The sequence below is a fragment of the Protopterus annectens genome, chromosome 1.part1, assembly GCF_019279795.1.
Source record: "Protopterus annectens isolate FY-2018-M chromosome 1.part1, PAN1.0, whole genome shotgun sequence".
Lineage (NCBI taxonomy): Eukaryota > Metazoa > Chordata > Ceratodontiformes > Protopteridae > Protopterus > Protopterus annectens.
The window spans coordinates 1,212,748,285-1,212,892,463 of NC_056726.1; positions in this window are offsets into that span (position 1 = coordinate 1,212,748,285).

Below are 144,179 nucleotides of genomic sequence, written 5' to 3' on the forward strand. Positions count from 1 at the left end.
TCAGGAAATCCTTCTATGTGGCAAACCTCATCACGAAGGGCTTTTCATCCAGAAAAGGAGGTCATTGTCCCACTGTACTCATCCCTCATTAGACCCATTATAGAATACAATGCCCCATTTGGTATGTACCTCTCAAGACATCTGCAACAACTGGAAAGGCCTCAGAAATACCTCACTAAAAGAATCACAGGCCTAAAGCAGATGCCCTATAAAAACTCCAGCTATGCTCTGTCTGATAATATACGTCAGAGGCGATCTCTGCTTAACATACAAGGCCATGTCAAACCCAGAGCTGTTGGACATGCTACACTTAAAGAGATCCCAATCCCTCAGAGCTACACGCTCCAGGGATCTAAACCTTGTCATCACAATAAACAAAACATGCTGGAGGGATAGGTTTCTGACCCAGATACTCCCCAGACTCTGGAATAGATTGCCCATACATGTCAAGCAGAGTGCCTCTTTGGACCTCTTCAAGAGGAACCTTGACGATTGGATGGGAGAAAGGAAATTCACCCCAGGGATCCCTGCTAGACAGGGGTCCAGGAAAGTAAATAATGTGGGAAGAAATAGCCAGGGAATTGTTATGGCTAGGCTTGTATAGGCCCTAGGGCTGATAGCCTAGTACCAACCTATGAACCTATGAACCATTGAAGGGCTCCAGTATCTAGACAGAATGTTTGCAGGGTGTGGATTAAAAGTTGGTGATCAACCATATCAAATGCCTTGGAAAGATCCAAGAAGAGGGCTGAGGATATATAATTATTGTTGTGATTATGGTTTATGGTGTTGGTAAAGGCTAGGAGGGCTGAAGTAGTGCTGTGATGAGGACGGAAGCCATGCTGAGTGTCTGCAATAAGGTGATTCTGGATTAGGTGGTGCATGAGTTGTCTATGAATACATTTTTCCATAATCTTTGCAAGTGGAGAGAGTATAGCTATTGGCCTATAATTGGAGAATTCAGTAGAGCTGCCTCCTTTGTGAAGTGGGATTACATAGGATATTTTCCGGATTGTGGGACTTTTAGCTTCTACTATGGTTCGATTGATTAATATTGAGACCGGGTAGGCACTAGCATCAGCTGATTTTTGTAGGTACTCGGCAGGGAGTTGATCAGCAGAAAGTGTAGTGGGTTTTAATTTTTTGATCAAGGTACGGATAAGTGAAGTGGCGACTGGTTGGAAGCTGAATGCGAGTAGGTTTCTAGGGGTGCTACGTTCAGGACCAGGGGAGCTAGGAGGTAGTTGGCTAGCTAGGGCTTGAATTGTCTCAGTAAAGAATTGGTTAAAACTATCAGAAACATATTCAGGGGTTTTATCAATAGTAGCAGCAGGGATTGGGGTTGAAGTTTGTCCAGGATATAGTAGATTATTTAAACCTACCCAAAACTGCTGAGGGTTATTTTGATTTACTGTCTGTAAATTACAGTAGTATTGTTTTTTGTCTTGTAAAATTGATTTTTTGGTTTCGTTCCTGGATTGCCTGTATTTAATGTGATCTTGAGGGTCTTTAGAAAAATGCCATAAAGCCCATGCTTTGTTTCTAAGGGTAATTTTGAGTTTAAACTCTTTAGAAAGCCATGGCACAGTTTTTGCCTTGGTTCTCTTTGAACGAACAGGTGCATGCAAATCAAGGATCTCAAGGAATTTGTTGTTAAAGTATGCTACTGCTTCCTCTAAGGGGAGGTGTTTTAGAATAGACCAATTACATGAGTTTAATTCTTGTTGGAATTTGGCAGGGTCAAAGTTTTTATTGTTTCTAACCTTTCTGAGTAAGGGTTGATGGGAATTAATGATTTTGTGCTTAATTACATATGTGAGAAGGTGATCACTTAGGCCATCAAGGAGGGTACCAGAGGTGTACAGTTGGGGGTGACTATTTATGAGTACCCAGTCAAGTATACTTTCTTTTTGGTTGGGTTTACCTATCCTGGTAGGGGTGGATATAATTTGTGTAAATGCATGCAGGTTAATATGGGTGGTTGGGGATTCTGAGGAACAGGTGCCCCAGTCTATGTTAAAGTCTCCAAGTAGTAGGGTTTCTTGGGGGTAGTGACATGATAGCCAGTGCAAAATATCTTCAAATGTAGATATATTGTTACCTGGGGGAATGTACATACAGATATTAATGCATTTATTTTTATTAAGTTGCAATTTGGTGGCAAGAATCTGAGTTATTAATCTGAGGTGGTTGTAGTACATCTATGGTGCCATTCAACTCAGATTTATAGAGTACAGCTACCCCACCCCCCTTCCTCGAAGCATGATCCAGCCTGTGTATGTTGTACCCAGGTGGCAACACTTCATTGTCTTTAGTGTTAGGTTTTAACCAGGTTTCAGATAAACAGAGAATCTCAGGGGAGTGGACATCCAGAAGTGCATGCAATTCATGTACCTTGTTATTAATGCTTCTAATATTGAGATGACAGACTAGGAGAGAGTTAGTTGGCCTATTAATTGTAGGTTTGTAACTTAGATTGCAAGTAGAGGGGGTATGTGTATCTGAAGTGATTGGGCCAGGGTTGGGATGACTATCACCACCAAGTATTAGGTTGAGTCTATACTTGGTGATGAACTTCAGGAATTTGTTTATTAGTTTGTGGTAGTGTTTGGATCTAGAGCTAATGTGCCTGGGGTTGAGATGTTGATAGACTGAACAAGATGTTGGATAGGATCTGGTACTGTAAGCATGGTTGAAGGTGGAAGGATTTACAGCTGGGGTGATAGTATGGCCTTTTGGGACCTGAAATCCTGTGAGAAACTGGTTTTCATACAAGGTAAGGAGGTATGGTGCGAACAAGAGGGGTGGTAAAGAGGATTATATCATTATCTGTGATTCAGCTAGTGAGTTAAGGAACTGTTTTACCTGGTGATGCAACACCAGAAGATAGAGTGGTGAGGTAAAGGTACTGGAAGGGGGATGGGAGAATGCCAGATGAAAGCTAATAGGTGCTATTAAAATGTAGGTAGAAGAATGGGGGCGGGTGGAATTATTCCAGATGAAAGCAGATAGGATCTAGAAAGTGGGGGAGTGGCTATAGTACTATAAATTTAGAGGTACTGGGGGCAGGAGGAAATTGGGCGCAGGGAGGGAAGCGAAGAGAGCCTGAGCGTATTTAGGGCTTAACGCTATGGGCTATTGCAGTTTATAAGGTTTCCTAAGGTGTCCTAAATCTATAAGGTAAGTATTATAGCTCTTAATGTAAGAGTCAATTTATTTAAGTTACAGGGGAAGGAGGCAACCACTGAAGTAGAAAAAAAGAGCCCTATGGCTGACCAATATGGTGACCTGCTTAATTATACAGCACTGTAAGTGAAAGCTTAGCAAATGTTTTTTGTGTGTGCAACCTACTCTGTTTAAATGCTGAAAGAAACTGATTGCAGTCCTGTAGACACCATTTTGTAGGGAAATGTAGAGTTCAATCTGTTTAAATGCTGAGAGAAACTGATTGCAGTCCTGTAGACACCGTTTTGTAGGAAACTGTAGAGTTCAATCTGTTTAAATGCTGAGAGAAACTGATTGCAGTCCTGTAGACACCGTTTTGTAGGGAACTATATGGTTCAATCTGTTTAAATGCTGAGAGAAACTGATTGCATTCCTGTAGACACCGATTTGTAGGGAACTGTAGAGTTCAATCTGTTTAAATGCTGAGAGAAACTGATTGCAGTCCTGTAGACACCGTTTTGTAGGGACTTGTAGAGTTCAATCTGAGTCACACCTGGTCAGCCAAGGGGGGAAGAGAGAGGGAAATCCTAAGCACCTAGATTTGAAAACATAAATAGAACATTATTCGAAGCCTCTGTCCCATCAATTTGGAAAGTTTCTCTTGTTATACCATTACATAAAGGTGGAAGCTCTACAGAACTATCTAATTACAGACCCATCACTATTCTATCTCCACTAGCTAAAATAATGGAAAAATGTATCCAGAAACAACTTATGAACCGCCTTGTAGAACAATCTAAATATCCTAGGGTGGCTTGAACTTCCTTCTCTTCTTCAATTTACTCAGCTCACATTAGCCCATAAAGCCCTACACCACCCAGATAATAATCCATCTCTCAGAAACCTTGTCACCCCATATAGTAATCACAGCAAACTCCTCTCATCCAATAGACTACTTATCCAAACAATCAAATCCAATAACTCAGCTGGTGAAGCCTTATTCGCCAACTCGACTGGCAAAATCTGGAATCAACTACCACCCGACCTCACTCTTAATTATTCACTAATGCTATTCAAAGAAAATCTCAGAAAATATTTTAAATCACACTGGTTCTTTCCTTGCACTAAACCTGACTAGCATCTTCTCACTGTCCCTAAGACTTCAACTCAACCGTGTCCCAAAGACTCTAACTCAATTGGATAGTGTAGGCTAAATGACTTAAAGAAGGAATGTATTATTCTTATGACCTACCATGTATAGTGTAAATATGTAAAACTACAGTTACTTATTCGCATGTCTTATGTCTTATGTACTCCTTTCACTGTTTGCCACAATGTACTGTATATTTCAAAATTTGTGTGTGGAGCTTTTCTCCCCGGGCATCCGCTGAAAATGGACATGTATCCAGTCGGACTATCCCGGTCACCAAATGTAAAATAAATAATAAATAAATAAAACCTCGTCCATCTAGCCCAGTGTCCACTAGTTATTATAGTACATACCTGCCATAATGGATGGACAGTTTCCCACCATTTCTCCAGCCAGCTTGATTGACATGGGAATCCTGAGGCAATCTAGCAATTGCCTCATGCATACTGACAACTAGTTACTCCTAAAACAAACAAATATGACATGTGAGACACGTATCTATACTATGAATTTGGAATCACATAACAACAAACCAGATATCAAGCAGATTGTCAGCACAAACCCTTCACCTCTTGCACATAACAAGCTCACACATAAACCCACATACGTGGAGGTACTCGCTAGAAGCCTACTTAAAGATCAGAGACCTCCCAAGTGCAACCCTACTGCACACACTGCAGACCCAACAGAACCCACTACACATACTAATACACATAACAGTGTCTTAGCCAATAAACCCCTAAGGCAAAATACGTCAAAACCAGGCTGGACAATGAGAAGGTCACGATCAGCTGACTGTCAGGTGCCAGGATCCATCAGATTATGCACACACTCATGTCTTTCAACAACAAGTACCATTGTGACTATATCATAATCCATGTTGGAATGAATGACTTGAGACATACGTCACTGGACTATATGAAAAGAGACATGACTCTCAGATTATGGGTACCAGGAAGGTATGTCCCTGGCCCTACGCTGCATTCTACCTTCACCCAGGAAGATGTTTCAATATAAACAAAAATTATTGACTTTAACAGTTGGCTTAGCTTCTGGTGTCAATCTAGGGTATCCAGTATCTATCAGCCTGGGAAGATATAGTCAACATACCATGGTGTTTTACCAGAAAAGGTCTTCACCTGTCACCTCTTGGCTTTTGGCTACTGGCAAAGGTACTTCCCTATCTAATAGTGCCTTTTTTAGGCAATGTCAAAACAACAAAATTCCCGACGTAAAAGATCTACTAGAGACAAACTCAGGGTTATGCTGCTTAATGCTAGGAGTCTAAATCAGAAACTGCACTCACTGGAAGCACTCCTTTACTTGCAAGATGCCAGTGTCTGTGCAGTCACAAAGATGTGGTTAAAGGCTGCAGAGAGCACCCAGCAATGCAAGGCTACAATGCCTTGGATACATTCAAAAATCTTTATTAAAGACAAATACACCTCAAGACTGGTCAAACAGTACAACTCCCTAGAGTTACTCCATGTGCAACTAACTGCAGGTAAAATTACCTTCCATATCATTGTTAGCTGTCAGGTCCTCCACCATAAATCATGAGAACCACTCTGCCTACCTGTCCCTAATTGAGTCAGTCACTATGCAGCCAAACACCTTGATTATGGGTGATTTCAACTATCCTTCCATCAATTGGGATTCATATATAAGAACAAACACATTCACCCTAAGGTTCCTGGACTTTGTTAATACAAATACTCTGGAACAGATAGTCTGCACTCCCACAAAGGGCTCAAATGTCCTATACTTAGTACTCACCAGCATATGGGGGCTTTGCACTACCCCCTGTGTGTTACCCTCCTTGGTAAGGTCTGATCATGAATCAGTCTCTTTCGAAGTAACAATCATACCTGCCCCCCAGAGCAAAAATTATGAAAAATGTCTCCTAAGCAAACTATACCTCCTAAGTGATGGCATAAATAGTTTCAGACCCCCTGCTACCACTGTCAGGAATGACCCTTATACAGAGGTGTATACAAATGCCTTGTATAAACACCTATACAAATGTATAGACTCGGCTGTACCTGAATGGATCAAAATAAGGTCCTCACTAAAAAACAAGTCACCCTGGTGGACATCAACCATAAATATATTATACAACAAGGGGAAGAAACTAATATCTCAGAACAAGATGAAATTGACTCTGCAGAGGAAGGACACCCTCCACAGCTTCAACAAGCAAATTAGATGTCTTGCAAAGTCCTCTAAAGCCAATTATGAAGCTAAACTAGCATCCCTAGCTAATGATAATCACAAGACATTCTTTAGCTACATCAGAAATCTAAAAGCGAAGGCTCAGCTTTGTGCTGAACTAGTAGTGGATGGTACCACTCATACTGACACTGAGGACAACATCAACTTGCTAGCAGACAAATTTGGCACAAACTTCAGCCCCCTGACCCCACCAAAGCATACCTGTCACCAAGTCCTCTACCTAGAATCTACTAAGAGCAAGTAATAACCGCACACTTCATGGAAAAACACAGCCTCTATGGGAACGGATAACATCCCAGGCTGCCTACTAAATGGTCTAAAACAGGACCTAGTGGAACCACTTTGCACTCTCTGCAACTATAGTCTAATTACTGGCTTTGTCCCAGCAGAGTGGAAAACAGCAACAGTAATTCCCTCACACAAAGGAGGTCCATCAACCAAGCCTGGGAACTATAGACACATAAGCCTAACCAGTCTTATCTGCAAGGCCATGTAGTGAAATATCATGGACCTTATCAACAAAGTTATAGGTAACCTTCAAATTCTTGACCTGACCCAATTTGGCTTTGTTAAGGGTTGATAATGCCTACTAAACCTGGTGGACTTCTTCAAGAATGTCACCAAAGCCCTGGACTTAGTCAAGGCTTTTGACACAATCCTCCACTCATTGAGAAACTCACCTAGCTGGTAATTAACTTGTATGTCACTAGATGAGTAGTCAAATGGCTCACTGACAGAACCTATGCAATCAAAGTTGAGGGTTCCACCTCTATTAGTATACCAGTTGCCAGTGGTATACCACAAGGATCTGTGCTGGGCCCCATACTGACTGTAATCTATTTCTCAGAAGGCCAGGCAAAAATATACGGCCTGTGGCTTAGCAAGTTCACCAAAGACTGCAAATTGGGTGCAATCATTGAGTCTGCCAACAATGTTGACATACTACAAAAAAGACTTATGCAGACAAACGACTGGTGCCAAAGCCTTAAACTAAAAGCAAAAAAAATGTGTTATCATCCCTTTCATCCAAGGGGAAGCCCCTGCAAATTACAATATTAACAGTACCCCCCTCTCCTTAGCTCAAACCCTGTGGTGAGAGATTTGGGAGCACAGGTTGATAGCAACCTTAACTTCAATCACCATGTGTCCACAGTGGTAAGGAAGGCCTTCTATGTTGCACATCTCATAAGTAATGGCATCACATCTGGAGCTAAGGATGTTATAGCTCCCCTGTACTCATTCCTCATCAGACCACTAATAGAGTATAACTTTCCCTTTTGTATGTACCTCACCAGACCTCAGAGGTTTCTCACCAATAAAATTCAGAGTCTTCAACACATGACCTACATGGACAGACTGAAATCCCTGTCACTATACTCAGTATCTTATATGCTGCTGAGAGACGACTTGTGCCTGGCCTACAGAGCAGTCTCAGACCCTACCCTAATGGCAATGCTGTGCATCCACAAGTCAAATGGGACAAGATTCACTCACTCTAGGGATCTTAACCTAGCCTGCAACATTAACAGGACATGCTGGAGAGACAAGTATGTCTCCCAAAGATTGTCACTCCTCTGGAACAAACTCCCAATTCATGTAAATAGAGCTTCTCAATGACCCTTTTTAAGCACAACTTAGACAACTAAATGGGTGACTGTAAATTTACCCTAGGGGTGTCACCTATCTCCCTCTTAGATATGGGCAGTCAGTGCTGATCATAGACTCATGCTGCAAATATAGAACAAACAACTTGGTCAATAAGGGAACAAGGGTATAACATGGCTAGGCTTATAAAGGCCCTAGGGCAAATAGCCTAGTAACCTCCTATGAACATATGAGGTCATGAGGTTATGGGACTGGGTTATGCTGACTCATCATTTTTTGATTGTACTATACTTTCCTGGTCAAGCCAGCTATCTAGTGGATAAGCTCAGCTAATGTCTACTGATGCCTCATTAGTCAATGGTGGATACCATCTTTCACTGTTGAAAAAAACCTTGCTATGATCTCTTTGCATGCCCAGTCAATGCCAAATGCAGCTTCTGCTGCTTCTTCATTGCACCAGAATGGCAGAATTCCCTGGACTCTCTGGTTCAACAATGGCCTATGGGTCTTAAATACACATTTTCCTTGCTTCCTTTTATGATGAAGTTTCTATGGAAAGCCAAAGAATGCAAGGTCAGTGTCATTCTTACAACCACATAATGGCCCAGACAAATATTGTTCTGCCTGCTTGTGGCCTCACCTTTGAGAGAAACCTCTTCTAGTCAGAGCTCAGAAATGTCTCCTGTCCCAGCCTTCTGTAGTCTCAGTTGGACTTTTATTGTCAGATTAACTGCATGATTTTTCCAATTTCATTAATACCTTTAGACACTGTTTATTCACCTAGGCTGTTTGAGGTCCTCACAACCACTCAGAAGTATCCGACCAGAAATGTTTATACAAGTGAATGGACACCTTTTTCTTTACTGGCCACCAGCAAGTAACTGCATTCCTTTCCTCACCTTGATTCTATCGGTTCAGAATTGGTGGCCCACATGTTTAATCAAAGTTCATTTTATTCTACAATCGAGGTATACTTAGAGGCTATTTCAGATTTTCTCCAAGGTCTTCATTCTTCTACCCTAGCACCCTCAAAAAGTCTGCTAGGGTTTCCTAAAAGGTGCCTTCCTGTTGAAAACACTTCTTATTAAATCTCTACCTCCTTGAGACCTACTTTTCATACTAGAGAAACTAACATTGCCCCCCTTTGAACCATCGGTCTCAAATTATCTTGAATGCTTGTTTTGGAAAATGCCTCTTCTAGTAGCAGTTAAATCAACTAGAAATGTTTTGAAACTTCAAAATATTACCTCCTAATCCTCATATAACATTTTTCATAAAGATCAGATATACTTTCATGCTAATCCTACCTTTATGCCAAAGGGTGCAACAGAAAGCTAAACCAGTCAATTAACCTTTCCAATGTTTCCCTCAGTTCTCCAACACAGAAGAATATTTGCTACACTGCCTTGATGTATACCATCAACTAAGGTTTTATTTCAACAAAGCTAAAGATGTGAGAAATGATGATCATCCCTTTGTCTCCTTTACAACAGGTAGAAAAGGTCCAAAGTATCCAAGTTTTCCTTGTCCAGGTTGGTTTCAGACTATATTATATTTTGTTACAAGAAATGCAAAAATACTCTATCAAATACTGCAAAGGCTCATTCTGCAAGGGCTATAGATACATCCTCAGTCTTGTTTTTAGAAAATCTTCTGCTGATGACATCTTTGCAGTTGTGATATGGACATTTCTGCACAATTTTCTGCACACTTTCATAACACACTATAAGGTGGATGTGATCGCCAATTCCAGGTGAAACTTTGGCACTAGTGTACTTCATGGTATTCTATCATGATGCCAAACAAGAGGAGAAGCTGGTAACTCTGTTCTACTGTTGAACTGAGTGGACATGTAGTTGCTGTAAGGTTAGAGGATCATGATCCACGTTCATTCACTTCAACATACCCTCCCACCATCCCCCATCCTAGCAACATTTAGTTTGCAAAAGAATGTGGAAGAAAAAGCTTGAGGTCTGCAGGACTGTATATGTTGTTAGTTATTCCTTCAAAAGGACAAACTCAACTGAGAGCTAAGGGAGCAGTTCTGAGCTTAGGATAGTCTTAAAGACTGTGAGTGATTGCTATCCTATTACTGAAGTGAATGGATGTGGATAAGGAAGATCTACCATTTTGTTACATACATACATTCATTTAGCAAGATCCTCTCTATCTGTATTTACATGTAAGGCCACTACATGATACCATAAGCTCTGTATTTACTCTTGCTCATGCCCAAATACGGACAGAGGTAGCTTATCAATGTCCTATTTGGGTACAGGACATCATTATTCTTTCTAAAAAGCTTGGCTAGGTCTAGAAAGCCCCCCTCCGGGTCATTAGCCTAGAAACAATCTATGAATCTGTGAATCTAAATGTGAATACATGTACTTTAGATATCAAATTCTGACATAGGTGAGTAGAGATAATGACTCTGCCACACCTAATCAATAATCATTGAATATACAGCCCCTCATATCACTAAAGAAAGCTAGGTCCAGTGAAAGGATGTAGTGACTTCTCATTATCTGGCCATCTTGTCATAACAACATTATGCAGTAACTGCAGTTCAGAATTGAAGCTGACATTTGAATATCAATACATAAAACATCTATGGCTTTCTAAAGCAAGTTCTCCTTACACTCATACTGATAGTCCTTGTTTAAGGGTATTAGTGATGTCCATTAGCCTACGAGTTTTTTAAATGAACTTGCAAATCGTACTTCTCCATAGTAGTGACATTATTAGCAATGTCCAGATGCTTTATGTAATTATCCTATTAAAGATGCCTTAGAAATGTTTGTTGTCAACTATAATTCTCTCAACATAGATATAGTCCTGGAACGTTTGTCAACCAAACACTATGGCATTCATCTCTTTTGGCGTAATGCACATTCTGCACTATCTGACTTGTTTCAGAACTTAGAATGAGGCATTGATCATTGCATCTGATTGACTCTTTTTTGTCATTAAACTGTACCTATGTGCAAACTGATTCAAATAGCTGCATTGAAGTCAACAGTCAACTATTTCTGTCCTACACTGTCCCATACACTGCCAAAGCTCTTATGCTGAAAACCATTATGACTATTCTCTGTGAATTTTAAAATTTTCTCATTCTGTTTCTCTTAATCCTGTATCAACTAATAATATATTTTTATCTAGATGACATGAATTATTACCCCATGCAAGTATTTCACAAGAATTTCTGCCTTGTTATTTTGTTTCTTCATTTCAGTGTAGAAGACCATGTTCTGAAATAGCAATCTAAGCTTTTATAATGGTATTCACAGTCTAGCACGACTAACCCAATGGCTTTAGTCTACAACCCGAGTACAATTGAGTTATGTATGCTGAATAGTACACTTTGCTACTCAAATTCAGTGTCTTAAAAGTGTAAAAATATGCTGTAATCTGCTTCAGTATCTAGTGTAATTATAACTGACATTTCTTTAGTCTTCAACTTTTTGGCCAAATATTGTCATTGCAATCTGTATCTACAATGGTTGCAGTGGTTTTGATGTCTACTTGCTTGTTTGTTACCAAGCAGTATCTTACCTGCCATACAGTCACCAGTATTTTTGTTTAGAAGTCTAACATTTTAATAGTTTTAACCTACTTTTTGATTTCTCTCCCCACACCCTTGTTTTGCACCATTCACTTCAGTCATGCTTTTAAGTTAAATATTAGTTTTTCTCACTGCACATATATTACAGTGTTATGTCTCCTTACCTTATTAATCTGCTTCTTAACTGATGATTTCTGATTTCACACACAGTTCAATTTTGAATCAGTAAATTAACCAAATTATCAAACTCACAAGCTAACATGCAGTGTCTACGATCTGTCACATAAGCATCTCCTGATTCATGAATACTTTTATTTCTACTGAAAATTAAATGCCTTATATACAGTGCATTCTTCTTTGACTCACAGAATGCTTGAAATCTGTTCTCTTTAAAACCAATAATTTTAAATGTATTAATGTGTTACTTTCCTGCTATGTACAGGAACATAACACTGTATTTTTCAGATTTTTACACAAGTCTGCTGGCAGTGAGATACAGCTCAAAATGCTAAATCCTTAGCTTCTGATTTCAGAAAGGTTTCTCTGTAACTTCAGAAATGTTGATAGTTATAATATAGTTATCTCAAACCAACAATGAAGAAATGTAGTTGACATACATAGTTGGAGCACAAAAATGAATTATTATTTGCAAGAATTAGATTGAAGACTACAATTTATAAGAAATATTTGGTTTAATCCAAGAAATGTGTGAAAATGGCCTGGCCCTATGGTATAGCGGGATGATACCCTGACTAGTCTCCAGCTGATTTGTACTCGGTTAGAGGATGATTTTCATGAGCTGCCAACTTTAGCTCAATCATCCTAGCAGGAAGAAGGTTGATAGGCCTGCAGCACTGACAACACCTAACAGTGTTTATCACCCACCTGAAGAGGCTTTGCTGTCTTACACTGTAGCAGGCAGTCACCTGCTTGCTTGTTAGAGACTTAGGCTGTATGTGTGGGAGTTTACACACCTCTGGTCCACAACCAGAGAGCTATAAGGTGTCTTCAGGCAGCATAGGAGAGGAAAGGATAGGCTGCTGCTAAGGACTGGTAGTTGTCCTGCTCCCTACCACCCAGGTTTTGATTATAGGGAATGAATAAGCTGGTATTGTTAACCAGACAGGAATAAATACACTGTAGGTCTTTCACCCAATCTACAGATGCCCAGCTCCTACCCCCATAGAACAAATGATTTGACTGAATGCAAATCATGGAAACACCAGGGAGGGTCCCAAAGAGGTGCAAAGAGGGAAGAAAAAGGGAAAAAAATGAAAAATTATAGAAAAAGAGAATTTTGACAGACTTTCCATTGAAATATTTGAGCTTCAGACTTTAGACCTGGCTTTCTATTGGCCATGAATGTGACATACTGGAAGTCTTAGTAAAAAGCACACAGTGATATAGAAGCATCATAAAGTCACAAAAATGGAAAGCAGGCCTAAAACGAAGTATGTGGAATGAAAACAAGATTAATTTTGACACAATGTCCTGTATGTTTCCTGTATCTGTATTGGTTATGAACATGCCTTGTCAAAATGAATGAATAACAAGTGTTACACATGAGTTGGTATATATGTGGTTTTTACAATACGTGGTACTTGACACACAGCTTTAATGCACTAAGCCCCTGGATTCTACAGTTGCTAATAGTAGTTTCATGTTTTTCAATTTTAAATATGGGTGCATCATATCATTTTATTTAAGTTTTTATGTAATACGTTCTTGAATGCAATGCTTTGTTTTGTTTTAATGCTTTGTTTTACTTTAATTCATTAGATTGATTGATCATCCAATTTTGTATTTAACTACTTAATGAATTAATTATTTGATTGCTTGATTAAAGGATGGTTTTTAGTATATATATACGCATGCACAGTTTGTAGAATGTATTGTTCATGGATCAGAAGAAGCGTATTTGATATACGCGAAAGCGCTTGTCCATCAATAAAGAACTATTCCATTTACTGTGGTGGTCAGACTCCAGTGTTTCTACTTTGCTTTCTATTCTCATACTTTTGGAGCAGACCTTCAGGAAACAGCGACTTCGTGTTCTTTTGGATTGTGTTTTGAAAAATTTTTGTCGCTGCTTCCACACGATGGATAACACTACAGTCGAGTTGGATTACGTACCAGAAAGACCAGACCTGAAGAGGCGATGGGATACACTTATGGAGAAGAGGGATAATCCCCTTTTTATCTATGGAACTGTCTTTGTCAGGTATTTCTACTACTAATACTAACAATGACAATCTACATGATTTTAATGTGATGTTGAAAGACCTTGAGAACACTCTTTATAAACTACAAAGACTTATCTGGCAAAGAAGGCACCTAGAGGCATGCTTGCACTTCAAAGTTGTGCCGAGAGGTATGAGGGTCCTATGTATGCCAACCTATGGAAACAGCCACCCTGATTTACTAAAGAGGTGGCAACAGATGAATTTAGACCTAAGTTATAATTATATGAGGCTAATAATTGACTACTTTACCCCAATGGAGAATGAACTTACTAGCAAGGTTGAAACCTTGCATAATGACATTGTTACAAAATTTAAAGGGGCTATGTTTGAACAACGGCTTGACAATATACTTAATCAAACCGCTTCCTATGGTGAGAGATTGCAACAGACTAAGTTGCTTAAGTTACAAAGAGACTACTATGATTTCACTAATAGTCAAGTATTTGTCTGGCCAAGGAATAGAGACAACAGCAACAATAACTCAGTGCCTCTTATGACTAATACTCGCACAAATATTATTACAACAGATGCACAAGAGATTTCCCCTTTAAATTCAGCAGCTTCGGTACACAGTACATTTACGTCATCCACAGGAACTACTATTTCCTCTACTCAGGAAGCAGACAATACACCACCACCTAACCAGTTGGCTTTGCAACGATCCACCATGCAGAACTTAGGAGCTAAACCGAAGATAGCCCAAAGCAATATAGAGCGTTTTTTACCGCTTCCAGTATACAATCAAAATGCACTGAGAGGCAGGTCCAACAGCAGAGGGAGGTCGAAAAGGAAATATTCGGGAGAACAACAGGACCGCAGAGGATGGATGAGGGACGGAACAACTTAGTAGTTAATCTCTCTAAACATAAGTTGCCACATTTAGAGAACGAACTGTTGAATCGTGGACTTAATTATATTCCTGCTCAGGTCAGTAATATATCTGAAGTCCTTATAGACCTGAGACTTTTTATACGCAATATTTCTTTGAAATTATTTTTTACTAAAAATACTAAAATGGACAATGCCATTAACAATGTCACAAATACTAGTTTCAAAAGAAAGAGTGCCTTCACGCCAGCACCACCTCTAGTGGCAGAATGTTTTCTGAAAATTTGTGAAGGCAAATTATATAAATATTATTATGATCACAAACATACTGCGATGTTTTTTAACATGTACACTAAAGAATGGGACAGTATTTATTCTTTAAAACAAGCTAGCAATTTAACTGTGAAATCTGCTGATAAAGGAGGGGCTATAGTGTTACTTGACACTGACATATATATTAACAGTATGCTGGAGTTATTGAATGAAACTGCGACTTACAAGTTAATTAGTTACATTGAATTTGAGAGGATTATTTATACAGTACACCAAGAGTTGTATGATTTTGTTATGTGTAGACAGATAGATTATGACCTATATCAGTATTTTTTCATAGAAAAGCCTAAAATACCTTATATTAAAGGTTTACCAAAAATACACAAGGGCCTTTACCCACCTCCTATGCGACCCATCGTGGTTGGTAATGGCTGGGTCACTGAAACACTATCAGTCTACTTGGAAAAGAAACTAAGACCTTTGGTGTCAGATACTACCTCTATATTAAAAGATACATATGAGCTTTTAGAGTACTTGGATAACTTCACTTATGATGCAACGGAAGATTACATCTTTGTTACTTTAGATGTGAAGAATTTATTCACCTCTATACCAAATACCTACGGTTTAGAGGCTTTGAGGTTCATCATCAACAGCAGTCACAATTTTAATACAGGTGAAGAAACATTACTATGTGCTATGATGGAATTAGTATTAACAAATAATGTTTTTATGTTCAGAGACATGTTATACTTACAGCAGTGGGGGGTAGCTATGGGCACCCCCTGCGCAAACACCTATACTAATTTAGTGATGTTATATTGGGAGAAAACACACCTTTTTAGTCACGACTGCTTCAAGAAAATTAGCCTTTATAAAAGGTTTGTTGATGATGTACTTTTGTTTTGGCATGGCACTATTGATGACCTCCTCTGTTTTATTCAACATTTAGAATCTACCACTGATTTTCTCAAATTTACAGTTAATCATTCATCTCACAGCATAGACTTCTTAGACATTACCATTTCTAAGGGTTCACGAAACAGTATTGACACGACTATCTTCAGGAAAGAGTGCTGGAGGAACACGTTACTCCAGTATAATAGCATGCACCCCAGGTTTATTTTTGATAGTATAGTCAAGAGTCAGTTTATCAGAATAAAGAGGTTATGCAAAAATGAGAATGAACTACAAAAGCAGAGTGATTTTCTAGAAGATTGCTTCATCAACAGGGGATATAACCCAGAAAAGATACATGACATCAAGGAGCATTCCATTCATGGGACAGCTGTGAAGAACACAAATGTTAACATAAGAAAACACTACAGATACACTAAGAGGACTTTTGATAGCTCTACTGTGAGAATCAATTTGAGATACACCAGTGACATTAGACACATCAGAAACATCTTAACCAAGAACTGGCATATTTTACTTACAGATATACGGATAGCAGAACTAGTAGGACCCACACCATCATTTGTCTACCGTAACAGCAAAAATTTAAGTAGATTATTGTGCATTGAACAGCCTAGCTCAAGCAGGAAAGTAAGATCTCACAAAGAAAATGGACTAGGCACGTTTCCCTGCACAAAATGTAATATATGCAACATGATTACCAATGATCAAGTATTCAAACATCCTACTTTAACTCTCAAGTTTGAACCACATTTTTCTGCCACTTGTGAGGACAAGAATCTGGTATATTTGGCTGATTGCCAAATTTGTAGAGCTTTCTATATAGGAATGACCACTCGAACATTGAAAGAAAGGATACAGGAACATGTACAAGATATAAAGAAATGCGACATAAAAAATGCTCTAGCTAAACATATTATAAATAATGCAGGGCATTCCTTTCTTTTCAGAGTGTTGCAGATTGTTACACCTTGTGCTAGGGAAGGGGACATTTTTAATGATTTAGAGAATATAGAGCTCTCCTGGATTCTCAAGTTTAAGGCCCAATATAATCCTGGTTTAAATCAATATGTGAGTGTAAGAGCCCCATTGAAAGCACGTAGCATTAAGTAAAGATGCACCATATAGAAGTTTGATTACGACACATGTTCTTTTGTCAACCTTAGTAGTTATTATATGACTTTATTTATACATGTTACAGCTATTCAAGCATCTTGGCAGGTTATTTAACAAGTTGATAATTTTTTAGATATTTTACACACTAAAAATTCTTATATATTTTATCATTTTCTATATATATATATATACATATATTGATAGTGTTTTAAATATAATATAGTGCTTTTTTATTTTGAATATGCTTTAGTGGGAGCTGCATATATATATTTTTCTTCTCACATATATACATATTTATATTCATATTTATACTCTCATATATATTTATATTCATGTTTATATTTATATTCCATACATCATGTTTGTAACACAGTCAGTTTATTGATTATTATTTTTCTACTTCATCTATTTATTTAATTTATTCATTGACCACATAGTCATATATTTATATATATCATGTGTTCATCACTTATCTTATCAATTCTTTGATATTTATTCATTTATTCATTTAATTAGTAAATTAATTCATAATTTAGAATTTTATATATACGCACTGCTACAGAACATATTTTATATACATATACATTCTGAACATTTCTTACATTTTTAATTCTTTAATGCTTTATATAACACATGTATCTTTTAATGGACATTTCAAACTTTTATAGTTATATTTAGTCATTTTTGCAATAATGAGTTCTTTGGTGTTCTAACTTATATTTACGTTTACAGTTAGATATTTACTTCATTTTATTTACGCATTTCACAGCATTTTGGATACATCTTTCACATTGCATATCTGACTCTCGTGAGATTTCAGACGCACTAGCAAATCCCCTTATAAGTAAAGAAACTGGTTCTATTACAAGGAGCTTATGCTATATATTGTTTCTCCTATTCCATCGCATTTACATATGCTTTGCTTCAGTTGTGGTTTTTACATATATATATATTTTTTAGACTATAGCCTTCGTAGATTTTTTGATTTTTTGATTTTTTGAATGCGTCTTGACATAGAATAGATTAATTGGTCGAATGCAGCTTGAACATTAGACACCATACATTCTGCATTTAGAGATATAACCATTAGAAGAAGTGTTTGAGATTTTCTGCATACGCTTTAGCAGTTTTGTATATATATATATATGTGGTTTTTACAATACGTGGTACTTGACACACAGCTTTAATGCACTAAGCCCCTGGATTCTACAGTTGCTAATAGTAGTTTCATGTTTTTCAATTTTAAATATGGGTGCATTATATTATTTTATTCAAGTTTTTATGTAATACGCTCTTGAATGCAATGTTTTGTTTTGTTTTAATGCTTTGTTTTACTTTAATTCATTGGATTGATTGATCATCCAATTTTGTATTTAACTCCTTAATGAATTAATTATTTGATTGCTTGATTAAAGGATGGTTTTTAGTATATATATATATATATATATATATATATATATATATATACGCACGCACAGTTTGTAGAATGTATTGTTCATGGATCAGAAGAAGCGTATTTGATATACGCGAAAGCGCTTGTCCGTCAATAAAGAACTATTCCATTTATTGTGGTGGTCAGACTCCAGTGCTTCTACTTTGGTTATGAACATGCCTTGTCAAAATGAATGAATAACAAGTGTTACACATGAGTTGGTTTCCCAAAAAGTAGCTTTCCTGAAGACTGATTCTGAGCACAGAATTGCACAAGTTAATAAACTCATTAAGCAGAATTTCCCTGAAAAGAAACATGAACAGCTCTGATGGATCTGTTGTACATCCACAAAATAAATAGCATCAAGATTACCAGATCTAGAGACCTAAACCTCACCTTCAATATAAATAGGACACACTGGAGAGACAGATATGTGTCTCAGAGACTATCCCTTCTCTGGAACAGGCTTCCCAATCATGCAAGCAGAGCTCCTCCTTAACCCAATTTGCTACACATGTAACAACAGAGGTGCATTTTTATCTTTCCATGTGGTAACTGATAGATCAATGAAGTAGGAAGCTTCCAGTAGGGTATTCTTTAATGATAGGCAGATGAGTAGTACCACTGTATGTAATATAGAAGGGGTGTTTAGGGATCTCCAGGAAGCCTAAGAGGCTCTAATAAATCTAGGAATCTAGGTCTGAGGATAACATTAATGCTTTGCAACTGGTGACTCCTGTTAGTAATCAGAGTCCCACTTCAAGTAACCTCTCTTTTCCATAACTATGAAATCCACCAAATCACGTTAATACTTATTTCGAGTCACTATATCAGTGTTTGGCATGGAGAAGGCTGATGATTTGCCACTTAGTATGCCTTAGCTTGAAATTATGCCTCTAGCTGCCAATTTTAAACAGTCTGTTTGGCAGACCATTATGGGGCCTTAATGTATCACACTACTGATAGTCCACTCATCATACCATTCAGAGACAATGAGCTCCTAGATGAAGCAAGGAAAGCACTGGAAATGTGTCAAAACTTGCATTAGGTACTAAGAGCCTGAAACAATCAGTAAATTTAGTGATGAATCTGCTAAAAATAGATATTGGTGATACATCAATTAATTGAGCTGGTAATTGTCCTGGAGTCAGCCAAATCAACAAACATCACACACTATCTTACAGGGATGTTTTAGAATTACCACCTCATTGGACTGCAGCCTGAATGTGATACCATTCTGTCATACCACTAAGGAAAGGGGGAAAAAACATTTCAGCCTTACATCACTTGCAGTGTGAATTGCCTCAGAAGGGGCCAGTAAAAGAGTCAAAAGCATTTATTATTGTATGAAAACCTGTGTGACATGGATGAGTTCATAACAAGAAAAAGATTTTCAAAAGATCTCATATTTACAAATCAGATTTAAAGCATGACTGTGTGGACTCTAACAGCAGTGAGCAAATAAAACCCAAATGGTCTACATGTAAACATTCTTGTATTCTAAAGTGGTACCTTACATTATTAAAACTACAGAGAAATATCATATTGAATTCTGCCTAATGCATTTGTAGACTATGTAGGATGTCAATAGCCATAACATCTGAAATTGAAAGAAATGTGCGTTTGAACTGCTAATAATGATAACCCTGAGATCAAGGTCAATGTTAAAAGCCTATGGCTGACCAAGTTTGCAGATGACATTTTACAGTTTTTTCATTACATTCAGACTGTATCCGAATAGCTCCTGTTAGCATTTGATTCATAATATGTGCATACACACATATAGAAACATAAACTTGACTATGATAGAGCAGAAGTACTGTTTGGTCCATTTAGTTTTCCTACCTACCTTATTTGACTGCATACCACACTTAACCAATGGCTTATGTTTTTCTAACAGCCTTATCAGAATTACCTTATGTCTGTCCCACACTTCTTATATTCCATCACTGCTTTTTTCATCCTACTGCTTTTTCAAAAACACTACTCCAGTCATGCGTCACCAAACCTATCTAAGCATACTTCTGCTTTGGCTCTCCTAAACCATCTGCTTTGTGTCTGCAAATAGTTTCTCCTTGGTCTTCTACCTCTTCATATGTAGTCTTTCTCCAAAACATGGTATATTTTTGGACTTAAATTATTTCAGCTCATAATTTAAAATTCATATACTAGTTTCAGAGATCACTGAGCAGTTAATATATAAATGAGTGATGTGGGTTATCCCACCGCTGTATAGTCTGCATAGGATCCAGTCTGGGTTCTACTACATGTGCTCAAGTACCAGGGACTCCAAGATAACTGTCTCAAAGCCAGGACTTGAGTGTCTTAATGCGCATACAAGCTGCTGCTCAAGTCTTGAACTTGAATATGAGTTTGTGCAAGCCGTGAGGATGGCATGGAAGTGGTGGGAATGTGGACTAAAGCAACAATCAGGAAAGGGTTTAGGTTTAAGGAGCAGAAGGGGAGTTTTAGCATTTGGGAACAGAAGATGAGTTTTAGAGTTAAAGAGCAGGAATAGAGTTTTAAGGTTAGAGAATGTGAGAGGCATTTAGGATTAGAGAGTGAGAGGGGTCTTTAGGATGCAGAGGAGGGGAGTTTTAAGGCTAGGGAGCAAGATTTTGAGTTAGGAACTGGGTGGGATATTTAGGTTTAGAGCTGAGGTAGAAGTATATCTAAATTACCTTCTGAAGTAAAAAGCCAATACCAGAGGACTCTGGCTGACTAAGTTTGCAGATGACTGCATGCTAGGAGCAATCACTGAATCCCTAAATGACTTAGAAATCCTGCTACAAGCTATGTCTTAAATAAATAACTTGTTCCATAATCACGGACTGAAACTAAACACCAAAAAATATATTACTGTATCCTCTGGGAAGTCATCTTTGATCAGTATCAGTAAGAAACTAAGGTCCCTCATAAAATCATCCAAGGCTAACTTCGAAAGAAAAATAGCCAAGGATTCGAAAGATAACCACAAAGCCTTCTTTAGCTATGTCAAGAATCTAAGTGGCAACACGCAGATATGCTCTGAGATAGTGCAAAATAGCACAAAATATACTGAACCTACTGATATTGCCAACATACTGGCAGATAGATTCAGCGCAAACTTCACCTCCCTCTTACCTTTAAAAGGGCCCACAGCAATACCGGAAAAGTGTACTGTCCCGGAAATCACAGAAGCACAGGTGAAAACAGCCCTTTCAAAAGCCAAAAACACAGCATCAATGGAGCCAGATGGTGTCCCAGGCTGTGTCTTGCATGAACTACAGAACAAACTAACCCCCCACCTAAACACACTGTTCAACCTTAGCCTCTCCACAGGCTACGTGCCCATAGAATGGCACACAGCAATGGTTATTCCGCTCCACAAAAGAGAGGCCACAACTGACCCTGGTAACTATCGCCCCATAAGCCTGACTAGTCTGGTCTGCAAGGCTATGGAGTGCATCATCATGGAACTCATTAACAAAGACATTGGGAACCTCCAAACACTTGACCCGACCCAGTTCGGCTTTGTTAAGGGTAGATCATGCCTACTAAAACTGGTTGACTTCTTCGAGACAGTTACCAAGGCCATAGACGAGGGAAAGGTGGTTCACACAGCCTACCTTAATCTTGCCAAGGCGTTCAACACCATTCCTCACTTGGGTATTATAGAAAAACTCACCAGCCTGAACATAAACCCCTACGTCACAAGATGGGTTGCCAACTGGCTTACAGACAGAACTCACATGGTAAGAATAGCGGGCTCCAGGTCTGACTCTAAATCAGTCACAAGTGGTGTCCCACAAGGCTCAGTTCTGGGACCCCTACTGTTCGGCATATATTTCTCAGAAGTACAGGCAAACACAGGAGGACTATGGCTAACCAAGTTCGCCGATGACTGCAAACTGGGAGCCATAATTGACTCTCCGGCTGATATGGACATCCTCCAAAAAGGTCTTACTGAGACAGACAACTGGTGTGTCAAAGACATGGCCTCAAGCTAAATGCCAAAAAATGCATAGTCATCCAATGTGGGAAAAACAAAACACCCACGAATTACCACATAGGCAGCAGCCCCATTAATACAGAAGAGGTAATAAGAGATCTGGGGACCCAGGTAGATGGTAATCTCTCCTTTGACAATCATATTGCCAAAGTAGTTAGGAAATCCTTCTATGTGGCCCATCTAATTACTAAGGGGTTCACATCTAGAAATAAAGAGGTTATAGTACCCCTCTACTCATCACTCATCACACCCATCATAGAGTACAATGCCCCATTTGGGATGTACCTCACAAGACACTTCCAACAGCTTGAAAGACCACAAAAGCACCTCACCAAGAGGATTACTTTTCTCAAACATATGTTCTATGCAGCCCGACTGAAAAACTCCGGCTGTACTCAGTAGCATATCGCTTACTCAGAGGTGGTCTCTGCCTGACTTACAAAGCCATGTCCAACTCAGAATTGATGGACATGCTCCACCTAAAGAAATCCAAGTCACTGTGAGCCACGTGCTCTAGTGAGCTAAACCTCACCACAGCAATAAATAGAACATGCTGGAAGGACAGATTTCTGTCACAGAGAGTCCCCATGCTTTGGAACAAAATTCCTAACTACATTAGGCAGAGCCCCTCACTAACACTCTTCAAGAGAAGCCTTGACGAGTGGATGGGTAACAGAAAGTACACCCCTGGGATCACTTCATTGGCTCTGCTTGACAGAGGCTCAGTTAATTAATCAATGGGGCGGCAAAAGCCGACACACTCTGGCTAGGCTTACAAATGCCCTCGGGCAGATAGCCTAGTACCTACCTATGAACCTATCTAACCCAGAAAACTACTCCATTCACACTTGACAATACACCCCTAAGAGTTGATTCACTTATTCAGGATTTGAGAACTTATCTTTAACCAACATGTGTCTATTTATGTAATAAAGTCCTTCTGTATTGCACAGCTTGTAAAATAAAGGGATTGTGTCTAGATCTACCGATGCTATTGTCCCCCTTTACTAGGCCTCATTAGGGCAGTCAGTGAATATAAGGCTCCCTTTGGCATGTATCTGTCCAGACGCATCCAACAACTGGAATGCCTACAGAGGTACCTTACTAAAAGGACACAAAGCCTAAACAGCATGTCCTACATGGACTGACTCAAAGCCCTGTCAATATACTCTGTCTTGTACAGACTGCTAAGGGGTGATCTGTGTCTGGCAAACAAGACATCCTCCAACCTATTACTGACAGATTTAATAAACATCGGCAAGTCAGATGTCATCAGTAATACTCAGACTAGAGATCTAAACCTCTTCTGCGACATCAGCAGAATGGTTTGAATGGACAAGTACATCTCACAGAGCATACCACTGCTCTGGAACAGACTCCACAGCCACATAAAACAAAGTTCATCCCTGTCCATTTTCAAGTGCAATTAGATCCATGGATGGGAAACAGAATATTTACCCCCAGGACTGCCCCCTGTACTACTAATGGACAGAGGCAGCTGCTAAATGCTTTAGCCCATGTGCGGGTCTCCTCAAATTATCAATAGTATGATCCCAGTTATTATCATTAGGGGTAATCTATAATTATCGACCATGGGATAGGTAAGGCCAGTCTATAACCAAATGGGATAGGTTATTTTGAATACAAAATGGGAAACTGGCTAGGCTTAAAATAGTCCTCAAAGGCAGTTAGGGTAGTATTTACCTATTAACCTATAGAGTTTCTTATGGGTGGGTATTGTGAGGACTAAGAAATAAGACTGGGCTAGTTGGAGTTAGAGTACTTGCCTTTTTAATAAGGAGGAAAGAGAAAGCGTGTCATGAGATACTAGCAGATAGTAGAACCACCAATATAGGATCATAGGAGATTACTAGGATATCAACCCGGAGATCATTTTAAGTCTAGCTGTTTCAATCCAATGTAATACCATAGAGATATTAGTCAATACCCAAGACTGCATTCAGTGATGACTGCCCATGTCCAGGAGGGTTGTGGGCACTATCCCTATTAAGAATTTATGGTGTCCCCTCCACTCATCCAGGTTCCTCTTGAACAGTGTCATAGAGGTGCTCTGTTTCACATGAATTGGTTGCCTGTTCCAAAGATGTGGCTGTTGCTGGAAGATAAATATGTCCCTCCAGCTTGTCCTATGTAAGTCGCAGGCTATCTTTAAGTCCATGGAATGGGTAGCCCTAGACCTATTTGATTTATAGATATGCAGTAAGTTCATTAGGTTTGGGCCTTGGGTTGTTCTGTAGGCCAGGCATAAGTCTCCCCTAAGAAGTCTATATGGTACAGGTATAGTGACAGGGAATTTAGTTAGTCTGTGTAAGACACATGCTGGAGGCCCTTGATTTCTTTGTTAGAAACCTTTGAGGTTTCTCTAATTGTTGTAGGTGCTTAGCATGGTACACACAGAATGGGGTGTTATACTCAATTATGGAGCAGATAAGTGCCAAGCACAGGGGGCTATAACTTCTTTTGCTCTCAAGGCAATGGCTTTACTAATCAAGTGAGCTATGTGGAAAGTTTTCATTATAATCATAGACACGTGGTGGTCAAAATTAAGGTTGCGGTCAACCTGTGATCCCAGGTCCCTCACCACTTCATGGGTACTTAGGGTATTGTTATTGATTTGACAGTGTTCCAAAGGGAATGATGATGCATTTCTTTGCATTCAGTTTGAGATCATGATTAATACACCAGTGGTTGGTCTGTGTAAGACCATCCTGGAGTATACTGACATCACTGCGTCCAGCACTGACCCCTGTGGCACCCGACTGGGAAACAGTTCTGGTTCTGTGTTTGCAACTCATTGATGTCTAGCTAGGCTGTTGTGATCTGAAGGTATACCTCACAGGAAATACATATGGACAGTGCAAGCTGGAACACTCCGGCCATCAGTCAGTGCCAGTGACACAAAAACTTCACCTACTTTGAAGAGATGTGCCCTGCTTCTGAAACTGTAAAACAATGGCACAGTAATAATAGAAAGCATCTGCAGTTTTGTGCGGGGGGATCTACTGGCACTAGATGTATTACTGAGTCATTTCAGGAAGCATCGGTCAAGTCTGGTAGAGAGCATCCTCAAACTGAAGGGCAGCCATCAATAATAATATTCTGTAATGCTTTCATTATTATGTATGCCTATTACAGGGCAATAATCCTACTTGCTACTTGCTAGTCAGTAGTAAATGTAGGACTCCATGCTGTTTATTGCCATGATCTTCCCTCCAGTTAACAATACAGAAACCCTGCAGTCTATTCCTGCTGCTCAAACACAGTGCAACCCCTCCAATTCTGACTTATTTAAAGACTCCTGCATCTCATAACAGTGTATTTATTCCTGGCATATACTGGCTTTCTTTTCCCTGAAATGAGTGTACTTAATGTTTTATCATCTTAAGGTTTTCAGTGGAATACCTTTACCTCTTAGGCTACTTAAGATTTCATTCCATGTCATGACTATGTGAAATGTCGTAGCTTTATTCTCATATAAATTAATTTTTTTGGTCCCCTCAGACCTCATTCTAAAGGCTCTGTTCCCAATGCCAAATGTCCATGCGAGGTGAACCAGCCATCTTCCTATCTCTTGTCTTAGTCTGGTATTGTTGTGGCTAGTTGTGGATTCTAAGGTTATACTTGAGGCTCAACCATCTGTACTTCGGTCCAGGTTTTTTTTTATTTATATACCCTACTAACTCCTTTTCCCCACCCCCACACTCATTAACTCTGTCTGAGGGCAACTCCCCTCTTTGGACCATAACTTCCCTTGGAGAGCATCATTGTGGAGTGTCCTCCCGCTCAGGCCAGGCAAGTCCATCCCTCCTTGCCATTCCATTATTTATTTATTTATTTATTTATTTATTGACATTTGATTACCAGGAAAGTCCAACTGGGTAAAACCCCATTTTCAGTGGAGGATCAGGGAGAAAAGCTCCAAATTATTGCAAAATATTTTAAGAACAATTTTACAATCTTCAAAAATAAAACAAAAACATCTGCAGTTTAAATAATTGAAATAATTATTACAAATTATTCATAATATAAAAAACATTGGTTAAAAATCAGTACAAGGTATATGACAATTATTTAGAAAAATTTTAGACAGTTTGTAGAGAAATTAAAGGTAAGTTAGTCTAATCATCTTCTTCTTTCGGCTGCTCCCGTCAGGGGTCGCCACAGCAGATCAATTGTTTCCATTTCTTCCTGTCCTCTGCATCTTGCTCTGTCACACCAGCTGCCTGCATGTCCTCTCTCACCACATCCATAAACCTTATCTTAGGCCTTCCTCTTTTCGTGTTACCTGGCAGCTTCATCCTTAGCATCTTTTTCCCAATATACTCTGCATCCCTCCTCAGCACATGTCCAAACCAACGTAATCTTGCCTCTCTGGCTTTGTCTCCAAACCTTCCAACCTGGGCTGACCCTCTAATATACTTATTCCTAATCCTGTCCATCCTCGTCACACCCAGTGCAAATCTTAACATCTTCAACTCTGCCACATCAAGCTCTGACTCCTGCCTTTTTGTCAATGCCACTGTCTCCAACCTGTATAACATAGCTGGTCTCACTATCCTCTTGTAGGCTTTCCCTTTCACTCTTACTGGTACTCGTCTGTCACAAATCACTCCTGACACTCTTCTCCACCCACTTCATCCTGCCTGTACTCTCTTCTTCACCTCTCTTCCACACTCACCATTACTCTGAACTGTTGATCACAAGTACTTAAACTCATTCACCTTCGTCACCTCTACTCCATGCATCCTTACCATTCCTCTGTCCTCCCTCTCATTCACACACATATATTCTGTCTTAGTCCTGCTGAACTTCATTTCTCTTCTCTCTAGAGCATATCTCCACATCTCCAGGGTCTCCTCCACCTGTTCCCTACTCTCACTACAGATCACAATGTCATCTGCAAACATCATAGTCCACGGGGACTCCTGTCTGATCTCGTCTGTCAACCTGTCCATCACCATTGCAAATAAATGGCTCAGAGCTGATCCTTGATGTAATCCCACCTCCACCTTAAACGCATCTGTCACTCCCACCGCAGACCTCACCGCTGTCACATTACCCTCGTACATATCCTGTACCACTCTTACATACTTTTCTGACACTTCCGACTTCCTCATATAATACCGCAACTCCTCTCTAGGCACCCTGTCATATGCTTTCTCTAAATCCACAAAGACACAATGCAACTCCTTCTGACCTTCTCTGTACTTCTCCATCAACACTCTCAGAGCAAATATCGCATCTGTAGTGCTCTTTCCTACCATGAAACCATACTGCTGATCATTAATCATCACCTCCCTTCTTAACCTAGCTTCCACTACTCTTTCCCATAACTTCATGCTGTGACTGATCAGTTTAATCCCTCTGTAGTTACTACAGCTCTGCACATCACCCTTATTCTTAAAAAATCAGTACCAAAACACTTTTTCTCCCTCAGGCATCCTCTCACTTTCCAAGATTTCATTAAACAATTTAGTTAAAAACTCCACTGCCATTTCACCTAAACACCTCCATGATTCCACAGGTATGTCATCTGGACCAACAGCCTTTCCGTTCTTCATCCTCTTCATAGCTATCCTTACTTCCTCCTTGCTAATCCACTGCACTTTATGATTCACTATCCGCACATCATCCAACCTTCTCTCCCTCTCATTCACTTCATTCATCAACCCCCAAAATACTCTTTCCATCTGCTCAACACACTCTCCTCACTTGTGAGTATGTTTCCCTCATTATCCTTTATCACCCTTACCTGCTGTTAGTCTAATACAAATAGGAATTGCAATATGAAGTGAGGGAAAAACAGGCTTATGGTATATTTAGAGAGTAAGTCAGGGAAGAGAATTAGATAGCAGTAAGGAAGTAAGTAAAGAAGGGATAGCAAGTAACAATACTAAATACAAAGCTAAAACATTTTGGACAGCCATTAAAGAAATCTTACATCCCGACTGAAAATTCAACCCACACCCCTGCCCCAATATCTCACCACTTGAAACTGCAATACAGTTTGTCTCTAATTTTATAGATAGTATAGCGCCTCTAACTAAAGATTCCTTAACATTTAATCCTAACCCTGCCCAACAGCCACATATCACCTCATCCACATTCACCTTCAAACCCATGCCCACATCCTGTATAAAACAACTCAAACAAATTTAAATGGTGATCTAGCATTCCCTGCCCTGTCTCAATCCTTATAAATAGGTCAGTTCAGGAATCCCACATTACCTCTCTCTGGAAAAAGTCATACATTATCCTACTGCACAAAGAAGGAAATTCAACAGACAATAATTTTAGACCCATAGCAATCTTATCTCCCCTCACCAAAATACTTGAAAATGTATTCAGAAATAATTGCTAGACTATCTCTTGCAGGAAGAACTCATCCCTACACAACATGGCATCTATCCTTCCCATAGTAACAGACGGCCTTCTAACTTATAGAGATACTGCCAATAAAGCTAGAGATAATGGCAAACTAGTCTCTTCCTTATTTTAAACTTGTCTAAAGCCTTTGACACAGTTTGTCGCAACCAACTTCTACTTCAAATGTCCTCACTAGGTCTCTCTCAGCCCACCCTTCTGTGGTTCAAAAGCTACCTGTCGAGTAGGTATCATTCAGTAAAATGGTATTCCATGCTCTCTCCTTACCTCCCATTCACCACAGTTGTACCACAAGACAATATCCTTGGTCCCTTCCTCTTTAACATTTTCACCAACTCCCTCTATACTTCCACACAACAGGCCACGCTGATACAATACTCAGATGATTCCACTCTCATTTTCACATCTGACAGCATGTTACACCTCCAAAATATTATTCAGGAAACTTTAACAGCCACTGAAACATGGCTTTCTAACTCACAACTCATGCTCAACCCAGAAAAGATCAAACTATCACTTTTCCCCCCAGATCCCTCTCTCATGAAAAAACAAAATTTAAAGTCCTCTCTTGATAATACAACCACTGAAGTCACTTCTCATAGAAAACTATTAGGGGTGATAGTGGATAATAATCTTATATTCGACCTGCATATACAAAATTGCATTAGAAAAACTCATCAAAAACTAGGAATGCTTTACAGAGCCAAAAACTTTCTCACCAACACATCTAAAACTACACTTGCTGCTACTTCTCTCCTCCCCGCCCTTCTTTATGGTGCTCCCATCCTTATTACCCTCCAAGTTTCACAAAAATTAAAACTTGAACAATGCTATAACTAAGTTGCTAAATTTGTAGCACATACCTCTTTCAGAACCCACCACTGTATAGCACTGAAAAGCCTACCTTGGTTAGAACTGCCTCATCAACTAACATATTCACAATTTCTTACCACTTATACAATTATCCAGCTTCCATCTAGCTGTCCAGCACTAAAAACATTCTACACAACTATGTTCCCAGTCAGTCACTGTGATCCAGAGACCAAAAACTCCCATCTGTCTACAAGCCTAGAAAATCTGCTGGGCATTGTCTGTACTTGTATGTGCTTGCTAAGGCCTGGAACTCCTTACCTGTATCCATCAGGTCTATGCCCACCCTCCCATATTTCAAAACCACTCTGAAAGACTTAAAGCTAAAATCTGGCTCTGCTCTTACTCAAATCCAGGATAAAGTATATCCTTAAATGTGAATGGGTATATTTCCATTCCTTAAGCTGTTAAACCTAGGTCATTTGGGCAATAGTCATGGCTTTATCCCTCTGCGCCACCAGGGAAGTCATATAAATTCTTAATCTTTACTGTACAGAGTAATTATTGGTCAAAGGAAACAAAGACAGACAAATAGACAGACAGAGATGGGATGTTTACTCAAGGCACCTAACTAATTATTTACATTTTCGCCACTCTTTTGTTTTTTATGTTTATCATCTGAGTCACTCTTATTTGTCGAGACTCATTTGCATTTCCTTTTTTATGTATATTTTGAACTCATTTTAAAAATATTGGTAGATAATGACTGGAAACATATTTCTCTTAGTCCGCTAATAATTTTTTTTATTTGTACTCTGCTGACAACCACATGTGCCAATGATGGTTTGCCCAGAGTTCAGATTCCAATAACAGCTTAGCTTTCTTTCTTTGCACTTTTTCCTCAGTCTATGCTGACCATCAGCCCTCCTGTTATTCTTGAGCTGATTCATTCTTCTTTGGCTGGGGGGTGAGAGCTAGAAGGAGTTGGCCTTCATCCAAGCAGCCATTTTTATATGTGGAAAGCACCTCTATTTTTAATTTCAATATTTAATTAAATGTGGAAAATGCATAAATATAGTTGCTAGTACATAAAACTGCTGGAACAACCTCATGTCAGTCAGGATCTAACATAGAAATGGTTAAACAGAGGTGAATTTAAACCAAAAGATGAAAGGTTAATATTGGCAGCCCAAGAGACTGGACTACATACACAATTTACAAAGTCCATTGAACATGTCAGTCAAACAGACAAATACAGGTTTTGTAAAACAGAATTGGAAAGGGTCGCACATCTTGTTGCTGGGTGTGATACACTAATGGCATAGGGCCTGTATATGGAAAGGTATAATAATGTGGCAAGACTGTTACATTGGGGATTGTGCAAACATTATAATATTGAGGTAACTGAGAAGCACTGGAAATATGAGCCACAAAGCATTATAGAAATTGTGATATAGGGAAATATTGCCAGTCCAGCTATCTGGAATTTTGCAAATAATTCTATGTCATTTATGAATATTGATATGACCTATACAGAACTGTATGTCATGTACTGAGCTAAAACGTAACCACAGAATATTATAAACTATATACCTGTGCAAATGTATGTTTTAACAGTAGAAATTAGAACATAAAAGGGTTAGCTTGCAAAACTTCAAGAAAATAAGTTGAAATTAAATTGCTTTACGATTGTGTTATAAAAGTTCTCTCTCAATTTCAGTGTAACAGACACAATGTCTAAAGCTAGAAGTTTTTGTACTGTCTTGAAAGAGAAATAATTAGTAGGTTTAAGATGCAGAAGTGTTTTATTGCTTTATGACTTCCTAGCAGCTCCAAAGATCTGAGAGATATGGATTTTTCATGCAGAGATATTAAATGTTGCAAACAAAGCAACTAAGGAAACTTACAGGTTAAACTTTGAATAACACTTAAAAAACACCACAACAAATCAGGTTTCGGAACAAAGGATAGTAAGTAAATCACAGAATCAGTTCAAAAAACATAAATAAAAAAATCAAACATTAAAAAACAGTAAAATCAATTAAAAAAAATTTTAAAGGGACCAGGTCATTTAATAAAAACATACTATGGTAGAATCCAGGTTTAAATCACCACCCAGGCTTATGGGATACAATTCCCTACTATTATATCATTTGCAAATTCAGTGTCACCGTATTAGCTCATAGTTTCTATATTTTATATGTGAATGCTATGAAAATTAATAGCTATGATATCAAACTGTATGGACACATCAAACATTGCCTCAGCGCTATATATAGACATCCTAATCATATGTTGAGATGTTGCAATGTATATTTTTTATCTACATCCTAACTTTAAACATTTATATTGTCGTAAACTCAAATAAAACCATATACATGCTATATATTATCTATTAGGTGTTGTAAAATGGGATGTATCAAAACGCTGTATAAAATACCGATGTATGTAACAATGAATGTATAAATGTTGTTGTTTTTCAACTTGACAGCTACAGCAAACTTTGTTACACCCAGGTTTGATCAACTTCTTATTATTCCGATCAATTCTTTTCACCACACCACAGCAAGTCCTTAGGTTCTAATCCACTCTTAAAGGCAATATTAGGGGCAGTCTAGTGTACCTCTTGCCTCCTGTCTTTCCCTTACTTCACTACCACTGGCCAGTCATGTCTGTTGTTACTAATCCCTGATGAAGCATGTTTCCTAGTAAAGTCCCTATCCCTATCCCTCTCCAATGCTAGAATCACCCTCTGCTCACATCCTACCAAGGTTTATATCTATCTATCCCTTTCTCCACTATCCTTTCACACACCTCACCCACCACCTCTCAACTAGATGTTCATTATTCTTCATTCTCTAAATTCTTCTTTCTCTCTAACTCTTTAAAAAATTTCGTCCACCCATCATTCATATGTAGTCTAGATGTCCCTGCAAAAAACAAATGTCGGGAATGCAATGCATCATCAGCTAACAGTTTTCACTTTCAAATCCTTTCCTATGTAATTTAGAAAATTCTGAGAAAAAATACACGCAAGTTAAGACAAAAAAATTAATGTTGTGTAATGTGAAAGATCATAAAAAAAATGAAAAAGAAAGATGGTAGATGTAAAATATTCAAAAATTTTTAATTTTTAATTTTCACCCTTCAAAAAATAAAAAAAAAATCTCAAACAACGGTGTAGACCAATGATATAATTCTTCCATTGCATTTGCTCCATTGATTGGTTGATTTTGTTGCTGTGACTACTATTGAACTGATGTATTTAACTTTAATTGTTATTGTTTTTTAATTTGTCTGAAGAAGGGTGTTATAAGCAACCTAATGGATGGATTTTCTTTTTTATTAAACGGAGTTGAGATGGCAGTGTGTCCTGCCTTCCTTTGTTTGCTGCTTCTCATTTTTTGTTAGGAGGACTTTGGCATTGGTACGGTAATTGCATCTTAGATATTAAATGTTGGACACCGAGGGTTTAGATTAGGAACTAAAGTTAGGTGACAAGCTAACCCAGCAGTAATATCTGATATTAATTTAAGAACTGTCTCAGAGAGAGACAGGTCATTTTGTATTTTGTCTTGGACCTAGCAAGAACATTCACTCATCATTATCACCATATGCACTTGCCTTGCTGTAAGTAAGATTTAAGGAATAGTATCTCTTTTAGATATAGATAGGAATTTAGTAAAGATTAGTTTAGATGTTTTCTGTATTTATTTGAGACTGATCTGTAATTTTGTTTTAAAATATTTCCTGTGATTTTGAACTCTGGGGGTTGCTGTGTTGATTCACTGAGTATTGTCTTGTTCTTTTATTATTTATTATTAAATATATTTAAACCTATCTTTGTGGTTGATATTTTTGAGACATATGTAAACTGAGAATACTTGCATATGTATTTGGTGACACTATACAGGTCACTCCTAAATAACCTTGCAAGGCTTGGTCAGAATACCATTTGAATTATTAGTAACATTACACCATAGGATTGGACACCCTTTGATAAGAGCCTTAAAGTAGTTGATAAGTAGTGGCTGGTGGCAGCTAGAACTACCTTACAGTCTGGGCAGAAGAGGGTATAGCTAATAAACCTGTGTCAGCCTTTTCCAGGTGGGTATGGTTGTGTATAAATCAAATCTCAAAGTGTGTGTGTGTGTGTGTGTGTGTGTGTGTGTGTGTGTGTGTGTGTGTGTGTGTGTGTGTGTGTGTGTGTGTGTGTCAGCTACTCAGGCAGGGACACGAAGCACTGGTTGGACAGAAAGAGTGCTGGAGGTTTTGGCTTGGCCAGTCAGCTGAGATCTCAACCCTATAGCTGTGCCAGTGGGGAGTCTTATTGGGGATCTGGAGAAAGAGGGAGAAACCAGCTCCAGACTGACTGTGATCTTTCTGTGCTCTTAAGGGAAACTGCACTTTACTGTGTGTGGACTTGTCATCCTCCCAGTGTGTATGTCCCCTAGCTGTTACCAGTGGTGAGGGCTGCGGCTCCTTGATTACTGGGCCAGTGCAGGGTGTCACATATTAATTGGTGGGCAGTGGTGGGATATCCACATCACATATTAATTGGATGATAGTGGTGGGACAGCCACATCACATATTAATTGGCTTGCAGTGGTGTGGATATTGAATTCATGTAGCCTGTGTACAATGGTCACTGAAGGTGTTTGTACTCTCAACCAGCCATGCAGTGAATAGTCAGAGTTTCACATCACAATTGTTTTATTTTTTGTTAGCTTAGTCAGGGAATGCAGGCAAACCTGTCAGCAGAGGAGTATGGCAAGCTGACAAAGAGCCAGCTGGCTGAGATGTGCCAGGCTAAAGGACTGGTGAATGCCAACCTGACTAAGGCAGAAATGATTGTAGCTTTGGGCACAGCTGCATCGCAGATGAGCAATTAGGAGGACAACCAGTCTGGCCTTGGAGATGTACAACTCTCAGAAAATGGACAGCTCAACCTTTCCACAGAGGACTTAAAAATCCATCTGGAGTTAAAGAGACTTGAGCTGAAGGCCAAGCATTTGGAAATGGAAGCAGCAGAGAGACTGAGACATCTAAAGGCTGAAGAAAATGAGAAACTGAGATGTCATGAGGCTGATGAAAATGAGAAACTGAAATGTCTAGAGGCTGAGGAGAAGGAGAGGCAGAGGCAACATGAAAATGAGATGTTGACTCTTCGCCAAAGTCATGGAGGTAATGGGGAAGGAAGTAACCAAACCCCAGAAGCAACAAAGGTCAGTAAATTTCTTCCACAATTTACAGAGGGAGATAATTTTGATAGTTTCATTCATGTCTGAAAGGGTATGTAAACAGTATAATGTTGACCAAGGGCTCTGGGCACAGTTCCTTTCCCCTTCACTCTATGGTAAAGCTGTAACTGCTGTTTTTAAATTGTCTGATATTGATAGCTTAAATTATAATATTGTAAAAATTTGTCTTTTAGAATGCTTTAAGTTAACACCTGAAGCTTATAGGGAAAAGCTTTGTGAGCATAGATGCAAGGCAGATGAAAGTGTTTGTGTGACTACATTGCTGTACTAAGCATTTATTTTCATAGATGGGTGAGTGGATCTCAGGTCACCAGTTTTGAAGGGCTGGTAGACATTTTGGTGAGGGAACAAGCCCTTAGCACTTTGCCTGAGAACATGAGAATCTGGTTAGCTAATGCAATACTGCAGATGAGTTGGGGAAGAAGGGAGACTTATACCTAGCAAGCAGGGCATCACTACACAGGAAAGGGACACCCATTGCTGCTCATGGGTCTAAGGGAACTTATGGTGGGCAGTCCAGACTGCCCCAACAGAGTCCACCAATAGCAGGGGAAGCCACTAGTCCAGGTACATGTCCAGGACCAAGGGTTAAATATTTTAAATGCAACCAGTGGGGCCATGTAGCATATAGATGTCCACGGAGGGAAGGTGGGGAACAAAAAGTGGGAGAGCCAGTAAGTGGGAATGACAAACTGCTAGCAGTAAGTTGTCTCAAGACAACAAGGGTTCCAAACTACCATAAGAAGTTATATTCTATCTTAGTAGATGGAAAAGAGGCCACTGCAAAGAGAGACACAGCCTCTGACCTAATCATTGTGAGGCCTGCAATGGTTAAAGAGGAATACTACTTGCTTGGGCAGTCCACTGCAACCAGAGCTTTAGGAGGGACCCCATTCCAAATACCTTTGGCTAGGGTTCACCTTAACTGGGAGGGTGGAAAAAGAAGCAAGCAAGTAGGTGTGTTTCAGGATATCTCTGCATATGTCTTGATAGGGAGTGATTTTGATAATGCAGTACCTTGTGTGCATGCAGTTACATGCAGTCAGGCTTGGAGACAAGCATGTGGGTCTGGTAGCCTGGGGGAGACCCAGGCAGACCGCACACTTGCAGCCAGGACTGGTGAGGTGGTTACTTCAGGGAGGGAACTACTCTGTAGCAGTGAGACTGAAGGTGAGCCACAGCTGCTTGTGGGTACTGATGTTCCCTTGGACAGAGTGACTGCAAGGGCAGAGGTGAGTAGTAGTACCCAGGGTGGCAGTGAGGCACCACTATCAGAGAATACCAGACATCCTGTGGAAGGGGAGCTGGGAAGGGTTACTAAGAGAGAGTTGAGACAGGTTCAGCTCTCAGACCCTACATTACAAGGCCTGAGTGATGTAGCTAGTGAGGCACTTGATTCTCAAGGGAAAGGGGAATCTGTATACTGGGATAAAGGGTTACTGTGTAGAGAATGGACCCATGAGGGAGGGCTAGAGGGTGATAGAATACAGCAGCTGGTAGTGCCTAGAGCCTACAGACTGGCACTTCTAGCCATAGCCCATGATATTCCCTTTGCAGGTCATATGGGCATAAAATGTTGTCATATGGGTATAAAATGTACAAACAGACATATTATGCAGAAATTTTATTGGCCTGGAATTTCCAGAGATGTAACAGGGTACTGCAGGACCTGTGAGCTGTGCCAAAAGGGAGGCAAGGCAGGAGGCAAGGTGAAAGCTCCTTTGATGCCTTTGCCTGTGATTCAGGAACCATTTTAGAGGGTAGCTATGGATATTGTGGGGCCTCTGAGTACCCCAAATTCCAGAGGAAACAAGTATATCTTAGTGGTAGTGGATTATGCTACCAGATACCCTGAGGCAGTGGCGTTGTCTTTCACTGAGGCAGAAAAGGTGGCAAATGCTTTGTTAGTGATTTTCAGTAGGGCAGGTTTCCCAAAAGAAATACTGACTGACAGAGGTCCCAATTTCATGTCAGACCTGCTGGCTTGTCTGTGGAAGCAATGTGGGGTGAAACACCTAAAGACCACCCCCTGCCATCCTCAGACTAATGGTCTTGTTGAGAAGTTAAATTCTACACTCAAGATGATGCTATGGGCATTTGCAGACCAGTTCAAAAGGGAGTGGGTCAAATATTTGCCCCATCTGTTGTTTGCTTCCAGAGAAGTTCCCCAGGAATCCACAGGTTTTTCACCCTCTGAGTTGCTGTATGGGCATAGGTTCATAGGTTGGTACTAGGCTATCAGCCCTAGGGCCTATACAAGACTAGCCATAACAATTTCCTGGCTATTTCTTCCCACAGTATTTACTTCTCTGGACCCCTGTCTAGCAGGGTGACTGACGTGATTCCTGGGATGAATTTCCTATCTCATATCCAGTCATCAAGGTTCCTTTTGAAGAGGGCCAAAGAGGTGCTCTGCTTGACATGTATGGGCAGTCTATTCCAGAGTCTGGGGAGTCTCTGGGTCAGGAACCTATCCCTCCAGCATGTTTTGTTCATTGTGATGACATGGTTTAGATCCCTGGAGTGTGTCTCTGAGGGATTGGGATTTCTTTAAGTGTAGCATGTTCAACAGCTCTGGGTTTGACATGGCCTTGCATGTTAAGCAGAGATCACCTCTGAGTAGACGATATGTGACAGAGTATAGGTAGAGTTTTTTTAGATGGTCAGAATAGGACATCTGCTTTAGGTCTGTGATTCTTTTAGTGAGGTATTTCTGCGGCCTTTCCAGTTGTTGCAGATGTCTTGACAGGTACATACCAAATGGGGCATTGTATTCTATAATGGGTCTAATGAGGGATGAGTGCAGTGGGACAATGACCTCCTGTTTTCTGGATGAAAAGTCCTTAGTGATGAGGTGTGCCACATAAAAGGATTTCCTGACTGTTGTGGCAATGTGGTAATCGAAGGTGAGACCACTCTCCACCTGTGTCCCTAAGTCTCTTATCACACTTTCAGTGTTTAGTGTACTGTCACCTATGTGGTAATTCAGGTGTACATGTTTTTTCCCAAAGGAGATAACTATACATTTCTTGGCATTGAGCTTGAGCCCATGGCTCTGGCACCAAGCATCTGTTTCTGTAAGGCCCTTTTGTAGAATATCCACAACATTTGGGGATTCAATAACAGCTCCCAGTTTGCAGTCATCTGTGAACTTTGTTAGCCATAGTCCCTTAGTGTTGGCCTGTACTTCAGAGAATAGGTGCCAAACAAGGGCAGTCCCAGGACTGAACCCTGAGGTACTCCACTTGTCATTTGTATAGAGATGGATTTGGAGTCGGCTACATTTACAGTGTGGGTTCTGTCAGTAAGCCAGTTGGAAACCCATCGAGTGACATAGGGATTAATGCCCAGCTTAGTAAGTTTACCTATGATTCCAGAGTGGGGGATGATGTCGAAGGCCTTGGCAAGGTCCAGATAGGCTGTGTGGACCACCTTACCCTTGTCCATGGCTCTGGAGACTGATTCAATGAAGTCAATCAGGTTCAGGGGACAAGATCGGCCCTTTGCAAACCCAAACTGCGTGGGGTCCAGTGTTTGAAGGTTGCCAATGTCTTTGTTTAGAAGGGTGAGTAAACTTCTAGATTTGATTCAAGATATGTGGGAGGGTGAGTGTGATCCCACAAGTAGTCTGTTGTGGCATATGTCCTAAACTTCAGGACAAGGCTCAGGGAACTAATGGGCTTGGCCCAGGAGAACCTGGCAAAAGCACAACAGCATTAAAAGGTCTGGTCTGACAGGAATGTTTGAGCTATAGAGTATGCTGTAGGGCAGCAGGTTATGGTTCTCATTCCTGTCAGACACAACAAGCTGCAGGCAGCTTGGGAAGGACCCTACAAAGTGGCAAGAAAGGTCATTGATGTTAACTACATGGTAGAACTGCTAGGCAGGAGGCAGGCAGAAACTGTACCATGTTAACATGATGAAACCTTATTATGATAGGGAGGCCCTCATGCTGAGTATTTGTAGTGGATGACAAGAGGAGTCTTAGGGGGATCTGGTGACTTATCTCCTCAGTGAGGCTTGAACTAACACCTCAGTGGAAGGGATAGCAATATCCCAGCAGCTATCCCCTACCCAGGTTCGAGAAGTCTGAGCAGTGTTACAGAATTTGGGGACATGTTCACTTGGAAACCTGTGTGCACCCACCTGGTACAGCACCATGTGGATACAGGAACCCAAAGGCCTATTAAGCAGGCCCCTTATTGGGTGTCTGAGAAAGTCAAACATCATCTGAGGGAAGAGATACAGGAAATGTTGGAACTAGGGCTAATTCAGGTGTGGAGCAGTCCCTGGACCTCCCCAGTGGTGCTGGTACCAAAGAAGGATTGCAGCATGAGGTTCTGTGTGGACTACAAGAAACTAAATAGTCACAGAGAGTCAGAGGCTTACCCCATTCCTAGGACAGATGAAGCCCTAGAGTAGCTGGGTGGGGCTAAGTAACTTACCACCATTGATCTTCCCAAGGGTTACTGGCAGGTGCCCTTGACTTCCAGTGCTAGAGAGAGGTCAGCCTTTGTGACTCCTTTGGCTTGTATGAGTTTACGACGATGCCCTTTGGGATGAAAAATGCCCCAGCAACTTTCCAGAGGTTGGTAGATCATATCCTATCAAAAGCAGGAGATTTTGCTCTTGCTTGCCTAGATTATATTGCCATCTACAGCCATTCCTGGCAATAGCAGCTTCAGCATGTCAGGGAGGTGCTGGGCAGACTACAGAGGGCAGATTTGACCATTAAGCCCAGCAAATGTCAGGTGGGTATGGCAGAGGTCTCCTACCTGGGACATAGAGCCAGGAGTGGTAAGATAATGCCAGAACCTGTTGAAGTGGAAGCCATTCAGGCATAGTCTGCCCCTGTTACCAAACAGCAGCTGAGGAGATTCTTAGAGACAGCAGGGAACTACAGAAAGTGTGTCCCCAATCATAATACCATAGCTGCTCCCCTCACAGACCTGACAAGGAAAAACAAGCCAGATAAAGTAGTGTGGACCCCAGCATGTGAGCAGGCATTCCAGGCTTAAAGGATCTTTGGGAGGACCCCCCTGTGTTAGCCAATCCAGATTACAGCAAATAATTTGTTGTGCAGGTGGATGCTTCAAACCATGGGGTGAGAGCTGCACTTAGACAGGTTTCCTCAGATGAAGAAGGGAACCCAATTGTGTAAATCAGTCATAGCCTCCAACCCAGGGAGGAATGCTATGCAGCTGTAGAAAAGGATTGCCTAGCCATAGTGTGGGCACTGCAGTAACTTCAGCCTTATCTGTATGGAAGGAAATTCACTGTAGTTACAGACCGCACTCCCTTAACATGGCTACATTGAACCAGCCAGCAAAATGCCAAGTTACTAAGGTGGAGCCTAGGGTTGCAAGCATATGATATGACAGTGCAGCACCACCGTGGGGTTAGCAATGCCCATGCAGATGGGATCTCAAGACAGGGAATGGGGTAAGGTATTCCCAGATAGGCTCAACCCTTTCAAGCAACATTTCTAAAGGGTCTTGAGTTCTCAGGGAGAAAGAAATGTGATATAGGGAAATATTGCCAGCCCAGCTATCTGGAATTTTGTAAATAATTCTATGTTATTTGTGAATATTGATATGATTTATGCAGAACTGAGCTAAAATGTAACCACAGCATGCCCTGATGGGGGTTTAGCTTGGGAACTAAAATCAGGTGACAAAAAGTGATGTCATCCAAGCTAACCCAGAAGTAATATTTGATATTAATTTAAGAACTCTCTGAGAGAGAGACTGGGAATTTTGTATTTTGTCTTGGACCTAGCAATAACATCCACTCATCATCATCACCATCTGCACTTGCCTTGCTGTAAGTAAGATTTAGGGCATGGTATCTCTTGTAGATATAGATAGGAATATAGTAAAGACTAGTTTAGATGTTTTCTGTATTTATTTGAGACTGTTCTGCAATGTTGTTTTAAAATGTTTCCTGTGATTTTGAACTCTAAAGTTACTGTGTTGATTGACTGAATATTGTCTTGTTGTTTTATTATTCATTATTAAATATATTTAAACCTATCTTTGTGGCTGATATTTCTGAGACATATTTAAGCTCTTAAGGTACTTGCATATGTATTTGGTGACACTGTACAGGCCACTCCTACATAGCCGTGTAAGGCTTGGTCAGATTACCATTTGGATTATTAGTAACATTATACAGTTGGATTGGACATCCTTTGGTAAGAGCCTTAAAGTAGTTGATAAGTAGTGGCTGGTGGCAGCTGGAACTACCTTATAGTTTGGGCAAAAGGGGGAACAGCTAGTAAACCTCTGCCAGCCTTTCCCAGGTGGGTGTGTTTGTGTATAAATCAAATCTCAAAGTGTGTGTGTGTGTGTGTGTGTGTGTGTGTGTGTGTGTGTGTGTGTGTGTGTGTGTGTGTGTCAACTACTTGGGAAGGGAGTCTTATTGGGGATCTAGAGAAAGAGGGAGAAACCAGCCCCAGACTGACTGTGATCTCTGTTTGCTCTTAAGGGAAATTGCACTTTACTGTGTGCATGTGTCATCCCCTCCCAGTGTGTGCATCCCCTAGCTGTTGCTAGTGGTGAGAACCAAGGCTCCTTGATTACTAGGCCAGTGCAGGGGCATGACAGAAATGATGAAGTTTACATCTCATGGGATCAACCGTTACCAACTCTTCAAAAAACAGATGTGAGAAAATCAGATATAGTAGTCCATGAAAAGAAGACAAAAGTAGCATTGATCAGTGAAATTGCTACACCCAGTGATTATGGTGTATTTTGTACAGAGAGACACAAAGTCATAATATACCAGGATTTGCAGGCAGAAATGAAGGCAATGAAGAAGGATACCCAGACAGTTCCAATAATAGTAGGAGCAATAGGTCTTATAAAAAAGAACTTACAGTCATATTTAGATATATGCTTGACACATGTAACTCAGTATGAACTGCAGAAGGAGTCAGTTTTGGGCACATTGTGGGTGCTGTGAAGAGCACTTTTGGCTAGCATCAAAGATTGAAACAATAGTAATTTAATCTGGAACAGTTTCAACTTGGTTCTACAAATACAGTACCCAGAGAGAGATAGAGTAAAGACTGCAGCATACTTCATGCAAACGGACACTAGTCATGTAAAGGCAGACTACATACTAAGCAAACAATATGAGATTAACTTGCAAACCAAGCGTATTAAGCAAATATAAAAACATTCTGTAAAACTGGGGACAGTTTCAAATGTGTTTCATACAATATTCCAATTTATTTCATAAAATGCACACTAGCCATTAATGCCCACCTTTAAATTGACCACCAGTTATTTCATCAACAGTACAGCTAGGCACTCCCCTCCCAAGAAAAAAAATATTGCAATTTATTTTGCACAAATGTACACTAGCCAGCCCTTAATACCATAAACACTGTTCAAACCTCTCGGTGTGCATACTATTGTTTTCTTTACTTCTGCAATGATTATACATCTTTGGATTTAATTTAAAACTTTTATTTCAAGTTTTATAGCACAAACACTGAAAGATGTTTGCTAAACAAAACAATACAGTGTCACAATAAAAACAGACAGCTTTAACAGTAAACCTTTCTGCCATTGAAACTCACATTCATTGAAATGGCACTGAAACCCACATTCAAAGAAAATGCATCTGGCCAGTGGCAGATAAAGTTTACCTCTGGGATATTTTTAAACCATAGGCCACTTGCATACAGGAATTTGCATACATGCATGTGTTCTTTGATTCACCTTTCTGAATATATTAAATTATATTCCTTGTATAATACAGCACTACTTGTTAGAGTGTGGTTTAAATTTATAGTTTTGAAACACAACAAATTTTAATCATACGTTGACTTAGGAATGGGGTCCATTCCTACCATGGTATTAGAAACCCAAAAGGCCTGGAGAAATTAAAAACAGAGATGTTTTATACCCTTAATTCCAACTAATAATACATACTGTGTTGGTATTTCTGTTTTTTTCAGCCTTGATCACAACCTTGTTAACTGTGATGAGAGTGAGAGCAAGTCAGAGGCATCCCTTATCCAAGCAGCCATGGAGATGTTGTGTACTCTTGCTTCCATCTAACAATGTAAGCTTTGAGGCTTTTTCTAGTTTTTCAACTCTAGCCACATCCCTGTTGTCAGACACAGGTATTCACATCCTCACAAGAGCCTGGTGTATCCTCCTTTGTGTATGAATGCTCCCATTCACATGCATTACTGACAGCCCCCAAGCCTATGTCTCCAGTTTATTGCTGCATTTTTGGCACCTGCAACCTTGCACTTGTAAGATAATAACAACAAACCAGACCACCTCTCCCTCAGCAGGACAGACAAGCAGCTATTGGTCACTTATTTCTATCCTGCCCTCCCAGCATCTCCAGTGCCAGGGCTGCAGTTTGCGCTTGGATTGTCTGGGTTATAGTCAGAACTCTATCCCCATGCACAACAGAGCTGGGCAGTAACAACTTTGTTCCTATATATTGCATGTTATGTGTATGACGCATTTATTTGCAGAGTGTTTAATTACTTATTGCCTTCTCTTTTCTGGAGATTATCTTCCTGAGTCTCTAATCTAGACAGAATTGTCCAGCCGAACTAATCCAGTAAACAAAACAAACAAAATTCAAAATACTGTTTATCATCCATACAGTATGTGGATTTTATGTATTTGCCCAGGTAAACCACAGACTAGAGAAAAATCTACAAGACCTATGTATTTCAAATGATTTATCTCAAAGAACTATGCCTGGGATTCAGTCATGTTTCTTTACTCTCTCCTTTTTTAGTTCAGTGTCATTGAGGAAGCCATGCATAAACATCTTCAGTATATACTATGGTTGTTCTATCACTTTTGATAATGCTGTAAGCACATGATGGCCGCAGATATTACATGCATTTTCCTGGTGACAGTAATGATTAGTTTCATCTGTTGTGGAGTTTAGTGCATCTGTAGCCAATGATGACCATTTGACTGTTGTGAAGTTTAGTGTATTTGTAGCCATTGCTAACCTCTTTTAAGAAACATCTACATTTTATATAACTGCTGAGTGTGGTATGTAATACTTTAAGTATTTGATGGGGTGTAACTAGATACTACATCGTGGCAGTAAATGAGAATCAGTCTCAATAAGTAAATTAGTTCATTAAATAATTGTCATTGTCCACTATGTGCCGATACTGCTCAGTTATTTCATTTTTTTCTTCTGTACCACTCTATGTTTCTTTTGTGCCTTCTGGCCCACGTCATACCTAAAAATAGTCTTCTGACTAGCCCATCAATGAGGATAGCAAATAGAAATAAATGAATTTTCTCTACTTGATGTGTTTATTCAGTTTTGGTTATTTATCTAACCAATTTAATTCCATATCTTGCTGTTCATGGAGAATGGGCTTTATAGATGTATGAATTTAATGCTGGTGTTTCTGTAAAAAGTCTCTCCACAATACATATTACAGTTAAAAAAATAATAGCTGTGCAGCTAAAACAATGAGGTTTTATTTCATTTTTATGATCTAATTGTTGACCTATTAAGCCAACTGCACAAAGGTTTCCCTTTTAGGAATGACCCAAGGTTAACCCAAGGTTAAGTGATTTGCATAGACCCTCACTGTAGGCAAATGAAGGTGGAAGGAATCAAATCATGTACCCATGGCACAGGAAGTTCATTAAAAGTTCAGAGCTTTAGTTCTCTGTGCTTAACTCCCAGACACAGGTCAAATAAAAAAAAAATTCAAATGTGGTAAGAAAAAAAATATTAAACTAGTTAAAATAAATGCTGAAATATAAAAATACCATTTAATCACCTTAGCGGGGTTATAATGTCCATCTTAAACAGAAGTGAATGGACTATAGATAGGATTTTTTTCTTTTATATAATGACTACATATATGTGTATGTGTTGGTATATATGCACTTGCATAGTAGTGGATATAAATTTCTCATGAAAGAACATGAGCATATTATTTGTTACGCAAAGTGTAGTAAACGTGTAAATTATTTTAGTGCTGGTTGTAATAACAGTGCTGTTTTTGGCTGAAATTCTAATCCAGTGCTTTACCTTATTTCCTGCATCTTCCTTTATACTGAATGTTATATTTTAATGACAAAAACTTTATAATGATCTGCCTTCCTTAAATGTGTCATGTGCAGGGATAATAAGCATGGATCTGGTCAGTCTTATGGTTTCATTTTTTTTCTTTTATGCAGGTGACATAGACAATAGCTTGCAATGTATGAGATATAAAGAAGTGGACATGGAACTGCTTTCTAGTGCACAATATCAGGTGTTCCTCTGAAATGGATAACATATTAAATATTACAGTCTGTCTCAATGGAGCATGTGATTCCTATATACTGTAGCCATCACAAAGTACAAATAAATAAATAGTTTTCTGTGCTGATATATCCATGTTTTGTCATATTCAAAACACTGAAGCAATGTTTGCTTAAGATGCAAATAAAAACAAAATGGTTCAAAACGATTACCAAGGGTCATGCAAAAATGAGTGAGCTGGGATTAACTATGCATATTTCTGTTCTGCTTTAAACTCTGTTTTTTTTCTTTGTTACATAAAGCATATATTGCTGCTTTTACTGTTCATAACTAAATAATCTTTAAATGTTTATTTTATTTATTTTACATTTGTTGACCGGGCTAGTCTAACTGGATATATGTCCATTTTCAGTAGAGGCCCAGGAAGAAAAGCTCCACTACAGCATTATATAAATTGTTACAAATAAGTACATAAAATACATATTAAAAAAAAATAATTAAACATAGAGACCAATAATAGTGAATATACACTGCATAAGAGAATACAAAAATGACATGATTAAAACAGGATTAATATGTGAGAAGTTTAGGCAATATTAGAGAGAAAATACACATGCTTAATATAAAAAACATAGTGGTGTGTTTTTTAAATGATGGAGTTTAATGTATAAACTGTAATTTCTTTAATTGGAAAATAATAGAACCATGACGTAAATTAACAGTCAAGTTTGATTATAAGCCATAATGGATGTTGAAGCAGTGTGAAGAAAATCCCTCGATGCTACTATGGCTCCTTTTTCTAGGACCAAAGTTAATTAGAGGCATAGTTTTTGATCATCTGTATATTTTGCTATTTTGCAGAATTAATGATCTAGTTACACAAAAAAATGTGTTGAGCTATTACAAACTAAAACAGTACAACTACCATCCTGTGTGTCATATTGCCTGTTGCAGACTAGCTGAACACTCCAAATCAAGGTTCTATACGGTTTCCTATTGAAATTTCGGCACGCATAACATTGAGCACCAGTATACCCCCCCCCAAAAAAAAAACATAAAATGCAGAGAAGGGCAAATAACAAACATCACTCTTCTTCTTTACACTTCTTTTTTTGCAGGAGACTTGCACCCCTGCATCCCCATACCCCTTAATTTATGTATATTTATTCTAAGATCACCCTACCTCAGAGAAAAGGGAATATTCCAATAAACAATCATATTGGACTTACTGTATGCAAGTTTGTTTTGATGGCCATTCAGTCTCAGCATTACAGGACTTGCTCAAGCGGGTCCTGATATTTAAGCTTCATAAGCGGCTAACTGCTTTTATGGGCCATTTTAAGCCTATCCAATTACCGCATGCAAGAATCAAACCCTGCACCTTGCATCTGTAAGATAAACACCTTAACCATTACACCAACCGTCCACTTCAAATCCTTACCTTCTATATATTTATCTGGTCATCTGGCACCCTGGGCAGTTTCCAAGACTGCTGACTCCTTCAACCACAGGTTCCCAAGCTAAGGATCGAAAAAGGTCTTCCAAAGAGGTCCTTCAAAGAAGTAACCCACTTCACTCTAGCCTGTAACTATAGCAAAAGCTTATGGCAGCTTCTTGGTAGTTATTAACATGTCATACTACTAAATATTAGTGCAAATGTAGTATATGCATTATTTTAAGAATCTGCAATATCACCCCATTGCATTTTAAATGAATTCTGGTACTGCACCAGCATTCCATTATCAACTGCTGATTGCGCCTCTTAACAGCTTGCACCCAGCACACCCAGACGTTTTACCTCTCCCTAGTTATAGCTCTGAATTCTGATTGGTAGATCTCAAGGACAAGAAGTGAAATGATCTCAAAGTATTTCTCCCATGATGCAAAATGAATAGACGTGCAGCAAGTAGAAGTCCTTGGCTGTCTTCACTTTACTTTTTTGGGAATGGTATGCCAGTTGAATTAAACCCATAGGCCATCACCAGTATGCAGTGTTTGACAGCACCTTAAGCAATGTGTACCCAAATTTTAGCTACCTTCACTCAGCTGATGAAATGGTTACAATACTGTGGCCTCTGCCTTAATCCCTCCCAAATTAAGACCATGCTTCTCACAAAAGTTACAGCCCAACAATTACAGGTTTGAATTTTAGATAATAATCCTCAAATTAATCAGCATTAAAACTCCTAAACATCAGTCTGACTCACAATTTCATTATTCTGTATTTGATCTAAGAATCAGTCATTTTACTATATGACAACTGTTTTTTTGGACTGGTCAGCTGACTCTTTTCAACATAACCAGTGTACATAAAACAGCAGAGGAGAATGAGACGATATTACGTAATGACAGGTGTAATGAGTTTACAAATAACAGTGCAGAACGGAAGGTGTATACAAGATTTAAGACACAATTTACAATTATGTGCAATTAAGCTGTAGCATTCTAGGATGCCATTAACTGAAAAAGCATACATTCAATGTAGAGAATTTTCAGGTATCAAGTTAGGTGCAGACAAACTGGGTATAATGTTGATAATTAGGTCACTACTGCAGTAGCCTAAGCTATATGGGATGTCCCACCAAGAGATCAGACCAACTAGCCATCTCCAAAGCATTTTAGAACCTTCCATGATCCCTTGCCACTGCCATGTGCAAGGGATGCAGTATAACGGCAGTAGCTATGACACAAAAAGCTCAGGACTTTCTTATCACTGAAGAGTGCATTCCTGTTTGGGCTTCAGGTAATTGCTGGTCAAATAGCTCTTCATCAAAGATGGACAGATAAGTTGCCCATTGGGAATTACCTCCCACTCTCTTAATCTGAAGAAAATATGCTGGTTTTATATATATATATATATATATATGTATGGGTCTAGGATACATGCTCGACTAGCATGTGTCTGAATCACAAAACATCGAACACACATACACGAAAGCGCTTAACATCAAAAAGCGCTTCTGTGTATGTGTAGTTCAAAAAAAAAAAATCTACGTTTCTGCAGGGGGCTTCTCCCCCTGCACCCCCACACCCCCTACTTTATTATTCTCACTCCAAGATCGCACTACAGTGGGGATAAGGGAATTTTCCCTTACCCGCACTGTAGTCCGATCTACAAAACAGGCACACATACACGGAAACGCTTGTCAGTGTTAAGCACTTTCATGTATGTGTGTTCGATGTTTTGTGATTCAGACATATACTAGTCGAGCATGTGTCCAAATCCCATATATATATATATATATATATATATATATATATATAATATTTATATTTTAGGACATTTCTGCCCTTGTTTGACTACTAGTCACGTTAAGGTTTTCCCTCAAACAGCACTTTCATATCTAGCTTGTCTAAGGGAATTCCTCTGTAACACTGTTTTTTTTTTTTTCAAAGTTTACCTTTCTTTATCCTCAGCCACTGATGGGTGAGTCTACTGTGGCCTTCTGTTGTTCTGTAGACCACTTATCTTTTTCTCCAAGACCCCCTGGTGTTGTTTCTCAGGATGTCACCATGAACTAGGAGTCAGACACATATTCTGTGGCTGTACAGTTGTCTTTGGGATAAGAGACAACCAGCCTTGCAGGCTTCTGTGAAGGTACCAGGAAATGCTTCTTCACCATACCGCACCAAGTTGCCTCTTTACCAGGGTACGGAATGTCTATTGAGCTGCTTTTGACCTAAGGGTCTTTTTGGAAGAAGAAACATAAATGTAGAAATAGTTATTTTCGTAAAGCAGATAACCAGATGAATTTAGTACAAGGGGTGTTCAGAGCATTTCATTCTCTAAATGATGATTGCCCTCCTCATAAGAAGGGGCAAATCATTTCTTCCTGTTAGATTCTAATTCCCAGTATGAGAACTAGATTTAGACTGGGACAGTGTTTCTCTAGGCTTGGATTCTGGATCTAAAGAAAGCTTTTCCAGAATTCTACTCCTAAAGACTGGCCTTTTTCTAAATAATACTGCCAAAATGAGGGAGTTGTTTTTTTATCAATGGTATCAAAAAAGCATTCTGAATCTCAGCAAAAATATTATGATTTATTAAAGGTAGAATTTCTTCAACAGACACCTGTTCCTTCTGTATTCTGAGCATTAAAGGATGCCTTTTTTGGCAGCCTCTACTTTCCCTTGACAGTCAGTCATCTGCCCCAAAATGTCTGAGACGTAAAATGTTCCCTAGTACAGTAAGTTTCTTTTTTGTAACCTCAGGGCAGATCATACAATAATTTCTTTGTCACAGTCAGCTTCTACCAAACTTTTTTCATCTGCCAGTCTTTACCCTTGTGATAAACTGGAAAAGATTTTGGATACGTGTTTATTCTTCTACCCTGAACTTTAGAATTGTCAACTGTCAGGCACACATTTAAAGTTTTGCTGGCTTCTTCTGATAATTTAAGGAATTTAATTGCTGAGCCTACGCATTCAGCTACTAAAACTTTTATATGTACTGTGGTATTTGCAGTGTCTCAGATAATCAACCATTTACTGAAATGTGCTTATGACACTGCAGATGTTGCACTCAGAGCTGATGCTACTGGGTGTGTGCTGAAAAGATTTGTTTGGTTACAGTCTCAAAATATACCAGACGATGTTAAATCTGAAATTTTAAATACATCCCTGGATAAAGAAATATCATGTGGCCTTCTTCTGTGGAGGTTCTTAAGGAGTTGTTTTGAAAGGGGAGAGTTATTTCAAGGTGTTACCTAGATATTTTAACCTTCCTTTCAAAAAATAACAGACACTTTTCTTACAGTCAGGTTTCTGTTTCACAAAGCACAACAAGCATTCCCAACAAGACTCCGACAAACAGACTTTCAAAAAACAGTGGCAGTGAGGTTCAAAAAAGAAAGAAGGATCTTCCCACAAATAAGTGCAACCTAAAAACTCAAACTGACGATATGGTCCCCAGGATTTTTCCCCGCCCCACCCAGGCAACTTACCTAAAGTTCAGGTTTTCATTTACCTCTCTGACAAGAGGGTAGTGAGACCAGCTGTGTTATATGGGTTGGAGACAGTGGCATTGACAAAAAGGCAGGAGTTTGAGGTTTGAGATGGATGTGGCAGAGTTAAAGATGTTAAGATTTGCACTGGGTGTGACGAGGGTGGACAGGATTAGGAATAGCATATTAGTGGGTCAGCCCAGGTTGGAAGGTTTGGAGACAAAGCCAGAGAGGCAATATTATGTTGGTTTGGACATGTGCTGAGGAGGGATGCTGAGTATATTGGGAAAAAGATGCTAAGGATGAAGCTACCAGGTAACAGGAAAAGAGGAAGGCCTAAGATAAGGTTTATGGATGTGGTGGTTGAACTTGAATTTGTTTTTTGATAATACTAATCGTGATATTTCTTGTGATACATGTCATGATTTCAGGTTTAAAAAATCGACATTTAATCCACCTATGTCACATCTAGTGGGGGTATTCCAAAAAAATGTCCTGCAGGACATACATTGTCATCTCAAAGATTTTCCAATTTTTCATAATAATTTGTCTGTTGATGAAATGTCAAGTTTAAATGAGCTTATTAACAATAAAGATCTTGTCATCATTCAGGCTGATAAAGGTGGAGCGGTGGTTGTACTAGATAAGGTTACTTATGATAGTGAAGTTATGAGACAATTGGGTGATATGCAATATTACAGGCAGATGCTCTTGGATCCTTCGCCACATTTTCAACATAAAATTGGTGAATTTCTAACTGAGGCAGTTGAGGAGGGTATTATTACCCAATATACCAAAGAGCAACTAATGGTTGACTCACCCAGTAAACAATATATATACATGTTACCGAAGATCCACAAACATCCCACAAATCCACCAGGTCGACCCATTGTCTCCGGACACGGGTCACTTACTGAACCATTGTCTGAATATTTAACCCAATATTTAAAACCTTTATTGGGTTTTATTAGAGCTAGAATTCAAGACACCACCCAATTCCTGGACATTATTAATAACTCTCAACTTGAACCACATTGGCTTTTATGCACATTGGATATTACTTCCCTCTACACGAATATTCCACACTGGGCAGGCTTACAAGCGTTGGATTATTGGCTGGCTAGGTCAGGTTTATATCAACCTGGATTCAACACATTTCTTATATGCCTCACAGAACATGTTTTGTCCAGTAACGTTTTCTATTTTCATAATCATTGTTATTGGCATCTTTTGCACCCATATATGCAGATCTTTTTATGGCATATATAGAAGAAATTATCATCTATGATTATAGCCATAATATCTATATGTGTGAGATGGACATTTGGCGTCGTTATCTGGATGACTGTTGGCTGGTGTGGAAGGTTGATGAAGATTATCTAATGGAGTTCCTTGGATATCTTAATGACAATATATGGGGGATAGAATTCAAGTTGACTTATCATAGGAACAGGACGGTATTTCTTGATGTAGAAATCAATAGAAATGAGGATAATACCTTATCAACTAGGATGTTCAGGAAATTCCCAGAATTTAATTCATTGTTACATGCTACCAGCTTCCACCCACAACATGTCATCCAGAATATACCCAAATCACAATTTCTAAGAGCCAGGAGAATCTGTTCTAGCCAGCAATCCTTTTCTGATGCCCAGGAGGATTTGACACAGAGATTCATTAGGAGGGGGTATCGTCCAGGTACAGTTTATTTAGCCAAAAGATCCGTGTTTAATATCAACAGGGATGATCTATTATCATATAGAGACAAGGAAAACAACAAGAGGCCACAACCCTTGCGTTTGGTGACCACATATGGACGCAACACACAGGGTTTTAAAAATATCATACATAGACATTGGAATGTTCTTAAAGCTGATCACAAACTTAATCTTCTACTTCCTGATAGATGTTCCTTTTCATTCAGAAGGGGACAGACTATGGGTTCCAAATTTAGTCATTATAAAAGAGTTGGTCCTGATTTTTCTACTTCTACTCAGTTGTCGATTATGGGTAAAGCTATTGTTGGATGTATGCCTTGTGGACACTGTTCTTTTCGTGTTCGTGTTCTACGCACCAATGAATTTAGTAGCAAAAACACGTCTGATGTTTTCGATATCAACTTTTGGGGCAATTGTAATACTGAGTGGGTCATCTATTTGGTGACCTGTAATTGTTCTGCTTTCTATGTCAGAAAGACTTCCAGGCCTTTCCAGCTTAGAATTTGTGAGCATTTGAGTGACATCAAAAATAAACGTAATAACAATGCATTATATAAACATTGCTTAAAACATGCCTCAGCTTCTTTTAAATTTGCCACTATTGATTGCATCAAGGGGAGATGTTTGAATAAACAGCATTGGCTTGAATTACTTAGCTCCAAGGAAAGAAAATGGATTATAAAACTTGGAGCTTTGTTTCCACCTGGCCTTAATGATCAATTGTAACAACAATTATTTATGTGGTGCTGTGATTGGTTACAATGGATAGCCCATTTGTATTTATATGGCTGCATTTTGATACTCTGATTTTCATTTGCATTTTTGTATGTCACTGAAGAAGGCTCCTGGGAGCCAAAACCGGTTTGATTTGATTATGTGTAGGTTGATTTTTCATTCCTACATTTATATACAATAAAATATTTTTTGGATTTGAATCCTGCTGATGCTCGCTGGCTTTCTTTGATTGCCTATATAGTTATTAACATGTCATACTACTAAATATTAGTGCAAATGTAGTATATGCATTATTTTAAGAATCTGCAATATCACCCATTGCATTTTAAATGAATTCTGGTACTGCACCAGCATTCCATTATCAACTGCTGATTGCGCCTCTTAACAGCTTGCACCCAGCACACCCAGCCGTTTTACCTCTCCCTAGTTATAGCTCTGAATTCTGATTGGTAGATCTCAAGCAATGAAATGATCTCAAAGTATTTCTCCCATGATGCAAAATTAATAGACGTGCAGCAAGTAGAAGTCCTTGGCTGTCTTCACTTTACTTTTTTGGGAATGGTATACCAGTTGAATTAAACCCATAGGCCATCACCAGTATGTAATGTTTGACAGCACCTTAAGCAATGTGTACCCAAATTTTAGCTACCTTCACTCAGCTGATGAAATGGTTACAATACTGTGGCCTCTGCCTTAATCCCTCCCAAATTAAGACCATGCTTCTCACAAAAGTTACAGCCCAACAATTACAGGTTTGAATTTTAGATAATAATCCTCAAATTAATCAGCATTAAAACTCCTGAACATCAGTCTGACTCACAATTTCATTATTCTGTATTTGATCTAAGAATCAGTCATTTTACTATTTGACAACTGTTTTTTGGACTGGTCAGCTGACTCTTTTCAACATAACCAGTGTACATAAAACAGCAGAGGAGAATGAGACAATATTACGTAATGACAGGTGTAATGAGTTTACAAATAACAGTGCAGAACGGAAGGTGTATACAAGATTTAAGACACAATTTACAATTATGTGCAATTAAGCTGTAGCATTCTAGGATGCCATTAACTGAAAAAGCATACATTCAATGTAGAGAATTTTCAGGTATCAAGTTAGGTGCAGACAAACTGGGTATAATGTTGATAATTAGGTCACTACTGCAGTAGCCTAAGCTATATGGGATGTCCCACCAAGAGATCAGACCAACTAGCCATCTCCAAAGCATTTTAGAACCTTTCATGATCCCTTGCCACTGCCATGTGCAAGGGATGCAGTATAACGGCAGTAGCTATGACACAAAAAGCTCAGGACTTTCTTATCACTGAAGAGTGCATTCCTGTTTGGGCTTCAGGTAATTGCTGGTCAGCTAGCTCTTCATCAAAGATGGACAGATAAGTTGCCCATTGGGAATTACCTCCCACTCTCTTAATCTGAAGAAAATATGCTGGTTTTATATATATATATGTATGGGTCTAGGATACATGCTCGACTAGCATATGTCTGAATCACAAAACATCGAACACACATACACGAAAGCGCTTAACATCAAAAAGCGCTTCTGTGTATGTGTAGTTCAAAAAAAAAATCTACGTTTCTGCAGGGGGGCTTCTCCCCCTGCACCCCCACACCCCCCTACTTTATTATTCTCACTCCAAGATCGCACTACAGTGGGGAGAAGGGAATTTTCCCTTACCCGCACTGTAGTCCGATCTACAAAACAGGCACACATACACGAAAACGCTTGTCAGTGTTAAGCACTTTCATGTATGTGTGTTCGATGTTTTGTGATTCAGACATATGCTAGTCGAGCATGTGTCCGAATCCCATATATATATATATATATATATATATATATATATATATATATATATATATATATATATATATATATATATAATATTTATATTTTAGGACATTTCTGCCCTTGTTTGACTACTAGTCACGTTAAGGTTTTCCCTCAAACAGCACTTTCATATCTAGCTTGTCTAAGGGAATTCCTCTGTAACACTGTTTTTTTTTTCAAAGTTTACCTTTCTTTATCCTCAGCCACTGATGGGTGAGTCTACTGTGGCCTTCTGTTGTTCTGTAGACCACTTATCTTTTTCTCCGGGACCCCCTGGTGTTGTTTCTCAGGATGTCACCATGAACTAGGAGTCAGATACATATTCTGTGGCTGTACAGTTGTCTTTGGGATAAGAGAGAACCAGCCTTGCAGGCTTCTGTGAAGGTACCAGGAAATGCTTCTTCACTATACCGCACCAAGTTGCCCCTTTCCCAGGGTACGGAATGTCTATTGAGCTGCTTTTGACCTAAGGGTCTTTTTGGAAGAAGAAACATAAATGTAGAAATAGTTCTTTTCGTAAAGCAGATAACCAGATGAATTTAGTACAAGGGGTGTTGAGAGCATTTCATTCTCTAAATGATGATCGCCCTCCTCATAAGAAGGGGCAAATCATTTCTTCCTGTTAGATTCTAATTCCCAGTATGAGAACTAGATTTAGACTGGGACAGTGTTTCTCTAGACTTGGATTCTGGATCTAAAGAAAGCTTTTCCAGAATTCTACTCCTAAAGACTGGCCTTTTTCTAAATAATATTGCCAAAATGAGGGAGTTGTTTTTTTTTATCAATGGTATCAAAAAAGCATTCTGAATCTCAGCAAAAATATTATGATTTATTAAAGGTAGAGTTTCTTCAACAGACACCTGTTCCTTCTGTATTCTGAGCATTAAAGGATGCCTTTTTTGGCAGCCTCTACTTTCCCTTGACAGTCAGTCATCTGCCCCAAAATGTCTGAGACGTAAAATGTTCCCTAGTACAGTAAGTTTCTTTTTTGTAACCTCAGGGCAGATCATACAATAATTTCTTTGTCACAGTCAGCTTCTACCAAACTTTTTTCATCTGCCAGTCTTTACCCTTCTGATAAAGTGGAAAAGATTTTGGATACGTGTTTATTCTTCTACCCTGACCTTTAGAATTGTAAACTGTCAGGCACACATTTAATGTTTTGCTGGCTTCTTCTGATAATTTAAGGAATTTAATTGCTGAGCCTACGCCTTCAGCTACTAAAGCTTTTATATGTACTGTGGTATCTGCAGTGTCTCAGATAATCAACCATTTACTGAAATGTGCTTATGACACTGCAGATGTTGCACTCAGAGCTGATGCTACTGGGTGTGTGCTGAAAAGATTTGTTTGGTTACAGTCTCAAAATATACCAGACGATGTTAAATCTGAAATTTTAAATACATCCCTGGATAAAGAAATATCATGTGGCCTTCTTCTGTGGAGGTTCTTAAGGAGTTGTTTTAAAAGGGGAGAGTTATTTCAAGGTGTTACCTAGATATTTTAACCTTCCTTTCAAAAAATAACAGACACTTTTCTTACAGTGAGGTTTACTGTTTCACAAAGCATAACAAGCATTCCCAACAAGACTCCGACAAACAGACTTTCAAAAAACAGTGGCAGTGAGGTTCAAAAAAGAAAGAAGGATCTTCCCACAAATAAGTGCAACCTAAAAACTCAAACTGACGATATGGTCCCCTCAGGATTTTCCCCCACCCCACCCAGGCAACTTACCTAAAGTTCAGGTTTTCATTTACCTCTCTGACAAGAGAGTAGTGAGACCAGCTGTGTTATATGGGTTGGAGACAGTGGCATTGACAAAAGGGCAGGAGTTTGAGATGGATGTGGCAGAGTTAAAGATGTTAAGATTTGCACTGGGTGTGACGAGGGTGGACAGGATTAGGAATAAGCATATTAGAGGGTCAGCCCAGGTTGGAAGGTTTGGAGACAAAGCCAGAGAGGCAATATTATGTTGGTTTGGACATGTGCTGAGAAGGAATGCGGCGTACATTGGGAAAAAGATGCTAAGGATGAAGCTGCCAGGTAACAGGAAAAGAGGAAGGCCTAAGATAAGGTTTATGGATGTGGTGAGAGAGGACATGCAGGTGGTTGTTATGACAGAGCAAGATGCAGAGGACAGGAAGAAATGGAAACAGGTGATCTGCTGTGGCGACCCCTAATGGGAACAGCCGAAAAAAGATGATGATTTACCTCTCTGACACCTGTTTATTTCAGACACTTCAGTACTGAGAATCATTCAAAAAGGTTATAACTGAAAGTGGAAATCACTTCCCCATTCTCAAGAGACCCGTCCACATCCTCCAAATCAAATTATTTTTTCCTCCCTGTTCTGGATCAGATGCCATCTCAGGGGTAATAGACCCGTTCCCCTGGTCAAAGAAAAAAATAGTTTTAGTCAAGAATTTTTCTGGTGACAATGTGAGGACGAACCTGGAACGCTTTTCTATGCCTTTCCTTTCTAAGCTTTCATTTCATCATTCCAAAATTCAAAATGATTTTCCTTCAGCCTCTCCTCTGTTACCCCTTATTCCGCCTTCTGTTTTTCTATTAACATTGGATTCAAAAGATGCTTGCCATCATATTTCAGTCAACAGCAGTTTTAGGTAGTATTTGTACTTTTTGTGTCTGGTTTGCATTTTCAGTTTGCTGTTTTGCCTTTTGGTTTATCTACAAGAAGAGTGTTCATAAAGTGTCTGCCTCCTGTAGTAGCTCCTTGTATGTTGCAGGGCATTCACATTTCCCCTTATTTAAATGACTGCCTGATTTTGCAGATTTCTTTACTGCTTGCCTTGAATCGCTGGCATGGGTAATGAAACTATTTCTCAGTGGGGGATTTCAGGTGAACAGCGAGAAGTCTTCCGTCATTCCTTCTTAACAAGATAATATTCCTAACATGTCTCCTAGATACAACACTTATGATGCCCTTTCTTCCCCGAGACATAGCTGAGAATTATAGGGACCAAGTTCTAATATTTTCAATTCAGACTCATGGATCTGCCAGAGAATATCCCTGAATTCTAGGATGTATTTCTTCTACTATTCTCACAATTCTGTTATTCAGACTTCATATGATTAAAAGTCAGTGGTTTGTCAAACCATTATGGAGTTCAGAGCCAGTACCCCCTCTCATTTCAAATTCCATTACTGGAGTTTGTAAAAAGGGCGTTGCACTGGTGGATAAATCAGTTGTCTCTCAATGCAGGTATTCCTTTCTTCCTTCAAGCCCCTACCCAGTCTGTAACCACAGATGCATAAGACTTTGCTTGGGAAAATGTGTTGAACAGATGAAAATACAGGACCTCTGGAACAAGCAAAACAAGTTAAAACAAATAAATGTTAAATAATGATGGCTCTAATAAATGCTCTCAAATGTCTGAACCATCTTTGGACTCCAGGCTCCCTACTAGTAAGACAACATCACACTGATGTATGCAAACAATCAGGGACGAAACAAATCCTATCCCTTTTGTAGACTAACTATGTTAACCTGGGATCTAACAACTCAGTTCAGTCTTTCCCTCCAGGCTACCTACATTTTGTTACAGCAAAACACTGTTGCAGCCAAGCTGAGCAGGAGCACCACAGACACTCATAAATGGAAGTTAAACCTTAGATATTGTCTAGGAATTGTTCCAAAGTGGAGAACTTCTCATGTAGATCTGGTTGTGTCCAGTGAAAATTGACAGATGAAATATTTTTTCCAGGACCCCTTTTAAACAGTCCTGGAAGACAGATGCCTTTTCATTCACATAGACAGGAATGCTTCTTTTTGAATTTCTACTCTTTCCTCTAATATCCCCCCTTTCTTCCATGCCTCTAGTAAAATAGTTTTTGGAAGAGATATTCCATATATTCCTACCTAAAATACAGGTGGCTCCTTCATATGAGCTTAACTTTGTATTTGGTAAAACGTACATTCTTGAGGCTAAGTTGAAGTTCTTATTTTAGAAAAACATTGTTATTCAATAGAACTTCCAAGATAGCTGCACACTGATCTAGAGCTTAATTTCAAGTGTCCCAGAGTGAAAAAAGAAACCAAAAAATATGAACCAGTGATAGTGATAGCCTGAGTGAAATTCAGTTACTGAGTAGCAAGCACGCTGCCTGGATGTCAGCAAAGAAGAAATTTAGAGAACCTGAAATAAAACCAACCAGAAAAAATTAAGAGAAAACACTCACTGGGTAGAATCCTGCAGCTGTTCAGCAAAAACTTGTGTAAGTTACAGTTTTAGTACAAGAGACAGGTTCCATTAGTTTAGAGGAAAAAAAAAAACAAATCAAATGTACTCAGAGCTGATTAAAATAAATGAAACACTGAAGGAGTATGTCAACTCAAATAATAAAAGGCTAGAAACAATGGAAGAAGCTTTAACTAGCTATTCATGTGAAATGATAAAACTGCAAAAATCAGAGGATTAAATGAAGAAAAAGCTGGCTGAATATGATACTTCTCAAGAAAAGCGGTTTCATAAAGTAACAGAGTTAGAATAAAGCACACATAGAAAATCTTAAGATTTTCTGCTCTATCAGATAAACTGGAAAGAACAGAATGTATTAATTTTATGAAAGTACAAATATGCAACTGGTTTGGTATTCCACAGCAGGATTTATTACTTGAAGGGGGCACATCAAGTGGATGCTCCAAATCAGGCAATGAAAAAGCAGCCAGGAACTATATTAGTAAAGATGCAATCATACCAACAGAATGAAATAAAATTAAGAAGTATTAAAATTGGAGACAGCAGAGATGATTATTCACTGAACACCTGGCAGAAAAGAAAGAAATTTATCCCAGCAGTCAGAGAATATCAAGAGGAAGGTGTGAGATTCAAACTGCTGTATCCATCTGTCTTCAGAACGTTTTTTGGTTCTTCAAGAAAAATGAGCCAGCAAACAAAAGGGATCTTTGCTTCTCATTCTTACAGGGTCATAGATAATACTAGGCTAGCTGTCTTGTGGGCCATTTTATGTCTAAATAATTTCCCTCAAAGGTGAGACTCAAACTGTGTACCTTGATCTTTGAGGTAAACACTAACCATTATGCCAAACTGAAACCCCATTCTTTTGACATTAAAGTTCATAAAGAGACTTTGCCAGTGAAACATTTACCAGTGTTCCAAAGAAAATGCTTGAGAGACAGAAAAAAGCACAGGAGTTGACTAGAAGAATCAGGAGTACCTTGGGAGATGAAGATGAAGAGGAAGAATACCAGCAACACTGAACTTATTGAATAAATGGGAGATTATAAAGCATTAATCACATCTGTGAATTATGGCTTTGGAAGAAAAAGTGTCCAAGAAGGACTGGACTTATGCTGAATTTGTTAAACTTGAAAGTGGACTCTAAAGCATATAGCCCACTTTATGCCATTAATATTTGAAGGACACTGAAATGGGGGTACAGTAACTATAAGAAAACAAGTGTTGTTCTTCTTAGTATTTGTATAAAAAAGTTAATGATATAAACTGAGTGTGTTTTACAGTGAAGCAGTTTTGTGTAGAGTCTAGCCAGGGGTATTTTAAATGTGGCAGAAATCTCTTCAGTGATGTGTTAAAGATATTAAAGTAAGCAAGTACTTTTTAGCTTTACAGTATAGCAAGAGAAGAAAGGCTGGACAAAAGCAATTTTAATGTTAATATGCTTTGATCTTGGACTGTTGGGGTGGGGTGGGGTGGGATGTAAAAATGCACTGATTACACTATATGTATAATTAACATATTTTTACAAAGGTGAATGTATTGATTAATGCCCATGGCATAAGTTATAAACAAGTGTTTTATAAGCAGTTAGGCTTGAAAACCAAGACAAAATGATGAAAATCATGAAAAGAGCTGTTTCATACATCTGCAAAGATATGAGCCTGTTTTTTTTTCCATTAGGAAAGTTTTTTCTGAGTAAAATTTATAAAGTTTCATTGCTGACTACTTTTACATGGAGATGAGCTGTCTACAGATGCAAGCAATTAATCTTGAGAGTTCTGAGAATGCTTTGCTGAGGGGAAATGCCACATTTAAAAGTACAATGACCAGCAATTTAAAAATAAAGTTTGAAATTATGGAAGTGAATAATAGAGTTTGAAATTATGGAAGTGAATAATAGATAACAGCCTTAATACTTTGTGCATTTAAAAGAACGATGTACAATTTAGTTTTGTTAAAAGATAGCCAGTGAATTTTTAAGGCTAAAAGTTAATGTTTCCCAAAAGCATACAAGCTAGTGGTTAGCATATGGGAGGATAATAAGGAGAAATTGATGTAAGTTGTAGGCATGCACTTTAGCATGAGTAGCAATTTTAGGTTAAATCATGCCTGTGGGTGCAACTGTCAATTTGATGCAATTGTTCCTGGTTATAAGGTTAAACTTTATTTTTTGAAGATGTACATAGTTTGGTGTGTTTGTTCTAATTTAATAGGGATTGGGGGTGTTTTAAAAATGTATTTTGGAGGGGTTTTAGTAAACCAAAAAGTCTTGACAAATGTAGCATATGTTCAAGTAGGGTTGAGAGCAAACAACTGTATAAAAGATCAGTCTGCCAAACATTAGTGTGCATGTAATAGGGAAGTTGTAACTACACATTCATAACAACTGACATGTATAATAATAGGTGGGAACAACAGCTTTTATCATAATGGCTACACCATCCATTTTATTTTGGCACGTAAATGGCCTTACAAATACAGACAAAAGTAAAGAGTATTGAATTATATTAAAAATGCAGAGTGCAAATAGCAATGCTGTGGGAGACATTAGAAAGAAATGAGCATGTGAATTTGTCAAAAATGATTTTAGGATTGATATTCAGCTGAATATCAGGGAAAGGAAAAGGGGAGTACTTATTCTAATTGCTAGACAGGTTTCAATGGTGATAGTAGAAGTAAAAAAGACAATAATGGTAGATTTATAGCAGTAAGTGGTTAATGGCAAGGGAAGAGGATTATTCCATCAAAAACTACTATTATGGAGCTTAAGAACATTTTGAGAAACATAATCAGCTTTCAGCAGGGAATATTACTTATAGGTGAAGACTGGAACTTAATTTACAATAATGGGATATATCGGGGACCTAGAAGGGAAATATAACAAAAGAGTTTAGATTTCTGAAGAAATGTATGAAATTATTTGGTATGGAAGATGTGATTTCAGGAGCAGGAACTTGGTCAGAATTTACAAGGTTCAATAAATGGATTATACTAGTTACAAATTGTATTTTATAAGAACATGTGCATTTGATTGAAAACTTCAACACACATTTAATACATTTCTCAGATCACACAACACTGTATCTGTTAGTTGTAGGGCTGTTATAGATAGCGTGTGTGTTTTTCTGCACCCTTATGACAGAAGTATGCTGATCTGACTAATCTGAGTTGGGGATTGATGGTGGAAGGCTTATTGTGTGCTTTCCTGATTGGCAGTTAACTTAAAACTTGCTTCTCTTTGCTTATATTTAAGCCTTGCATTTGTGCAGGCTTAGCATAGATACTCACAGCTGCTCATCATTTGGCAACTTTGCTACTAGCTGCTGAGAATCTGCTTTCACCTGGAGCAATCCACTACTGAAAAGACAAAAATAAGTTTTTTTTGCACTTCTATTATATACTGTGACTGTACTTTCTTAAGCTATTTGCTATTATTTTTGTACTTTATAGCAGAAAAAAATCTCTGTCTACTGCTGTTTTAAGTAGTTAATTGCATCGTATTACATTGTATTTGTTAGTTGTAGGGCTGTTATAGATGGGTCTATATTATATTTTTGAAAGTTTCAAACACTGAACACCATATGGTCGACACCATATGAGCGATGTTTGAAATTTCGAAAATATAATAAGAAAAAAAAATACAAAACTATACTTACCTAAATGCTATAGGCAGGGGGGCAAGCCTCCCTACACCCCCCAAACCCCCGCTACTTAAATATTCCTACTCCGAGATCGCACTGCATTGAAGTAAAGGGAAAATATTCCCTACGGCAATTTCCGTGTTATGTGCACGACGTTTTGACCAATCGGGTTTGCTCAATACACGTTCGCCATTTACAATTTTTGATTACGAGATAGGTACCCGTTGTAGATAGTTTGTGTGGTCTTGTTACACTTGGGCTCCAAACCAGCTGTTCGACATTAATAAGGTATTTTTCTGTACCCTTGTAGTAGAAGTGTGCTGATCTAACCTGTCTGAGTTGGGGATTGCTGGTGAAAGGATTACTGTGCGCTTTCTTGATTAGTGGTTAGCTTAAAACCTGTTTCTCTTTGCTCATATTTAAGCCTCACATTTGCATAGTGCTTTTCTTTGCTCAGCAGCAGGTAGCAGTGTCCTGTATAGATGCATAAGCCTAGAAGCTCATTTTTCAGTAAACATTGTCAGTGAAACCCTTCTAAGCTTTTCTTCTGCTCTAGGAGCAACTCAGTTGTGCACTGAACAGTGTTACCTTATTGATCAACTTTAGCCTACATAAAGTATAGGTCACTCTTGTAGTCTCAACACTACCAGCACAGTCCTGTCAAATTAATCCATTCCTTTCCCTAACAAAACATGCAGTAAGTGCCTGCTATCATGAATGGGCAGTTTCCCATCATTTCTCTGGCCAGGTTGATGGACAAGGGCATCTTGAGGCAATTAAGCAATTGTATCATGTATACTGACAAGCACTTACTCCTGAAAACAAGCAAATGGTTTGTGTGAGAGATGTAGCTATAATCTCCCACACTAAATAAGGACATGACACATAAAACCATATATAGAGGTACTCACTAGTAACTTACCAAAAGATCAAAGACCTCCCAAATGGAAACTACTTACACACATAACAATGCAAAAAACAACCACAACTCATAATAGTACACACACACACACACACACACACACACACACACACACACACACACACACACACACACACAAAAACACCAGTGTCTCAAGAAATAAGCCTATAAGGCGTAACATCATAACACCACAAAACCTAATGTATTGGTCATATGTCACTCCATTGTGAGACACACAGGTGTTCCCCTCACCAGGCTGGATACAGTTAGCTGCCTGTCAGGTGCCAGGATCCATCAAGTCACTGAAGCACTCAAATCACTCAACCACAAGTACCAGTATGACTCTGTCATAATCCATGTGGGGGTAAATGACTTGAGATGTCTCTCTTCATAAAGTTATGACTGAGCTTTCAGATTATGTCACAGGCAGGTATAAGCCTAGCCTTAAGCAGCATTCCACCTTTTCTAGGGATGATGCCACAATACAAACAAAAAATGATTGGCTTTAACAATTGGCTTATCTTCTGGTGTCACTCCAAGGGACTCCAATATCTGTCAGCCTGGGAAGATATGGTAGACAGGCCACTCTGCTTTGCCAGAGATGGTCTGCACCTGTCTCCTCTAGGCTTTTGCATAATGGCAAAGGCATTAGCCACTCCTATTGTGCCTTTTTAGGCAATGTCAAAATAACCAACCTCCCAACATAACAAAATCCTCTCTAGATAAACTGAAGGTACTGTTGCTTAATGCTAAGTTTCTAAACAAGAAACTGTACTCCCTGGAAGCACTCTGCACTTTGGAAGATGCTGATATCTGTGCAGTCACCGAGACATGGTTCAAAGGCATGGAAGCCACCCCTGCCATGCAGGGCTACAATGCCTTCCATACATTCAGACCACAAACTGAGCATGAAAGAACCAAAGGAGGAGGTGGATCCATCTTCATTAAGGATAAGTGCACCTAGAGACTGGTCAAACAGTATGATTCTTTTGAGCTACTCCATGTCTAATTAGCTATAGCCAAAGCCCCCTACCACATCATAACTAGCTATAAGTCCCACACCATGAAACAGGAAAAGCATATTGCATACCTGGACATACTGAAGTCACTTGCCTTTCAGCCTAACACATTACTCATGGTGATTTTAATTATCCTACCATTGACTAAGAAACATACATGACCACAAACAAGCTGGTTCAGAGGTTCTTGGACTTTGTCAGTGCAAATGCTCTGGAAGAGTCAGTCAGCATACTCACAAGAGGATCAAATGTCTTGTACATAGTACTCACAATCATGGGAGAGCATTGCAGCCTCTCCTTTGTGATGTCCTCTCTGGTAAGCTTGGACCATAAATCAGTCTCATTCGATGTAATTATAAAGACCAGATACCTCATCAAGTTCAAAAATGTTTAAGAATTTTTCAGAGACATACTGCCTCCTACTAAGTAATGGTATAAAAAGTTCCAAAACCGCTTTAAACGTAGATAACATAGACTGCCATGTAGAGGTGTACACCAATGCTCTGTATAACCACTTAAGCAGTGGTATAGAATTAGCTGTACCCAACCAGATTAAAACCAGGTCTTACTGAAAAAACAAGCCACCCTGGTGGTTGTATAACAGGCTATACAACAAGACAAAGAAAACAGATGACGCAGTGGTGCAGCAGTAGCATTGTCGCCTCACAGCAAGAGGGTCTCTGGTTCGATTCTTAGCTGGGGTGCCTTCTGTGTGGAGTCTGCATGTCCTCCCTGCATTCATGTGGGTTTCCTCTGGGTGCTCTGGTTTCCTCCCACATTACAAAGACGTGTGTCTGTAGTGTTTCTCCCTGAACCTCTGCTGAAAATTGGCTTCATTCCAAGTCGGACTTTCCCAGGTAACAAATGTTAAATAAATAATGTCCAAGAACAAGAAGGAACTGGTTCAGCAGAGGAAGAAATCCCTCTCTAGCTTAAACAAACAGATTAGAGATTTTGTCAGTCTTTCAAAGCTAATTACAAAACAAGAACAGCTTCTTTAGCTAAGTATAATCACAAGGCATTCTTTAACTACATCCAAAATCTAAAAGGGAATACTCAGCTTTGCACTGAAATGGTTGAGGACGGCACCGCCTATACACAAATGGAGATAATAGCCAACCTGCTAGCTGACAGCTTTAGAGCAAACTTCACCCCCCTATCTTCTCCAGTCATCTCCCAAAGTATACCTGCTACCATTCCTCAGTCTATTATCACAAGAGAGCAGGTAATCTTGGTGCTCTCCAAGGCCAAAAACATGGCCTCAGTGGGACCAGACAGCATCCCAGGTTGCCTTTCAAACAACTTAAAACATGACCTAGCAGACCAAAGTGTATCCCTATTTAACCACACCTTCAGAACTGGCTATGTTCTGGCAGAATAGAGGACAGCAACAGTAACCCTCTGCACAAAGGGAGACCATCAACCAACACAGGGAATTTTAGGTCTATGTTAATATACTGCAGGCAGGGTTAATGCAGATAAATGATTGGTGCCTAAGCCATGGATTAAAGCTAAATGAAGAAAATGCATTATTATTCCCTTTGGGAAGGTTGACATCCCTGCTAATTACATTATAGACAGCACCCCACTAGGTGTAGACCCAGTGGTACGTGATCTGGTACTCAGGTTGATAGTAACTTGAAATTTGACCACCATGTATCCACAGTAGTAAAGACATCCTTCAATGTGGCCCATCTTATAATTAAAGGCATCACATCTAGATCTAAGGAAATTATAATTCCATTATACACAGCTCTCATCAGACTAATAATTGAGTACAATGTTCTCTTTCGCATGAACCCTCACCAGACACCTGCAACAATTGGAGAGACCACAGAAGTTTCTCACCAAGAAATTATAGGGTACACAAAACAAGTCTTATGCAGAAAAACTAAAAGCCCTGTTACTGTATTCTGTCTGCTACAGGTTGCTAAGGGGTGACCTCTGCCTGGCTTACAAGACAGTCTCTGACCTGACCCTGATGGAAATGCTACTCATTCATAAATCAAACTGAATGAAGGTCACTCCCTCCAGGGATCTTAACCTGGTTTCCAATATGAACAGATCATGGTGAAGAAATAGATATATCTCCCAGAAACTGCCACTTCTCTGGAACAAGCTTCAAATTCATGTGAAACAGAGCACCTCCGTGACCCATTTCAAACTCAACCTAGATCAGTGGATGGGTGACCACAAATGCACTCCTCGGGTGGTGACCATGTCTCTCCTGAACAGAGGAAGTTGATATTAACTGCCATAGACCATTCCCTCTGTGAACTTCACTCACCTAACCACTGACAAATGAAGCAACTCGGGATAAATATGGTTAGGCTTCTAAGGGCTCTAGGGTCACTAGCCTAGTAACTTTCTATGAACCTATGAACCTATGAACCACGAAAGAACAAGATAAAAATGTAGAGCAATGCAGTAAAAATGAGATGCTGATACTTTCCCACCTGCCTGTAAAAAAGAGATGTATTTAAGGCATGGGTGGTGGAAATGATTTGAATGTTATTAGGGAAAATAGAAATATCTTCAGACTTTATATATAGTGAGTGGAGATGAAAAATAAGGTGTAAATAAAAGAGAAGGATATATGGTTATGAATTAATAGGACTTACTTAGAGCGGCTGACAAAGGGTAAAGTGTTGCAGAATTAGGTGAATCTCACAGGAAAAGAAGAGGCACAAATGCAGCATGCTGAATAGAAATTAAGGACGTATCTGGATTGTATCCGAGAGTTTAGAAAAATTGCTGTTAAGCAACAATTTTTTCTAATAATTCCAGAGCACAAAAACTTTTAGCACAATGACTTAAACAACAGAATGTAGAAAGGGTTGTCACCAAACATAGTGAGTCTATAACAAGAAAAATAACCAGAGATCCTGTAGAAGAGTATTACAGATATTTCAAACATTTTATGAAAATGTGTATAAAGCAGAAAAATGTGAAAAGAAAGAGTATAAATGGAAATATTTGTGGAAGACTTAATTATGCCAAGGTAAATGAGGCTCAACCATTAATAATTAAGGTAGGAGAAGACAAGATAAAAATGGTGATGCATAATCAATCTACAAGAATGCCTCCAGGAACAGATGACATTCCTGTGGAAGTTTTGAATTTATGAGGGAAGAAGGGGATAAACATCTGGAAGATTTTATTTAACAGTATTTTAAAAGGAGGGGTAGCACCAACATCTTGGAAGAAAGCTGTGATGTCTGTATTACCTAAAGATGGTAAAGACCCATCAGACACAGCTTATATAGACTCATTTCAATTTTAAACCATGATTTATGTGCTTATGTCTATATTAGCTAAAGTAATGACAAAGGTGTTGACAAAATTGATAGATATGAATCAATGTGGTTTTGTGGAGGGGAGGCAACATTTGACAACATTAATAAAACAATGGTGATCCAGAGGGAAGCAGAATATAAGAAAATGCTGCCGTTGTCAATAAGCTGTAATACAGAGAAATCATTCAGTAGAATAAGTAGGAATTTTATCAGTAGGGCAATGTAAGTATATGCATTCCCTGAAACAATAATAAGGTGAAATAGGGGGATATATGAAAGGTACTGGGCAAGAATTAAAATGGAAGGGTTCCTCTCTGATAAGTTGTGTTTGAACAGAAGAACCAGACAGTGGTATCCTCCTCCCCATTATTGTTTGTTTTATGTTTATAGCCATTGATAAAAAAAGGACTCAGAAATGCAAGGATGTACAGGAGTCAAGAAAAGTTGACTTTTATTTGCAGATGATCTTACTTTGTAGCTGATAAATCCAGAAAAGGATATATTCCTCTTGCGGAACATTTGAGATAGTTTCACATCTTTTAGGGATATAAAATGAATGAAGATAAAGCAAAGGCTATAGCCATAACTTATGTACCCACTCATAAATTGGTTCAGCAATACCCAAATTTATGAGGACATGATACAATATAGTGTATAGGAGTATGGATTAAAATGGTTTCTGTTATGGAAGCTAAGGATCTGGGGGAAGGGACTAAACAAAAGGTAATACAAAATCTAAGAAACTGGAACATCTTTTTTATGGATATGGATAGTAAGATACAAGTGGTGAAAATGTTTTTTGTCCCTTTAGTTTTATGTATGGGTCACGAAAGTTTTTATCAACCAGAGGAGACATTATGTGTGATAATTAATAAAGAGTTGAAGGAATTTATCTGGGAGGGCAAGAGGGCAAGAGTTAAGTTGGATATCTCGATTCTTCCAATAGAACAAGATGGTTTATGATTACCTGATTTGAAGGGATATTTTGGAGCTACATAGTTAAGGCCAATGTACATAACACAAGCAGAAGGCTATAATTCAAAATGGAAGAGGATGATGATGAAGCAGGGGGGAAGTTCAAGAAAAAAAGAGAGAGGAGGATTTTTGATGCAGGTCCTTCAGGAGAATAACAAAAAGCATACAGCATTTATTTATTTATTTATTTTACATTTGTTAATCAGGTTAGTCTGGCTGAGCTTTTGGCTTATTTTCAGCAGAGATCTGAGGAAAAAATCTCCTCTGGAGTAAAAACAATTTATTAAATGTTAGTAACATAGTAGCAACAATCAGCTATGGGATCTTACAAGCAGAGACCTGGAAAGAAAAAAGCTCCTCAGGTAATTCAATTACACAAAGTATTAACAATTGGCAGACAAGTATGTGAGTTGTTACAAACAAGGTTTTAAACAATTAGCAGAAGAAACTGTAACTAGTTACAATATTATTTAAGCTGCGTAGAGCAAAATGAGTTAATAGTTAGGCAGATGCTTATTTAAAGTGGGTAGGATCTAGTTGTATAGGAGTTTGGAAACAATAAAGGAAAGTAGGAATGACTAGTAGGAGATATAGGGGAGGTAGAGTATAGGAAACAGACTAGACAAGTAGATTGTTTTGAGACTGTAAGAATTAAGAGTGGTTAGAGACTGAGGAAGGGAAGAGGTAGAAGAGGCAGGGGAATAGTGCTAGAGATGCATTAAGAGTGAGGTGGTGAAATAGGTGAAAGGATGGTGGTTTCAGGGTGGTTGGCTACAGTGGCAAGACCACTTTGTTTTTAGGTATTTCTTAGTGGCTAATTTGAAACTTTTGCTATGCTGGAGGGATTTTATTTCCAATATGAATATTATATTCATAAAGCAGCAGAACATATTCTAAGAACTAAGCCAACAGAAGAATGGAGAAAGGGGATTTTGCTAATAGGAATGACTGCAAACGGGTACAGAAAATAGGCAAGACAGGCAGTATTTAAAAATACAGTCCCACATGTATATATTTAGAGAAAAAATAAAATAAAAGGAAAAAAAAGCTAAATATTAATGGCCTGCCTTCAAAACTATAACATAAAAATAGATAATATATTACAAAAATATATATTATATGTATAAACAAATGCACCTATAAACATGCTCCCAACTAACAACTAGAACACAAGCAATTAAATTCAACAATGATAATTTAATCCTGGTTTAAACAACGCCCCTAAATTAATTATCCACATAGTTGGAGAAGGTTTAAGTAGTTCACACAATCATAAAATACAGTCTCATAAAGAACATATATGGATAATCAGTTTAGGGGTATTGTTTAAACCAGGATTGAATGACTATTGTTGAATTTAATTACTTGTGTTCCAGTTGGTAGTTGGGAGCATGTTTATAGGTGCGTTAGTTTTATGTCCAGCTTTCACTCAGCAGAGCTATCTCGGTAACCCAAGCCAGGTAACTGGATGCCAACTGGACAGTAGCTTATTGATTTAAGGCTGCTGGGCTTTATGGTGGGTAGACAGTAGCCAACAGGGGAACAAAGACTCCTCCCCCATTAACATGGATTCCTGGTGAAGGTCAGAGTAGGCCAGGTCCTTACCCATTTTTGGTGATACTAGTCATCGTGACCAGATCATCTACAGTCAGTTTTTACATTACCAAGTAGCTAACCCTGCAATGGTATGCAGTCTGTGATCCATGTTCTCCTATGTACAGGGATACTACATACCACAGTTGATGCCCAAAGTGATTAATCTATACAACTCTTCCCCCCATAGAGCACCAGCTAGAGTCTCTGCTGTTGTGCACAGCTCCATTCTTGGGTGAGTTTAAGATGGAAACACCCAGCCAATTTTTGGGGGGAGGGGCCCCAAAGAAATACATGGAGAACATGCAAACTCTAGAGGTCAGGATCAAATCTTGTACCTTGTGCATGACAGGAAAAGAGCTTAACCATTATGGCAACTGTGTTTTGTTTATTAGTTGCTGCAGATTTAAGTTCTTAGCTCTGGTGTTTGTAAAGACAGTTTTTGTGAAGAAATAGAAGGTCAAATAGGACTGGCTCTTTCATGGTTCAAAAAGTGAGACACGGGTCATCTTACGACAACTTGTAGGCTACCAACCATAAGGACAGCTGTGTTAATCTGTTGGGGAAGTTAACAATTTAAGGCCTTTAATTTTCTTTGTTAGAAATCCTTGGGGCTTTTCCGGTTGAGCAAGATGCTTGGATTTGAGCAAACCAAAGCGAGCATTGTACTCAGTGATGTCTGCTAAGGTAAGGGTACACTGGTAGGATGATTTCTTTGTATCTTGAAGATATTCTGGAGCATTTCTCCCCTGGCTTCCGCTGAAAATTGGCTTCGTTCCAAGTCGGACTTTCCCGGTTAACAAATGTTAAATAAATAAAATAAATAAATATTGCCTCAGAACTTTAATGAGCTAGGTAGAAGGATTTCCTGACTGTGATGGAAAAATGACAATCACACGACTGAAAGCTATCCTCATAAGTAATTGTGTGTCTTATGAATATATCTGTCTGAAGAGGTGCATCATTTATAACATATTAGGTGGGAACAATCTTTCTACCAAATGTTTGTACTCTGCACTTTATTTCATTTAGATTGACACCATTTTTTATGCAACATGTATGAATATATTCCAGTCCTTGCTTGAGCTGTTTCATATCAGTGGATGAGTGGACAATAGTGTCCAGTCTGCAGTCATCAGCAAACTCGGTCAGTCATACTTCTGGGATGTTGGCTTGGATGTCTGAAAAATAAATTTGAAATAGGAGAGGGTCCAGAACTAAGCCATGTGGCACCCAACTAGTTACACATTTATATTCAGACAGGGAGGCCAACAATTTTCACAACCTGGGGTCTGTTGGATAGCAAATCCAGCAGACAATATAAGGGTTTATATTAAGCTTGTCTAATTTTTCAATATTACCAACATGGGGAAAAGTATCAAAAGCCTTGGCCAGGTCAAGATAAGCAGTGTGCACATAATGACCACTGTCCACAGTCCCTGTAACCTTTTCAAAGAAGCTTACTAGGTTCAGGAGACAGGACCTGCACTTCAAAAAATGACTGAATGGGATTAGTGAGGTTGCTTATGTCTTAATAAATGAGTTTTGCTATGGCACATTCCATGGTGTACTGTACATATAAGCCTGGTGAAGTTGATGCGTCTATAATTATCTCGGCCCATAAAGAAGCCCCCTTGTGTAGGGGAGTCACAGTGGCTGTTCTCCAGACATCAGGAACAAAGCCTGTCAATAGGCTGAAGTTGAACAGTTTCAGTAGAGGCCCAGATAGTGCATTCTTAGCACTGATGAAAATGCAGCCTGGCATTTTGTCTGATCCCATGGAAGTATTATTTTTTGCTGATGACAGGGATCCTAATACTTGTTGCAAGTTGATCATAGGATAAACTAAATTCTTGGAAATAGTAGTGGCAATAATGTTTGTAGAAGGGATAAAGGTGACTCTAAATCTGTCTGCTAATATATTAGCTATATCCTTGGAGTTAGAATGAGTGATATTACTCTGGATCAGATCAGTGCAGCAGTGGACATTACCCCTTAACTTTCGGACATTATTGAAAAAAGATTTGTACGTTTTTTTTTTATGGAATCTATAGCAACTGTATGTCATACTCTGCTTTATATCTCCTAATAGTATTTTTATGTTCCATGCTGACATTATCAATATAGTCTTGAGGTAGGACGATGGGAATTTCTTAGATCTTTTAATCATTTTCTTTCTGTTGTTATACAGTTTATTAATACTGGAGTTCCACGGGAGTGGTTTATTGCTGAATTTACAGTTATATTTAGGGCTGATGGATATTGACAACCATTCAGATGCTAATACAACTCAGAGGTAAATGCAGCAGCCCTCTCTGATGGGTCCATTCTTGAGGGATTATTGGGAATTATACATAGGTCTTCTACAGTCCCTAAAGATGGTCTCATTCGGTGTTGGGCTGGTACAACTAGACCTGACACAGAAGATGACTAATTTGTGGTCAGACCTAACCAGAGATAAGGATATGCAGGGTGAGGTGCAGGCAGGGGCTAGGTTTATAAGGACCAGGTCAAGGATATTACAGCCTCTAGTGGGTAGTTTTACAATTTGCACCAGTGAACTGGCATTAACAAAGTTTAAGAAACATTAAGCATAACCATTAATAGAGATGCAAGTGTGCTAATCAATGTTACGGTTATCAAAGGTATTTAGTTTGATATTTTATGTGTCAATGGTGTTAATTTCTGTCATCTTTGAGTGACATTGATGGTGACCTCTAGCAGGTAATGAAGTAATAATAGCATTTGTTGAGGGTGATTTGGCTCTCCACAAGCTCCAAGTAAGATATGATAAAAAGCAATGGGGTTTCTAACAAATATAGATACTCCCCTGCAGTTTCCCAAGGGTCTGATGGCATGATAGGTGTTAAACCTTTGTATAGTGGGAGTGTTGCCATTGCACTGAGAACATGTCTTAGTAACTATATAAATATGAATGTGTCTGAGTTGTAGGAGGACCTCAAGTTCTGGCATCTTTCTATTTCAACTCCTATCACTGAGAAGTGCTACATTGATGTCCAAATTTGAGTTTACATTTCCTATGTGGGAATGTCCAGTGGTGGCTTCTGCCTAAAAAAGGCACTATGGGGACAGCAGAAGCTTTAGCCAGTATGTGGAAGCTCTGGTATGAGTGGTGTAAGCCATCCTTAGTGAAACAGGAAGTCTTATCTACCACATCATCCCAAGCAGACTCATACTGAAACCCTTCAGAATGACACCAGCTATATAGCCAATTGTTAAAGGCAATTGTCCTTCTATGTAGGCATCACCTTTTTGGAAGGGGGGTGTACTCTAGAAGTATTTACAAAGCACTATAAACTGGACTCCTTTTCTGGGTCTGAAAAAAGCTTTGCTAGGAACATTCTCCAGGAGATCTTGATGTTTGAGTTTATTGGTTTCTTCCCTTTTTTATCATTAAAGCTATGATAATCTACCCATATAGCTTCGGCTTTGTTTGAACATACTGATTATTTCCACCTCTTTTTTTCACATAGTTGCTATTTGGTTTGTTTTTTAGCATTGTCTGCAGGGCTCTTGCCTCCCTTCTAAGCAAAAAATAAATAAATAAATAAATAAAATAATGCTCTGAAGCTTTTCATTTTGAGAATGTACATTAATTTTGTTGTGCATGAGCTTCTGACAGCTGGAGTGGATGGAAGGTGCCCTTAGATTTGTGAGGCCGGCTTGCTGTACTTGTGATAAGACACATGTAGCTTAGGCTATTGCAACAGTGATCTATTACAAAGTGTACTGTTATGGGAAGTTTTACTTACATAAATGGGGTTTGAAACTTGACTTATAATAGTGAGGATGCATCAGGAGGATAAAGAAGGAAAATATAACAAAAGGGGATAGATTTCGCAAGAAGTATATAAGAATGTTCCATATGGAAGATGAGAAATCAGTAGTAAGAACTAAAACAGAGTTTACATATTATTTACCAAGATACAAAAACTCTGCCAGACTAGATAGAAATTATATTTCATAAGAGTATGTGGATTTAATTGAAAGCAACATCCAATAATTATTTCAGATTGTGCACCAATAAAACCTAAGATAAAAACACAGGATAATGAAGTGAAATGAGACACTGGTACTTTCCCACTTATTTGTTAAAAAGAGGGGAGATTAAAGAATGGGCAGTGGAAATTATTCCAGAGTTGTTAGGGAAGATAGAAATGTCTTTAGAAAGGCTAGCCAGTGAGTTGGACAAAATGAAAAACAGAGTTTGGAAACACAGTAGAAATAAGACAGGAAGAAATATAGGAAAACATAAGAATTATTTAGAAGAGTTAACAAAGGATCAAGCGTTGCAGAATACAAGGAATCTTAAGGTATAAGAAGAGGAAATACTGCAGTGCTAAATGGAAAATAAGGGATTATTTGATAATATGAATGGATTCAGAGAGGTTGCAAAGGAAATTTTTTTTACAACTCCAGGGCACAAAACCTTTAGCACCATTACTTAGGTGACAAAAATGCAAAAAGGTTTGTTGCTATATTTAGGGAGTCTGCTACAAGAAAAATAATCACTCATACTGTATAGGTATTAAATATATTTATGAAATTAATTATGCCAAGGTTAGAGGAAGATGAGGTTCAACAATTTATATTAATAGCTATGGTAGGAAGAGATGAGATAAAAATGGTTATGGATAATCAATGAACAAGAATGTCTGCCTGCAAGACCAAATGGCATTCCTGTAGATGTCTGAAAGATGGGTGGGGAAAAAATCACAGAGATCTGGAAGGTTTTAGCAGTATTTTAAAGGGGGGGGGGTACCAGGAACCTGTGAAATATGCTTGAGATCCAGCTTCATATAGCACCTTGATTTGAAGAGGCATTTGACAGTCAGCTGGAATTTTATGAGCAGAGCAATGGTAGCATTTGCATTCCCTTACATAATAATACGGTTAATTACAAGGATTTATGAAGGCTCAGAGACAAGAATTAAGGTGAGAGAGTTCCTCTCTGCAACTTCTACTTGAACAGAAGAACAAGGCAAGAGTTTCCTCTTTTGACTTTATTTGCTGCATATTTAGAGCCATTAGCAAAGAAAATGAGTGGCTTTCAAATTCAAGGACATAACTGATATGGTAATCGAGAAATGTTAGCTTCATTCACAGATGACATTGTTTTTTATGTGATAAATCCAGAAAAAGATATCTTGGTGTTGTGGAATATATTGAGACAGCTCCAACTATTTTCAGGATATCAAATAAATGAAGATAAACACATACTATAGCCATAAATTATGAGCCCACACATAAATTGGATCAGCATTACCCATATTTATGGGAACATATAAGATGAAGTGTTTAGGTCTAATGGCTACAAAGATCCTGTTATGGCAATTAAGGATGTGTGGGAACAGACTAAACACAAAACACTGCACAAACTGAGAAACTGTAAACTCTTGATCATGGATACGGATAGTAAGATTGTGAGTCTCTTTAGTTTTATAATTGAGTATTATAATTGAGTCAGGTATATTTTTGTCAGCCAAAGGAGAAGTTGTGGATCATAATTTAATTAATTCTTGAGGGGAATTTATTTGGAAGGTGAAGAGGGCAAGACTTAAGTGGGACACGTTGATTCTCCCTTTGAATAAGGCAGTTAAGAATTTTCTGATTTGAAGGGATATTTCATAACCTCACAGTAAAGACTCATATACATAACACAGGCAAAAAAAAGTCAAAGGGATAATGATGAAACAGAGGGAGGATTCAAGAAGTAAGGACAGAATAAGATTTTGATGCAGATCCTTAAGGAAAATAACAACAATCATAAAGAACTGTATATTCATAAAGAAGCAGAAATTATTCTAAGAACCAAGTCGGCACAGCAATGAAGAAAGGATACTTGAACAATAGGTAAGACTGAAAGTAGGGTATAGAAAGTAAACAAGAGAGATCTGCACTTTACTGGAGAAAATTAGCATCTTTGGGAGGAAAAAGTGAAAAGTAATGGAGTAGGATGAAGCTATGCAGAAGTTTGGACTGCAGGTTAGAGACTATCTTCCTTACCAGGGATTGATAATAGAGTACAGGCAATAAGAAAGAAAAATGGATTGTTAAGTGAAACGACATTTCTGGTAGTGTTTAGATGAGTCTAGAAAAGAAGTTGCTGTTAGAAAAAGGAAATAGGGCATTTAAATACTGCAGAATAAATATAATAATCCATCAGAGGAAAGTAGAAAAGATAGGGATGACAGAATAGAAATGCACTGTACAAAGGAATAATTGGCGGACATCTATACAGCTCCTGAGTATGCAACAAAGTTCAGAAAGTTTAGGACTTTTGCTTGAAAGTGTTTGTATAGGTATTTTGTACCACAAGCTGACTTCAATTGTCCCTCGGGCAAATGGCAAATGCTGGAGCAGTGATGGAAAAGAGAGAAGTCATTGGGATATGTTTTTAGGAATTCAATGAGTTGGCAGATTTTCAAAATTCCCTACAATGTTAGAAATGCTGGAGGAACAAAAGGTTGAACTTGTAACTAAGGAAATGATTGCTCGAAGATGGGATATACAATCTGAATTGCCCATACATACATTAAGTTTAATGCTGTTGACTGCCAAAATAATTACTAGAAAATGGCAATCAAAGTCTAAACCCACCGTAACTGAAGTACCAAACAGTGTAAAAGAGAAAAAGGAATAGGAATGGGAGGCAAGGGATCTTCAGAAAAGAAGAGGAGCAAACTACATGTAAATAAATGGAATTTCTGGGAACAGTACATGCAGAATACTGATCAGGAGGAGGAAGAGGAGTGAAATGTAAGGGAAGGCAAGAATTAAATACTGTATGTAATGCTGAAGTGAATAAAAATTGTTAAAATGTATACTATGTGAAAATAAAAGAGATGCATTTTTTACTTCTATATTACTTTATAAGTACGTCAGAAGTATGTGTAAGTATCATGAATGAGTACCCTTCCAAGCTCTTACTCAGTAAAAAAAAAAAAAAAAAAACTTTACTGTATTAAGCCGCTATAGCAATCAACTTATTACGCATAAATGCTCTTCCACTGAAGAGCAAAAAAAAAAACAGATATTCTTTCTACTACCACACCAACTTTTAAACTGTAGCAAACTGTTTGCTACAATGTAGCAAGCAGTTTCTACAGTTTAGACCACACTTCTAACTCTAGGGTTGTGGATATCATAACCTTCAATAGAATTACATACCAAAGCCCACAGACCTTCCTCAGATCACAAAAGAATAAGAACTCCTGCTTCCACTAATTGTTTCAATTCTCCTTTTTCTAGTCCAGTGAGGAAAAGATTTTTGTTCCAGGCTTTTACTAGTCCCCGAGAAAGAAGCAGATTGGAGGCCTATACTAGATCTCTGAAGAATAAGCATATTTATAAAAGTTCCTTGCTTCAAAATATCTCTATTCAGACTCATTCACTTCTTCTTCACCCAAATACTGTTCTGGCTACTGATCCACAAACGTCACAGAAAATGTAGATGTTAAACAGAATTTTTTTTCTTTCAACTCATACATTAGTCCAAAGTTCCTCAGAGAGACTTGTTTGTATCAATACAAAACTGTAAACTCAGATTATTTTGCTCCAGAATTCTTTACAAACAAGTAATAGCAGCAGGTGCCTTCCCAATAACCTAGAAGGGGAAGTTTCTGTATGCCTTTACACCGTTTCTTCTGATTCTCAAAGTGTTTCTAAAAATAAGAGTGGATAATCCAAGGGTGTTGCTGTTAAACCCCAGTTTTGTTCAAGACATCACCGATTCTGTCTTCAGAAGGAATTGGTCAAGGCTCATAATCAGACTTTTCCTTTCTTTGTGGATCTTCTTACTCCGGACAAGGGGTCACTAATTCATCCCAAATTAAAGACCCTAAAGTTCACATTATGGATAATAGGATTTTAATTCTTTTTAGACCAATTCTATCAAGATACGCTGAAAAAGTTTAGAGAAGCAAGAAAAACCTAACACAAGAACATCTTGACAAGACCCCATTTTTGTAGGGCACCACTGGTCCTTCAGTATCTTTTGGACTTATCATACACATCTGTTAATCTACATCTTCCAGTCATTTCAACTTGCTTGCTTACCACTGCATCATCCTTTATCAAACTGTCATAAGGTCACATTATTTCTCAAGAGAATTTTCCAAATTAAACCTCGCAAAAAAGAGTAGCCCTCTTGAGACTCAAACTACATCTTGGAGAAGCCGAATCTTCCTCCTTTTACTGCAGCTGTTAATTTATTTTTACAATTTTGACCTGAAAAGCTCATTTATTAGTAGATTTAACCTCCTGTAGAACAATGTCTGAGTCTTAAGTCCCTTCTGTGCATTCCTCCATATTTGTTTTTTCATAAGGATAGACTAGGTATTTGAGCCAGCTGTTCTTTCATCCCCATAGTAGTTTCTGAATTTACTCAACTGATTTATTCAGCATCCTTCTTTTTTTTCAAACCATCAAAAGAAGGGAGAAATAATTTTGCATTCTTTAGAGGTTCATAGCTCACATTTTACTTAGAAAAAAATAAAGAGCTGAGAAAATCTGAACATGGTCTTGCCAGTGTCTAAACAAACCATTGCAAAGTGGACTTACATTGCAATTCATTTCCAATATTCCTATTATGGCAATTAGTTGCTAGGACATTTTAATCCCCCCCCCCCCTTCACCAGCATAGTAGCTATTTTGGGTGTTTCATTAAAGTTGTTGGTTCTAAAGCAATCATTGAGGCTGGCAGTACTCTCTCCACATGTTCACTAAGTATTACAAGCCGGATGTTCAGTCTAAAACTAGAACTGCATTTGCTAGGGATGCCCTTCATGGTATTCTAAACTCAGTGGAGTGCCCCACCTTCCTCCACCTAATCTAGCTGAGCATTGAGAGATGTAAGGAATAATGCAGCAGTGATCTAATGAACAACATAGAAGGTAACTTGTAATGGTAAATGTTTGAATAGATCACTGTCCTTCCCTCTAGTTGAGTACCCTGTTCAGCTTTGGCTTGGCTGGGGTGGAGTATTCCCTAAATCTATTCCTTCCCCCACCCTCAAAGTTCCTATACTACTGTATTTCACCCTGCATTCATTTTTATTGGTTAGGGATCTGTCATGTTACTTTAGGAACCTAGTCAGTATTTTATTTATACTTTGAATCAGTGCAGGAAAGCACTCCTCTTATACCAGTAAGCTAGGTTGTGCCTGTGGTTGATGTACACCTCACAGGGGAAAGATTCTGAGCTTTTTCAGGCTGGATGGATGGAGCCTTTCCAGAAAATGTCCCAGGTGTAAGGAATACTGTGACAGTGATCTATTTGGACAACTTGCATTACGGTAAGTTACCTACACAACTGTACTTTATATTTGTTTTCCATTTCAACATTTTTCATTAAGAGCGCTGTGTTCATCTATACACCTTTATTGCTTGTGTAAAAAACAAATAACTAGGATGCTGAAGCACAACACCAAAGCTAGGTCATTTGGTACCTCTTCAACTCAAAGACGTTAAAAAGCAAAAAGAAAAAAGTAAGATCTAAAAGATTTTCTCAAAGACTATGACAAAAAAGAAAGTAAACAAAAAGAAACAAGAAAAAAAGAAAAAGCTTTTCTCTTTACCACTTCATCAGAAAATGTCATTTCTGCAGTTATGCACTCCTGCACCATTAGCACCTGCCAATCACATCCACCCAACATCTTGCCAGCAGGGCAGCTGCACATTTTGCCCTACCATAGTTACAGCTGTGTTTAGGCAACATGTACAAAATGAATTATATCATAAAATCTCATTGCAAAGTACAAACAACCCAGCTTTCCACTTTAAACATTTTCAGACAATACCCCTCTCGTCATCTGTACATCTTTATTATTTGTGCTGACAGTTTTTAGTGAAAATATTTTGAGATTACCTAAAACAGAAGTACAAATGATGTTGGCATTGTAATTTGCATATATTTTTGATCATTTGAATACGGTCAGTGTTTTAAACTTGTATTTCTCAGTAGCATCCCAGCATTGTATATTAGAAGTGAGAGAAATTACATAATGTTTAGTGTGGACATTTATGGTAAATTTTGTGACCAGATTTTTGTCCAAATATAGCTACTCTTCAAGACCTTTTGTCCCTATTTTTGATGTCTACAGGTTGACAACTATGTACATTGCCTGTGAGCAGAGGTTAGCTTTTCCAGTAAATGTATTAGTAAGGACTGAATGTGAATTCTAATGGAAGCCAGTAGAGAAGCTATGATGTTTAAAGAGGAAAGGAAGTTTTATTTTCCTGTTGAAGTGTCAAACATAGACCACAAATTTTGAATCTAGGAGAGACAGACTTGTAAATAGCTGTGTAGGATGAGTTAAGTACCTAACCAAATCAAAGACCCCTGTCCACAGGTCAAATATACTGAGTTCAGTCTTTAGGACACTTTAGCACTGCGAGTATCTGTGTCCTATGGCATTTGTTATTGCCTCTTTTTGGCTCTTACAACCCTTAAGGGCATCCGGTCAGTAGGCTACAATAAGTGTTCAGACAGCTGGAGAGGGGATAGAAACAAGAAAATGAAAGGAGGTCAAACAAGGCGTTAAAAGGGCATTCAGAGCACTGTGGAAATCTACTAGTAATGGAGACCAATACCGTCCCTGATATGGGATCTTTCTCCCTCATTATATTTGTCTTTGGCCGTGATTCTTGCAGGAAAAGATTGAGAGATATTAATTTTTATCACAGTTAGATGAGGTACGCACAGCAAAGCAGCTATAGGTGCTGGGTGGGTGTGAGGCTGTCTGAAGATGAAAGTAACTTACATTCTTATTTGTTTGCTCAGTTTAAACAGATTGGCTTTGCAAGACTTGTGTGCATGTATATGAGTTGGAATATTTGTGGCTGCTGCCTGTGTGAAAACAAAATTGAAAATACATAGCTCTCAGTTGTCCTTACTCTTTCAGAATAATTGTGATATTACCTGATATTTTAGTTTTGTTCCTTATTACATTTTAATTTTCATTCGTTAAAGTATTGCAATTTATAGTCACTAAATGCTGACATACATTTGAGTTTCAAACTTCATGATCTTCTGAATATGCATGTTAATGAAAAAAAACTTATTCTTACAAATTTGTGTATATAAGAGCAATATTTAAAATCTGTCCCTGACTTTGGACCTTTATCTATCACTATTTTTTGGCTTTGTCCATGACTCTAGCACTAAGTTGAAAGGTATTACTTTTTAACATTATCATATAAGGTATACATAGCAAAGTGGCTATAACTGCTGGGCAGGGTCTGTCTGTTGATAAAAGTAACTTACCCTCTTGTTGTTTCTCAGTTTAAGCAGTCTGGCTTTGTAGGACTGGTGCGCATTTGTGTGAAATAAGTTGGAATACATGAGATAATGTGTCTGTGAAACAAACCTGAATTACTGTATCCATATTATTGTTTAATTATTTTTACCACATTCGGACATCTGAAGTATACAGTCAAAGATGGGTCTATATTTGCAGGGTATAGAGAACATCTGTGGATGACATTGACTGATCTTGTTGTCATGATCAAATTAAACAGTCATTAGTCTGGCTTTGCAAGAGTAGTGTGTTTTTATATAAAGCAAGGTGTAGTACTTTATTATTGTTATTTTTTATCACAGTCAAACACTGGGGGTGTACATAGTCAAGTGACTGTAAATGATGGGTATGTGCATTAACTGATTATAACGATAACATTTTAAGTACTCATTTGTGGTTGAAATGTTCTAAAATGTATAATTTTGTTATTGTTTAGTATTTTTTTTCAATTCTTTCCGAAAAAAATGCTATAATTTACTTAGATTTAAACGCAAACAATTTTTTCTGTATTAACAATAAATATAATTTAAAACAATCTGGTAGCTAAGTATACTTTTAAAACGATCAGGAAAGTGAACCCTTGTGTGGTCCAGAAAATGAATGGGGTGGAGACAATCTGATAAACACCCAGGGCCCAAGTTACATTTACCCTAGCACTGATAACAGATGTCCTGTATGTTTGTAAGTTGTCATTGACTTACGTCTAATAGAATTCATATTTAAAAGTGGTGTCTAAAATGGCAACTGTAAAATTTCCTTGCTGATGCTATTTAATATGCTGCAATATTTCCATTAATATATTCGGTGATACATGAAGCTTTTCTCTCTCTAGGCCTTTGCTGAAAATGGATTATGCTCAGTCACATTTCCTGGTCAACATAATGCTAATAATTGAATAAGTGATACACACAAAGCAGAAATGCAGCCTTGCAACTATCTGTTGTTTCCGTCTAAAATTGATAAACTCTATCCCTCCTTTTATTGCTCATCAATTGGTATGTTATAGGTTCATAGGTTAGTACTAAGCTAACTGCCCTTGGGAGCCATTTTAAGCCTAGCCAATTATCCCTTGTGAGACTCAAATGCTGCACCTTGTGCTTGCAAGGCAAACACCTTAACCATTAGGGCACCCTCCCAACCACCAGTATGAATTACTGTATCCATTATATAGAAAATGAGCACACTTGAGTTGAAAAAAGCAAAGCTGAGTTAAACAAACTGTCAGTGAATGATTTTCTCTGAACTGTGCTTCTTTGAACATCTTCTGAGTAGATGCACCCTGCACTATTCTATTAAATATAATCTATTAGAAGTTCATAAAATGTAGAAGTCAGTTAAATTTCTGTAGGGATGAGACTTTTAGCATACAGAATGAATTATGAGAAACAGATTTAGTGAACAGAAGTTTTGCCTAATTGCACTGAAATGAATCAGCATGCTCAGCTTAGAAAACTGCTTTGACAATAGGAGCAGGGCCCATGAAGTTTGCCCATTTTCATTCCCGTGATCTAAGTCACAATGAGTCCAGATCTCATAGATGGAATAGGTAGTGTTACCCAAATCACTAGAGAATTTCTGAGCCATTTCCAACTTCAGCCCTGGATCAGTCTTCTTCCATTCACTAGTTAAATGATAAAAAGGTACCACTGTCTGAAATCAGGTTCTACACCAGCTAACGTCTTCTTCCTTTCTCCATTCATTCATGTTTGCAAAGAATTGTTTTCCATAAGTTTCAGTGACAAAATTTCTTCTCCACTGAAACGCATTTGCAAAATGACATTAATATGTCAGCTTAGAACAGACAAGATAAGTCTCTGAGTTGCGAAGGAGCTGTAGTACTGGGTATGATTCCCCCTGTATGCATTTGCATGCAGTTTGACTTTTAGCACAGCACTGACCAGGGTGATGGCCCTAGGTCACTTTTGAATGCAGGGATTTGTGTCTAATGAGCATATGTACTTACATAAAAATTGATATTGATGTATGCTTTTGCTAATACCATAGTTTGGAATCTGCTACAGCCTGTTGGAGTTTCTTACTGTTGGTCAGCTAAGCCACCTATTTTCACAGTCTGTCAAGAACCTACATAAATAAAGAATGATAAAGTGTTTCTTCAGCAATGTTTTCTGACTTTGGAATCCTACAGTGCTTTCCTTGGATAACACAACATACTGCCCTGTAAACCAGATACTTAAAAAAAAAATCATTTTTGCAACCTGTTTCTTTTGTTGGACTATCAATAAGAGTATCACCAGGTCTTAAGTTTCATTTGTTTTTTTTTACTGTCATTTGCCTTTTCTTTAATATTCTGACTGCCTGTGGTGTCAGGATTCACAAAACCCCTGGGCATTCCATTTTTTTCCTGTAGCACCCACATACCTCTTAACTGTACAGATTTTCACAGAAAGTCCAAATTTTTGCCTCATACTTTGGTCTTTTTCATAAAATTGTCGTTTTCTGGCAAATTATTGGCAAAACACTAAAAACTGACATTATAAAACTAAAGACTGACATTATAAAAGAATGACAGACATTTGAGTTTCAAGCTTCATACTCTTCAGAAAATTCATGCTAAAGAGACATAGAGGAGCTCTCTGATTATGTAGCCCAGGCAGGTATGACCCTAACCCTGAGCAGTATCCTTCCTTCACCAAGAATGATGCCACAATATGGAGACAAGATGATCAGCTTTAACAATTGGCTTAATGTCTGGTGTCATTCAAAGGGGATCCAGTGTCTGTCTGCCTGGGATGACATGCTTGACAAGCCACGCTGCTTCGCAAGGGACGGCTTGCACCTGTCACCCCTGGGATTCCGGATATTGGCTAAGGCTCTTGCCATCCCCATAGTGCCATTTTTAGGCAAGGCTCAAATTCTAAACCTACCACCCTAGAAAACAAAAATGGGAAGAAATTGAGGGTAATGCTGCTCAATGCCAGAAGTCTAAATCTCAAAATGCACGCATTCGAGGCCCTTCTCAGTATGGAGAACATCGATGTCTGTGCTGTAACTGAAACCTGGTTCAAGGCTCCTGAGAGCACCCCGGCACTATTAGGTTTTACCTCATAGCATGCGTTCCGGCCCCAAAACCCGGACCACTCCACAAAAGGAGGGGGTGTATCCATATTCATAAAGGATACTCACACCTCCAGGTTGGTGGCAACGCATGAAGCTTCGGAAACCATCCAGGTGCAACTAACAATAGGCAAAACTGCTCTACAAATTGTAGCATGCTACAGGCCACCCTCTCAAACTCAGGAACCCCACACAGCCTTCCTGAAGACACTGGAGGGTATAAATGTATCTCCAAACACCATCATATTGGGTGACTTCAACTACCCGAATATAGACTGGGAACATTACTCAAGCCCTAACTTTCTAGCCCAACTGTTCCTGGAGTTCATAAATTCAAATGCCATGGAACAGCTAGTCACTGTTCCACGAGAGGAGAAAATATACTAGATCTCATTGTCACAAACATGGGGACAAAATGCTCCACACCGGAAGTATATCCCTCATTGGTGAGATCTGATCATAAACTAATCTCACTGGAAATCCACATCCCGCCCCCACCCCAAACAGAAAAGACCATAGTGAAGAACTTCTCTAAAGCAAACTTCACACTACTCAAGACTGGTGTGGTATCCTTCAAGGCCCCTGAGTCAGAGGAAACCACAACCCAAGCTGCGGAAGCCCTTACAAATGCCTTCTATGAACACCTCCAGGACTGCATGGATCAGGCAATCCCAAATAAAACCAAGACTCTTTCCACAAAGGGCAAACGTCCAGTCTGGTGGACCCCAGCCATTAACAAACTTTACAATAAGAGGAGAAAGCTATTACATGATAGAACAAAATCCATAAAAGGGAAGTCACCCTGATCATTATTAGTAAAAAATACGAGCACTCATAAAATCAACTAAGGCCAATTTTGAGAGAAAAATTGCCATGGATTCAAAGGACAATCATAAGGCCTTTTTCAGCTATGTTAGGAACCTGGGTGGAAACTCACAGATATGCTCAGAATTAGTCCAAAATGATACAAAAATCACTGAACCCACAGACATTGCCAACATACTGGCAGACAGGTTCAGTGCAAACTTCACCCCTCTCCCCTAAAGGAGAGATAACTATCCCAGCCGAGTGTAGCCTCCCGGACATCTCAAATGCGCAGGTGAAAGCTGCTCTCTCTAAAGCTAAAAACACAGCATCAATGGGACCGGATGGTGTCCCCGGCTGTGTGCTACACGAGCTAAATGAGGAATTAAACCCGCATATAAGGCAGCTGTTTAATCTCAGCCTTACCACAGGATCGTGCCCAAGGAGTGGCGCGGCAACTGTGGTCCCACTCCACAAAGGTGGCCTCTACGGACCCTGGTAATTACCGCCCCATAAGCTTAACAAGTCTAGTCTGCAAAGCTATGGAGAGGATCATAATGGAGCTCATAAACAAAGATATAGGGACTTGCAGACATTGGACCCGACCCAGTTTGGCTTTGTCAAGGGAAGATCATGCCTTTGAACTTGGTCGACTTCTTGAAATAGTCACCAAGGCCATTGATGAGGGAAAGGCAGTCCATACAGCCTACCTTGACCTTGCAAAGGCTTTGACACAATACCCCACTCGGGTATTGTAGAAAAACTTACCAGCTTAAATGTAAACCCATATGTCACAAGATGGGTTGCAAACTGGCTTAAGGACAGAACCCACAGGGTTAGAGTTGCTGGCTGTGTCAGACAGCAAGCCGGTCAGAAGTGGTGTCGCACAGGGCTCGGTCCTTGGCCCCTATTGTTTGGCATCTACTTCTCAGAAGTACAGGCCAACATGGGAGGACTTTGGCTGACAAAGTTTGCAGATGACTGCAAACTGGGCGTACATAGTGGAAAGTGCATCGGACACCGATATCCTTCAGAAGGGACTCACGGAAACAGATAGCTGGTGCCAGAGCCATGGCCTGAAGTTAAACGCCATAAAATGTATTGTCATACCCTTCGGGAAAAACAAGGTAACCCCAAGCTACCATATAGGTGGCAATCCACTAAGCACAGAAGAGGTTATCAGGGACCTGGGGACCCAGGTTGACAGTGGCCTTTCTTTTGACACTCACATTGCTAAAGTGGTTAGAAAGACCTTCTACATTGCCCACCTGATCATGAAGGGATTCACATCCAGATCTAGTGAGGTCATTGTTCCCCTGTACTCTTCACTTATCAGACCAATGATCGAGTACAATGCCCCATTCGGGATGTATCTCACCCGACATCTGCAGCAATTGGAGAGACCCCAAAAGTTCCTCACCAAAAGGATAAAGGGACTCCAAAATCTGTCATATGCTGCCAGATTGAAGAAACTCCAGCTCTATTCAGTCGCATACCGTCTGCTCAGAGGTGACATGTGCCTGACATACAAGGCCATGTCCAACCCGGAATTAATGGACATGCTCCACCTCAAAAATCCAAATCCACCAAAACCACTAGAGCAAGCGACTTAAACCTTAGCACGGATATAAATAGGACGTGCTGGAGGGATAGATTTATCACTCAGAGACTCCCTATGCTGTGGAATAAAATCCCGGTCCATGTGAGGCAGAGCACCTCGCTGACTCTGTTCAAGAGAAATCTAGACCTGTGGATGGGAGATCGTAGGTTTACCCCGGGAATCATCTCTGGGTCACTGCTGGACAGAGGCACAACAAACTAATGGGCACAGTATTTTTTCATATAAGGGGTGGCATAAGCCACAATAATTTGGGCTAGGCTTATAAATGCCTTAGGGCAGATAGCCTAGTATAAACCTATGAACCTATGAACCTATAAAAAGGTACCACTGTCTGAAATCAGGTTCTACACCAGCTAACGTCTTCTTCCTTTCTCCATTCATTCATGTTTGCAAAGAATTGTTTTCCATAAGTTTCAGTGACAAAATTTCTTCTCCACTGAAACGCATTTGCAAAATGACATTAATATGTCAGCTTAGAACAGACAAGATAAGTCGCTGAGTTGCGAAGGAGCTGTAGTACTGGGTATGATTCCCCCTGTATGCATTTGCATGCAGTTTGACTTTTAGCACAGCACTGACCAGGGTGATGGCCCTAGGTCACTTTTGAATGCAGGGATTTGTGTCTAATGAGCATATGTACTTACATAAAAATTGATATTGATGTATGATTTTGCTAATACCATAGTTTGGAATCTGCTACAGCCTGTTGGAGTTTCTTACTGTTAGTCAGCTAAGCCACCTATTTTCACAGTCTGTCAAGAACCTACATAAAGAAAGAATGATAAAGTGTTTCTTCATCAATGTTTTCTGACTTTGGAATCCTACAGTGTTTTCCTTGGATAACACAACATACTGCCCTGTAAACCAGATACTAAAACAAAAAAAAATCATTTTTGCAACCTGTTTCTTTTGTTGGACTATCAATAAGAGTATCACCAGGTCTTAAGTTTCATTTGTTTTTTTTTTACTGTCATTTGCCTTTTCTTTAATATTCTGACTGCCTGTGGTGTCAGGATTCACAAAACCCTTGGGCATTCCATTTTTTTCCTGTAGCACCCACATACATCTTAACTGTACAGATTTTCACAGAAAGTCCAGATTTTTGCCTCATACTTTGGTCTTTTTCATAAAATTGTCGTTTTCTGGCAAATTATTGGCAAAACACTAAAAACTGACATTAGAAAAACTAAAGACTGACATTATAAAAGAATGACAGACATTTGAGTTTCCGGCTTCATACCCTTCAGAAAATTCATGCTAATGCAAAATCTGATATTCTATCAACTTTCTAAGTTTGTAAGAGCAATATTTAAAAATGTTCTCTATTTTTGGGCCTTTGTCCCACTTTTATTAATGGCTTTGTCCGGATTTCTTGCTCTAAGAGGTTGAGAGGTATGCACACCCGCCATGTCAGGCATTACTGTTTGGGCATTCCTCCCCACCTCTATGTTCCCTCTCATCCCTTTCCACGTGTCCTATGCCCTCCTGAATGTATCGCTACATTCATTTTCTATCTCCCATGCTGGTATTCCAATCCGCAAGTCTACAACTTTCTTTGTGAGGAAGGATTGACTTCACATTGTCAAATCATATATTCTTTAAAGTGTGAAGTGCTTGAGAAATTAATCAAAAACACTCTTTCTCAAGTGTTCAGGATGTTGAAAGGAAGAAGACTGAGTGCTTATGGGTAAAGAAAGTATGACATTGGGGTTTTAATTCCAAACTTTCAATGTACTGAAAGTGTTGACATTTCAGGTGGGAGTGTGAGTGTTTGCAGGATAGGGTAACAGTAAGAGCTATGGAAGGGAGACATTTGATTTACATACAGCAGCACCCATCCACAACCTTTAATGCTGTGCATGTGTGCTACTGTTTATGATGTGTGTCTGAGTGTATTGTGTAGTGGCAGTGCTACAAAAATGGGTTTTCCTAAGGTAAGGTATAGGGATGGGGTTAGGGGGAGAGTCAGAGTTAGGGTTAGCACACATTAGTAAATGCTAACCCAAACACTAACCCTGCCCCTAACTCTACCCATACACCTTTCCTTACGAAAGACCCTTGCTGTAGCACTGCAAGTATTCTAGCAAAGTGTACCTGAAGTTACTGGTAGGGTTTTGTTTAACTGATCACAAAAGGAGACTGTTTTGAGTTTGTGATTAGCTGTTTCAATTTGTTGTTTTTTGGTAATTATATTTTCAAAGTGTCAGTGCTGATCAGCTGTATTTCAATATTTGTGCACTTTGATATGTCAAAAGACACTCACAAGGAAATACTTGTACAGATTCCCTAGACTAGTTTGCTCCTGTAATCTCACAATACAGTCAGAAGAGCTCAGTACTGAACCTCAAACCCTATAGCTATAAAGCACGTTTCCTGTTTTTTGACAGTAGCAAAAATCAGTGGTCATAGGTTCATAGTTTGGTACTAGGCTATCGGCCCTAGGGCCTATACAAGCCTAGCCATAACAGTTCCCTGGATATTTCTTCCCACAGTATTTACTTCCATGGACCCCTGTCTAGCAGGGCAACTGACGTGATACCTGCAGTGAATTTCCTATCTCCCATCCAATCATCAAGGTTCCTTTTGAAGAGAGCCAAAGAGGCACTCTGCTTGACATGTATGGGCAGTCTATTCCAGAGTCTGGGGAGTCTCTGGTTCAGGAACCTATCCCTCCAGCATGTTTTGTTCATTGTGATGACAAGGTTTAGATCCCTGGAGCGTGTGTCTCTAAGGGATTGGGATTTCTTTAAGTGTAGCATGTCCAACAGCTCCACCTGTGTCCCTAAGTCTCTTATCACACTTTCAGTGTTCAGTGTACTGCCACCTATGTGGTAATTCATGGGTACATGCTTTTTCCCAAAGGGGATAACTATACATTTCTTGGCATTGAGCTTTTGCCCTTGGCTCTGGTACCAATCATCGATTTCTGTAAGGCCCTTTTGTAGAATATCCATATCATTTAGGGATTCAATAATGGCTCCCAGTTTGCAGTCATCTGTGAACTTTGTTAGCCTGAGTTCCTTATTGTTGTCCTGTACTTCAGAGAAGTATACGCCAAACAAGAGTGGTCCCAGGACTGAACCCTGAGGTGCTCCACTTGTCACTTGTCTGGAGCTGGATTTGGAGTCAGCTACTTTTACAGTGTGGGGTTCTGTCAGTAAGCCAGTTGGCAACCCATCGAGTGACATAGGGATTAATGCCCAGCTTAGTAAGTTTATCTATGATTCCAGAGTGGGGGATGATGTCGAAGGCCTTGGCGAGGTCCAGATAAGCTGTGTGGACCACCTTACCCTTGTTCACGGCTCTGGAGACTGATTCGAAGACGTCAATCAGGTTCAGGAGGGAAGATCGGCCCTTCATGAACCCAAACTGTGTGGGATCCAGTGTTTGAAGGCTGCCAATGTCTTTGTTTATAAGTTCCATGATAATACATCCCATGGCCTTCCAGATCAGGTTTGTCAGACTGATGGGGCAGTAGTTCCCAGGATCCAAGCTGGATTGTGGAGTGGGATAACTGTAGCTGTGCGCCACTTAGTGGGCACAAAGCCTGAGGTGAGGCTATGATTAAACATGACACTTAGGTAAGGTGCCAGTTCATTTTGTAGTTCATATAGTACACAGGCTGGGATGTCATCTGGTCCCATGGAGTCTGTATTTTCAGCTTTGGAGAGTGTGTTTTTTACCTGCGTATTATCAGAATTTGGCAATCTTTCCGTACTGAGATGGGCCCTTGAGCAGGTGAGAGGGTGGTGAAGTTTGCACTGAATCGATCTGCCTTGATATTGACAATATCTTTTGGCTCAGGATATTTAATGCCATTCTGTTGTAGCTCAGAGCAGATCTGAGCATTGCCATTTAGATTCTTGACATAGCTATAGAATTCCTTGTGGTTGTCTTTGGAATCTTTGGCAATTTTATTTTCGTAACTAGCTTTGGAGGATTTTATGAGGGATCTCAGCTTCTTACTGAGGTTGCTAAGGGAGTTTTTTGCATCCTGGGATTTTCCTCTTTTCTGCAACAGTTTCTTCCTTTTGTTGTAAAGTTTGTTGATGGCAAGGGATCACCAGATTGGCTTTGTTTTTTTTTTGGAGGAGAGCGTCTTGGTTCTATTGGGGATGGCACGATTCATGCACAAGTGGATGTGCTCGTACAGTGCCTTAGTGTAGGATTCAGCAGTCAAACTTTCAGTTTCCATCTGCATGGGTGTCATGAAGTTTGTTACTTCTGACTAGAGTAGCATGAAGTTGGCTTTGGAGAAGTTTTTTATGGAGGTTTCCTTACTGGGGGGTGGGGGTGGGATGTGGATGTCAAGGGTGATTAGCTTATGGTCAGATGTGACCAACAAGGGGGTGACCATAGGTGTGGAGCATCGATTTCCCATGTTGGTAATGACCAGGTCTAGGATACTGGAGCCCCTGGTGGGACTAAGGATTGGTTGATCCAGGGCATTGGAATTTATGAATTCCAAGAACTGTTGGGCAAATGTGTTGGTACACGAGTAGTTTTCCAAGTTAATGGCAGGGTAGTTGAAATCACTCAGTATTAGGGTGTTTGGTTGTATCTTAATATTTTCCAGTATGTTTAGAAAGGTGTAGTTAGAATCTTGGAGCATGGCGGGGGATCTGTAGCAAGCTACAATTTGGATTGCAGTCTTACATAGTGTTAGTTGCACCTGGAGAATTTCAGACGCATTGTGTTGGGCAACTAGTCTGGTGTTGTGAATATCCTTGGTGAATATGGACACTCCTCCACCTTTAGTGTTTTGGTCCTGGTTTGGTGGCTGAAAAGTGTGGTAAGAGCTGTAGCCTGGTATTGCAAGGGTGCTATCTGGAGCCTTAAACCAGGTCTCAGTTACTGCACAGATATCGATGTTCTCCATTATTAGGAGTGCCTTGAGAGAGTGCATTTTGAGGTTTAGACTTCTAGCATTGAGTAGCATTATCTTCAGATTTTGCATGGTTGTACCTGTTACAGTGGTGGTTTTGTTCTTTAACTTTGGAGGAATACAGGAGGTCATGGTTAGCCAGCTTTATGGTGTAAATGGATAGAATCTTGTCTATGCCATAAAATGACCCATGATCTTTAGTTGTCATATGTTGGCAGAGCTCACTGGGGAGGGGGAGGAACATTGAGGCATATCCTGCATGTCTATCCTCTGTGGAGCACATGCTTGAGGGAGCCTATCAGTATCTCTCTGGATGAGATGAGGGATATGCCAGGACATGCTAGCCTACAAGGCAGGCAGGATACTAAGAACTGACATCAGTCACGTGCATAGATATAAACTGTCCCTGATTTTGAAGAACACCCCTGATTTTACCTCAGAGTTTTCCTCTGCCCGTCATAAAAACTTTGATTTTCTGGTAAATCAGTACAGATTACAGACTGTCAATAATATCAGACATTAAGGATTTCATACTCTTATTCTTCACAAAATGCATGTTGATGCAAAAGCTACTCTTCAATTAACGTTCAAAGTGAATGATAGTGACATTTAAAAATTGTCCCTGATTTTGACCCTTTATCCCTCATTATTTCTAGTTTTATCCCCAATTCTTGAGCAAAGATGTTTAGTGTTATGGTCACATTTAACTGACAATGTACCTTTTGTACACTTGTAGAAGCATGCACATGAAAAAATGGCTGTGCTTTAAAGTATGACCTCCCTAAGACAAATACACACACACACACACACACACACACACACACACACACACACACACACACACACACACACACACACACACACACACACAGTTAGCAGCTGCATAGATTGTGGATATGCTACAGTCAAATTATGTCACACTGTATTGTGAAACAATTAGCCAAAGCTACATAGATGAATCTGATAGTCTCAAGGCCGAGGGAGGTATAAAATGGAGCAAAAATATGGAGGATCAATGTTAAGCTCTATATATTCCATTAAATAAATATATTTTGGCCATTACTTATTACTTTCTCTCATCCAGACTGTCAGTCATTTTGATTCTGATAGCCTATGATACACTAGTACATTGTCTTCCTGTTCAGTGTTTTCTCTTTTCCATGGAGTAGTTACACGCTTAGGATTTCATTTAAAATTCAGATCCTAGACTAGAACAGCTGCTTTAGCACATAGTTTCACCTCTGCATGTCTTGTGAGGAAAGCAGATTATCCAAAGACTTATATAATTGATGCAACAGACCTAAAATCCAAATAATATTCAGCAACTGAGACATGGATCACCAAATCAACAGAACAGCATAAACAGAACCTGTTAACAATCCTTTGTTATAAGGATGATCTCTGCCATGTTCCAGTGATACATCTTGACATAAGCCAGTCTTAGATCATGATCTGCCCACAAAAACTGCAGGTACTTTTACACGGGAGAAGTTGTTTCTTTTCTTTTTCTTCCTGCTTGCTTTTTTATATTTGAAAGCAAGACATTTCCATACAAAAAGTGGTCAACACATCATCGAAGTTATGGCACCACTGAGTTTGAATAAAGGCAAGTGTTTCTCAACTTGTGGGTACCAGAACTATTTTCCAGAGGTATGCATTTTACTTACCTTTGCAACATTTTTACTGATGACCACAGACTCTCAGGCCATTATGGACCTGGGAACAGTGCATCTTCATGTGTTTGGGTATCAACAGTTAGGCATCTAAACACACTATCCATTATAGCAGTATTAACATATAAGGATTATTGCTTCATGGCTGTTGAGGTGAGTCTATGCAAAAACAAAGTTTTTATCATGCAGTTGTCATCCTGATACAGATCAGACTGTAGTGGCATTTATTTATTGATTTGTTTATACTTTGTTAACTGGTAAATGAATTGGTCCAAGGATCCTTTTCAGCCACAACCCAGGCCACAACAGCAAAGACAATAACAAGTATAAAATGCACTTATTAATACAAAGGGAGAAAAAAAAAAACAATGTTGATATTAAGGCACTTGGCAAAGATTGTATGTAGAAAACATAGCCAGGCTTTAACAATGGATAAGTAAAACTTAAACTGCATTTACAAGAAGGTATACATTTTTAATGTTTAAATATGCAATACAGAGAATTTAAATCTCATTATAAAAACAGCTGTATATGAAAGTACATTGCATAGCTCACAGGGCTGTTAAATATTATCACACTGTGACTGGTTTGTTAATGTTGCATGATTGCCCAAAAAAGGAGGGGGGAGTGGTATAGTGGATTATGATTGTGTCTCTTATTATGTGTTCAAGACATGGACAACAAGATGTTAGCATCCATGTCAAGAACACAATAAGGCTTATGAATGGAGACTCAATCATAAGTCTTCAAAGTACATGGAGTTTTTTCTACTCCATAAAAAAAGTAAAGGAGAGAAAGTATTAGTGAATGCTGTCATACAACACATATATCTCAACTTCTTCACATAACAAATCTGAAGAAATCCAAAAATAATAGGGGAGGACAAAAGGTCGAAATCAGGGAAAGTTTTCAAATGTTGCTATAATTCACTTAACATTTCATAGAGTGACATGAATTTTCTGAACAATAAGAAGCATGAAAATATAATACCTGGTGCGACTGAGTAATTGTAATCCTCAGTGATTCACCAGAAAATCAAAAAATGTAAAAGGGACAGGGCAAACATATACGGCAAAATCCAAGACTGTATGCAAAATAAGGGACAGCTGATATGGACAGCAAACCAAAATGAAGTGCTTCTCTGGCAGAAGGTAAAGAAATCTCTTAAAAACTGCTAAATACTTTATTCTGTCATACTTTGTGTTTTAAAGTGTGTTACAGTGGAATTCTAACAACTTGTAAAAGCCGTTTTACCTTGTGCCACCATTCTTTCAGTATACTCTGATATCAGTCCCTTCTCTGAGACTTGATCTTAGCACTGCAGAGTAAGCATCCCAAGTGATGTCAAGAGAGGGTCTTGCAGGGGCGGAGCCTAGATAGCCAACCAAGAGCAGTGAATTTTGAGAGCTCCATAAACTAGTATAATAATATAGGAAAATGTTATTTTCAAGTTTAAAACAGAAATCTATAGATAAACTACTAAATTACATAAATATCAGTTTTGGTGGAAATATACAAAAATGTTCCTGTTCAGCAAATTGGAGATATATTGAGTCACTGAATATGAACAACTCAAGGAATTCTCCCCCAGATGCTGCAAAAGAACTGCAATTGATGACATCTTTGAAGATGGATGGCTTTAAAAATGACTTAGAAAACCTCAAATTAAATTCTCAAAAACAGACTGATACACTTAAGGAACTATTACAACAACATCATACAAAAATAACAAATATAGAGACTTCTCTAAATTAAATTGAAGGAAGACTCAAAGAGGAAGAATTCCAAAAAGAATTTCTGCTTAAACAGAAAACATGGCTGCTTAACAAAATAGATGACTTAGAAAACAGGGAAAGGAGAAACAACATAAGGATCTTTGGTCTGCCTGAAAACACAGAAGGTGAAGACATTATTTCATTCTTAACAACCTGGATTCCTGAATTTTTTGACTTGAAAGAGGGACTTTAATTTGGAATTGAAAGGGCGCATAGAGCACTGAGGAAACCTGCTTCTAACTCAACAAATACTCCACCCAGATCCATGGTTATAAAATTTCTTTCATTTCTGGACAAGGAACTAATATTAAAATCTGCGTGGAGAAAATCACCCTTAAAATACAATCAAAGCCTGATAAGGTTTGATAATGATTATTCGTCCAGAATACTAGAACAAAGGAAAAAAGTCTGGCCAATAATAAAACTGTTGAAATAAAACAACTTTAAAGCACAGCTGGCCTTACCAGCCAAGACAAAATACTTTTTGCCAGTGAGATGAGAACGTTTAATGATTTAGAAGCTGCTATATTCATCAAAAACAACAACATAGTGCCTATCCCAGAAGAAATGGAATGGACGGCCCCTACTCTTAAAATAATAAAAGAAACAAATCCTTGGACTGATGCAAGAAAGAAGAAACAAAAAATTGATTCCAAGATAGCTGTCCCAAAAAAATAACTTTTACAACTAAATCTCTCAAAGTATCAGCTGATATGTTACATCACTTGTCATCTGTTTTATTTTAAAAAAGAGGAGGGGATTTTTAAACAGCTGAGAAATAATCCAGTAGTTCTTCACAAACAAAGGTAGGTCAAGATGGGTTACTATTTACATTATATATAAGCTAAACAAAGTAACATATAATACAAACATAGAAGTTTCTATTCCCCTACTTGAACTCAGTGAATACTTATCTTGTTCATTTTTCATTTATTTTACGTATAATAATCTAAATAATTAATTAACTAATTCTACAAGGTACCATTCATCAGAGTTCAGACTCAAATGTACCTAATTAACATCATATATAATAGCAGTAACAGTAGAGTGTTTTAAAAAAAAATGCTGTCATGGAGACTAACACCTTCTTCAGTTAAAGTATGATTTTAGAAATGTCATACATATCCTGGTTAAACAATAGTAGCAAGCTCTTAGTACAAATGTCATCATTATTCTGTCTAAATATTGTTAATATCAATTATGGCAGGTAGTACAGCTATGGCTGCTGTTTGATCAATCCTAATATGGTGTGCGTGGATGCAGCTATGTCTGGTAGTCCAAATGTCATTGTTATTCTGTCTGAACATGGTTGGTGTCAGTTATGGCAGATATCATGGCTTCGAGTGCTGTTTGATCAATCCTGATATGGTGTGCGTGGATGCAGCCATGTCTGGCAGCTAGTACAAATGTCGTTATTATTCTGTATAAACATCATCTTCTTTCAGCTTTTCCTAGTTAGGGGTGGCCACAGTGGATCACCTGTCTGCTCATGATTGTCAGTGGAGTTTTACAGTGTTGAGTTGCCAGCCCGGAACCCAACCTTCCACAGAATGGACACACACACACACACACACACACACACACACACACACACACACACACACACACACACACACACACACACACACACACACACACACTTAGGACCAATTTAGAGTGCCCAATCCACCTACAGCATATCTTTGGTATGTGGGAGGACACTGGAGCACCCAGAGGAAACCCACGCGACCACAAGGAGGACATGCAGACTCCACACACAAGGCACCCCAGCCGAGGATCGAACCAGAGAACCTCTTGCTGTGAGGCAACAGCACTCATCGCTGCACCACCACAGTTGCCCCATTATTCTGTATAAACATAATTGGTGTCAATTATGGTAGGTATCATAGCTTTGAGTGCTGTTTGATTGAGCCTGATGTGGTGCATGTGGATGCAACTATGTCTGGCAGCTGTTGTATGTTGCCGTTTTCATCTCTGGGAGCCTTTGTGTTGCGGCTTGTGATTGGGGTTTGCTGATGCTTGTAAATTGGGAGGAGACATTTGGTGTTTTTGGCCTGGATCCAGGGAAGGGGTGGATGGAGCTGTGGTTTGGCATGTTTTGGCAGGGGGTGATTTGTTTGTGTGTCTGCTGAGTGAGAGGTGGGAGGGCTGGGGGATTGTGTTGTCTCTTGTTGTGGTGGCTTGTTGGGAGGGTTTTATTTATTTATTTATTTTTTTATCTGTTTGCTGTTTGTTCTTTTCCTGGTTGCTGCCTCGCTGAAAGGGGGGGATTTAGGCTTGAAGTTGCAGTGCAGTGAAGCTTTGCTTCAAGTGCATCACAAGCCTCTGGTAAGCAGTACTCAGACACACTAACAGAAACAGATGCTCCCAGTTTGCTATGGTAATGGAGACAGAGTGATGATAATGCTTAACAGCTTGTGGTCTCTCAAAGAACTAAGCAACAGCCAAAAAAACAAACAATATTTATGTAACATATGATTTTAGTAAATCTAGACATAAAATATATAATCGGCACATAAGATGAAGCAGTCTGCTGAATTTAGATATTAAAGACTGGACTTAATAACATGGGCTTGTGTATAATAACACTACTGTCTTAACTTGTCATAAATGACATACACTACATGGAACATCAAGAGGAAGCATGATGATGTTCTTATATAAGAAAATACGCATAACAAGTTATGTAATTGTTTTAACTTAAATTGTAGTTTTTGTAACCCATCTTGACCATATATAATACTAAAGTGGTTACCAAGATAACTAATGTTTTATACATGACATCAAACTGACAAACTTGTTCAAGAGAAACAATAGAAGCCTGCACTTGAAATGTCACAGAATGTAACAATCACATTCTGAACAAATAGTATTAAATTGACAATAGACAGTTTAATAACATGGGCTTGAGTATAATAACACTACTGTTTTAACTTGTCATAAATGACATACACTATACTGAACATCAAGGGGAAGCATGATGATTTTCTTATATAAGTAAATATGCATAACAAGTCATGTAATTGCTTTAACTTGAATTGTAGTTTTTGTAACCCATCTTGACCATGCATAATACTTAAGCTGTTACCAAGGTAGCTAATGTTTTATACATGACATCAAACTGACAAAGTTGTTCAAGGGAAACAATAGAAGCCTGAACTAGGAATATCACAGATTGTAACAATCACATTCTGAGCAAATAGTATTAAATTGACAATAATCATGCAGTTTAACCTTTGCTGATTATACAACATAGAATGTTGCCATTTAAATGGCAATATATGAATATGGAAAGGGAACTTGTAATCATTAATCACAATAAGTGAATTTGTTGTTTTTAACCGATAATTTCACTCATTTTATAATAAAAGATGACAGATATGAAAATCCTTATGTGTAAGAAATGGGGGGAAGACGGATGCACTGATAATTAAAATTCACTAACTTTCATCAATGTTTACATAAAACAAACTTGATGCTTTAAGTAAGTTACCAGCAAACAAAGTGAGTACTTAAATACTGGCAAATAATAAAATATAACTTTTGATATATTCAGTAAAACACATTGTATTATAAACATTATTATAAATATTATTACCATCTATTTAGATTAAGCAATAAGTTTTGAAGGACTTGGTCAATAAGGGTGAATATGTAAATAACTGTATGCTATAATCATTTACTGAGGTTTTATATATGATACAGTCTACGTTACTATGATTGAATTGCTTATCTATCTTTCATGTAAATATTAATTGCTTGAACAATAAGTAGAAATTTATATTGTATTAGAATTCTGTCTAATCTACAATAATACTATATCTGTTCAAAATAATATAAATATTGCTTATTCCTATTACAAATATTCTCCATTTGATTATTCAATACAGAGCATTCTTAACTCCAGATAGAATTACTAAAATTAATTCTTCCACAAAGAGAATATGTTGGAGGTGTGAGCAAATACACAATACAGATTGGTATCACATTTTTTTCGACTGTGTTAAAATTTAGCCATTTTGGAATGGTATTAAAAACCTTTTACAAGCAATCTCAAGGAAGTGTATAAGAAGAAGATGGAATACAAACACAATACCAACTTTGGAAGACTTCTACAGCCTACTTAAGACCACAGCATTGTTGGAAATTAAAATTAAAGAATTAAGGATTCATCTTAAGCCATTTATTAACAATCCATGGAAAAAAGTATTATCATTGATTGACACTTTACAGTAACTGGACAGATACACTGATAACTGGATTGTTATACCTATAAAGTAATTGTATATATTGAGCTCTGTTATCATGTCAGGCTGATGTAAATAATGTACATAGTTATTTAAGATGTTATATACAAATACTATGGAATTTATTTAACTGTATTTGAAAAATAAAAAAAAAAATTTGGAAAAAAAAGAGCGGGTCTTGCACTAAGAAAGTCCTTACCAAGTTTATCTTTTCCCCAATTTTGAAAAGTAATCATGGTGCTGCATAGAGTACAATAATATTTGCATAATGTTGTCCTAAGGTAGTATCAAACAGGCTATCACTATAAGTATCACTGATGATACCTGTCAAGAACGTTTATGTTATATTTATAAGTTAGATGATTCACATCCATAAAATGGGTACAGATTGCCATCAAAATATGGCAGTTGATGCAGAGATTAAGGTTCCAAGTCATAGTTCCTGTGCTACAGTATTTATTCTGTCACAGTTTGGGGGATTGGATAATGGTTCAGGTGTTTACCTTAAAGGCAGGAGGTACAGGGTTTGATTCTCACCTTTGGAAAGCATAGTTAGGCTTAAAAAGCCCCCCTGGGGTCATTAGCCTGATAATTATCTATGAGATGATGTCTGCAATGTATATGCTATAGCCTGGCATCCTTCCTTATGTCATGATCAGTGATGATAAGATGAAACAGTAGCTCAATGGACCAGTCAATGTACATAACACTGTTTGCTGTTAAGGACTGGTGACTACAGAAGTAAGAAAAACTTTCTGCTGTCTTCAAAGTCTGTCTCTTCATGATGAATCATTGATGGTCTTCTGTAAGGCCTTCAGCAAGTTAATATTTACCTTGATCTTCTTAAAGCTGACTTTATTGCCAAGTCTATGAAAGTACATACAAAGAGTGGGAAAATGGATATATCTATGCATGAGAAACCAAGGTACATTATACATTATTTCTCCATATTTGGAACAAAAAAGTGGCACTCACAAAAGGCAAAAAAGTATAAAATAATTAAGAATATGCAATTACACAACAAGGATAGTAAATTGCTGTCTCAGGTTATGCCACAAGAAAAGACTGTATCAAGGGGTACAATCAGCTCTTACAGAAGCTTAATTATGGATGAAATATCTGTGCAAGCTTGTGGCAGTGCATACATGACACAGACATGCAACAAATAATGTAGTGAAAGCTGAATCATACTGCAGATGAATGGGGGGTAGAACAGATTAGAGGTCATAGCATTACTTTTGTGCCACTTTTTTGTTCCAAATATGGTCATGTTACATCACTAAAAATGCTTCATTCAGTGGCTGGTAGGGAAAAAAAAAGGTTAGGAGAACGATACTGCCAGTCTTAAATTCAAGGCAGACCAAGAAGGCTTGAAATGACTGACAGCCCAGATGAAGTTAAATAAAGAAAAGATAACCACATGATGGGAGTGTCAAGGGGAACTAACAGAGACACAGGAGGTTAAAATGGCCTCCACAGTAAAAAACAGAAAGTGAGGAGTGTGACAAAAACAAGAAGAAAGCCCTGGAACTCAGAGTGCAAGGTGCTCTATTGGGAGCAGTCTGGAGAAGAAGACAGGAAGGATGTCACTTCAATACATAGGTACACACTAAAAGAGTAGTCCTTGTGGTACTCCTAATGTGACAGGGAGAAGGGGGAAAAGCTCTTGCAACCATTTCACCACTTGCTGACATCCTGTTAAATAGCCTTGGAACCAGTTAATGTCAGAGGGACTGAGAATTAGCTCAGTGACAGTGGATAGTAGCTTGGGTTGAGATGCAGTATCGAAGGTTTTAGACATGTCTAGAAAGAATGTTGAGACTATTTTTCCTTTGTTTCTGTGGTGATTAAGGGTATTGGTGAAATGCAAGAGGACTGTTGAGGTGCTATGCTTGGGTCTAAATTTATCTTGAGAAATAGTAGATTGTTTGTTGTAAGATAGTGGAGAAATTGTAAGTGAATACATCTTTCAGGAATTATAGATAGTGAGGATAGGGTGACTATGGGTCTATAATCTGAGAGTTCAGTTGAGGTTCTGCTTTTGTGTAGAGGGATTATATGTGATATTTTCCAAATCTGTGAAACATATTGTTCAGAGATGGAATGATTGATGAGAATGGAGACAGGGCTTCTACTGCTATTTTGAAGAAGTTGGCTGGTAGTTTGTCAGCTGCTATTGTTGAGGGCTTTAGTTTTTTAAGCAGTTTTTGATGAAGGAGAAAGTGCACAGGAAGACGAAAAGTATTTAAATCCCATGTTTTGACATATGTTGATATGAGCAAGGACAAGATGAAAGAAGGACCAATAAAAAGTGGCACTTATACAGTATATATGTTAATATATTGAAATAATAATGAAATAATTGTTCTTTGATAGATGATAAATTAGAGAAAAGAAAATATTATACTCTTATAAACTTATAAACAAAAATATTGGTAATCTCCAAACTCTGGATCCCACCCAGTTTGGGTTTGTAAAAGGCAGATCATGTCTCCTAAACCTGACAAAGCCGTAGACAAGGGTAAGGTGGTTCACACAGCCTATCAGCCTATCTAGATCTTGCCAAGGCTTTTGACACCATCCCCCACTCTGGAATTATAGATAAACTCAATAAACTAGGTATAAATCCCTATGTCAAATGATGGGTTGCCAACTGGCTCACTGACAGAACCCACACTGTGAAAGTAGCAGACTCCAAATCCGACTTCAGACCAGTGACAAGTGGAGTACCACAGGGTTCAGTCCTGGGTCCTCTCCTGTTTGGTATCTACTTCTCTGAAGTACAGGCTAACACAGAAGGTCTTTGGCTAACAAAGTTCGCAGATGACTGCAAACTAAGAGCCATAATCAAAACTCCTAACGATGTGGACATCCTACAAAAGGGCCTCACTGAGACAGATGCCTGGTGTCAAAGCCATGGCCTCAAGCTCAATGCCAAAAAGTGCATTGTCATCACCTTAGGTAAAAACTCTGTACCCATGAACTACAACATAAGCGGTAGTATACTTAACACTGAAAGTGTGATAAGAGACCTTGGGACACAGGTGGACAGTAGTCTCTCCTTTGATAATCACATCGCCACAGTAGTCAGGAAATCCTTCTATGTGGCACACCTCATCACAAAAGGTTTCTCATCCAGGAAAAAAGAGGTCATTGTTCCCCTCTACTCATCACTCATTAGACCCATTATAGAGTATAATGCCCCTTTTGGTATGTACCTCACAAGACATCTACAACAACTGGAAAGGCCGCAGAAATACCTCACAAAGAAGATTACTGGCCTCAAACAGATGCCCTACGCAGACCGTCTCAAAAAATTCCAGCTTTACTCCATCGCATATCGCCTACTCAGAGGTGATCTCTGCCTAACATACAAAGCTATGTCAAACCCAGAGCTGTTGGACATGCTCCACTTAAAGAAATCCCAATCCCTCTGGGCTACATGCTCTAGGGACCTAAACCTTGTCACCACATTAAACAGAACATGTCGGAGGGATAGATTCCTGTCCCAGAGACTTCCCATACTCTGGAATAAACTACCTATCTATATCAAACAAAGCTCTTCATTAGCACTCTTCAAAAAAAATCTTGATGATTGGATGGGAAATAGGACATTCACCCCAGGGATCACCTCTGTGGTGCTGCTCGACAGTGGCACAGGAAAATAATTTTCTTGGGTGGCAAAAGCCAGGGTACCTTTTTGGCTGGGCTTGTATAGGCCCCAGGGCCGATAGCCTAGTACCTATATATGAACCTCTTGTACAAGCTGTTCTGAGTTGAAATTGTTTTTAATGTGGGGAATCTGCATGCATTCCATGATGCTATACATTGGAAAGATGTTTATAAATGCTTTGCATAGATTTCCTCTCATTAGGGTCGCCACAGCAGATCACCTGTCCGCTCATGATTGGCAGTGGAGATTTACGGTGTTGAGTTGCCAGCCCCACGCCCAACCTTCCACAGAAGGCACACACACACACATACTCATGCCTAGGGCCAATTTACAGTATCCAATCCACCTATGTCTTGACCCCTAACCAGGAAAAGCTGAAAGAAGAAGAAGGGTTTTATTTATAAACTGGATTAAGTGTAATTTCTGTTGAATATTTTTTACTTTTTTATCCTGCTAAGAGACATCCAGTGAACCCATATCCATTATCTTAGTATATTAATGTCTCTGGGATCTGAATTTTGCATTGCCTAAACACTGATGCATTTAGGTCAAACTAGCAAACTGTTAAACAGGGCAGAAACGTTTATGTGGCTGTTAATTTTACTCCTGACTAAAACTGCATTTATACTTTTTTCATAGTATTATATCAGAATTACCCATATTGTTTTGCTGGAGCTAAAATGGTCATTAACATGGGAAATTTGCATGTAACCCAGTTCAGTGCAGGTCTGAAAATATTTTTCTATATTTGTAGGCCCAATGCCTGCCACTATCAGCATTCCCATGATATGACAAGCTCATTTGTTTCCCTTCACATGACAGCCACACAGGAGGCCATCATCCAGGCAACCATCAGGGTTTTTCTATTAAACCATAACTCTTCCTCCAAAGTCCTTGCAATAATTTACTGATTTGTCCACATTACTTGCCTCTCAGATATGCATGCTGCAGCACATAAATGAATCTGGCTAGAACATGCTTTAGTTGGCATGCATGCATGCATGCTTATATGCTTTACTTGGCATGTATGCACTGCTTACACCCAATTTTTGTTGGTATACATGCAGTACCGCCAGCCTCTGTTGGGTGTCAGCACAGCACTGATCTTAGCTTCTTCCCTTGCCACACAATAGGTGGGCAAGTGTCACCCACTAACTCCCACTTTCTCTTGATGGCTTCTTCAGCTCATGGGTGTCTAAACTATATTAGGTTCCAGGCTGCAGTCAGGGCTTTGTGTCTCTGCAGTAAAGAGTTGAAATTTATGTATTTATTTCACCATCTTGTACAACTATAACACACAAAGAAAGTGTGAAAAACAAAGGAGAGCTTCAAAATCACAAATTTTAAAACTATGTATTGCACTTGTAAGGTAGTAAAGAGATAATAAGTGTCACTGCAGCAAACAGTACTGCTATAACTACTGTCAGGGTAAAAGGGCAGCAGAAAATAAAAAAAGCCAAGGATGAATATGTGAGGCGGAATGGTTAGCATAGTGGTTAAGGTGTTTACCTTACAAACACAGGGTGCAGGGTTTGATTATTACATGGGGTAATTGGCTAGGCTTAAAATGTCTCACAAGGGCAGTTAACCTAGTATGAATCTATGAAACTTGTGTCAGGAGCAAGTGGGGAAGAGAAAGTATTTGAGTGTTATGTTTAGGAATAACATAGTGGTGTAAGGATGTACATCTCAGATGTACAAAATGCCCCTGATTTTGCTTCCTGTTTTTGCCCTTTTGGTTTTCTGATTAATTACCAAGGATTACAGTCAGTTAATAATGTCAGACATTAGGGGTTCATGCTTCTGATTGTTCAGAAAATGATTGTGAATGCAAAATCTGAAATTATTTTTTAAGTGAATTACAGTATTATTTAAAATTTGTTCCTGATATTTGGCTCTTTTCCCTCCCCCCTCCTCATTCTTTCTGACTTTTACCAGAATTCTTGAGTGAAGAAGTTGAGAATTATGTGTAAAAAGTAAGCTGAGGAAAAGTCTTGGTGGAGAAAGCTAGGAACATAGCTACTGGTGTTGTAAGCAGAATCAGAATAACTATCTCAGTCTTCCTATTTTGGAATAAACAAAAGCCCAGGCAGTAAAAACATTCACATTAACAAGCCTGGGAGGGATGCGAATTGCACTTTTTGCCATGCAACTTTTTCTTATCTGTAGTCTCATTTCTGTCTTTAATATTGCATTTAAAACATAAATGTGTTAAACATTAAACAAAAGATGAAGCAGATGAAGCAAAGTAGTGACGAAGTAGCATACAAAGAGAAGGTAAAGACGAGAAGAGGGTAGTGAAGTGAGAAGTAGCTTAAGATAACACATAATGTAGGGTAAATAACTACTTTAATAAGGAGAAAAAGGAATTAAGTGGCTAAGTAAAATGAAAATGTATGCAATTGGGGTCTATATCATATGCGCAAATCACACAAATTGCGAACGCTCATAATATCAAACGTACCGGACCTTGAACTTCCTATTGTGGGGAGCCCCCCCATAAATGTATATTCCAACTTCGAGATAACACTACAGTGAGGAAAGGGCAAATATCCCATTCTTTACTGTACCGCAATCTCAAAAAAAGCACTTTGAGGTCCAGCACGTTCGATATTATGAGCATTTGCAATTTGTGCGATTCGCTCATATGATATAGACCCTGTAATTGTACGACATGATGATAATACGAGCAGTGAAGAAGTAGAAACATTAAAGTGAAATGGTTACAAGAAGGTAACAGAGGATTGTAAGATAAGCAGGATGGGGGATGATGATTTGTGTTAAGTAAGAAGAGGCGTTTGGAAGTAATGAGGGTTAAAAAATCAAAGAGGACAATTGGATAATGGTTCAAGGTGAAAAGAAGACGACTTTGGGTGGTAAACTGAGTCTCCTTAAAGTTAAAAGGGAGCTTGTGTTTTGAGGCATGAGTTAAGGAGACATCAGGTAATAAGAGGGGATTTTAATGTTACACTAAAAAGCAGGAGGTTGGAAGGCTACAAGGTGGGAAATAATATTGCAAGAGAAACCAAAGGGCAGAACAAAAGTGGGTCAGCAAGCTAGGGTTATAGGATGTGTAGACAGCGGGATATCTAGAGAAGAGAGAATGGTATTTTTCAGGGATAATAAAGTTCAGAGTAGCCACAATGAAAACTTCTTAGAGTATAAAGAGTTGACTGACAAGGCAAGGTGTGTAAGAATTTGATCAAAATGCATACATGACCACACAATTAGAGGGATAGAAGAATGGAGGACAAAACAAGAAAGATGGCAATGTAGACAAACTACCAGCCAACTTCTTCAAAATAGCAGTAGAAGCCCTGTCTCCATTGATCTATGAATGATCTGTTTTCAGCAAAAAGAATGATGGTGTTGCTACTTTAAAAATGCATCCTAGAATAAAATTCCAGAAAAATGTTTTGGGGGAATACTGCAGAAAAAGATTATGATGGCTTTGTTGAAAACAGATCATTCATAGATCAATGTTGGGTTCGTCAAAGATTTTAAGGGACAAAAGGAGAGAGGGATGGCTTTTTTTACACACAGAACAGTATTCAGTTAAGTTGGACTACATTTAGAGAGCAATGAAAGATTTCATTGCAGAACTCATTCAGCATTCAGTCTGTCCGTCCATCCATCCATCCATCCATCCATCCATCCATCCATCCATCCATCATCCCCTTTTCCTATTTTTGTACATGCGGTCGGGGGTCACATCTACAGTGATCATCATCTAGAGTCAGTGTACTTCAGTGTAGAGCCAACATTTAGAAAAGAGAGAATGGTGGTATTGACTGTCACATAGGGGAAGATGGAGGTAAAAAGGATGTCAGCCTAGATGGATGACTACAAAGACATGAATAACACAAGCGTTCCCTCCATCCTCATTACTCTTTATAAATATCAGTGGGCACCCAACATGCATTTTTATGCAGTTTTTCCTCCTTTCCATGTAATCTACTTTATTCTTTCTCCCAGGAGAGTCAGATTTAATGATCTATATGACTCTATTGTAAAATTATACAGACTCAGGCTTCCACTACAATTAGGAAACCTCAACATGTGACCTTACTGTTGCTCCAGCTACAGGAGTCCATCTTCTAAACCCAGGACTGCACAGCTTGTTCTGCACTAGGTACTGCCACTTGTACTGTGCTGCAGTCATATGTAGTACTTTGTAGCCTCATTCACTGTGTCTTTCCAGTGGTACTCCTGGCACAGACCAATAAGACTGTGAAAGAGGTTACCCAAAGAAAATATTGGTGCAGTTAAACACTGTAGTCCTCTGCTAACAAGGTTGGCAACTTAGCAAATGCTTAATGCAATGTACGTTGCATCCAAGCATCTCACCCATAGCCAAACACATTAATAAAGGAGATCAATTACATTATATGTTTCACTGTTATGAAAGTATACATGGATACACTTATTTACTTGCCCTTGCAAAGCTCTGCCAGGCAGCTTGTAGTTCCTGCAGTGTACATGTGTACATTGATTGGCTACTGCTTTCTTCTCTGAATGGTGATCCACTTTGCTCTTCTCCCACCCCCATCCCTGGCTAGCCCTGAGCTTCCATACATTGATCTTACAAAAACAAAAGCAAAGTAAAACTTATAACTCACCCCTCAACTACACTCATAGGCTCATTTCGACTCGTAACATCTAACCACAAAAAAAGTAATCACCGTAATCTAAACCTAACAGTTACATAATACATTCCAATGTCTTCAGCTGAGAGTGGGTGTAGTTGCAAGCAGTACCGCAGTATTCACTGATAGGTCTTACCAGAGATATACAGGGTGGAACCAGAAGTTTTTTTTTTCATCTACAAACAATTGCACGTAGCCAAGTTCCTCTAAACTGTGTAACACTTCCTTACAATGGACATTACGCCATAGCACCTAACAATATCATAATATTTGTCATAATATGGATACTAAAGTCAGAAAAAATATTCAGCAGTCAAATGGATTCCATGCCCTGGTGTGCATTAGTTTCCCATTCAAATTCTTTATAGAAATAAATGTTTTAAAAACGTATTTCCCCACTGACATTAACAAGATGATCCCTGAGTTGTTTTTATAACCTCCAAGTTGCAGCAGTTTAATCTTCATGCACCCTAAATGCATTCTTATATATCTGTGTCTTTTCTCCAAGATCTAGTTAAAAAAAGCAGAAGCAACTAAATGCTTCACACAGACGGCTTGCATGGTCAAACCAAGTAGAGCAACCACAAACGACCAGCAAAAGAGATGGTGAACCCAAGTAGTGACAAATACTTTATTAATCAAAGTAACATATTGAAAATATGTCACTAAACCAGACCGGTTTCGACCTTACAGCTTTTATCAATGGTATACAGAAATGAATTTGTAAAAAAGAAGAGGAACTGGTTCTGGTTATATTTATACTCCTCCCTATTAGAACAGGAATTATTGGTATAGCCCAACCTAGTGTTTGGGATGTATAAATGCCCAAAAAACTTATTTTAAATAAATAATCAAAAACAGTTCATATACAATTATGAAACCAACAGTTATACATTAAATGATTCAATAATACTATAAGCAAATATATAAAAGATATAATTCCATAATACTATAAGCAGATATATGAAAAAATGTTTAGAATGAATTATGTAAATTACATCTTATAATATTATAATAACCTGATTATGTAAATACAAAAATTCATCAAAGCCAAACAAGAGCTAATAAAAGTATATTCACTTAATGTAGTAATTATAGAAAGGTATAACATCTCAGTGCTGAAGTGTAAATTGGTCATCCTAGTTACTAGTATTATATAGTTCCTAGAACATATATTAACAAAACCACATAAGTGCCACCATTCAGAAAAAACAAAGATATAACAATATACAGCATGTATTAATGTGAATAGATAGACATAGCCTCTGTTATAAATGGTCATTCAGACCTGGCGGAAAAAGTGCCCCAAGCTTTGTAATCCAGTATTGTTCTTTTTTATTCAAAATAGAGTGCCAACCCTGTTGATGGCTACAATCCCCTACAATTTTGTCAATAACCATGAACCTAAATTGTGCATTGGAATGTTTGATGGTGTGTCTATACAAGGCATTAGTTTCCTTCTTATTTCGGATGTCACTCTTATGTTCTGTCATGGAGGGATCTAGATGTTTGGCCCACATAAAATGATTGACACTGACATGTGGCCAAATATATGACCCATGTGGTACTGCAGTTAGCAAAAACCCTGGTCTGATACACCTGTTCAGTATTAGCACTTGAAAATTCCTTCAATGTGTAGACCTGGGAACGTGAACAACAATGACCACAAGGAAAGGTACCTATGAGTCTATCTCCTGTTAAGGTGGTTTGTTGATAGATAGCTCCTCCTCCTTCCTTGTGTTTGTAGTGGGAAAACATCCCCCCCAAGGTTTTACCCCTTCTGAAAGACATATGACATGTTGTGCCTAATAGTGTTCATAATTCATCATGTGCCATCAATATATTCCAATTTGAGTTCAAAATATCCCTGACTAGCTGATGGTTCCTGCCATATGTGGTGACAAACCTTATTGTTGAGTCCTGATCCTTATTATCCAACTTTTTATATTGCAATAAAGTTTGTCTATCCAGTGAGTTACTCCATTCGTTTGCCAAAGAGATATCCCTCATTTTGTATCCTATGTGTTTAAATCTACAACATAAGTCATTCCTAGCTATTTCAAAATCCCCCCCTGATGAACATATGCGTTTCATACGCATGAATTGTGATTTTGGTATATTGCGGATGGTGTGGTAAGGGTGCATGCTAGATGCATGTAACAAGGTGTTATATTGAGGGTATTTACGAAAAACTTTAGTACTTAAGGTGTGATCCTCATTGCGGTATACAGTAACATCCAAGAAGTTAATAGTGTTATAATCATATGTTACCGTAAACTCGATACCCCATACATTATCATTCAAATACTGAATGAATTCTTGTAAATATGTAATATCTGCCTTCCACACCATCCAACAATCATCTAGGTATCGTCTCCAGATGTCCATTTCAACAATATAAATATTGTGTGATAAGTCATAGATTAAACACTCCTCAAAATAGGCCATAAAAGGTCAGCATATATAGGAGCAAAGGAAGCCCCTGAAGCTGTAAAAAACACTCGCCATGGAAATAAAAGACATTTTTAGTTAGTACATGTTCCGCCATGCAGATAAGCAGTGTATTGAAACCCGGTGGGTACATTTCACATTTTTCCAACCAGTATTGTAGTGATTGCAGACCAGCCCAATGTGGGATGCTGGTGTATAAAGATTTTACATCAAGTGTGCACATCAACCAGTCCTGTTCCAGTTCGGTATCTGCTATTATCTGAAGAAAGTGTGTCGTGTCTTTCAATCTGGCCCTGACCAAGGACAATAGTGGCTTGAGATAAAATGTAAGAAAAGCTGAAAGTGATTCTGTTAATGATCCGAAACCAGACACTATAGGCCTACCCGGGGGTTTAGTAATAGACTTATGTATTTTGGGCAAAAGATATAAGATCTGTTTTTGTGGATCTTTGACAGTAAGATGTTTGACAGCGTTAATTGTTATGATACCTTGATCCTCAGCTGTCTGTAAGAAGGAATCAATTTCCTTCTTGTATACCAATGTGGGATCTATAAACATTTGCATGTAACACCTACGGTCTGCCAATTGTCTTTTGCCCTCATATAGATAATCCCCTGTATTCATAACCACAACAGCACCACCCTTATCTGCAGGCAGAATGGCTATATCACGATTTTGCTTAAGTTCTTTTATAGCAGTTTTTTCTTACTGTCAAAGATCCACAAAAACAGATCTTATATCTTTTGCCCAAAATATATAAGTCTATTACTAAACCCCCGGGTAGGCCTATAGTGTCTGGTATCGGATCATTAACAGAACCACTTTCAGCTTTTCTTACATTTTATCTCAAGCCACTATTGTCATTGGTCAGGGCCAGATTGAAAGACACGACACACTTTCTTCAGATAATAGCAGATACCCAACTGGAACAGGACTGGTTGATGTGCACACTTGATGTAAAATCTTTATACACCAGCATCCCACATTGGGCTGGTCTGCAGTCACTACAATACTGGTTGGAAAAATGTGAAATGTACCCACGGTTTCAATACACTGCTTATCTGCATGGGAACATGTACTAACTAAAATGTCTTTTATTTCCATGGCGAGTGTTTTTACAGCTTCAAGATGCAATGGGAGCTTCCTTTGCTCCTATATATGCTGACCTTTTTATGGCCTATTTTGAGGAGTGTTTAATCTATGACTTATCACACAATATTTATATTGTTGAAATGGACATCTGGAGACGATACCTAGATGATTGTTGGATGGTGTGGAAGGCAGATATTACATATTTACAAGAATTCATTCAGTATTTGAATGATAATGTATGGAGTATCGAGTTTACGGTAACATATGATTATAACACTATTAACTTCTTGGATGTTACTGTATACCGCAATGAGGATCACACCTTAAGTACTAAAGTTTTTCGTAAATACCCTCAATATAACACCTTGTTACATGCATCTAGCATGCACACTTACCACACCATCCGCAATATACCAAAATCACAATTCATGCGTATGAAATGAAATAGCTAGGAATGACTTATGTTGTAGATTTAAACACAGAGGATACAAAATGAGGGATATCTCTTTGGCAAATGAATGGAGTAACTCACTGGATAGACAAACTTTATTGCAATATAAAAAGTTGGATAATAAGGATCAGGACTCAACAATAAGGTTTGTCACCACATATGGCAGGAACCATCAGCTAGTCAGGGATATTTTGAACTCAAATTGGAATATATTGATGGCACATGATGAATTAAGAACACTATTAGGCACAACATGTCATATGTCTTTCAGAAGGGGTAAAACTTTGGGGGGGATGTTTTCCCACTACAAACACAAGGAAGGAGGAGGAGCTATATATCAACAAACCACCTTAACAGGAGATAGACTCATAGGTACCTTTCCTTGTGGTCATTGTTGTTCATGTTCCCAGGTCTACACATTGAAGGAATTTTCAAGTGCTAATACTGAACGGGTGTATCAGACCAGGGTTTTTGCTAACTGCAGTACCACATGGGTCATATATTTGGCCACATGTCAGTGTCAATCATTTTATGTGGGCCAAACATCTAGATCCCTCGAATCATTATGACAGAACATAAGAGTGACATCCGAAATAAGAAGGAAACTAATGCCTTGTATAGACACACCATCAAACATTCCAATGCACAATTTAGGTTCATGGTTTATGACAAAATTGTAGGGGATCGTAGCCATCAACAGGGTTGGCACTCTATTTTGAATAAAAAAGAACAATACTGGATTACAAAGCTTGGGGCACTTTTTCCGCCTGGTCTGAATGACCATTTATAACAGAGGCTATGTCTATCTATTCACATTAATACATGCTGTATATTGTTATATCTTTGTTTTTTCTGAATGGTGGCACTTATGTGGTTTTGTTAATATATGTTCTAGGAACTATATAATACTAGTAACTAGGATGACCAATTTACACTTCAGCACTGAGATGTTATACCTTTCTATAATTACTACATTAAGTGAATATACTTTTATTAGCTCTTGTTTGGCTTTGATGAATTTTTGTATTTACCTAATCAGGTTATTATAATATTATAAGATGTAATTTACATAATTCATTCTAAAAAATGTTTCATATATCTGCTTATAGTATTATGGAATTATATCTTTTATATATTTGCTTATAGTATTATTGAATCATTTAATGTATAACTGTTGGTTTCATAATTGTATATGAACTGTTTTTGATTATTTATTTAAAATAAGTTTTTTGGGGCATTTATACATCCCAAACACTAGGTTGGGCTATACCAATAATTCCTGTTCTAATAGGGAGGAGTATAAATATAACCAGAACCAGTTCCTCTTCTTTTTTACAAATTAATTTCTGTATACCATTGATAAAGGCTGTAAGGCCGAAACCGGTCTGGTTTAGTGACATATTTTCAATATGTTACTTTGATTAATAAAGTATTTGTCACTACTTGGGATCATCATCTCTTTTGCTGGTCGTTTGTGGTTGCTCTAAAAAAAGCAGAACCCAGGCATCTGTGAGTATTTTCTGACTAATGACTGCTGTTTAAAAAGTTGAAACTGCAATGTTCTTCAGCAAAAACATTGCTTTTCAATGATCATGGTCAATACATTCAAAGTACTTCTGTCAAATTTTGTAATATATTCTAATGCAAGAAATTCTAGGCTTAAATATTTGAGTACATTTTCATAAGCAGATTTCCATACCTTAGACCTTCCAAGCTAGCCCCATAGGCTGGAATTCAGAAAATGTTCTTTGTGCTGATACAAATTGCTGTAGCCAAAAGAAGTTTCTGTGACTGTGGGTAATTTAACTAAGAGACATGTTTAGCTGCAATGAGGAAGATTTCATTATTGGCAATTTAAATTAATTGTATGTAATTACCAGCAGTGCTAAACATGTGTGCGAGTGCGCGTATGCACATGCACACACACACACACACACACACACACACACACACACACACACACACACACACACACACACACACACACACACAAAAACACTGAGACCATAAAGTTGAATACTCTCCTTAATGAGCAATCAGAACAGCAAAAGATTGAATGTTGACAAGTTATAACAGCATGCAAAATAATGTTCTTACTGCACAAAACTAAACAAATATAAATCTGTGTAACAGTGTTTTTGCAGAACCCCCACACACACCACCTGCTAATTATATACATTAACTTCATTCTCGCACGTTCCCTGGGGAAAGGTATATCCCCCTACCCAGGTGATTATCAATCCCAAATACCTCTCTATTCACTTTGCCTGCTGCCATAACCTCTCAGTGTTCTGTGTTTCAATGTTCTGACCACTCGCAAAGGTGAGTAGTCGACTTTATAGTCTTAATGTTTAGAGAGTGGATGTTGTGGTGCATTCATGCCTATATAAGTCTCTCTCTCTCTCTCTCTCTCTCTCTCTCTATATATATATATATATATATATATATATATATATATGTATATAAACTCTCTCTCACACACATACACACACACACACACACACACACACACAGATATATATATATATATATATATATATATATATATTGTTTTTTTTTTTGAGAAGTTAAGCTAGGGAATTATGTTAGGGAAAGAAAATGATAAGGGATGGTAAGAGGGAAGGAGAAAAGAATGAGATCTCCAAGCAGGGGCACATGAGCAAACATAAAGCAAAAACAAAGACTGCTGGAGGAGGTCATAAACTTTGGAGTAGGGGGACAGTAGAATTATAAACATGCAAACAAAGGGAGGGCAATGGTGATGGGTAAAACCAAACAACAAAAAGGGAGGATGGTCACACGTATGGTAGGTATCTATAAACAAACAACACCCAACTATGCGAAAAGTATAATTTACATATACATTCAGCTACACAACTGTATTATTATACATACACTTAACATAACCCTACATCTAACCCTAAAGTAAAGGTTGCATGTATTACTATGTATGCACTTACCTTAACCTGCGCCCTAACCCTATGGTCCGTAACTATTGCACATTTACGTGAGGGAGCTATACGGGATAAGGGCCAACAATGACAATTCGATATTTTGAATTTCTCACTTCAGGACATTCGGTGTTTTCGTGGTTCGCTATTTATGTGTCGGCATTTAGGTATTCGCGCAAGTGAGGTTTCGCTATTTTAAAACAGACCCCATAATAACTGATTGTCATTTTGCAGACTTCTTCCCCAAGAAGAAAAAATAGAAAAATTGCGAAAAAAAAACTTCCAAAGAAACTCTGGTTTCCACATCTTTTTGTGGACTTGGCATGAAGTCTCCACTGAGTTCCTGGCTTTGGACCTTCAGTCTGTCTCCCTACCCCATCTAGCATAATTATTCTAGAGGCCACTGAGGCCTGGGATTTATGTATGACCGTTCAGACCACATGTCAGTCTGTTGCCAGGAAGGGAGAACCCAGAATTATTGTCTCTTAGGGTGATGGAGGTATTCACCAGGTTTTGGTGAGAGAAAATATCATCAGATCCATGGTGAAGGTCTGGAAATTGGACTCAACCCCCCACCCCAAAAGATTAAAATTGGTACCCCTAAAAAGAGGACTCTGAAGACAAAACATTTGTCTCCCCTTTCCACCCCATGCAGAAAGCTTCTAAATAACACTGGTATAATTCTGCCCAGGCCTTTTTAAGAAAGTTTAGATTCTTCAGCATCCTCTTCCAGTTTCCACTCTTGCCAAGAGAAAACGATACCCCTCTTCCTCAGAAGAAGATTATCTTTCTGAATCAAATGTTGAGCATCTGGACTACATCTCACAGTTATCCTCCCCTACTGCTTGAGTGTCTGAAATTAAAGAAACACTCTTTTCAGACTAGTCCAATTTGTAAAATTAAATAATAATTTAGATTGGAAGATAAGAGGGTGTCAGACTCTCACAAGAGATATCTTGAGTTACTGAATGTGGGTTCCCCAAAACCAATAGCCATCCCTCCTGTTGTAGAAGACTTAGATCATGCCTGTTTTTCTGTCACTGTTTCCCCACATTTTCAACCGCTTGCCCCCTAGAAGCCTAATAGATTTTACAGGGTGCTTGACACACATAAATTCCTTTATAAAAAAAAAAACTTTGACAGACTCTGCTATTATTTCTGAAGACTTACTTTTCTTATAACACTCCTGTACCAGATGACAAAGATAGCAATTTTTTTGATTGATTTGGAAAAACGGTTTATATGCCTTCCATTTTGACATTTAGAGCAATCATCAGACTCAGACATCCAAGTAGCTGCCATCTAGATTTCCCAATATGCAGTAAATCCTAACTTCCATACCAGTCTGTGACACTAAATTTTCCATGTTGGAAATGCTAATCTCTGTCTCACGTGTCACTAAGTGTTGTATTAAGTGTGCTTATAATGCAGTAGATTCTGTACTCAGTGCTCTTCTGTGGGTACACTGATGCACGGGAATGCATGGATTACATTACAGAATTTCCCTCCTGATAAAGGAAGTCTTTAGAGCCGAGTGCCGTTGAAAGCTTTAATCACACTATTAAAATGACAAAGTGGTTTGATTAAAGCTTTCAATGGCACTCAGCTGTGAATACTTCCTTTTTCCTTTATTGTGTTGTTCCAGGTTGTTTCAGTGTTTGCTGTGCATTCTGTTACAAATTCCCTGGTGATGTTAATGCTCATCTGCTGAATGCTTCTCCTGCTAGGGACTGTTTGAGAATTGTTCTGCTGAAGAACTAGAAGAAAGAGTACAGTTTATGCAAACAGTCACACAACTCTGTTTTCCCTATGCCTAAATACAAAGGAATTATACTTCTTTCTGTGATCCTTTTTTGTGCGAAAACACTTTAAATAATTTCAGCAGAAGCCTTTCAAACTGGTATACAAGAAAAAAAGTTAAATAAAGAAGACAGATCCCAAGGACCCTCCATTCAAAAAATCTCAGTGACTCTCTGCCTCTTTTCCTCATTCGGCCCATTATTACCAGATACAGACCATCTCTCCTGCAGCCTTCATTTCTGGAATCAGATAACTTCAGATGTCTGGGATGTAAAAGTAATCCAGAATGGGTTAAATACTGCAAAGGCCATCCCTTCCATTTCTATTGATGATCCCCCCTCCTCCTCCTTCAAAAAACAGGAACACCCATTTCCTCAAATCCTGTCAGACCTGTAATCCCAAGGCATGACAAAACCAGTGTTTTTGTCCCAAAGGTAAAGTTTTTTTTCCTGCTTCTAATAAAAGATGGCAAGTGGAAACCTATTTTACACATTTCAAGGCTAAACTCCTTTCTTTCAGTCCCAAAATTCAAGATGCCACTCTTTTTCCCTTTCTGTTTTATGAGGCTTTTCTAATCAACACTAGACCTCAAAAATGTTTACTTGCACATCCCAGTTCACAAAAAGCACAACTGCACTTGTAGTATACACATTTGTCTTAGTGTCTTTCCATTGCTCCAAAGAGCTTTCAGGAACTGTCATGGCCTTTTGCAGATTTCAAGGCATTCATATTTTCCACTAGTTGGACAACTGCCGCATTTCAGCACCCTCCACCCAACACACTCCAGCAGCTCTTTAGTTCAGGCTTTTGAGAAAGCGGTAGAGCATGAAATCTACCAACTTAATGAGACTAGAAATAGGAAAACCTTTTACACTCTAACTTTTGAACAAGTACAACCTGTAAGATCATTGTTTAACAATCCATGTATTGTTACTAAAAACTCAGACAAGGGTGGTGGAAGTTGTAGTTTTAAACACTGCATTTTATATGAAAAGTATGTTACAAATGTTGAGTACAAATGAATATATGGAAATTAATAGACTAGAAAGCAGTAAGACTATTAAGTCTGTTGTAGAACTTTTACATGGGATGCATTTATATGGGCAAAGACTCTGAATCATTTAAATATTTGTGTTCTACTTCGCCCAGAATTCCAAGGATCTATACTGCTCCAAAAATACATAAATCTTTAATTGAGCCACCATTGAGACCTATAGTCACAGTACGTGGCTGGGTCACTGAGCCCATCTCTAAATACTTTAACACACAATTGAAAATGAACTTAGCAAACACTGACATCATTATTAAAGACACATCAGATTTTTTAAGTCAAATATATGAGTGGTCTGCAGATGAGAATCTAACTGGTTGCTCCTTAGTAACATTAAAAGTTGCTTAACATACAAGGCCATGTCAAACCCAGAACTGTTGGACATGCTACACTTAAAGAAATCCCAGTCCCTCAGAGCCACATGCTCCAGGGATCTAAACCTTGTCATCACAATAAACAAAACATGCTGGAGGGATAGGTTCCTGACCCAGAGAATCCCCAGACTCTGGAATAGACTGCCCATACATGTCAAGCAGAGCGCCTCTTTGGCCTTCTTCAAAAGGAAGTTTGACGATTGGATGGGAGAAAGCAAATTCACCCCGGGGATCACATCAGTCGCCCTGCTATGCAGGAGTCCAGGGAAGTAAATAGTGTGGGAAGAAATAGCCAGGAAATTGTTATGGCTAGGCTTGTATAGGCCCAAGGGCCAGTAGCCTAGTACCAACCTATGAACCTATGATCTAACCAGGGAGGAGTTGACTACTGGTGCAGAGCAACAGTCGTCCATGTTAGTAATGACCAGGTCAAGGATGTTGCTACCTCTAGTGGGGGTAAGAACGAGCTGGTCCAGGACATTTGGATTTATGAATTCCAGAAAGTGTTGGGCAAGTGTATTGGTACATGAGTAGTTTTGCCAGTTAATGGAGGGGTAGTTGAAGTCACTCAGTATGGGAGTGTTAGTTTGGACCCTAATATTCTCCAGGGTGCTTAGGAACATGGAGTGTGCATCTTGGGACATGGTTGGGGACCTATAGCAGGCTATGACCTGAATCGCTGTCTTACCCAGTGTTAGCTGCATCTGAGGTATCTCAGATGCATTATGTTGGGCTACCAGTCTGGAGGTGTGCACATCCTTTATGAATATGGAAAGACCACTGCCTTTGCAGCTTTGGCCCAAGATCTGGAGCCGAAAGGTGTGGAATGACTTATGGACTGGTAGTGCAGGGGTGCTTTCTGCTGCCTTGAAACAGGTCTCTGTTACAGCATAAATGTCAATGTTCTCCATGTTAAGGAGTGATTTGAGTGAGTGCCTTTTGAAATTTAGACTTTTAGCGTTGAGCATCATGACTTTCAGATTGCATTTGTTTGTAACTGTTATGGTAGTAATTTGATCTTTGGAACACCGCCTACAAAAGGCACTACAGGGGTGGCAAGAGCCTTGGCCAGTATCCAGAAGCCCAGGGGTAACAGATGTAGGCCATCTCTGGCAAAGCATCGAGGTCTGTCATTCATGTCATCCCAGGAAATCACGTTATGACTATATATATATATATATATATATATATATATATATATATATATTTATATATATGTGTGTGTGTGTGTCTGTGTGTGTGTGTGTGTGTGTGTGTGTGTGTGTGTGTGTGTGTGTGTGTGTGTGTGTGTGTGTGTGTGTGTGTCGCTATGTTTCCATAAATATGTTTCAACACATACACACACACACACACACACACACATATATATAAAATTATAATGATAAATAAAACTATATATATATATATATATATATATATATATATATATATATATATATATATATATATAGTTCCACTTCATATCATCGAATTATCATTTCATCGAATTTCAAATCATCAAGACCAAATCGTCGAAAACTCATTTCGTCGAAAACTCGTATCATCAAATCTCAAATCATTGAAAACTATAAAGCAACTAGAAATAACACCCCAGACACTATTTACTACATTTATCCAGGGGGGCAACCCCCCCTTCACCCCCAACACCCCCCGTAAATAAATATACCAACTCCAAGGTCACACTACAGTGGGGAAAAAGGTAATTTCCTAACCCCACTGTAGTGCGACCTGGAGTGTATATTATGCGGGGTGGGAGCAGAAACCCCACATGGGGGGTGCAGGGGGGCTTGCCCCCCTGCATAAATATAGTAAACAGTGTCTGGGATGTTATTTCTAGTTGCTTTATAGTTTTCAATGATTAGAGATTCAATGATATGAGTTTTCGACTAAATTAGTTTTCGACGATTTGGTCTCGATGATTTGAAATTCGATGAAATGATAATTCGATGATATGAAGTGGAACTATATATATATATATATATATATATATATATATATATATATATATAAAACATTCTACAAATATATCAAATTATGAGATAGATAGGTATAGATATATATGTATATGTGTATATATAGATAGGTGGGAGGTTTCATAATGGTTAAGGTGTTTACCTTACAAACATAAGGTACAGTGTTTGATTCTCACATGGGGTAATTGGCTAGTCTGAAAATGACCCACGAGGGCAGTTAGCTTAGTACCAATCTATGTCTATATACCACATACAAATGTTTCCACAGAGCTTTCTCACTATTGTTGTATGCCTGTATTGCATGATATGTTTGAAAAAGCAAGAGCAATTCATGCAGCTCAGATGGTGCAGTGGTATGTTCTCTGTAGTATACAGGGTACTATGTTCAAAACTAAGTGCTAACTGTTTTTTTTCCATTAATGTTAAATAACTGCATGATATGTTGGGAAAAACATCTTAAAATTCTGCAGCTCGAATGGTTTAGTTATTAAGTGCTTTGACTGTGGTGTATGGGCTCTTGGGTTAAAGAGTTAGGACTGACAGTTTTATTTCCATTAATGTTAATTAGCTGGACTGCATGATATTTTGGGAAAAACATCCTAAAATTCTATAGCTTGCATGGCTTACTGGTTAATTGCTTTGACATGGTGTATGGGCTTCTGGGACTGACATTTATTTTCCATTAATGTTTAATAACCAGAGTGAATGATATGTTAGGAAAAACATCATAAACTTTACATCTCAAATGGCTTAGTGGTTAAGTACTTGGTGTATGGTGTCCTGGGTTCAAGACCTGTAAGGGCTACTTATTTTGTTGCTGCATTTTAAACTTTATTGCAGATGGGGAATAAAATGAAAAAAAATGTGTTTTCACTATTTTACTAGGGGTATGGACATTGCTTTCTGCACCATTATCTGTGTGGGGGGCTGTGTGAACCTTGATAACATGACAGGGGCTTTGTATTACCTTGTACTTGCACACAATCTGGGGAAAACATATAATGATGGGGCAACAAATAGGGACAGATTTTAAATATTGCTCTTACATACTTGGGAATGTATCATGTGTGCTTTACTGTTTTACTTTCTTTTTTTATCCATGGACACCAACAGTAGTGTCCGTGGACGCACACTCTCACTGCTGTTGACTTCCGTGCAGGGGGCATGTATATTGTGATAGCTCTGCTCTGACACACACCCGTGCGCTCGTACACAGATCCATGTCTGTGTAAGAGCTGAGCAGTGCAGCTTCATTAATATTCAAGACGCGCTGCTGCTCTACATGGACACAAACCATTCCATGTCAGAATAATTCCAAAGACATGCATCTGGAGCATTTCTCCCCGGGCCTCCGCTGAAAACAGGCCCTGTGGAACCTAGTCGGACATTCCCGGTCAACAAATGTTAAATAAATAAAAAAATAAAATAATGCTATTCCTACATGGAGCTTCGTGAATCTGGGGGATTGAGTTCTGTCAATCATGTCATCCCAAGCAGAGAGATACAGGATCCCCTGAGAATGACACATAACATGTAAACCAATGTTGCAGTCAATCATCTACTGATAGTGCTGCAGCATCATTCTGGGTGACATACTGCTCAGGGCTACTGTCACACCTGCCTGAACCACATAATCAGAGAGTTCAACTGTGTCTCCTCTCATGTAGTCCAGGGAGGTGTGCCCCAGGTCATTCACACACACATGGATACAGAGTGATACTCGTAGTTGTTGTGGAGTGCCATGACTGACTGTGTCATGTGTTGGATGCTGGCATGTGATAGATATTTGACTGTTACCTGCTGGAGAGTGCATATGTCCACAATGGGTGATATACGGGTCACTCCCACAGGTCGGAGTGTTTGGAGTTGAGAGGGGAAGGTTGTCTGTGTAAATGAGGTAGTTGCAACAGTGCCTCAGATGGAAATGCACCAGGGTAATGGGTGACAGCACAAAAAACTGCCCTGCAATCATGCAGGGCAGGGGTGGACATAACTAGTAAACACTGGGGCTACTTCTGTGATGAATGAGTACTGCTGATGGCTCCCAGTTGTGCCACACTTATTGATACATTCATCTGGTGAAGTGCCAGGCCATAATGCCATTTGAAGTGCAAGACAGAAAGAACTAGCATGATGTAAGGGTGGAACGGAAGGTAGACTTACTGCCACCTGAAATTCTTTACTCCAGCTGTGCAGTTATCAGCAGTTTTGGCCATGCAAAAGTTCAGTAAGAAGGGGAGAACCCGGGACTGAACACTGTGGGACCCTACTCATGGCTGGTCATCAGTCTGACTTGGAGTCAGCTACTTTCACACCATGGGTCTATGTGTGACTCAGTTTGCAACCCTCCTAGTGTTATAGGGGTTGATGCCTACCTTAGTGGATTTTCTATGATTCCAAAGTGTGGAATGGTATCAAAGGCCTTGGCCAGATCAAGGTAGGCTGTATGACCACCTTGACATCATCCACAGCTCTGGTGACTGACTCAAAGAAGTTGACCAGGTTGAGCAGGCATTAGCTACCCTCCACAAAACCAAACTGTGTGGGTTCCAGACTTTGGAGAGCCCTATATCCTTGTTTAGTAGGTCCATGATGATGTGTTCCATAGCTTTGCATATCAGACTCATCAGGCTAATGGAGTGATAGTTCCCAGGATCTGTAGTCGTTCCTATTTTGTGGAGAGGGATGATTGTTGCATTCTGCCATTTGGTAGGGACAAAGCCTGAGGTGAGGCTGTGATTGAACAGGGCATGTACAACACAGCCAGGGATATTCTCAGGTCCCATAGAAGATGTATTCCTGGCCTTGGACAGTGCTATTTTAACCTGTGTATCAGTAATACTAGGTGTCTGGCAATCTACTGGTATTGTGATTGGTCCTTTGGGGGGGTGAGAGGGGTCAGGTTGGCAATGAATCTGTTGGGCAATATATTGGCAATATCTCTTGGCTCAGTATAGGAGGTACCATTGTGCAGTAGCTCAGAGCACATCTGGGTATTGGTGTAGAGATTATCCACATAACTATTGAAGGCCTTGTGTTTGTCTTTCCTATCCACTGCAATTCTGTTTTCATAGCTAGCTTTAGAGGATTTGATGAGTGATCTCAACCTTTTGTTGAGGCCGATAAGGGAGTTGTTCCAGTCTTGGGACTTCACATTTTCCACATCAGTTTATTTGTTCCATTGTCATGTTTGTGTATGCAGGGGACTACCACATTGGCTTCCTGCTTTGAAGGAGAGTGTCTTGGTTCTATTGGTCATGGCAAGATCCATGCATATGTGTGTGTGTTAATACAGTGTATTGGTGTATGATCTGATGGTCATGCAACTATTCTCCATTTGCATGGGTGGTGTGAACATAGCCACCTCTGTTTTAAGGAGCCCAAGGTTAGTTTTGGAGGTGTTTTTCATGGTGGTTACCTTTGTGGGGGGTGGATACCCAAGATGATTAGTTTGTGGTTGGATCCACACCTCAGTATTTTGACATGTGGACCCAATAAGGTCATGTATGTCACCACGTATATCAGGGAGAGTTGCATCCACCACCCTGAGTATTTGTGTGTTGTGGTGTTCACTATGTGCCTATGCATCCATGACAGCCTGGAACATGTGTCTGATGACTCCTTCTGTGGCACTTGCAACAGTGGCCTGATGAGCAGCATTCCTCCTGCAAGCACCCCTGTCCATATGCCTGTGTGGGACCTTGCCTGCACTCTGGCTATGGCCAGTATCTACACTCACACCTGCCATAATCACCACTCTAGCCTGTTCAATGCCACCACCTGCCAACTGTCTATCATCTGTGGCCACTGGTGATAGGGTATGTGTGGCCATTGTCACCGTGTGCAGTGGTGGTGTGCACAAGAGTGGGACGCCAACTAATGGCACAGATTCAGCCCCTGACAACCCCACCTGTACTGCAGTATTCCTATCATCACTGGCAGAGTTTGCAGACATATTGACATTGTTTCAAAAGGGGGGGGTCTCAAACCCCATTGCCACTTGTGAGAGGAAGACAACATATGTACATTAATACCTGCACTTTGATGTTGGCTGGTACACACACACACACACACACACACACACACACACACACACACACACACACACACACACACACACACTTACAGCTGAGGTGGCACAAATCTGTTACACAGACCACAAATTACCCACATGGTGACATGCATGACACACGGCTGTCAACATCATGCATTGCAGCCAGTTGTACAACATACAACATTTAACTGACAATATAGAGCTCCAGGGTACGTGAATAGTGTTAGTGTGTGATGGCCATTCCCCAGCACATACATCATTGCTGTCCACCTGTATAGCACAGTGGCAAGTACTACAGAACATACCTCACAACTGTACATATCATCACAGGATGTTTAGCGGTCTGGCTGATATGTCTGCTCTATTTCTCATAACCCCTGTGTTTCTCTATGACATACGTGGGATGATCTGAGGAGTGACATCACTGATTAATGACATACATGTGAGTGTTAGATCTGCAAACGAGCAGTGAAAGTATAGTCACACAATGGCTGTTACACCACCAGCCTTGTAAGCTTTCAGTGGATATGATAAGTGTACACAACCTGTTAACATGCCATGTTCTTGTAATATAGATGATGAGACCACAATAATGCTTTCAAATATGTCACCCACCTTCCATTTGACATATAACCTGTGCAATCCAATTGATAAACAAACACATGTGATATGTGTAAAATATGATGACTGCAATATGTACAATATGTTGATTGCATATATGTGCACACTTTTAAAATGATAAGCTGTTAAAGCACCTTGTAAGTGGCTTACAGTATTCACTCTTCTTGTAAAGGTGCCTATCACCATGGCACATCCTGACTTGGCATTATTTGGCCACTCTTCCATGCAAAGATCACGCAACTCTGTCAGAATGCAAGGGCAGCTCATGTGCACAGCCCTCATCAGGTCACACTGGGGTTTTCTATGTAGGTCTAGGCTCTGGCTGGGCCAATCCATACCCATGTTTGTGTCCAGGTGGAGCCTTTCTTTGGTTGCTTTGGATGTATGCTGCAGTTCTTTGTCATGTTGAATGCTGACACACCTCCTCATCCTCAGCGATCTTGCAGACACCTGACGGATTTTGGGCAGAAGTGGGTGTTATTAGGAAATGTTCAGAATTCCCACCACCATGACTACAGGCCCTGTTCTGTCTATGGAACAGCAGCCCCACAGCAGGCTGCTGCCACCAGTGTGATTCACCATGGGGATGTTGGTGTTCAGGTTATGAGAGGTGTTGCTTGTGCACCACACATACCTGTTGGTATTGTGGCTGTAAGGTCGATCCCTAGTCTCATTACACCATAACACATTTTCACACCTGCCTTTGGGAGACATGATGTGCTGTATTGCAATTTGTATCCACCCCTGGCTGTTTTGGTGTGTGGATATGCTTCCATCTTCTGACCCTACCCCATAGGCCAGACATATGCAGAATATGGGAGAGTGTTCTCACAGGTAGTACAGAACAACAGTACTAGCAAGGGCTTCCTGCAACTCCCTCAGTGTTGATTTATGTCCCTGACAACCTCCCTGACCATGTCTTGATATGTGTTGTCATCATTTTTGGAGGGACATCAGGTTCTTGTCAACAGCACTATTGTCCCATATTCACTCCACCTTTTGACAACTGTCTCTACTGTGTTCCATGGTGTATGCACTGCTCTGGTAATGTTGTTGTACCCCACTTTTAACTGATAGCTTTCAAATATGAGATCCCTTTGCTGCTTTGTACGCTGTCTGCAAACCATGGCTGTTGCTGTTGCAGACAACTGAGCATATGTCATGGTTATTCCACTTGGACAGCAGACTGTTATTTGGTGTTAGTCAGATTGCCTTTACTTGATGGCTGTTGTGTATCAAAGCAGACTGTATGCTGTCAGTAAATCACAAGCTGCTGCAATAACATATTCTTTGAAGGGTGTGCACAAATATGCATCCAGCATATTGTGAGGCTTGTATACTCCATATTTGGCGGCCAACAGTTTGATTGTTTGTACAGGGGATTGTTCATGTCATAGGTCACATTACAGTTTGGAAAAGATGAGTACTGGCATAAACATCACAAACACCTGGCATCTTAACAGGGATGTGTACAGTGTTTATATCCACTATATGACAGCAATGTTTCACACATATCCCTACCTTAGGTCATTTGTCCACCCATTGTGTCTGACAGGCCATGTGTTATGCTACAGGGATGATACATCCATCAGACAGGCCCCTGTGGTGACCACTGTGATGCAGTGCAGTTCAACCCAACGCAGGTGAACATGCACATAAAGCAGTATAGCTATGAGTGACAGCTGTGTGCATGGTACACTGCATGACCTTTACATGCCTGGGGTATTGGCAAACCATAACAGTAAAATTGCATACTCACCAGCTGCATGCTGCCATCCCACATGCAGACAGGAGGAACCTAAGTAGTTGTGTGAGGGGAGTATGGTCAGCAGTCCCACAAGTGGCACTGGTACAGGATGGATGCAGTATGTGTGCACATGTACAGTACAACCCCCAATACTGCACAGTTTGCTGTCCTTTACCATAGATGTGCACATTTCTGCATTAGATATCCTCATCCACAACTGCAGTCTGATCTGACACAAGTACGTAGATACTCTACATTTACAAGTATGTCTGCTACACTAGTCTAGTAATCTACACTGGGGCCTTACCTGCACACTCCTCGTCCATTGTCTGAGTGCCAACCACCTCCAGTATGTGGGGAGTCTGTACTCTGCTGTTGTACTGGGATAGGTGCCCCAAGGTACCCGTGGAGCTCCCCGGTGGGTGCCAGTGGGGCTGCAAGGCCAGGCCCACGCCTGTGGCTGTGCGGTTCCTGGCCACCGCAGCAGCCCTTTGTCAGGCATGGCATATGAGGTCACTTTCACGATGCCAGACTTACTCATATGTACAGGCGTGCAGCCCAACAGCGTTTACCCTGTGGACAAGGTCATCCCACAGGTCAGTCCTTTCCTGCAGATGTTGCTGGCTCCAGCCAAACATTATGGCATGGTTGTGTAGTATGGCTTCTATGATTATATTTGTCTGAGCCGCTGAGAATGTTGACTTTTGCTGATGCGACATTGCACCTGGAAAACATAACAAGGGAGACACATCACAGGACCTCATACATTTGGCAAACATATGTACAGAACCTGCACATCTACAATGAATACCAGTAGCCACTATTCACAACCACATCATTCTCCTGTAACATATCCACGCTGTATCTGCATGCATTGCACCGCTGGCCCTGAGGTGTCATATTCCCCCCAATGAGGCCTACTTAATTTCCTACTTTTTTACTCCTCATTCATGTCTGTGTCGAGTGATGACATTGGCCATCTTCCATGTGGATGTGGTGTGGATGATGCCAAGCCTTGTTGTGACTACGGTGTGTAATGTTGCTGGGTACACATGCCTGAGTTCATGTAGGATGCAGACAGGGATGTTATCAGGTGACATGGATACCTACATTTGTTGTCTTTCAGTAAGCAATATGTACCTGCTCACTGGTGATGAGGGGAGGGGTGTGGGTTCTGTGTGTATCCAGCTATAATGCTGCTGAGCCAGGGGGTGATGTTTGCCCTAAACTTATCTGCAGCAGGTTGCCTATAGCTATGTTGTGTGTATATGTGGCGTGATTGGCCACCATTACAGGGTGGGCTGGTATGCGGCCTCAGAGATTGCAGACATATGTGACAATGGCCTTGTGACTAGCCTTGTTGGATGTGTCCAATTTGTACTCATAGTTAGCCTTATGGTACTCCACCTGTGATCTTATATGCTTGATCAGACAAAGGCTGACTTGATGCCAGGTTGGTGCATGCTCCTGATTTGGTCTGTACAGCCAATCTAGGAGCCATGTCTGTGGTTTGTGTATTGCTGCTGTCCACCACAAGCATTCAGCCTACCTTGAGGGGGTTGATGTTATCCTGTCAGGTATTGCTGAGGGCATACAGCTATGTAGGTTTCCACATAGTATTGTGTTGTGGGCCTGGACACAGCTGCTAGTTCCACCATATGGGATGCCCTTCATGTAGGCCTTGCCCATTTACCTGGCCTGTGCAGGGGACATTACGGAGGCATGGGGGTTACAGCTTCACATACAGTAGGTAGAATTACCTTACAGGACAGGACATGTGGAGACATCCCAGCAACATGGGGGACAATGCTCCAGAGTTTCGTACAGCTTGTATGTCATTAGCGTTGTTATACACATTGGGGGTTGCTACATTGACATGGTTTGTCTGAACATGCATTTACTGTGTGACTTGACATCTCTGACAGTGATATGCCTTTGACTTAGCTCTCAACTATTATGCTTGGTCTGTTCCTCGACCAACATCTGTTTTTGTGGGGTTGGTAGGAACATGTGAGGATTGTAGTCAGTACAAGTTGTCATCCATTGGTGTTCCACACACCATTTCCTTCAGGGATGTGATGTTACAAGAACACTTGTAACAGCAGCTACTGTCTCAATTTGTAACACCTGTATGTGTGATATGTCCCTCTTTCCAGCCCCCTGTCCGATACCTATTTTATGTGTTGTCCATATGTCCTGTACTATGAGGTGCAGAGGTATGGTATATCATTAATTACCAAATGCATACCAGTTAGCATGACAATGACCTGGCAGACTCCTGGCCATGGTATGCAGCAGTAGCCAGGATTATGCATCCACAACCTGGTAATTCTGTGGAAATCTTGACATATGACAGTATGTCTGTCTGACCATTGTGAACAAACTGCCAAGGCTGTGTAGCAGTGTTGTGGGTTTATGTTGTTTAGGCTGAGTAGGGAGAGTATCAGCTGTGAGTGCCATACATCCTTTACCTATCTAACTCTGCATGCTGCTACAGCTGCTGGTGGTCTAGCAGGTCAGTATGCTTGTAGGGGCTGACTGTGAAATGTCATGTAACACCTCCGGATTCCCAGTACACTGTGGCTTGGGCCAGTATATGTAGGGTTACTGTGTGAGTGGTAAACGGTATGTGGTTGCTCTCACAGTATTATACTGTCGTGTTCAGTTTGCTTACTGGTATGTCACTGTCACTGTGGTGCACTTGTTTGCGGGTATGCACTTTCTCACCAGTGTCTGTGCTCCACTAGTATTACATCCCTGTAGTGCCTGTTATATTTGCTACTGCATGTGTACAGCCCCAGAGCTGGACCTGGGTAGTGTTATGTCAGTCTGACTGTAGTCTGGACATTGCTCGGCAGCTAAGTGTAGTTTCCCTACTGTTGTGTTATGTCCACATATTCATAGAATGCCCAGTTGTGTGGCCAAAAAAAAAAATTGTTGTTAGTGTTGTTTTTCTTTTGTTTATTACTGTAATGCTAGTTTTATTTCTATTCTGTTTGCTGTGCTTGTCTACTACTGTAATGTTTTACTGTACTATCTGGAGCTTTTCTCCTCGGGTCTCCACTGAAAATGGGACAAAATCCCAGTTGGACTAACCCGGTTAACAAATGTCAATAAATAAATAAATAAACAATACCTTTGGTCTGATCCCATAACTGTTATGTATGTATGACACATCAATGGGCTGATGTGGGGACTGAGGTCAGTCACTAATGTGAAGCAACTCAGTCCTGGTATTGTGATATTTCAGTTGATATACGTTAGGACATATACTGTTACTACATGAACATTCTCAGCTTATCTACTGACGTATTTTGTACCTGTCCCTATTTTCATGCCTTTGTCCCCCCAGTTTGTCAGGCTTGGTCCACATTCATTGCATTAAGGGGTTTTGAGCATACCTCTCCACAGCCAGATTTTCCACAGAATGTCCAGATGTTTGGTCCATACGTTTGTTCAGTTCCACAATTTATTTCTATTTGTCTAGTAAATCACGGTGATGATCCAAGGACTTATGTCAGTAAATACATGACACGACATGTCAGTTCCCATCATCATATCATTCAGTGATTGTCTGCTGAAACATACACTGTTGCTGTAACACGTCTTCATTTGTAACAACAATTTTCTAACTATATCCATATATGTGGCCCACCCCCCCCCTTTACAGTCTTTGTACAGGTTCCTTGCACTAACAGGTTGGGAGGGGTGGTTTGGAGAAATAACTGCACTGCATGTTTTATACATACATACATATATATATATATATATATATATATATATATATATATATATATATTTTTCTGTTATATTTAATATATGTATATCTATATTATGACTGTACGTTTACATATATATGTTTCATCTGACATATATATCTATCTATCTATCTATCTATATATATATATATATATATATATATATATATATATATATATATGTGTGTGTGTGTGTGTGTGTGTGTGTGTGTGTGTGTGTGTGTGTGTGTGTGTGTGTATATATGTATTTGGTCTGAAGAAGCGGTGATAAGTCCCGCGAAAGCGCTCACGATTTTTAACTAATAAATGAACAAGTTTTATGATACTATAGTTTATTCATTTGTTCCAAGCATTGAACTGTTGGAGTACTTGGTTCCTGTTTTGGTTTCTGCTTTGCCTTTGCTGTGTACCTGGAGGACTAACATCAATAGCAACTTTGTGAAGGATCCACATTGGCAACTCACATATCGAAGTGGTAGCAGTTGTGCTTAGACGCTACAAAGGTTTCTGGCTCCTTGGGATTTATTTTCATTTTTCATTTCTGCACTTACATCTGGGAGTTTGGTGTACTTTATATATATATATATATATATATATATATATATATATATATATATACATTTTTTTTTTTCTGTTATATTTAATATATGTATATCTATATTATGACTGTACATTTACATATATATGTTTCATCTGACATATCTATCTATCTATATATATATATATATATATATATATATATATATATATATATGTGTGTGTGTGTATATGTCTATATACAATGCATAAAGGGTTCCACAACCCTTTCCCCCTAATGTTGTATGCCTCTATTGCATGATATGTTTGAAAAAAGCAACAGTAATTCCTACAGGTTAGCTGGTGTACTGGTACATTCTTCTGATTAAAATGTTTAGGGTCATAGGTTCAACATTTGGGATGGCTGTGTTTTTATTATGTTAAATGACTTGACTGCAGGATATGTTCTTTAAAGCACTACAACATTTTACAGGTTAGATGGTATAGTGGTATGTTAGTGTAATTGTTGAAGACAGTATTCTAGGTTTGAAACTTGGCAGGACTGACTGTTTTGTTGCTGGGCAGAACAAGGTCTGAGGGATACAAACTGATTAAGGCACATTTATGCATATCATACATATAATGTTATATTTAAGCAATAACCCACAGCTGGGTGTGGGTAATGCTGGATTTACCCACAGTTGGTGTGGTTTGATCACAAGGGCAATGCCCTCATGACCATACAATGCCAACCATGGGTAAGTCCAGCATTGCCCATACCCAGCCGTAGGTTATTGCTATTATACAATGACATTATTTAAGTAACTAATACTTACCTTTCTTAAATAATGTCATTGAATCATGCATCCATGCTGCCCTACCACAGTTTTCTGGTATCCTGGGCCATTTCTGATGTACTGCACATGCGTAAGGGACATGTTCTCACACTTACGCAGTACATCAGTGCTGTGCAGATTTAGCGACAAAAATAGGGGATCTCGATTGCTTTTTCTTAACATATCTCGGTATGTTATACGAGGTGATGAACTCGTATAACATAATGAGATATATTAAAAGGCAACAGAGATCTTCCTTTCTCTGTTGAGCAGAAGATTGCATTTTGATATCTTGCTATGTTATACGAGTTCTTCAACTCATCACACATAGCGAGATATGTTCAAAATACAGCAGAGATCTTTATTTCCCCATTGCTATCTCTGCAAACTGGAAATACACACAGGTGATATACAAATGAAAATAGTCCAGGCATCTGGACCTTTTTCCATTTGCATACTCTCGGAGTTACAACGGGCACTCTGTTTGGGCTGGCCAATTAGCGTACTCATTTCTGTATGTTAATGGCCAGTCATTGTATGATATAAAATTAAATATTTACATACACATTGATACTCTTACGTTTACCTTCCATGACATCTCCATATGTGCTTTCATTACATTATATTCTTGTGTGACTATACTGTATGGGGCACATGCGTTTATATGGAGTTTCACAGCTTCAGTACACAGACACGTCACATCTGGGCTGGCTACACTACTCTGGCTGATAAATATAAGTTACTTAATACATAAATATACAAATAAATTAAAATTATACTGATTTCACATACAAAATGGAAATGGCTTTGGGGAGACTCAAACCATGAATAACTGCATACAAAGTATACACTCTAACCACTACACTATTGCAACACTGCATATGTTAGATGTCTATTGCTATTTCACTTCTTGTACCATTTAAGCTGAGCTAAGCAATGGGCACACCCACGCAGTTACACTTAAACCTTATTGCGGATGTGAAAAAAAAAAACAATTTATTTGTTGGGAGCCTGTGCTTTGTAAATGCTGATGACATATAACTTTTCACAGTATGTCCAGATTTTTGCCTTATATTCTTGGTCCACTTTTCATAAACATGTGGCTTTCTGGCACATCATTACAGATTGATGTTTGAAAATAATGACAGACATTTGCATTTTAGACTTCATACCCTTCAGAAAATTCATGCTAATGCAAAACCTGTTATTCTATCATCTTTCTAAGTTTGTAATAGCAATATTTAAAAGTTGTCCCCCATTTTTATGGCTTTGTCCAGATTTCTTACTCAAACGGGTTGAGAGGAAAACCTGTTATTCTATCATCTTTCGAAGTTTGTACTAGCAATATTTAAAAGTTGTCCCCCATTTTTATGGCTTTGTCCAGATTTCTAATACTAATGGGCTGAGAGGTGTGCCGTGCAATCTCGCTCTTTTTAAATTGCCGTACGGCAATTCTGGTGTGCAGGGGGGCATGTGTATTGTAACACCACTGCTCTCAGATATGTCCATTGTGCTCGTACACATCCCCACGTACGTATTACAGCACGACAGCGTGCCTTCATGGGTATGCATGGCGCGCTGCCATACTGCACAGGAACAGTCCCTTCTGTGCAGGAATAAGCTATTCCTGCACAGAAGTTTGCTGAATCCCGCAGACTGCTTTAAATTTATGATTCTACAAGTTATACTTAAACCATTAAGAGGTGGTAATTTAGTAAATTTAAATGAAAAGGATGAGTCAACATGGATAATTCAGTTTAGAACTCTCATGCCTCCAGGCTTGAATGGTACTATAAACTTAAAGCACATTTTAAGCTTAACAGCTCAAATGGTGTAGTGGTGCATTCCTCTCACTATAGTGTACAGGGTCCTGGGTTTGAGACTTGGCAGGCTGATTATTTTAGTATATAGCTTAGTGGTAAGTCCCATGACTATTGTGTGCATGGTCCAGAGTTCAACACCTGCGATGCTTTAAAAGCCTTGATGGGTGGATGGGAAACAGAAAATTTACCCCGGGGATCACTGCAGTGGCTCTGCTGGACAGAGACACAGGGAACTAATAGCTCTGCTGGTCAGAGTCACAGGGAACTAATCTTAGGGGGTGGTAAAAGCCAACACACTCTGGCTAGGCTTATAAATGCCCTTGGGCAGATAGCCTAGTACTTACCTATGAAGAGAATTACAAAGTCAAGTAAACTGATTTTGGCACTTTAAATTGTAATTAAGTTATAATTAAAGGTGTCATGTGATGTAAATGTTTTCTTATATAAAGTAAATTTTTTTAATCCATTGTGATATGCCTGAAGAAGCTTTATGCAAAAGTATTTTATCTAGTGTACAATAAAAGTTTTAAATAGTGGTACTGCTCTGGTTCCGGTGGACGTCTGTCTCCCTTTTTGAATCTATATTTATTTTTTTCTTTAAAATGCTTCACATGGAAGACTGTTTTCCTTATTGCTCTAACTTCAGTTAGATGGGTATGTGAATTATAGGCCTTGATGTCTATGCAACATTTTCTAATTTTCCACAAGGACAGAGGGAGTCTTGAAATCAACCCCTGTTTTATGCAAAGAGTGTTTCTGAGTTTTAGTCTGAACTTAAAACCCAAAGAAATAATTCAATATACTTTGAATGCCCAAAGATTGAGATTTTAGCTAGAAAGGACTATAGGAGGTCTAACCACTGTTTTGTTTCCTTTGATGGAAAAAAAAGGACAGTCTGTATCTAAACAAACCATTTTCAGATAGCTGCCTCAAGCAATCCAGTGTTGGTACTCTCACCATGGTATAAGTTACCCTTAGAAAGTCAAACTCACTCTCCCAGAGCTGTGGCTACTTCTGGAAATTTCTAAAAAGGCGGCGACTCTAGGTCTATCCTAAAGGTAGCTACTTGGTGTTCTGTAAGTACCTTTACAAGGTACTACAAGTTAGACCCCATCTCCAAACCTAAAGAAGGATTTGCAAATGATGTACTACAAGGACTTGTATAATATGGACCTAGCTCAGGCAGACATCCCATATAGTTATGACCTGCAAAGGTGACCTAATGACAATCGTAGCACAGATGAGTAAGTTAACTTGCCATAACTCTAGATGTTCAAATAGATCATTGTTGTAGTGTTAGCACCCTTTGACCTTTCTCTTTTTTTCTTTCTTTCCTATTCCCCCAGGCTGAGCTTGGAGTTCCCTACCTTATCTTTTCCTTCCTGACATGACAATTTCTAGTGGTTTTCACTAAATTGTTGTAGTGCTTCAGGCTACATCATCCCCTTTGGGTAAGAAAGCTCTAATTTTTGGTACCCATACATTTCTGTTGAACCAACCGATAATCTCATACTAAGGACAGATGTATGGTGAGTGAGGAAGGAGCCCAAAATCTTATTAGGCTGGCCAGCCATCCACTCCTTGGCAGGATATGTCCCATCCTCAGCCTGGCTGCTTTAACAGTGATTTGTTCAAATATTTGTTGTTATGGTAAGTTAAATTATACAACTGCAGTTTGCTGGGAGTGACAGGAAGTAGCGCCAATTTGTGAAATACGGTAACCATTTTGTATTCTAAGACTTATTAGTGCAAGCCCTGATAAAGGGAGACTGAATGACTGAAAATGCATGCTTACATATACTTAGTCTAAGATCACTGTCTCTTGGAATATTCTTTTTTTCACTATGGTATGGCAATCTTGGAGTAGGAATATATAAGTTTGGACAGGACTTGCCTACTCATATTATGAGATGGGGGAGCTTCCACATCATAAAACAATTTTAAATGAGAACAGAAAGGTTTGGCATTCCCTGTTATCATATACTTATGGACTTTGTGTTTCATAATTCCAGAGCATGCAGTTATGAGTTTCAGAATTACAATCAGGAGCCATAAAATTATTTTAGGCTTTCTGGTGTTTTTATTATACAAGAAAATGTGATGCATTTACCTGTGTCTCCTCTTGTCGGAAATAAATAAAAAGCTAAATACTTTGAACTGAGATAGGTTTGTGAAGTCAGTCCTGCTCTACACCTTGGTAGGTAAACATCTACATAACTTTTCAGTTCTTCATCTTCTTGTGTAGCATTATAGTAACTAAGCAATTAGGATTCACTGTTCTTTCATTTAAAGTCAGACAGGTTGTTTTTCTAGTTACAGGTTCCTTTTTAGATATTCTGTCTTTACAATTATTTTTCTGTTTTTTATGCAAATGCATTTACCTCCACATATTAACTTTGTATCAGCACTGTCAAATTATTTTATAAGTATTTTATATAATTGTATTTGGCTACTTAGCAGGAGTGGCACAGTGTCTGGTCTGCTGAGTCCACAACCAATTATCTGATGTGGTGGCAGATCTACCTTGTCAGGATAAAAGCCTTGTTGAATTGGATAATTTTCCCAGCCTTCGCTGGCAAGTGTGTGTGTGTGTGTGTGTGTGGGGGGGGGTAGTTACAATAGATAAGGCGTAGTAGAAGATTCTGAGTTTGCTAGGTCAAAGAATCAGCATATTAAGTGATCTGTGTGCAGTCCTAGGCTAGGTTTTAATGTTGGATGCTCATAACCAGGCCAATAATGCATATTTTCTGTATGCTGTTAATGCCTGGTTGTATTAGCTGGGTTAGACACTGAATTAGATTTTTGTATATATTTTCTACATTAACAGGTTGGGTGATAGTGATGTGGCTTAAAAGGCCATCCCATTAGTGCTTATTTATCAACAGTGGAAATGATTCAATCATATGGTACAAAAGATCATAGCCCCTATCTTTCACATATCTTGTGTTAGCTCTCTTGGCAGTGGTGGGATTCAAATACCATCTGTCTAGTATCCAAGTTTTGTTACTGTGATTCCTACCACCAAATCCAACAGATGGTTCCTTAGCTTAAGGAAGACAAAGCAGGATTGTAGCAGCTCATTCTGCCATACTGCACTTTCAATAACAAGAAATTAATCCAAGCTCCTGTGTCTCACCAGAAGCTTAGCATAGTCAGGACTGCATCACCCCTTATGCTGTTCCCTAATTTATTTCCTTGTCTTTGGGGTTTCTGATACCATGACAGGAATGGACCTCATTTCTAAGTCAAAGAATGATCAAAATTTAAGAAATTAGTATTGTTTCATTCTTTGATGTTAGCCAGAAGTGCTCTTCACAGCACCTGCAGTGTGCCCAGTAATGACTCCTTCTGCAATTCATACAGAGTTACTTGTATGGGTAACATATCTAACTTTGTACATTTTTTGTTATAAGACCCATTGCTCCTACTACTACTGGAACCGTCTGGGTATCCTCCTTCCACGTTGCCCTCATTTCTGTCTGCAAATCCTGGTATTTATGCCTTTGTGTCTCTCTGTTCATAAGACACTGCAATCACTAGGTGTAGCGATTTCAAAAATCAGTGCTACTTTTGCCTTCTTTTCATGGACCATTATATCTGGTTTTCATGCATATGTCTTTTGAACTGTTAGTAATGGATGATCCCATGTGAAATAAACTTCATCATTTTCTATGCTGCTTTGTGGCTCGTTTCCACTGTTTTTCAGCTACTTCAATATTATAATGTTTGCACAATCCCCAATGCAACAGTTTTGCCACGTTATTATGCCTTTCAGTATACAGTCCTTCTGCCATTAGTATATCACAACCAGCAACAAGATGTGCAACCATTTCCAATTCTGTTTTACAAAACCTACATTTGTCTGGTTCTCCCACATGTTCAATGGACTTTGGTAAACCAACGTGTACATAGTCTATTATCTTTGGCTGCCAATATTAACTTTTCATCTTTTTGTTTAAATTCACCTCTCTTTAACCATTCCTGCATTTGATCCTGATCAACATGAGATTGTTCCAACAGCTTTCTATACTTGCAGCTATATTTATGCATTTTCCACATTTCTTGCCTTCTCATCTGATTCTTCACCTTACATTCTTTCTTTTGTTTTTTTGGCACATTCAATTGCTGCCTGATTTATATCTTCTTCAGGTGTGATTTCCATTCCCGCTTAACACTTATATGCTTCTGCTAAACTAAGCAGGGAAGTCATCTTATTCTTCTCATGCCTCAAAACGTATACCACGTTTGGGTATTGTGAGATCAGCAGATATGTATGCAGTCCCATAATTGCAGATCTACACATGTAATCAATTTCGAGGAAGACCATACCTCCTTCAGAATGGAGAATATATAATCTTGGTATGCAATGATTTTTATAAATCATCTGATGAGCATGAAGCAACCTTCCTGTTTTCCTTTCCAACCTATTCATCACCTTTTGGGGCCAGTCAGTCACTTCAAAACTGTAAGTTAAGACACAAAGAGCAAATTGTTTTATAGCTTGGACTTTGTTCCTAGACGTCAGTGCTGTTTTCAGTATTAATTTAAGTCTTCTAACATATTCCTTACTAAGTTTTATTCACATTTGTTCTATTTGTTCATTTTTTATTGCTGATCAGTCCCCAAATATTTACACACTCCCTCTTTCTCAAGTTCTTCTACATCACATTCTTGTCCCAAACTGATGTTTTCTTGGTGCTGCAGCTTTCCTGCTTTAAATGTTGCTTTTGCACATTTATCAAGTCCAAACAACATTCTTATATCATCTGAAGAAGTTTTGACCACTTGCAGTTTTGCTTCCCATTCCTCATCTGATGAACTATACAGTTTTAAATCATCTGCAAAAAAAAAAAAGATGAGTAGTCTTTACACTTTTTTGTTTTCTGGGAGCCAAATTGTAGCCATAACCTAATCTGTTAAGTAGACAACTTAATGGGTTAATGACAAGGCAAAATAGCAGTGGTGACAGAGACCCACCCTGGAATATCCCCCTTTGAATCTTTATCCCTGGAATAATAATTTGTCTTTTATCATGACTTAACTGCGAAGTTGTTTGCCACTGTTTCTTGATCACTGTAAAATAATCAATCAGTGTAGGGTTATGCATTTTAAGCACCTTTAGCCATAAATGTAGGATACTGTCAAATGATTTTTATAGTCTATCCATGCCATACTTAGATTCTTCCCCTTTTTACAGTTCTCCATTATGACTTTAACAACAAAGGATCCTTTGTTCCATATGACTTTCCTTTATTACCCCTTTGTTCTGTTGCCATGATTGTGTTTTCTTCTAAGTGACTATAAACTCTGTCAGCATCAGTTCCAGTGTATAGTTTATGCATCGTCAGAAGGCAAGTTATTGGTCTATAATTTTTAGGATAGCTTGCGGGTTCACCCTTAAGTAGGAGTCTTGTTTTTCCTATTGTTAACCAGGCTGAGGTCTGGTCAGGGTGCTTATATAACTAGTTCTTACTCATGGCTAAATCTTCATGTAAAGATATTAATACTTTTAGCCAGAAGTTAGGTACCACATCTGGGCCTAAGGTTTTCCAAGCTTTTCTTAACTTTGTTTCAATCTCTCTAGCCGTTACTTCATCCCATTTCATATACACTATACATTTGAATTTCTTAGTCTTTCTTTTATTTCTTCTATCCATTTAGCATCTTTGTTACGTTCCATAGGATCTTCATAGATCTTAAACATGTATCTATCTATTTATTTACTTATTTATATTTTTTTGGTTGTATTTCAGTTCCTTTTGCCTTGTTTCCCAATCCTCTATAAAACTTTTTTGTCTCATCAGTAAATTGTTTATTTTGTACTTTTCCTTTATATTTATCTGCAGACCTTCTTCTGCCCGTGCAGTTATTTTTAGTTAATTATTTGTGACAGTGCAAGATAGATCCTGATCTTTTCTGATATTGCACATTGCTTTTATCTTGTCTATCTTTATGAGCATTTTTGTTGATCTGTTCCCTCTTCTATACTCTTCTAACAGTGACACTTCTTGTCTTAACTGCTTTATAGTGTTCTTTATTCGATACTTCCATGATGGCATTTGATTTCTCCCCTTCCTTTCTCTTATTATCCTTTGTTTTGTAGTAAGATGTCATCTGTTATTAATTTAGCTCCACAGTAATATATCCTATTTACTTCTGTTATATCAGATGAATCACTATGGACAGTCCCAACTACAGTGTTCATTTGTTTTATCAAACTTCTAACTTTTGGGGTTTTACTGACTTTCTGCACTCTATTTTTTTCATTGATCTTAATTGTAGCTTGCTACAGATCCCCCACCATGCCCCAGGATTCCCACTCCTCATTTCTTAATACACTGGAAAATATTAGGGTACAACCTAACACCCTAATAATGGGCAATTTCAACTACCCCACCATTAACTGGGAAAACTACTCATGTACCAACTTTTTTGTTCAATGTTTTCTGGAATTCATAAATTCCAATGCCTTGAATCAACTTATTGACACCCCCACCAGGGGCAGCAATATCCTAGTCTAGGTCATTACAAACATGGGGAACTGGTGTTCCACACCAGAGGTCAATTCCTCGTTGGTCAGATCCAACCACAAACTAATCACCCTAGACATCCACATCCTGCCCCCACCCCCCATTAGGGAAGCCACTGTAAAAAATTTCTCCAAAGTCAACTTTACGCTTCTTAAGACAGAAGTGGCAAACTTCACCACACCCATGCAGATGGACAATAAAGGTACGACTGCTGAATCATACACAAATGCACTTTATAAGCACTTACACAAGTGCATGGATCGTGCAATCCCTAACAGAACTAAGATGCTATCCTCTAAAAAAAGGAAGCCAATATGGTGGTTCCCTGCCATAAACAAGCTCTACAACAGAAGAAAGAAACTGTTGCAAAAAAGAGTAAAATCCCATGATTGGAGGAACTCCCTGGTCAGCCTCAGTAAGAAGATGAGATCCCTCATAAAATCCTCCAAAGCTAGTTATGAAAACAAAATCGCCACTGATTCTAAAGACAACCACAAAGCATTTTATAGCTATGTCAAGAATCTCAATGGCAACACTCAAATCTGCTCTGAGTTACAGCACAATGGCACTAAATATACAGAACCAACTGATATTGCTAACATCCTGGCAGATAGGTTCAGTGCTAACTTTACCCCCTCTCACCCCCTAAAGGGCCCATCTCTATATTGGAAGTATGCAAAGTTCCTGTAATCATGGCTGCACAGGTAAAAGCCACCCTCCAAAGCCAAGAATACAGCATTCGTGGGACCTAACAACATCCCAGGCTGCGTTCTACATGAACTATAGAATGAACTGGCACACCACCTAAGCACCATGTTCAATTATAGCCTCACCTCAGGCTTTCTGCCCATTGAATGGCACACAGTGACAGTTATCCAACTCCACAAAGGAGGAGCCACCACAAACCCCGGGAACTACCGCCCCATTAGCCTGACGAGCCTGGTCTGCAAGGCTATGGAACGTATCTTCATGGAAATTATAAACAATGACATTGGTAATCTACAAACTCTAGACCCCACCCAGTTCGGGTTTGTAAAAGGCAGATCATGTCTCCTAAACCTGATAGACTTCTTTTAAGCAGTCACCAAAGCCATAGATGAGAGTAAGGTGATTCACACAGCCTATCTAGATCTTGCCAAGGCTTTCGACACCATCCCCCACTCTGGAATTATAGATAAACTCACTAAACTAGGTATAAATCCCTATGTCACAAGATGGGCTGCCAACTGGCTCACTGAAAGAACCCACACTGTGAAAGTAGCAGACTCCAAATCTGACTTCAGACCAGTGACAAGTGGAGTACCACAGGGTTCAGTCCCGGGTCCTCTCCTGTTTGGTATGTACTTTTCTGAAGTACAGGCTAACACAGAAGGTCTTTGGCTAATGAAGTTCACAGATGACTACAAACTAGGAGCCATAATCGAAACCCCTACCGATGTGAACATCCTACAAAAGGGCCTCACTGAGACAGATGCCTGGTGTCAAAGCCATGGCCTCAAGCTCAGTGCTAAAAAGTGCATTGTCATCCCTTTTGGTAAAACTCTGTACCTATGAACTAGCATATAGGCAGTAGTTTACTTAACACCAAAAGTGTGATAAGAGACCTTGGGACACAGGTGGACAGTAGTCTCTCCTTTGATAATCACATCACCACAGTAGTCAGAAAATCCTTCTACATGGCACACCTCATCACAAAAGGTTTCTCATCCAGGAAAAAAGAGGTCATTGTTCCCCTCTACTCGTCCCTCATTAGACCCATTATAGAATACATTGCCCCTTTTGGTATGTACCTCACAAGACATCTACAACAACTGGAAAGGCCACAGAAATACCTCATAAAGAGAATTATCATCCTCAAACAGATGCCCTATGCAGACCATCTCAAAAAATTCCAGCTTTACTCCGTCACATATCACCTACTCAGAGGCGATCTCTGCCTAACATACAAAGCTATGTCAAACCCAGAGCTGTTGGACATGCTCCACTTAAAGAAATCCCAGTCCCTCCAAGTTACATGTTCTAGGGACCTAAACCTTGTCACCACAATAAAAACAACATGCTGGAGGGATAGATTCCTGTCCCAGATACTTCCCATACTCTGGAACCAACTACCTATCTATATCAAACAAAGCTCCTCATTAGCACTCTTCAAGAAAAATCTTGATGATTGGATGGGAGATAGGAAATTCACTCCAGGGATCACTTCTGTGGCTCTACTCGATAGGAAAATAATTGTCTTGGGTTGTGAAAGCCAGGGTACCTTTTTGGCTAGGCTTCTATAGGCCCTAGGGCCAATAGCCTAGTACCTACCCATGAACCTATGTCTGTCTCTTTCTATTAAATCAAGCAACTCTTCTCTTAGATCATTTTCTTCTAAACTAAGGGCACATTCTTTGTTCTCCATTTCCTATGGGCTTTCTATAGAAACTTCCAGAGCGTCTTCCTGTGCCACATTCTCTTCAGTTTCATCCATTGCTCTATCCTATGGGTACTCACTGGCCAATCACTCCACAACATTGTCTGCATCAGAGTTGCCACAGTTTCCTGTTCCTTCTCTTGCTGTGCAGCTTCAACTGAATTTGTACTGGTTTCCTATGAAAGGCTCCAAAGTATCTTCATATGGCAACTGATCACTTGTTTCCCACTTCACTGGATTCTCCTTAATTTGGTGATCCAAAACTCTTTCCTGCTGTGACATTGTCTGAGTTAGATTTTCTTCACTAAATCCTTCACTGGGAGTTTAGTACAATGGTTAAGGTGATTACCTTGTATACACAAGGTGTATGGTTTTGTTCTTACTTGGGATAATTGTCTAGACTTAAAATGGCCCATAAGGGCAGTTAGCCTAGTACTAATCTATGAACTTTGCATCTAATCCATAACCTCAGTTTCTCCTTCTCTAACTTCTCCAGTACTAACCTTCTTTTCTTGTATTATAAACTTTTCCATGCCTGGATGCCTTTGCCTGTATTTCTCTTCAAATATCTTTGGTGCTGCTCTTTTTGTATTGATTAGTTTTGTGTTCTCCTTTGCATAAATATTGTACTGTATTAAATCTATTTTTCCTTTCCACATCTATATTTTTTCAGATGTCTCCTGCTCCTCCTGTTTCTCCTTATTTTGGGGACTAATTGTTTCATCATGCTGTGAGATAACCTCTCTTAGACTTTCTGCACTAAAGCATTCATTTTGCAAGTATTCTTAACTTCGACTTTTATCAATTTAACTTTTGCTTTACTAATCTTCTGTTCTACATCCCCACTTTGTGATCTTATGCTTTTTTATTGCAAAATTTTCCATATTTGGATGCCTTTGCCTGTATTTCTTTTCAAATATCTTTGGGGCTGCCTTTTTGCGTTGATTAATTTATCTTTCTCCTTTGCATAAATATTGCACCATATCAGATCTCTCTTTCTTTCCCATGTTCATATTTCTTTTTTATACCTTTCAAAGGTCTCTAGGTTTTGTTGTTTTTATAATCGCACTTCATCTGTCGCTTCTTTTTCAAAACGGCCCAAGGTTTCTTGTTCTTTATGTTTTTCATAAATGTGTCATATTAATGAACACAGTTTTTTATTTGAAGCTTCGACGGTTTTTCTTATGGAAGTATTTTTCTTTCCTCTAATTTCTCTCTTAATCTTTTTGTATATCTTCTGGCTGGAAATTCGGGGCTTCTTGCATAATAGCAACAAAATGTAATTTCTTTCTTTTCCTCAGTAGTCCACTCTGTCATCTTTATGGCTCTTTTTGGCCTATCAGGTTTTGCAATTGTTGCGGACTACTACTTCCTTCTACAACATGAGGGCCATCCCCCCCCCCCCCCAGGCCTGGCCTAGCCCCATTGTAGGCCTGTTTCCATTTTTTGAGGCTTCTACACTATCATTGTAGGCGTGTTTCCATTTCTTGAGGATCATTTTTTCCAGTCCTGGCATCAGTGAGCCTACCAGGACTGGGCACTTTTTTATCCTAGGTCTTGTGCACCCAGCTATCTTTTTTATGTTTTAACCTATTTCTGTCCATGATATATGTCAGTCTATGTATCAGTATCATCTTGGTGATATTTTGTGAAAAATAGAGTCCACGTCGTGAAGGTACTCACCAAGACTTGAGGATAAATTCAGTTCCAGCAACACTACTCTTCTTTGCTTGCTGACATATCATATCATATCACTATTTGGACCACCCCGATCTCTCCATTCAGACCCTACTGTGTAGTCCCATTGATGGAAAACTAACCCAAGTACCTAGGTTTCATCAGAAAGTTGTCA